This window comes from Cupressus sempervirens, chromosome 3 (assembly GCF_028749045.1).
Source record: "Cupressus sempervirens isolate cs-2001-9-10 chromosome 3, ASM2874904v1, whole genome shotgun sequence".
Taxonomy (NCBI): domain Eukaryota; kingdom Viridiplantae; phylum Streptophyta; class Pinopsida; order Cupressales; family Cupressaceae; genus Cupressus; species Cupressus sempervirens.
This window is the reverse complement of record NC_143120.1, coordinates 925646594-925790772: the sequence shown is the minus strand read 5'-3', so window position 1 is coordinate 925790772 and position 144179 is coordinate 925646594. Positions and strand designations below refer to the sequence as shown.

The 144179-nt window shown below is 35.9% G+C and overlaps 1 protein-coding gene across 1 annotated transcript; it reads left to right on the top strand.

Annotated features, from left to right (window-relative positions):
- Window positions 1-47312: 47312 nt before the first annotated feature.
- Window positions 47313-133200, top strand: LOC149569777 (DExH-box ATP-dependent RNA helicase DExH1-like). The gene is made up of 13 exons (XM_089822502.1): window positions 47313-47561; window positions 49651-49914; window positions 50039-50202; window positions 50329-51340; window positions 51658-52293; window positions 52439-52582; window positions 52722-52918; window positions 126148-126891; window positions 130516-130750; window positions 130855-132011; window positions 132135-132200; window positions 132432-132477; window positions 132595-133200. Exons 1-10 carry the CDS (start codon window positions 47337-47339, stop codon window positions 131935-131937), a joined length of 4704 nt encoding a protein of 1567 aa, XP_089678628.1. The 5' UTR covers window positions 47313-47336; the 3' UTR covers window positions 131938-132011; window positions 132135-132200; window positions 132432-132477; window positions 132595-133200.
- The last annotated feature ends 10979 nt before the right edge of the window (window positions 133201-144179 follow it).

The window sequence follows — 144179 nt, the reverse complement described above, 5'->3', positions numbered from 1 at the left end:
ACCCTATTTTGAAGGTAGGAATCCATCAACTCATGTTGTTCATGTTGTGTTCATTCTTAAGTAGTTTTGTTTACATATGTATGTTCATGTGTCTGTTGAATATGTTTAGGAAGGATTGAAATGGGTTTTTCTTAAATGTTTTCCCTTTATATTTTGCTTTGATTTTCGAAGGGACTGTATGGGTTGTATTAGCATTACTCATCCTCAGATAGGACAGAAGTAGCCATGTACAGGAGGAGTTCTTTAATTGGACTCTGATAGTGTAGAGTCTCTTCTCAAGACGAGGAGAGAGAGAGAGAGAGAGAGAGAGAGTAGGGTGTTATGGGCCCCTACTCGTCAGCACAAACCATGTGTTTGAGTTTTGGAATTTATGAAATGGAAGAACGGAAGTTCTTGAGTTATAGCCCCGAAAGGGCACCTGTTATAGTGTTGTGGTTGATGTCTCATGTTGTAAAAATCCACCTTCTCCCTAGTCTAGTTCAATGATGAACCTGTTGTGCAAACCTAGATGGGAGTGAATGTTTGAAATTGTCTTCATGTTAAGATTGGTTGTTTCCCGGTCAGTTTTCAATCTCTCCATGATCACCTTGATGTGTTGCAAACTTTGCAATAGTTTCCCTATTGTGGAGCCAAGAAGGAAATTCAAAATTGTTATTAGAATTCAAATATGTTGGGAGATTTCTCCTAGGGATAGTAATCCTGTATGAAAATTTTATTTTTAACTTATTGTGGAAATGGCTACGATGTCGAGTTTCCTTCCTAGTTCTTCCCTGTGAAGCCTTTGAATCAGGTGGTTCAATAAATAAATAAAAAAGTAGTATTCTTTCATATGAGTTTATTCTCGTAATTCAATTATAAGTATGTGTTTATCGAAAAACGGATAAAATGATGTTTCACTCTTTTTGCGACATTCTTATATTTCTTAATCATATTCATTTGATTTGGATTAATTAGATAAAAAAATGATATACAATTATAAGTTCAAAATATGTCAAAGAAAATTTAATGTTATAATTGGGACTTCATTGTATTTTTGTAATTATTAGGAAGCAAAGTAATCCTATGTCATTGTTTAAAACACAATATTTGAACTCGATGAATATAATCAACACTAGAGAAAAATAAATAAATAATATTTCCCTTGATTAAATAGATATGTTTTGCTTAAATCCAATTAGAAGAAAAAAAATACATCCTTGTCAAACAAAAAAAAAAAACTTGCTTTCAAAATTAAGACAAAAAAATGAACTTGGAAAAAAAATTTACTCCCCTAGAGCAAAAAAATGAACTTGGAAAAAAAATTTACTCCCCTAGAGCAAATATGCTCTCTAGAATTTGGATAGGGGAAATTAAATCATCCCCTTTTTTGGAATAGAGAATCTTAAGAATTTTTCAAATATCCTTTTTGGACTTATTAAATATTATATACTTAAAATAAAATAAAAACAAAAATATAAATAATTAAAACAATATCCTAGGTATCCTATCTACTTAACTTTAAATCATAAATTTTTCCTTGCACTTACCATCACCCTCACCTATAAAACTTTTAAACTTAACACTTTTGTTTTCCCTCCTCCTTTTTAGGCGTTGACAAGGCCTTTGTGGGCTAGAGCTCACGTGCCCCTATGGTCAATCTGACTTGTCCTTTGGAAATGAGTTTAAGTGGGATTAAACATTTAATAAAGTTTGGAAAAAAAAAAAACATTCATTATATCCTTCCTTAGACCTGCGAATTCTTCCCAATAGACATCTTAGTATGACTTGGAACACGTGCAACGCTTTGGTATGCATGTGCAGACATGGGGAAGAAGCCAAAGGAAAGTGGCAAGGTATTTTTTTGGGCATTAAAGTCAATGCAAATGAATTTGTTTTAAAACTTCCATCCTATTTTTAGTCTACACGAAATCAGCCTTGGGTCAGGTTTGTGACATGGGGGGGGAGGAAGAAATTTTAGGCGTGGGGAGATTTGGGGAATGGAGTGTGGGGGGATGGTTAGAGAGTAGAGGTTAGTGGGATAGATGGTTAGTTAGTAAAGTCGTAGTAGTTTTTATTATTATTGTAGTCTTAATTATTAGTTAGTTTTATTTTAGTAGTAATTAGTATTTTTTTTTTTTTTAAATATTAGTATATTTTAATATTAGAATTTAGTTAGTTAAGGGTTAGTTTAATTTAGAAATTTTTTAGTTTTAGTTTTATTTTAATATTGTAGTTTAGTGTTAGATTTAATTTATAAAGTTTAATAAATTTTAATTAGTTATTAATTGTTTAAATATATACTTTTAGTTAAAGTTTTAGGATATAGATTTATGTTAATGTTTAAACTTGAATTTGTTATAATTTAGATGTTGTTAAAGCATTAGTTAGTCATATTATTTTTATTTTTATTTAGCCTTAGTTTTGAATTAAAAGACGTTTCGTTTATGTTAGATTTAATTATGAGTTATTAGAAAAATTAATTATATGGTTAATTAATATTTTGGTCAATTGTAAATTATGTTACTAGTGGGTTTGGTATACTATTATTTTGTGAGTATAATATTTTAAAAGTAAATCAAAGAAATAATGTGTTAGATCTTTTAATTAATTGAAATTGGATTATTTATTTTAATTAATTGATTTAATAATGAAAGTTTAATTTAACAATTTATTCCTAGATGATGATTAAACTAAATGAAATGTCAGGACATTGTTAGGAGAACCTGTATCTATCTTACATTATACCTATACTTTAACTTGTGAAACCAAACATTTCAAACTTAGTCATGTTATTAATCTTTTAAAAAAAAATATTCATGTGTTTTGCCCTTGTATTTTGGGCATGACAGTAATGATGTTCCATGTCTAGTGAAAGAAAAAGGATCACTAATGTTGAATGATAAGATCAGATGTGATGATGCGTACTAGATACAAGGACTAAAGTACAATCTTTTGAGTGTTGGTTAGTTGAACAATTCAGATCACAATTTGGAATTTTAGAGCAAAAAGTGCCAAGATCTTTGATGATTAAGGAAATTTTACTAGAACTGGGATGCAAACTAAAGGTAATTTATTTTATCTTGATCCTACTGTTGAGACATGTTTGTTTTCTAAAATTGAGGATGTATGGTTGTGGCATAAAAGGTTGTGTAATTTAAATTTTGAGAACATGATGAAGGTTAGTAGAATGAAAAGTGTAAGATTCTTACCGAATTTACAAAAACCTAAGAATGCTACGTGTGAAGAAAGTCAGCTCGAAAAGATGAAAAAGTCAAGTTCTTCAAGAAAAACACACACTTCTAATGTTGTTTTGGAACTAGTGCTTAATGACTTGTATGGACCTATTAGTATGGGAAGTAGTTATGGTGACATATATTTCATCTTGTTTATTGATGACTATTCTAGAATGATGACTATCATGTTCATGAAATTGAAATCAAATACTTTGCTATGTTCAAATTGTATAGGGCTAGAGTTGAGAAAAGAAACTAGTAAATCATTGAAATGTTTAAGATTTGATTGAGGTGGTGAGTTTATATCTATTGAATTTACTAATTTTTGTGTTGAGAATTGTATTAAGAGATAGTTATCTAGATCAAGGAGACCATAAAAAACTAGTATTTCTAGGAGAAGAAATAGATCAATTGTGAATTGTTCAAGGACATTGATGATTGCAAAAGATGTTGCAAAAATATTCTCAAGAGAAGTTGTTAGCACTATCATTTATACTCTCAACTAAGTTTAGTTTAAGAAAGTAACAATTGAAGAAAGGAACAAATAAAACACCCTATGAACTTTGGTATGGTCATACACCTAATGTAAGGTATTTCAAAATCTTTGGAAGTTGGTGTTACATTCACAAGGATGCAAGGAATGATAAATTTTATTCAAAAGGAGATGAAGGTATAGTCCTTTGCTATTCATCTAAGAGTAAAGATTATAAATATTTGAACAAAGCTACTGATAGGATGTTTAAAAGTGCAAATACGAGGATTGACAAGTTTACAGAAAAGAACGATGTGGAAACTAAGAAGGAACCTAAAGATTACAAAAAGTTTGTGTATGTATATGAATAGGTACCAGACACATTACCCAAGTTACAGCAAAGAGCTACCAAGCATCAAACAATATTACCCGAGTCACAAATTGGAATACCTGAGCAGGAAGTTGAACCCTACTGACTTGTATGTTGTTGATGCAATCAAGTTCTCAAATATTGTATGGATTAAGAAAATGAAGAAGCACTAGACACATTACCTAAGTTACAACAAAAATCTACCAAGCATCATATAGTATTAGCCAAGTCACAAATTGGAATAACTAAGTAGGAAGTTGAACCCCTACCGAAGTATGTTGTTTATGTAATCAATTTCTCAAATATTGTATGGATTGAGCAACTGTTGGAAGGTATGCAAGAAAAAATAATCGAGCATGTTACTATTTATTGTCATAACACTAGTGCAATAAATACATCAAGGAATCCAGTGATGCATACAAAAATAAAATACATATAAATCAAGTATCATTACTTGAGGGGGAGAAAGTACAAGAGAAACAAGTTAGGCTTGAATATATGAAGTCTAAAGAACAAATTGCAGACATATTTACTAAGCCATTGCCTAAGGATTCTCTTGAGTATCTAAGAGGTAAAATGGGGATCATATCCCTATCCACAATTCACTAAGTGAAGATGCATGTTGCATCAATTCAAGGATGAGAAGAAATATCTTGGTGGAGTTTATGCAAGGGTTCACACTTTAGGAACACTTCTGAAGTTGTGAAGATGACTATGATGAAACTAAATTAAATAGTACATGCAAGGTATATGGATAAATAAAAGTTTTTATAAGTTTCACATTAGAACTTATAGTTACCTTTGGCATTGTTATTAAAGGGGAGATAATGAGTAAGAAGACTAAGACATAGATGTGTACTCGAAGGGAAGTGAAAAACTAAGATGAACGGAATATATGAGAATCAATAAGGAAGGATGAAGATGAAATCAAAATAAATAATGATTTTGTTGAACAACAAGGGAGATTATATCCTAAGGGGGAGAAATGTTGAAGTTTGTTGCTACTAAAAATATAGGTTGAGTATCCCTGATGATGAAATTAGTTGAAAAGTATTTGTGTGATTCAAAGAGATGAATAGTTATATTTTTTTCAATGCATACATTTTATTATCTTATGTAATGTTTTGTAATGTAAAATCATATGTAATGTGTTGCCATCAATGCTAAAGGGGGAGATTGTTAGCCCCAACTGATGATGTAACTAAGAATGATATGAATGTATGTAAAAGAGTCATATTAGTTGTTATACTATCATTGATATCAAGTCTTAGTTGATTATACATTATGCTAATTCAGTAAAGTGTCATATCATTTGATTAATGAAGAGGATTTGACTAAAGTATGTTGATAACATAGTTGATAAGTATGTTATTCAATGGGCACTTAAATGAGTTGGATAGCGATAATGTAATGTTGGTTTGATTATTTTACAATCATGTAATGTTGTAATATGATGAGCTATAAAAGTTGCAATGAGTGACAAGGTTAAAGAAGATAGTGTTCATTTAGTGACTGTAATTTTCACCAAACATTTGACAAAGCAAAGTAAAAGTTTTGTGTTTTTGAGAAATTCTAGTATTGATTGAGTGATGTTTTACCCAAGTGAAATTATATGTTCACTAAGTAATAGAAAGAAAAAAAATTTTACAAAGATGGAATCTAAGGCTGACTTTTGGTGAAAATAAAGAATGCTCAAGAAGTTCAAAGGTGTGGGTCAAAGTTTTTTACAAGGTCTATAGATCGAAAAATATAATAAAGATATGTTTATGGAGATTTAAGAAGGATAAGGATGAGCACAAAGTTTTATTTTCTAAGTGAATAAATGCAATGAACTTGAGAATGATGATTGTGTTTAAGATACAAAATCTGGAAGAATCTAAAAGTAGAGAGACTACTATTTAAGGAGGAGTTGGAACAAGTACTGGTTGTTGATTGAATGATAAATGGATGCAAATTGTTGTTGAAGGAGAAGAATTTGAAAGAAGCAAGGAGAACTGAGCAGAGAAGAGAGAAGATCAAAGAAGAGTTAAGTGCAAAGTGGAAGAGAAGGAGTGAATTAGTTAGACAAAGATTAGAACGAGATCAAGCAGAACAGAGGTTTGAACAAGCAAGGTAGTGCTAAACTGAACTAATCATTTGTACTATTACTTTCTAAAAATTGTAGCAGAAAAATCTCTTAACCGAGTGGACCTAATAAGTTTGTGAAATCCTATGTGGTAACATCGATTAGTGATGTGTGTGTGTCCTTTAGAAAAGGCCAATCTTTAGACAACATCAAGGAGTGATAAGATCTAGATGATCTTTTGGTGTAAATCCTTTAACAAGGTTGGCTCCTAGTAGAGCTCACTTTCAAAGAGTGAAATTTTGGGGTTGCCAATCCCAGGTGGTTTTTCCCTTTATAGGGATTCCACATTCAAAATATTGGTATCAAATGTGTGAATGTTGTGTTACAAGTTGATTTTCATGATATTTACTTTTTACTGCAACTCGGCAACAACTAGGTAAGAGTAATGTTATAATTCTGATATTCAGTAATAACAGAGACAATGAGTTAATAGTTTGGAGTAAATTGACTGTAAGTGTTGATTTTAAAGTTGAATGAGATCACCAAGTATATAATTTTAAAGTTTATAAAGTTTTGTTGGTACTGAAATGTTTGAAGAGACTATAGGATAACAAAACATAACTGATTCACCCCCCTCAGTTATATAACAATCCTCTTAATTCAAGAAACCAAACTTGATAAATAATAATTTAATAAGCAAGGAAAGAGATTGGGTATAAGACAACTAGAAGGAGTGCATATTTTAATGCCTCTCCCATTTGATTTATTTCAGTCACTCGATGGATGTAACTATTGGCTAAAATTGCCCTCCCGCCAAAAAATTGGAGTCAAATGTTTAGCACCCCCTAACAGTCATATCTTTTCAGAAATTCAAATATTTTAATAATGCATAAGGATAGATAAAAACTTTAGGTTATTTTATATTCTATGGTCTCAAGCCTTTCATGTTATATCCTTTAAGTTGTGACCATCCAATAGCCTTCATCACATGGTCATGCATAGTCAAGACTTAACCATGTCTGAGGTGGCGATGATGCAAGGTAGTTTCTCCTAGTGGTTAGTGTGGCATCAGGGTAACCATAGATTTCAAGTTGCGATGTTGCATTTCCTTTATCACATGATCATAGGACGATAGCAAATGCAAACTTCAGGTTAGGGGTCCCACTGTTCCCAACCATCGGATGTAGGCAAATCAAAAATTATCATATGTGCACTTCTTGAAAATACAAGGTCTTTAACTTCTCTGGGGAAGTGTCTAGTTGTCACGCATCCATGTGGGGCCAATCTCAATGTAGAAGCCAATGCAACTTTTTTTCCTTTGTCATGTTGTTGCAAGGGTAAAATGATTAATTGTTGAAGGCACGACGTGGTTAGCCTAACCATTGTTGTAAGATTATGGGTGCAAGGATAAAGTGTCATGATGCTATGATAAGCCATGTATCGTGAGATCAACGAGTAGGCTAAATAGTGGTAAGATGTTACGATGTGTGTTTGATCAAAAGTTTGTGTTGTCATGACATCGTCCCATCATAGGATCATAGAACCCAAACAACAGAGTTCATAATGTCATGATGCTATGACAAAGGATTTATCGTATGATCTCAAGGCCAATTTTTCAAGCCTCCAATGCTACAAGGAAGGTTTGTGTCATAAGGTCATGATATCATAACATTGCAAAGAGAAAATGATGAGCATTTCCACAATTTGATCTCAGCCATCCATTTCCAACAGATGAATGCTTGACAGATCCCTGCTTTATGAAGATGCGTGATGTTTAAGGAAAGTGGGAAAGTGCCTTGCCACCACGTGGATCAGTGGGTCTGGTTCTCAGTGCGGGCTGCCAAAACTGGAAAGATGTGTCAAGGTTTTTTACCAGATGGATGTGTTATGTTGGTCAAGCACAAGGTCTTTGTCAGTATTTTCAAAGTCTTCTGCAACCATTGATGGAGCCAAGATCTATGGTTGTCATTATGTCACTTTCTAAAAGTGCTCATTCTTTAACTCGAGAGACATTATGACAATGCAACACATGTCAAGGCCAATAAAGCAGTGTTATGATCTTACAACAAGCCTGTTGTTGTGAGATCATGAAAGCATTTTTAGCAGCTTTTGGTGCTACAGTATCTGGCAATCGTAACATCGTAGGAATGAATGGTTATGAGGAGATTAAAAGAAAGGTGAGATCTTGCAATATACCCATGGTCGTGAGATTGTAAGTGTTGCTGGAATGTATTTTGATGCTAGGAGGATCTGATGATCATAAGATCGTGGGCTTTATTGTTTGAGTTTTCAAAGCTATGAGGAGCAGGGTTGTCATATGATCATGAGATCGTAGGATCGCTAAAGCATAAAAAAAGGTAAAAGGCCAGTGTTTCAAAGAAATCAACCATTGGATGAGAGATAAAAGGTTCAATCATTTTTTTCTATTGACAAAAGAAGGCATGGCAGTGTTCTGATCTTACAATAAATTGATGTCATAGGATCATGGTTACAAATGAAGAATCTATCAAAGTCATGATAACGTGCTAAAATAATTATTATTGTAGGATTTTAAGGACCATATATTCAATTTTTGATGTTACACTTGACTACAATCATGAGATCGTAAGGTCAATTAACTTGGTTGTGACATTGTGGAAGAAAATGGATGGTCCCGCAACCCTACGATATGGTGTTGTCATGTATTTGAGCTATCTTAAGATCACATGGCTTGTTGTTGTCAAAGGATCACAAGGAAGTTTAAAGGAGGACTCAATGCTACAAAATATAGATGATCATAAGAGCGTAAAGGTTGGGGTTACAAGATAAAGTTGATTCGAGGGTTTTGACTTCATTCGACGATTGTAAGATTGTAAGTCCCAAAGTTGACCATAATATAAGGGTTTTGCCCATCTGAGCTAGAAAGTGAGGGTCTTCAACCAATAAGATCATGGGAAAAGTACAGACTGAGCATTGAAAATAGTTGACGTGGGTTTATCTAACTTGGCATGTTGGCAATAAAAGAATAACAATTGTTTAATGAAAAATATGATCTGATCGATTGATTACTAGTTATTCTCACTACCTCCCATGCCTGTTTAATGCAAAAGGAGCACCCACTCATCACCTGGTTATCCATCTACCTAGCTATGCATTAATTACCATCATTACTATCTTCTTAAGGTTTCTCTTTTGATAAAATATTAGATTTCAAGCATCTAGATGTGTTGCCAGGATCAAATTTTCCCCAGACTTGCATGATTGTTCTCTGTAACTTTAATTTTAGTGGTTGAACTTGGCTTCTTTTTGAAGTTATCTTAGTTATGCTTGAACCATAAAAGCAAGTTTTGTTTCCCTCCCAAGGGTTGATTTTTCTTTGATTCTCTAGTATTGTATTATCTACTTTACTACTGTAATTTCCTGTGCCTCTGAGCTATCATAATTCTTTGTCATATCTCTTTTAGCCATTAACATATTGTGCAATACCTTCTGGCCTCTGGTTAATGTATTTTCTATATTCTCCAACTATATGATTGTATCTATTTTAACATTTGAATGATATAGAGTGAAGTCTCTTCCTTGTAGCATTCCTTTGTTTTTTGATCTACATGTGGTTGTTGGATTAAGAAAGGTTTGAACCTATATTATTTGTGATTATGATTGGTTAACTATTCATTCTTAGGTAGAGATAATATTGAACAACTATTTTGGTGTATCACCCCTTTAAAATAGATTAGGTAGTTTTCTTTCATGGACTCCTTCTCCCTTTTCCTCTCAAAGACTAGATAGGTGCATCCTAATAGTAAGGAAGCTAGCCTTCTCCGGAGACTCAATCTCATAGTTCAAGTTTGACAACTTGGAGATTGTTTCCATGTTTCACAAGGTTTCCTTTAGGTAAAAACTTTAGGCAAGGGTGCAAGCTTTTGTGACAATAGTTTTTGTCGCACTTGGTGGGACTGATATTCAAGGATTCAAACTAGTTCCCATAACCTTCACTAGTCATACCACAGTTTTTCGCACACCTGGTGGGACTCTCATATCAAACATTCTAAGTCTATTGGTTCACTAGTTTCAATAGAAGAACTTCAAATTGATTTTGAGGAAGTAGTGTTGCTCTCAATTTTCTAGGTCTTCAAGAGGTCCATTTTCAAGTACTTGGTGACTCTACCATACCATACATCGGGTTTTAGACCAAAGTTGTTGTTTCATGCCCAAAGCTCATATAAGAGAAACTTCTAGAGGTAATTTTCAATACACTAAGCTTTCATTTTCAAATCTTAGAAGAAAGAGAAATTAATTATCTCTATGACCAGTTAGTAGTGCAACAGTAGCACATACACCTGCAAGATCTCTTTCTACTCCTATTGATAGATCACAGCCTAGGTTGCCATCTTTTCATATAAATAGATCATTACTCCATATGGAATAGCCTTATGCACATGCATTTGCCACCTTTAATGGTGGAAGTCCCTTTCTCCTGGCTCAAAGACATGATATCCCAGTATCATCTCTCAAAAGTATACCTGACTTTACCAGTGAATCTTCCATCTCCCCTATATAACATATTCAAGAAATATCAAATGTCTGTAATATAAATGGTATTACAGAGGATGATGTTATAGTTAGGCTTCTAACTTCATCCTTGAAAGGAAAAGCATTACAATGGTATAGAGGTTTGCCTCACAACTCTATCACTGATTGAAATGGTTTAGGAGCAAGGCTTTGCAAGCATTTTGAGGATAAAAGTGATCACCTATCACTTTTAGAATAACTAACAACTATTAAAAGGGCACCCCATGAATATATGATAGATTTCAATTACAGATTTCAGAAGACATGGGATTGAATACCTAGTACAGTAAAGCCTTCTCTTGGTAATGCTTTCTTGCATTACCTTAGGGCCTTCAATAGTGATATAGCTACTACAATGCAAAATATGGGAGGGGATACTTTACCAAATGCCTATGAAATTGCTATCAGGGTAGAAAATATATTTATACAAGGAGGAAAGTTAGCTCCAAAGCATCCAATTCCTTGCTTTCCTGATATGCGTAATCACCAAACTACAATAACCCCTATTCCTACTTCCTCTGCAAGTCAGTCCCTTGTTGTGATCCCAATAGCTTCCACATCTTCTAATGGAGTTGATAAGATTGAGGCCATGATGTGAACATTGATGCAGAATATAGACAAGAAGTTGTAGGATAGAGAAAAGAAGATGGAGGACAACAGTGCAGTGATGCAAAAAAATGAGTAATGAGTTGGTGACTATCAAGAGGCAACAACCTCAGAGCAATAAGCTCCCCCAACTTCAATATCAATCCCCTATAATAATATGCCCCAAAATCAAAACTAGAATCATACCCCATACAATCAAAATAGACCTATTAGTAATGCCCCTACTGCGAGTGCAAACCAAAATAGGGCCTTGGTCCCTCAAAACAATCTTGTTTAAGATCAAGACTTTTGCCCTTCATGCAACTATTCATATGCTTATTGTATATGCTAGAAAGTTGAGTCTTACTTAGAATTGACTACAAAGAGCAAGCATCATGAAAATAATGTAATGTGAGCCAACCAACTGATGCTTCTTATCCACAATAGTAGGGTTATTGTTATTTTATGAACCATCAACCAAAAGAGCATTGTCATGCTAGCCACGATGTCATAGCTAATAATACTAGAAGCAAGAGGAGAGCTATTGAAGAGGCTACATCTCCCTCACCTAATCAAGCTTCGACTTCAAGTGTTGCTCCTCATGTGCCAGTGATGAATGCACAAACTAATGTTTCTCCTTAGCAGAAGTAGAACACAAGCAACGAGGATTGTTTTGAACCTCAGAGCACTCAATTTCAGCCACTAGTTCATGCAGCTCTTAAGGATTCAGTCAAAGTGGCTAGTACTCATTTCTATATGGGATGTTGTTGCTACTATACCATCATAAAAGAGGTTATTGCAGAAAGAGTTGGAGAGTATAAGAGAAAAGGATCAATTGTCTAGAGAGGAAAATGCCACAAGATTAATGCAACCAATAAAAGGGGAAGAAATAAGTAAGAAAATTAGACCTTCTCCCTTTTATGTCTCTTTGATCATAGGAGACAAAATAGTCCATAATTGTATGATAGATTTAGGGGCTAGTAGCTCTATAATGCCCAAGAGTGTAGCTGATCTCCTTGGTATAAAATATGAGCCCATAGTTAGGGATGTCCTTCAGTTGGATGGTAGTTCTATCAAGAGTGTATGGATCCTAAAAAATGTGGAGATGGCATTGCATGCTTGTCCTGGTTGTATTGTAACCCAATATATATTGGTAGTAGAAGTAGAACCTTATTTTGCTATTTGTCTTTCTAGAGACTTTACTGCACAAATAGGGGGGCACATTATAGTAGATTGGTCCTTATGTTCTTAAGGAGAAGATATGGGGCAAGAGAATCCTTAAGAGTAGAGCCTTTATCCCTTAACCACATAGAGACTTACACTCCAAGCCCCATAAACATGAATTGTACAATTAGGGAGGAGGATGAAGGGAACACATTCCATGAGCCTATTATTTCTTTAGCAAAAGTGCATGATTATCTATTAGATGAGTGGGCCACTACTTACCAATTTGATCTAGAACTAGAGGCCATGGAAATATGCCTTGGTGCATACTACATATTGGAGAAGAACACTCCTATCCATAGTCTCATGAAGACAAAAGAGGACACTAATGGTCTATGGAGCATGCTCTTTAATGGATCAAGGAATAAGAATGGATCAGGGGTTGGCATTATGTTGATTTCCCCTGAATTGGAAAAGTATTATTTTTCATATAGGCTCCAATTTAGCTGTACTAATAATGTGGCAGAGTATGAGGCTCTGATCCAAGGTCTTCAACTAGCACAAAGGAGAGGCATAAAATCTTTAAAGGTATATGGGGATAGTGAGTTGGTTGTTCACCAGGTGAGAAATCATAATATCACAAAGAATGGCCTCCTCAAACCATATAAGCATAAGGTGTGGGATTTACTTAAGGGATTTCAAGCATTTAACATCCAGAGCATCCCTGAGAGAGAGAGAACAAACATGCTGACAGACTTGCAGAAATTGGTGCATCTTTTGATGTACTAGAGCATGTTGAGGATGAAAAGGAGCAGCAGATCAAAGTGGTTGTCAAGCCTACAATTCCATACAGCAACACCAATTGGCAAGTGTTTGACTCTAATTTGCAAATTGTTAATTTCCTACAGAATGAGGCAAAATTTTCAGAATGGAATCAATCCAAATTGTAAGGCTAGTGTGGTGATCAAATCATCAACCTTGATTCCAATAAGTTTCCCAAAGGTCTAATCACCTTAGAGAGTGTCTTCAATCCTAATGATCAAGAAAGGGATAGTGGTATGAATCTAGTTGCCAGCAAAAGTGATCACATACCAGTTGTAGTTCCTGATTGGAAAGACCCTCAATATGGGAAAGGTATGTTCTGAAACTAAACAACAAAATTTTGTTCATCTATGTCAAGAGTTTAATGATATATTTTCTTGGACATATGATGATTTAAAGGGCTTTGACCCAAGTCTATTTCAGCATACCATAGATTAAAATGATAATTCCAAACTAGTCAGACAAAAATAGAGGCCAATTAATCCTAAGATTGAGCCATTAATGAGAAAAGATCTATCCAAGCTAATAGAGGCCAACATCATTTTCCCTATTAAGAATTCCTCTTGGGTAGCTAACCTTGTTCCTATTAGGAAGAAAAGTGGTGAGATTAGGCTATGTGTAGACTTCAGAGACCTTAACCAAGCCTCTCTTAAGGATCACCACCCTCTCCCTTCCATGGAACAAATATTATCCAAGGTCAGTGGTTCAAGAAAAATTTCTTTCTTGGATGGATTTTCAAGTTATAACTAGGCATTGGTCAAGGAATCTAACAAGTATAAAACAACCTTTACAACCAAATGGGGTACCTATTCTTATAGTAAAATATATTTTGGACTAACAAATGTAGGTACCACATTACAAAAGGCAATGGAGATGGCCTTTAGGAATATGATTGAGAAATTTATTCTGGTCTACCTTGATGATATCACATTGTATTCAAAAAATGTGGTAGACCATTTTGGACATCTAAGACAAGTTTTCATGAGATGTAGAGAATATGGTGTATCCCTAAACCCGAGAAAGTATGTTTTTTCCACCGATCAAGGGAAATTGTTGGGACATATTGTGTCCAAAGATGGTCTGACCATTGATCTAGAGAGGACAAAAGCAATACTTTCTCTCTCTTCCTAGTCATAAGAAAGGGCTGCAAAACTTCCTTGGTAGGATTAATTTTGTAAGAAGATTTATTCTTAATCTTGCTACCATGGTTAAGCCTCTTACAACTATGCTAAAGAAATACATGGTTTTCACATGGACAAAGGAAGGAAGAGTCAGTTTTGAAGAAATCAAGGCAGCAATAACATCATCCCCCACCCTTATAAATCCCAATTTTGATAAGGACCTTATTCTCTACATCCTAGGGGGTGAGTCAAGCATCTCCATTGTCTTGACTCAATCAAATGATAAGAATGAAGAACAACCTATAGCCTTCTTCATTGAAGGGCTTAAGGCATATGAAGACAAATACAATTATGTGGAAAAGCAAGCTCTTGTATTCATAAGAGCTTTAAAGGGGTTCAAGCATCTTATGTCTCACAATAAGATCCATTTATTGGTCCCTCATGCAAGTGTGAAGTTATTTCCTCTTGAGAAAGGATATTAATGAGAAAAGGGCTAGTTGGATCACCAATTTCATGGAGTATGATGTTGATATCCAAGTCACCAAACTTGTGAGGGGAAAGGGATTATGTAAATAGATGATTTCATCTTAGGAGATGACTAAAGAGGTTGCACCAGTGCTAACAGGATCAACAACCAGTAGAAGATGATAATTCAAGGAATTGGATGCATGATATGACAACTTCCTTGTTAGGAGAAGGATATCTACAAGGGATGGATAAAGCCAAAAGAAGATAGTATAGGGTATAGTCTATACCCTTTTCTCTGGTAGATGGAATTCTTTTTAGGAAGGATTTTAATGGATCCCTATTGAGATGCATTAATCCAGATCAAACTAATGGGCTCATTAGGGAATTTCATTATGGCCTTGATGGTGATCACTTCTCAGGAAGAACAACTACACTGAAGGTCATGAGAGTTTTCTATTATTGGCCAACCTTGTTTCAAGACTACTATAGGTATATAAGAAAATGTGAGAGGTGCACTTTCTTTTTAGGCAAATAGAGGTTAGTAGCTCTTCCCCTTCATCCTATTCAAGTTGATCAACCTTTTTGTCAATGAGGATTAGATTTTATTGGCCCAATTAATCCATCTTCCAACTCTAGTCACAAGTGGATCTTAGCTACTACTGATTACTTTACAAGGTTGATAGAGGCAATTGCTTTGAAGGATGTTACAAAAATTTTAGTTGTTGAGTTCCTTGATGGAAATATAACTAGGTTTGGCATTCCTTCAACTATAATCTCAGATAACGCCAAGTCTTTTGTAGGAACACATATTTGCTCTTAGGTAGTTGATCATGGCATCTACTTAAGTACATCCTCAAACTACTACCCCTAAGGAAATCGCTTGGCTAAGTCCTCTAATAAGAATTTGATCAAAATCATGAAAAGGACCATTAAAGACAATCAAAGGTGTTGGCATCAGAAGTTAAGAATAGCCCTTTGGGCTAACATAATTACACCTAAGAGGGCTATTGGGAACTCTCCTTTCATGATGGTATATGGAAGGGAGCAAGGCTTCCTATTTCACTTGAGTTTCCTTCCCTAGAATTAGCTCATCAATTGGAACTAATTGAAGATGATGCTATGACTATTAGGATGGTAGAATTGATGGAGCTAGAAGAGAAAAGATAATAGGTTATGCAAACACTTGAGATACATCAACAATAGGTCAAAAGGAGTTTTGACAGAAAAGCTAAAGCCAGGGTTTTCAAAGAGGGATACCTTGTCCTCAAGTCGGATGTAGACATTGTTGGATACAATTGTTTAATTGTGTGTTGTCTTTGATGTTACACAAATGTCATATCAGTTGGCAGACGGTGCTTACCGAGCTCAGTTGGTCAGCAAAGAAAATTTTAGAGTCTACGAAACATTCCTAGAAATTACTCTATGGAAATAGTGTCTAGCAAGCTCACTCAAGCGTTGAAGGATTTTGTGGTAGAAGTCAGTGGTAACCGAGCTCACAAGGTTAACAAAGGAAAGTTAGTGTTTACTGAGTTCACTCGACCTCCAAAGGATTGTTGCAGAGTTCGCAATGTTAATCAAGCTTCTATTATTTTAGTTTTGGATCAGTGTTTACTGAGCAGGGTCAGTCAATGAAGGATTTCATTATTTTGGGAAATAAAGTTTAATTATTTCAAGCAATGATTGTAGTTGACTAAAGTAATGATTATTGGTAATTTTGACTTGTAAATGAGCCGACTTGACAATTTGTAAGGTATAAATAAAAGGTCAAGTTGAGAATTCTAAAGTGTAATGAGCGAGTATGCAAGTTAATTGATTGTGTGAAGAGGAAAGTGTGAGTGAACTTTGAAGGATGGTCAGATATCCTTGAGGAGTAGCAAAGACTTATTTGATTAGAGAGGATCTATTGAAGAAAAACAAAGATCTGTATCAGCAATTCAGTTGCATCTCATTCAATTCACTTCATTGTTACTTTCTCGCCATTGTAGTAGTGATTCCTAAATCTCTTAATAGAGTTGGTTTAATAGCCATTTGTAAATCCTTTAACAAGGTGACAATTCTATTGAATTGTTCTAAAGACCTTTTGCAAGGCTACTCCTAACAAGGTGATTAAATCCTCTAACAAGGTCACACCTAACAGCATGTTTTGTAACCTTTAACAAGGTTGGCTCCTAACAAGGCTCACTTCAGAAGAGTGAAAATCAGTAGCTAGTTACTTGGTGGATTTTCCCATATTGGGTTTCCATGTTAAATCTAGTGTCTCATGTGTTCATGTTATTCCTTATATGGTTGCATGTTAATTACTATGAATATTTAAATACTTGTTAAAGATAACATACACTACATCTACCAAGTTACAACATTTTTCTGTATGTTCACCGAGTGATAGTAGTAACTAGTTTTATCAGACATCTAAGGGATCTGTGGATTTGTTTTTGTGGTAACTGATTCACCCCCCCTCTAAGTTACTCCATATATATTTACAACAATTGGTATAAGAGCATTTGATGCTTGCAGAAAGGATTTCAAGGATCTAAGCTAAAGATCAGGAAGTCTTATAAGAGGGAAATTCCAAGGCTTAACAAGGATAACTTTTCAGCATGGCAAGGTCTCATGAGAATCCATCTGGATTCCATTGGAGATATGGGATTGAAATATCCCTATGAAGAGTTTACAACTCCTACTGGTACATTATCTATCAATGGCATTGCTAAGAAGAAGACTCATAACACCATGATGATAGACATTGCATCTGCTCTAAGTTATGAAGAATTTGATGATACCAAGGACTGCAAAATATTCTTTGCTATGTGGAACAAGCTGAAAGATATCTATGGAGTTGATGACAATGTGAGGAGAGCCAAAGCAGAAAGTCTCAGAGGACAATTTGATTAGATGAGAATGCGAGAAGATGAAAACATTGCCAAATATGTTGAAAGAATCAAAGCAAGTGTCAGTGCAATCAAGGCTTCTGGAGGAGATATCAAGGAGGAAATAGTTGTAAGTAAAGTTCTTAGAACATTGCTTCCCATTTATGCAATTAGAGTATCTACAATTCAAGAAAGAGGATGTGAAGCAAATCATAAGATAAATTTGGAGGACATAATAGGAAGATTGACTGCATTTGAGCCAGATAACTATGACAATTATGTTCCAGCTTCCAAGAACATTGAATCAACATTTGAAGCCAAGCTTTCACTCAAAGAAAAGGGCAAGATGATAAAGGACTCTCAGTCAGAAAGTGAAGAAGAATCAGAAGAAAGTTTTGACAGTGATCTTGAAGTAGTTGAAGCTCTACTAGCAAGGAAATATTCTAGAGGCAAAGGAAAGTAAAAAGGTAAGGTTCCTCTAATTTGTTTTTCATGTGAGAAAATTGATAATATTGTTGCTAGGTGCCCAAGCAAGAAAAACAAGGATGAGAAGAAAGGTCACAAGTGCAATGGAAAGAATACAAGGACAAAGGTAAGAAAATATGTTTCATGGGGACTCTAAAGATTCTGATAATAGTGAAGATGAAATTGTTTACAGTGTTGTGAAAGATGAATTTGATAATGATGAGAAAGATAAGATGGCACTCATTTCTCATCTAAGAAAAATTGATACATGGATCATAGACAATGGTTGTTTTCATCATATGATTGGTGACAAAAAAAAGTTTGAATATTTTGAAGATTATGATGGTGGTAGTGTGAGGTTTGGTAATAATGAACCTTGTTGCATGAAAGGAAGAGGAAGAATCTCACTAACCAAAGAGCTTGTATGTGATAATGCCCATTGGGTTAAAGGACCTAAAACACAATTTGTTCAGTGTGGTACAACTAATCAATATTGGATTCAAGGTGGAATTCATGCATAGAAAGGTAAGACTATTGGATGACAAAGGAAAGTTGATTGGATCAGGCATACAAATATAAAAGGTAACTTGTTTTATCTTGAACTTGGTGAATGCTCATGTTTTATTGCTCAAATTGAAGAAAGTTGGTTATGGCACAGAAGGTTATGTCATGTGAATTTTGATAACATGGTAAACATAAGAAAATTCAGGAAAGTAAGAGGCATTCCTAGTATAAAGATACTTGATGTTGATCTATGTAAGAATTGTTAGATTGGTAAGATGGGAAAAACTAGCTTTAAAAGTAAAAACTATTAGTCTAAAGAAATTTTGAAAAATGTGCATATTGATTTGTGTGGACCTATTGGAATTGAGAGCTATACTAGAGAAAAATTCTTCATTCTTTTTGTTGATGACTACTCTAGAATGATGACTGTTATGTATCTAAGAGAAAAGTCACAAGCATTTGAGAAGTTCAAATGGTATTTGGCTAGATTAGAAATGGAAATAGGGAAAATAATGAAATGTTTGAGATTAGATAGAGGTGGTGAATTCATCTCCCATGAATTCAATAACTTTTGCATTGTAAGAGGAATCAAGAGATAGGTATTAGCCCCTAGAACTCCTGAGCAAAATGGAATAGCTGAAAGGAGGAACAAATCTATCACAGATTGTGCAAGGACTTTAATGATTAAAAAGAACATTGCTATCAAATACTGGAAGAAAGCTATTAGCATTGTAGTTCATACCTTGAACCAAGTACAGTTGAAGAAGGACTCATTCAAAACCCCCTATGAGTTATGGTATGGCTATAAACCCAATGTAAGTTACCTGAAAGCATTTGGAAGTAAATGTTATATCTTGAAAGAATCTAGGAAAGGAAAATTTGATGTGAAGGGTGATGAAGGTATATTTTTGGGATATTCTTTCAAGAGTAAGGCATATAGATGTTTGAACTTGTCTACTCACAAAATCATAGAAAGTGCACATGTAAAAGTTGATGAGTTTGTAGAAAGGACTAAAGAAGAAAGCAAAAAGGAACCAAAAGATTATAGGAGATTTGTTTTCATTGAACCTGATACAATGCCAGATAAATCTGTCAATCAAGAAACTTCTACTCCTGAGTCTTCATCAGTCACCGAATTGTAAGAAATTCAAACCAAGTTGCAGGAACCCGAGTCACATTCAGATGATACCGAACCAATACCTACCGAGTCTGAGTAGCCAGAACCTAAAGTTGAAGTGCAAGAGGATGACAATATAATTCATTCAAAAGCCAAGGAACCTATACTGACAAAGTATGTCAAGAGACATCATGCACTAGAATAGATTATTGGAGACAAATCTAAAGGTACTATGACAATAAATAAGCCAAAAGTTACTTGTTTACTTGCTGATTTTGAACCTAGAAATGTCAAAGATGCATTGGAAAATGAAAGTTGGATTGAGGCTATGACTGAAGAGATAGAGAAAATAGAGAAGAACAAAACATGGACTCTTGTACCTAGGCCTAAAGATAAAAATGTGATTGGAACTAAGTGGGTATTTAGGAATAAGTTAAATGAAGATGACAAGGTATCAAGGAAAAAAGCTAGACTAGTGTGTAAAGGCTACTCTCAAGAGGAAGGAATTGATTATGGAGAGACTTTTTCTCCTATTGCAAGATTGGAAGGTGTCAAGACCTTACTTGCATATGTTGCATATAAACAATTTAAGGTATATCAGATGGATGTCAAATCAACATTTCTCAATGTTATTTTGGATGAAGAAGTCTACATTGAGCAACCTGAAGGTTTTGTTGATCCAGATAAGAAGGACATGGTCTGCAAAATACACAAAGCATTGTATGGTTTGAAACAAGCCCCTAAAGCATGGTATGAGAGATTGCATAACTATCTTATTCAAATTGGTTTTCAAAGAACTAATGATAATAGTAGCTTGTACATCAAGGAAAGACCAGATAACAAGATTGTTTTGGCAGAAATATTTGTGGATGATACTTTGTTTACAGGGACGATGATCTATGCAAAGAATTTTCAGAGAAAATGAACAAGGAATTTGAGATGTCTATGTTTGGTGAGATTAAATTCTTTGTTGATCTTCAAATTCAGTAGAGCAAGAATGGTATCTATATCACTCAGTCTAAATACATCAAGGAGATACTCAAGAAGTTCAGTACGGAACATTCAAAACCAGTTGGAACTCCCATGTGTACTAGACTAAAACTTACCAAAGATGATGATTCAGAAGAGGTAGATCAGACCTTATATAGATCAATGATTGGAAAATTGTGGTATATAGTTCATACAAGGCTTGATATTGCTCTTGCAATTGGTATAGTGGCAAGATTTTTAGCAAAACCTAGAGAGAATCACATGATGGCAATCAAAAGCATCTTGAGATACTTGAAAGGCACTGAAGATTATGGATTGTGGTATAAATTTGGAGCAAATTTGGACTTGAAAGTGTTTATTGATGCTGATTGGGAAAGAAACATTAATGATAGAAAGAGTACAAGTGGTGGAGCATTCTTTCTTGGAAAGAGGTTGGTATCTTGGACAAGCAAAAAGCAAAATTGCACATCCCAACCTACAGCTAAAGTAGAATATGTTGCAGCAGCAGTGAACTCTTCTAATATTGTTTGGTTTAAACAATTATTGGAAGGCATGAAGGTTGAGATCAAAGAACTAGTTGTTATGTTTTGTGATAATACAAGTGCAATCAACATATCAAAGAATCCAATGATGCATTCCAAAACCAAGCACATTGCAATAAAATATCACTTTGTCAAAGAATTGGTGCAGGATAAAGAGATCAAATTGGAATATGTACATACAAAAGAATAAATTGCTAACATATTCACCAATCCATTACCTATGGATGCATTCTTATATCTAAGAGGTAAGTTAGGGATCATTCCCCTATCTGAAGCTCACTAAAATAAAGTTTTAGTGATGCATCAACAGGAACCAAGTTGAAGATCTATCAGTTGATGTAGCATAGTCATGGGAACATTGCATATGAATCAGTACTCAAGGTACATTGTTACTCATTTGGTATGTGTTGTCTTTGGCATGTGTTGTCAAAGAAGGAGAGTTTACTGTCATATCTTTCCTTTCTAAAATTTGAATTTATTTGAGGTGGAGTTTGCTGTTTGAAGAAAAAGCTATGTAATTCCTTCATAGAGGGAGATTACTACATTAGAGAAGTTTGTGGAATAAAATCTAAGAGGGAGAAAGTTCTGTAAAAAAAAAGACTTGTTTTCAAATTTCATTGTGCTATGACATGTTGTGTTGCCATCAATGCCAAAGAGGGAGATTGTTGGATACAATTGTTTAATTGTGTTGTCTTTGATGTTACACAAATGTTATATCATTTGGTAGACAGTGCTTACCAAGCTCAGTTGGTCAAAAAAGAAAATTTTAGAGTCTATTAAGCATTCCTAGAAATTACTTTGTGGAAACAATGTCTACCGAGCTCACTCAAGTGTTGAAGGATTTTGTGACAAAAGTAAGTGGTAACTGAACTCACAAGGTTAACAAAGGAAAGTTAGTGTTTACCTAGTTCACTTAGTCTCCAAAGGATTTTTGTAGAGTTCATAGTGTTAACCAAGATTTTGTTGGTTAACACTGGAAATCAGTTCTAGATCAGTGTTTACTGAGTAGGGTCGGCGAATGAAGGATTTCATTGTTTTGGGAAATAAAGTTTAATTATTTCAAGTAATGATTGTAGCCAATTGAGGTAATGATCATTGGTAATTGTAACTTGTAAATGAGCTGACTTGACAATTTGTAAGGTATAAATAAAAGGTCAAGTTGAGAATTCTAAAGTGTACTGAGCGAGTATGCAAGTGTATTGATTGTGTGAAGAGGAAAGTGTGAGTGAACTTTGAAGGATGGTCGGATATCCTTAAGGAGCAGCAAAGATTTATTCGATCAGAGAGGATCTACTAAAGCAAAATAGAGATCTGTATCAGCAATTCAGTTGTATCTCATTCAGGTCACTTCATTGTTACTTTCTCACCATTGTAGCAGTGATTCCTAAATCTCTTAACAAATTTGGTTTAACAGCCATTTGTAAATCCTCTAACAAGGTGACAGTTCTATTGAATTATTCTAAAGACCTTTTACAAGGCCACTCCTAACAGGGTGATTAAATCCTCTAATAAGGTCACACCTAACAGTGTGTTTTGTAACCTTTAACAGGGTTGGCTCCTAAAGGGGCTCATTTCAGAAGAATGAAAATTAGTAGCTAGTTCCTTGGTGGTTTTTCTCATTTTGAGTTTCCATGTTAAATCTGGTGTCTCATGTGTTCATGTTATTTCTTATACGATTGCATGTTAATTACTATAAATGCTTAAAGATTTGTTAAAGATGACATACACTGCATCTACCAAGTTACAACATTTTTCTGTATGTTCACCGAGTGACAATAGTAACTAGTTTTATCATACATCAAAGGGATTTGTGGATTTTTTTTAATGGTAACTGATTCACCCTACCTCTTAGTTACTCCATCTATATTTCCAATAGACATAGGTAAGCCAAGGAGGCACTCCAAATTTGATGCCATGTGGAGTGGTCCCTATGTTATCACTAATTGCAAATAGGTCAATGCCTTTCAGTTATCCAGGCCTAATGGTGATGCTCTAACCATTCTAGTTAATGGGATTTACCTCAAATCCTACTTCTAGAGAGGGTTAGAGTTTTCATATACAATAGAGAGGGTTAGAGTTTTCATGTACATAGTAGAGTTTTGCTTTCAATTTTTTTGTTTTCCAAGAAGTGTTGAGCACGGGTTGTCTCTTGGAGATGGCAATTTCTGAAATTTTGCAAGGTTACAAAGAAGCAAGGGCAAGGTTATGGTGTTCACAATGCAGCATGAATTATGTTTTTTTATGACTCTGTAGCCCAATGGATGCATAATGGTCATTGGTCAATGCATAGCAGGCTTGCATCCCCCCTGAGTCGCCAAAATTGTTGGCTAAAACTACCCTCTTGCCAAAAAATTGAATTCAAATGTCTAGCATCCCCAACAACCATATCTTTACAAAAATTCAAAAATTTGAATAATGCACAAGGATACATAAAAACTTTAGCTTATTTTATATCCTATGGCCTCAAGCCTTTCATGTTATATCCTTTAAGTTGCGACCATGTCCTAGGCGGCAATGGTGCGAGGCAGTTTCTCCTAGCAGTTAGCACAGTGTCAGGGGATCTTCTATAGCCAAAGATTTCAAGTTGTGATGTTGTGTTCCCTTTGTCACATGATTGCAAGAAGATAACAAATGCAAACTTTAAGTTAGGGGTCCCATTATTCCCAACCATCGGGTGCAAGTAGATTGAAAATTGTTTTATGCACGCTTCTTGGAAATGCAAGGTCTTTAACTCTTTGGGGGAAGTACCTAGTTGCCATGCGTCCATGTGGGGCCAGTCTCAACACAAAAGCCAGTGCAATTTTTTTTCCTTTGTCATGTCGTCGCAAGGGTAAAATGACTAACTCTCGAAGGCATGATGTGGTTAGCCTAACCACTGCCGTAAGATCATGGGTGCAAGGATAAAGTGTTGTGATGCTACGATAAGCCATGTATCATGAGATTGGCAAGCATGCTAAATAGTGGTAAGATGTTACAATGTGTGTTTGATCGCAAGTTCATGTTGTCATGACATCGTCCCATCGTAGGATTTTAGAACCCAAACAACAAAGTTCATAATGTCGTGATGCTATGACAAAGGATTTATCGTATGATCATGAGGCCAATTTTTCAAGCCTTTGATGCTATGAGGAAGGTGTGCATCATAAGGTTGTGACATTGTAACATCACATGGAGCAGATGATGAGCATCTCTATAGTTTGATCTTAGCCATCCATTTCTAGCAGATCAATGTTCGGTAGATCCCTGATTTATGAAGATGCATGATGTTTAAGGAAAGTGGGCAAGCACCTTGCCACCACATGGATGACTGGGTTTGGTTCTCAATGCGGGCCACCATAGCTTGAAAGATGTGTCAGGGTTACTACCAGATGGATGGGTTCTATTGGTCAAGGACAAGGGCTTTGTCAGTATTTTCAAAGTCTTCTGCAACTGTCAATGGAGCCAAGAACTATGGTTGTCATTATGTAACTTTCTGAAAGTGCTCAATCTTTAACTCAAGTGACATAACAACAATACAACATGTTTCCAAGCTAGTAAAGTAGTGTTTTGATCTTACGACAATCCTATCATCATGAGATTGTGAAAGCATTTTTCAAGAGCTTTCGATGTTATGGTATCTAGCTATCAAAACATCATAGGAACGAATGGTCATGAGGAGATTAAAAGAAAGGTGTGATCTTACAATATACCCATGGTTGTGAGATCATAAGTGTTGCTGGGATGCATTTTGATGCTATGAGGAGCTAACGATCATAAGATTGTAGGTTTGATTGTTTGAGTTTCTAAAGCCACAAGGAGGAAGGTTTTCGTATGATCATGAGATCATAGGATTGTTGAAGGATTAAAAGGTAAAAGGCCAATGTTTCAAAGCAATCAGTCATTGGATAAGAGATAAAAGGTTCAATGGATTTTTTCTATCAAAAAAAGTAGGTAGGGTAGTGTTTTGATCTTACGATAAACCGGTGTCATAATATTGTGGTTGCAAATGAAGAGGTTGTCAAAGTCACGACAAGGTGCTAAGCTAACTATTATTGTAGGATTGTAAGGATCATATGTTCAATTGTTGATGTTATGCTTGACTGCGATCGTGAGATCGTAAGGTCAATTAACTTGTTCATGACATCATGGGAGAAAATGGATGGTCTCATGACCCTATGATATGGTGATGTTGTGTGTTAGGGTTGTCGTAAGTTTGCATGACTTGCTACCATTCAAGGGTCGTAAGGAAGTTGAAAGGAGGGCTCGATGCTATGAAATATAGATGATCGTAAGATCGCAAAGGTCAGGGTTACAAGATAAAGTTGATTCGAGGGTTTTGAATTTATTTGATGATCATAAGTACCAAAGTTGACCATAATATAAGAGTTTCACCCATTTGAGCTAGAAAGAGAGGGTCTTTGGCCAATAATATCATGGGAAAAGTATAGCTTAAATGTTGAAAATAGTTGACTCACAGGTTTATCTAACTTGGCATGCTAATAATAAAAGAATAATAGTTGTTTAATGGAAAATTTGATCTGACTGATCGATTACAAGTTATTCTCATTGCCTCCCATGCATGTTAATGCAAAAGGAGCAACACACTGATCACTTGGTTGTCCATCTACCCAACTATGCATTGATGGTTGTCATTCCTATCTTTTCAAGGTTTCTCTTTTGGCAAAATATTAGATTTCATGCATCTGGACGTGTACCAGGATCAAATAGTCCCCAGATTTGCATGATTGTTCTCTATAACTTTAATTTTAGTGGTTGAACTTGGCTTCTTTATGAAGTTATCTCAGTTATGCTTGAACTATAAAAGCAAGTTTTGTTGCCCTCTCAAGGGTCAATTTTTCTTTGATTCTCTAGTATTGTATTATCTACTTTACTACTATAATTTCTTGTGCTTCTGAGCTATCATAATTCTCTATCATGTCTCTTTTAGCCATTAACATGTTGTGCAATACCATCTTGCCCTCTGATTAATCTATTTTCTATATTCTCGAACTGTATGATTGTATCTATTTGGACATTTGAATGATATAGAGTGAAGTCTCTTCCTTATAACATTCCTTTGTTTTGGATCTACATGTGGTTGTTGGATTAAGTAAAGTTTGAGCCTATATTCTTTGAGATTATGATTGGTTAATTTTGCATTCTTAGGTGGAGATGAGATTGAACAACTATTTGGTGCATCACCCCTTCAGAATAGATTAGGTAGTTTTATTTCATGCACTCCTTCTCCCTTTTCCTCTCAAAGACTAGATAGGTGCATCCTAATAGTAAGGAAGCCGACCTTCTCTGGAGACTCAATCTCATGGTTCAAGTCCCACAACTTGGAGATTGTTTCCATGTTTCATAAGGTTTCCTTCAGGTAAAAACTTCAGGCAAGGGTGAAATCTTTTGTGACAATAATAACCTTGATGTCATTTCTTTTTGAGTGATCTTGTTGGGACCCGTGAGTGGTCTATGTAGACACCTAAATTTGATTACACCACTTTAGTAATCCTATTTAGTTATCTCTAAAGGCATCATTAATTAAATTCTTATTTAATTAATCCTTTATCATCCCCTAGCTGATTAATTTAATTAATCATCTATAGTCCTAATTGATAAATCAAATAAACTATTATTTATCAATTAAATCCTATTCTTCTATCTAATTCCAAAAATCCCCATTTATTAAATAAATCTATTTGATAAATAAAATCCTCAAATCTAAAAACCCCTAACCTATCCCTAATCCTCCATTTATCCTAATCCACCCCATCCACCCATACTAACCAAGCTTAGCCAATAACTCACCCACCCTCATTAATGCCATCCACTTGCACATCTCTAACATCCTTAATCTAATCCTAAACCCAAGCCTAATCCACCCCTTAATGTTGTCACATTCTCTAAACAAGTTTAAAACTTTCCTAAACCAAACCAAAGTCTCCCCTCAAAAATTCCAACCACCAAGTCATGAGTGCTCTTACAAACCATAAAAGACTCTTACAAGCCCACTCATGACTCTTACATCCATCTTTCACACTCTTCCCTCTTCCACACTCATTCCTCTTACATTCCTCTTACATACTCAACCCCACTCATCATGCCTTTAACCAACCCTTTACTCTACCCTCTCACACTCATCCTCCTTGTGACAAGTGTCACCTTCCCATTGGTGCTAAACAAACATAATCCATGTGCTCCCCTTTGAGTGCATCTTAGCCCACCTTAACCATCTCCCCATCCTTGCATCTAAGCCCTCCATCCCTCTACCCCTTGGCCTATAAATTGAATCTCATCCCAAGCCATTTCAACAACAATCTTTGAGCTAAAGTTACTATGCTATTTTGAGAACCAAAGTCATCAATCTTAACCTTATAATATCAAATTGAGAGCTCACAAGGCTACCAATTTTCCATTACCCATCTCCACCATTGAAGCAATTGGGCAAGCAATTGAGCATACATCTACATCAAAGGACACATCTACAAAATCAAGGAAGCATGGAGTGTTTTCTCTTTTGAGGTTTGCATTTTTTATTTGCTTTCTTTGTCTAATCATATATGTGAATTTAGTTTTAGTTTGTGAATGTTTCTCTTATTGTTAATGTTTTTTGTACACTAAATCTTGTTCTACATTTTGGCACGCCCGGTGGGACCCCACTATGGGTCATTTAATCATCAATTTCTATCTATATGTTGTTTTAAACTAACCATCTAATGTTTGTTGTTGTTTGAGTGTGTTTTGAGGGTGTTTTGCTTATTTTTGCAGGTTAAAGAACGCACTTGGGAAGAAGACATACCCTCAAAAATTCGAAAATAACAAAATTTTTTTTAAAAAATTCGTGTTTTTCAGCTTTTTTTTCGCGCAGTGTCGTCTCTGCAATTTGGCGTCTGCACCTGCAAACTATCGTCTCCGCAGATCAGCGCCTTCGTCGGCTACTCTGTCGTCTCCGTAACCTGAACTGTCGTCTCCGCTGCCGCCATCAGTCAAACTGTCGTCTCTGCTGTCGCCAGCCATCAAACTATCGTCTCTGCAACCTAGACTGTCGTCTCCGCCACCGCCAACTTAATATATCATCTTTGCCTCTTCCTTTGTCGTCTCTACAGATTAGCATCTCTGCAGTTTGACGTCTGCGCCTGATGAACTGTCGTCTTCGCCTGTCTCTGTTGCACTTCTATTTTAAAATCTTTATTTCTGCACTTTGTAGTTAAAAATTTAAGGGAAAAAAAAATATTATAAATCAAAATTTGACTTTTAGTGGTTCCGTAGGATTTAGACCATTTTAAGCATTTTTACGCGTAAGAAAAACAACAAAAAAAGTTTAAAATTTTTTTTCCATAGTTAAGCTTTCATTTTTGAAGATTTTGGGTGACTAACTAAATTGCTTTTTTTGTCTCATTGTAGGTTGGAGCACATATGAAACCACTAACCATGTTTCTTGCAGGTTCTCATGTTGCTAAAAAATGAACTTGAATGTTTAATCATTTGTCTTTGAATGCATGTTGCTAAAATAAACTTGAATGTTTAATCATTTGTCTTTGAATGCATGTTGCTAAAATGAACTTGAATGGTTAAACACATTTTCCATTGAATGAATGTTGCTCAAAACACACTCTTGAATGCCATGGATTAAAATCAATTTTCCTTGGAATGCATGCTTAAAACAAACAAACTCAATCTTGAATGCCAAAGATCAATTAACCATTGCAATATCAAACACTTCATTTGGATCTTCTAAAATTGAACAAAACAAATCTCTTTTTCACATGCAACTTAGGTAAAGTTTGATTTTTGGACAATTAAAAAACTTTGTTAAGTTAAATACAAATTTGCAAAAATCAATTTGAGTAGTTCCTTGGACTCACCTCTTTTCTAATCACCCATCAATTCAACCATTAGTTGCAATCTCAGCACCATTTATGGGGATGGGTCTACTTGAAAAAGGTGTTAAATGTTCCACAATCTAACTAACTCACTTGGTCTTTGAACGTTTGCTTTAACTTTATCAAAATTCTTAAATGACCAAAACTCTAGATTAAATCGATCACACTTCAAGTTTGGGCACTAAAATTGAACAACAACTGACATGGAGAGCCTCCGGGCGCGCGCTTGAAATCGAATCTCACACACTTTTGCTTTGGGCTTAAAACAAACTCACACTCAATCTTGAATACCTTAAAGAAAATTAATCGATACTTGATGTGGAAGGCCTCCGGGCGCGCGAGTTTGCTTTTGTTAACCCTAACTCTTCTTATTGTTTGCATTCTTCGATTGATTTACTTTTGTCGGCGCTTCAAGTTGGAATTGAACATTGTCTCTTAAACATGAGTGCTTGCAAAGTCTAGATTAGCACACATAAGAGTCGGTTGGTAAAAGAACAAGCATGTCTTTTAGCCCAAGGTCATCCAAGTCTTCTCTCCCCTTGTCGTCTTTCAAGGCCATCTTGGGTGCATAAGATTAGGATCCAAAAATTTGTTTCTTTTTAGGAGGCCTGCTTGGAGATTTCATCACCCCTTGGATGACCTCAACTCCAACGTTCTGGCAGAGTATAAGAATCGGGAGGTGAATCGAAAGACACCTCTCTTGGGATCAAGATTTTGTCACTCGAGCTAAGCCTCAAAGAACTTTATACCCTTGAGAAGTGAAAGAGGAGAAGTGGGTTACCGCTCCTCTCGGCTGTGTGACATCTTTTTAGTCTCATCTATGGATTTGGGCCTCACGTACCTTGCGTATATCGAGGACTCCCTAGCTAAACCAACTGTCAGCCTTGCAGACAACCATCTAGGATGTTAATTTGTTTGAAGTAACTGATCGAAACATTTGTAGAACATACACACTCCTCGGTGCAAGTATCACATTCTGAGAACCACAAACTTCTATCTGGGTGTTCCTATCTATTGCTTGATTTTATTTTACTTGTTGAATGAATGTTTGCCAAACTTGGTCAATCCTAGCTTAGGGCACACTTAGCGTAGTCACTGCCTATTTTAGAAGTTGAATGAGTCAAAGCCAAACAACTAAGATCTCTCAAAGCCAAGCAAATTCAGGAATTTATGTCGGAACAACCCAAACCCAAACAGAAGTTTCACAAAGTCAAACTCAAGCCATCTCTAGCATACCAAGAACTTTCAGCCAAGAGAAAAGAAATAACACCAAGCCTGTGAATTGCCAAACTCCACAAAGCAGAGGACAAAGCTACCGACGAAGCACTTCAAGAGGCCTGGTTGAAGCGCACCATCAAATTTAGCCAACATCCAAGAGTTAATCTTGCTTATGCCTTACCAACTAGGCATGATTTCTATGATTAGACACCCTTGTTTCTCCACATCTTCTTGGATAAGCTTCACTTTAGAGTCATCTTTGTAGAAAAGCCAGCCATCTTAGGTTATCCCCTTAAGCATTATTAGCTCATCCATCTCATTTAGAATCAAACCATCTAGCCAGCAATCCAAAATCTTCACATCCAAGCCTTCAAAATTTGTTGTCACCTTGCCAAAAGTTTGCCATTCCTAAAACCTTCCAAATCCACCAATCTCACCAAGGTTATCCCTTTGACAGAGCTTTGTCTAGGGTAATCTAGCTTTGTCACTTGTTATCCCTCATCACCTTGAGCTAAAGGTTGGGATCCACAAGTGGTCAATCTCGTGTTCTTCCTAAAGGATCATCAGTCTATCCTTAAGTTGGCACAATCACCACCAAGCTTGCACATAGGAAAGCAGACCTTTTGTGCTTTGGCAACATATCTTTGAAGTTAGAATCCCCAACCCAATCCTCCTTAGGTTTTTTCATATAGCTTTGCCTCAACCTAGGAAATCATTTGCATAGAAAAGCCTTCCCCCCTTTTGCATCCACCAGCATTTGTTGCATCTCATCCCTAGGAACATTCTGCATCTTCATGCCACCTGTCACTCGCTTAGCCAAGAAGACAGAAACAATGGAGCCCTATCATTTGGACCAAACAACATCACCCCCCTTGAGCACTCAGCCATCCTTTAGCCTAGAAAAAGCTATGCCATCACCTACTGACATTGAAGCTTTCATGAACCAACCGGGAAATGCAGTATTGGTAAACTTCATTATAAACAAGAACAAAGAGACAATCATGGCTAATTTTCGAAGGGACAATGTAGGAACCTTTGACTTTGGAAGACCCCCTCCATTATCATATCCATCTCACCTGTTGTTTCGGCAACTGCCACCACCCCTAGGCTCTTATGATCCAAATTATCCTCAATATATGCCAAAAGAAGAGCCTCCAGCCAATCCATATGATCCAACAGACCCAAACATACCATCATCCACCCAAGTTGAAATCTCCATGCCGCAAGCAAACCCAACCACCACCACTCCATCCTTGGTTCATATCTCTCTGCTCCAAACCCCCTTTACCCAAAACACCTCGTCGTTCACCCCCTTCACTATTGTTGCTACTCCCTAACCCAACCTTCCAAATTCACCCATCTCCCAAATCAGTGCTAGTATCTTTGGCCAACCTCAGCAATATACAACAAGGATGCCGCCCATGGGGCCAAGTAATCAACCTTTCATCACCCCCAGCTTGTTCACCACAACCCAAAGCACAATCCCATAATTTCCATTAGGTCTTGGGAGCTCAATACCATCAACCACAAATCCACAAGCTACTACCTTAACTCCACAAAGCTATCAAATCCCACAAGCTACTGCCAATTTTCTACCAAGCTCCCAAGTGACCCCAGCTCCCGCCACCACTCTACCAAGCTTCCAAATCCAGCCACCAAGCTTTTAAACCCCATCAATTCCATTCCCAAGCTTTCAATTCCTGCCACCTCCACCACCAACTAATCCATTACCTCCTATTACCAACTACTTTTCAATGCCACTTCTAGGAGGTAATCCACCACCCCAGCCAACCACCAATTATTTGCAGATACCATCCCAAATGGGGGCACAACCTACATATATTGGTCAAACCCCACAAGCCCCCCGATCCTTTCCCTAAGCCTCACAACCATCTTATACCTTACCTCCACAAAGCAATCCATTTATCCCACAGCCAGCTTATGTTCCTCAATCCCAACCTCAAATACCATATCAACAGCAAGCCTCGCAGCACATGCAGCAATATGTGCCACCTCCCCCTCAGCAACCCGTTATCCACCATGCAGCTGCCCAAACAATGTACAATCCCTATCAGCAAATCCTTCACAACCATCCATATTCAGTGGCCCCATCTAGCGCATACCTACCTCAAGGCACTCCTACATTGGGGGCACCCCAGCCATCACCTATCAATTCAGAATGGGAGCAAATGAAGACAACTCTGAAAGCCATCTAAGAAGGGAATGATCCAAAGACATTCAAGTTTGAGAATGTGTGTCCTTACCCATTTGACGGAGCCATTACCATGACACCATTTCCCAAACACTTTGAGGTACCCAAATTTGACAAATTCAGAGGAAAAGGAGACCCTGTCACACATATCAAAAAATTTTACATGCACTGCCAAGACATGGCATACAATGATGTCTTCCTCTTGCGCCTTTTTCCCAAAAGCTTGGCTAGACCAGCTCTTGAATGGTTTTATAGAATCCCCTATGGCACAATTAAAAACTTTGCTGAATTATCTGAGGCATTAGTAGCCCAATATGCCCATCTTGTTGAAACAGAGCTATCAATAGTTGACCTTGTCCACACTAAGCAAAAAGGTGGAGAAAGCCTTGCTGAATACCTGCAAAGATGGCAAACCCTTACCACCCGCATATCCTACACTTGCCAAAGCGCCACGTGGTGAAAAATTTTATTGATAATGCACATCCCAGCTTGGCTCACCACATGACCATGAATTGTTTGCAGACCTATAAGGATATCAAAGAGAAAGGAATGATCCTTGAGCAAGGACTCATCAAAGATGGTGTGGTCAAGATCTACAAGGAAACCAACCAAAATCAATCACATTCCAATGACAAGTCTAGGTATTGGAACAAAAACAAGCACGTTGCAACAGATGGCGTCACTGACACCAGACATGTGAATATTGTTGGTCCTTTCCAAAATCAGTCTAACCCACCATATCAAACAAACAATCAACAAGCTATCAACTACCAACAACGGAGTAACCAAAGCTATCAAAACCACAATACAAGACTCAACTTTCAAGGGTCTAACAATCAAGCTAATGCCATCAATGTAGCTGTAGGGCAAAAACCTAGATTTCAACCCGCACCTAGAAACTATACACCCCTTGGTGAGCCATTGGATGTTATTTTTGAGAAATTGGCTAAAGAAAACCTCATCAAATTTCCTCCCACCCAGCAAATTGATCCAAGCCAATCCAAAGCTACGTGGTACAAAGATAATGAGTAGTGCAAGTTCCATAGGGTAAATGATCACACCACCCTCAGATGCATGAAACTAAAGGATTATGTGCAGGACCTCATTGATCGGAAAGAAATCACCGTTGGTTCCCAAACCTCTCCCAATGCAGGCTTACAGATTTATCAAAATGCTTTTCCTCCACACAACAACCAAAATCCTGGAAAAACACCTATCCAAAATAACAACAACACCAACAACCGCCAGCCAAACCAATAGCATGGGAAGAACAATGACCACACTTCATCCTATATAGACTATGGTAGCCTTATAGGTTGTATATCCGAGAAAGAGCCTTCTGTCAATGTTATCAATATCCGAGGACCAGACAATGAGTGTGTAGTTACCACTCGAAGAGCACGATTTAACATCCCAGGCCCACCAGTTTCATCAGTACCATCAGCTCCATCAAAAAGCCAGTACAGTATCTTGGAACACCTTGGGAACATGCCAGCCCAAATCTCCATTTTAGACCTTTTTCGCACTAGTCCTGTCTACAAAGACATCCTTGACAGTGCTCTCATAGAATCCCGTGTCCCTTTTGATATCAATGCTACTGATTTTCATAATCTTGTTGGACACCTATCCTCCTCATGTGCCCTATCATTCAAACCCACCGACATACCTGCGATTGAGCCAGATCACACCCTTCCGCTTCGAATAGCCATCATGGTATCCAATTTTGCCATGAAAAGAGTAATGATAGATAATGGATCAGCCTTGAATATTTGCACCCTAAAATTCATACAACAAGTTGGGCATACTGAGGCAGATATGATCAGTGAAGTTATCACCATCAAAGCTTATGACAACTTGGAAAGAACCACAGAGGGGACTATTTTGCTGCCAATCAAGGTTGGGCCGATCATCCAAGAGACAGTTTTCCATGTTGTTGATCTAAACCTACCATTTAACATCCTCCTCGGTCGCCCATGGATTCACGCTATGAAGGCCGTTCCATCCACCTACCATCAATGCATCAAATTTCCGCATCAGGGCACTGAGGTGACCATCCATGCCGATCCATAACCCTTTGCTTACTACAATGCAGTTGAAGCTTCATATACAAATCATTGCCCTGGAATAGACATTGGCACAGCCATCGCCAGCTCATCCCACACTTGTAATGACGCAGAAACCATCCTCGCCTCCACCCTATCTACCGTAAAGATCAACAACAAAGGCTGTGGAGAATATAGTCTGTCAGATGCATTTGTTGTTGGAGCAATCCCACTTGATCCACATACCCATGGACGACCGACATATCACAAAGCTAAGGAGATTCCACCTCCTCGATACAAATAGTTTGGCCCAACCACCTTTGTGTCCTCAAAATCCCCTCTTCATGAAGAGCTCACTCCGGATATCAACAATTGGTTACATAAGGATGCACCTCCAAGAAATCAAGCACGCCTTGATCACTTTAGCCAGAAGTATCCCCAAGAACATAAGCTCATCACTGAAAAATGGAACTATCAAGGAGGTGGACTAGGACCAGAAGAAAGGGGCATGCAATGTCCCATCAAAGCACATAAGTGGGAAACAAAGTCAGGTCTTGGCTTTGGCATACCCACAACTGGGGGCACCAATGAGAATGGTCATGCTTTTTCCAACATCCACCGCGACCTTGTCGAAATCGAAGACATTCCTGAGGAAGTTGAAAAGAGAGCCTACGATGATATCCCAGACCAAATCTTCCTAGGAGATTCTGTTCTCTAAGAACTATCCATCCATCTCATTGACCTACCACTCGCTCATCCACAACTCATAGATTGGGACCAACCAAGCGTCATACACATTGATGAGTTCGCATCAGAGGAAGCGCTTCTAAGATTCATGGGAGCTGAAACACCTCACAAGCAGACAAAGCCAGATTCTGCCTATATCTATAAGCTAGATCCCAAGGGGTATTTTGGAGAAAATCCCCAACCTAATTCCGATACACCCAAAACTGGAACTAAGGTGAATCTAGGACTAGCTAAGACAGCAAAGAGAACCCCTCAGCCAGAACATCTAGAACCACAAGCAGAACATGAGGATTTAGTATTGCCTCCTCAAGATAATCGACCAGAGGTGTCATCTATTCTAATAGAGGATACTAGAGAAGTCAACATAGGTTCTTTAGAGATCCCCAGACTTGTTCATATTGTTGCATCCCTATCACAAGACCAAGCTGATCTCCTCTTTGAGGTCTTAAGAGAGAACATTGGCCGATTTGCATGGTCATATTAGGACATGCCAGGGTTGGATCCAAAGCTTGTAGTTCACCATCTTGCAGTCGATCCAAAGATCAAGCCGGTCAAACAAAAGCTTAGAAAAATGCACCCCAAGGTGGTATTACTGGTCAAAGCTGAATTAGAAAGAATGTTAGCTGCTAAGGTTATCTGACCTATCGATTACTCAGAGTGGATCTCCAACATGGTCCCTGTCACTAAGCCTTCCGGTGACATCAGAATCTGCACTGATTTTAGAGATCTAAACAAAGCTTGCCCAAAAGATGATTTTCCCTTACCCAACATAGATATGATTGTAGATCTTACAGCTGGACATGAAATTCTGTCCCTTATGGATGGATTCTCTAGGCATAATCAGATCAAGATTGCAGAAGAGGATCAACATAAGACAACATTCACTACCCCTTGGGGAACCTTTTGCTACACCATGATGCCCTTTGGCCTAAAGAATGCTGGGGCTACCTATCAAAGAGCTATGACAGCCATTTTCCATGATCTTATCCATAGCATTTTGGAGGATTATGTGGATGATATCCTAGTCAAATCTCACACCTTCATGGATCATCTCGCTGACCTGGAGAAATTCTTTGATAGGTTAGCCCAATATCATCTCATGCTAAATCCCAAGAAGTGTGTCTTTGGGGTCACATCTAGCAAGCTTCTAGGCTTCATAGTTTCTAAACAAGGTATAGACATCGACCCCAAAAAGGTCAAGGCTATCTTAGACATGCCTCCTCCCCAGACACTGTGACAACTTCGCTCTCTTCAGGGAAAGCTTCAATCCGTTCGGCGCTTCATCTCCCAGCTTGCAGATAAGTGTACACCATTTTCACATTTACTAAAGAAGGATGAGAACTTCAAGTGGGATCCTTTATGTCAGTGCAGCTTCGATCAGCTCAAGCAGTATCTCACCAATCCCCCTATCTTGGTTCCACCAGTTCCTGGTCATCCCTTGATCTTGTACATATCAGCAACACCTACTGCTCTAGGGGCACTTCTAGCACAGCTTGATGATTATAGTAGAGAAAGAGCCATCTACTATATCAGTAGAACCCTAGTTGGTTATGAACTCAATTACACTCCTATGAAAAAAGCCTATTTGGCAGTTGTTTTCTCAATTCAAAAGCTTCGCCACTACATGCTAAGTCATAACATCCAACTAGTATCCAAAATTGATCCTCTCAAGTATATGCTCTCTAGAACATCACTCACAAGTCGGCTAGCAAAATGGGTTATGCTACTAAGTGAGTTTGACATCTAGTATGTGGACAGAAAGGCAATCAAAGGGCAAGCTATAGTAGATCACCTAGCTGATGCACCTCTAGTAGATGCATATCCTTTGCTCACCGAATTTCCAGACGAGCATATCTGCCTAATTGAAGAACAACCCCCATGGAAGCTTTATTTTGATGGCTCATACACATCTCATGGATCAGGGGCAGGAATATTGTTGGTTACACCTCAAGGAGATTACATTCCAAAAGCCTTCAAGCTACAATTCCCTAGCACCAACAATATAGCAGAATATGAAGCTCTTGTAGCAGGATTAAAGATAGCTGCAGAATGGAATATTACTGAGTTACAAATCTTTGGCGATTCTCAGCTCATCATCAAGCAAGTCCTAAATGAATATCAAACCAAAGATGAAAAGCTATTACCCTACAAAGAGCTAGTTGATCAGTTGACCCAGCATTTTACAAAGCTTCAGTTTACACAAGTGCCTCGAATGCAGAACAAGGCAGCAAACGCCATGGCCACTATCGGCTCGCTCTTGGAAATTCCCCAAGAAGCTATGCAGTATGAGTTTTTAGCCGAGCAGCTCCTCACACCCGCTTATGCGAATGAGGATTCAAACCGTGTTTGTATCTTGGTTGGTCCTCAATCCCCTTGGTACCATGAAATTCATGCTTACCTTAACGATGGTATCATATCCCCTCACCTCACACGTACCCTACGCCAGAACCTCATCCAAAAATCATCCCGCTATGTTATCATAGCCAATACCCTATATCGTCGGGGTTATCACGATACTCTCTCTCGATGTTTAGATGAAAACGAGGCTGCAATGACGTTAAAAGAAGTACACTCCAGACTTTGCGGTGCCCACACGAGTGGTATTGTCCTAGCACGACAAATCCTTAGAGTAGGCTACTATTGGCCTACCATTGAAGAAGACTCTTGTGACTTTGTCAGAAAGTGTCTCGCATGTCAGCAACACACAAATCTTATGCATGCTCCAGCACAAGATCTACAGCCTATTGCACCACCTTGGCCTTTCGCTTGTTGGGGCCTTGATCTAGTTGGAACTATCACACCTCTCTCATCTGATGGACATAAATGGATAATAATAGCTACAGACTATTTCACTAAATGGGTGGAAGCAGCCCCCTAGTCTCAGCTATAGGAGTTCAGGTCTCCAAGTTCATCTTGTACCACATTGTTTGCCGCTTCGACATCCCATCCACCATCTTCACTAACCACGGAGGTAACTTTGAAAATCTCAACATGGAAGAATTATGCACTTCCCTCTGCATCCATCACCACTTTTCTAGCCCATATTTCCCACAAGGTAACGGCCAGGTAGAGGCAACTAACAAAACCCTCCTCAAAATCCTAAAGAAAGTTGTCAATGATTCCGGCCGCGATTGGCACCTAAAAATAAATCCAGCTCTATGGGCCTATCGAACTTCCTTCCGTACATCCACAGGAACAACTCCATACTCCCTAGTCTATGGCGCCAAAGCAGTATTACCTATAGAAGTTGAAATTCCCTCACTACGCATATCTTTGCGAGGGAAAATCTCAAATGAAGAATACAGAGTAGCTCGGCTCACCCAACTAGATCTCCTAGACGAGAAGAGACAAAAAGCCTATGACCATCTCACAGTCTACCAAACTTGTCTCAAAAGAAATTTCAACAAGAAGGTGCTCCCATGACACTTTCAGCCAGGTGACATGGTCCTCAAAGAAAACATGAAAGTCCAAGCAGATCGAGAAAAGAAAGGCAAGTTTGAACCCACATGGCTCGGTCCTTATGTTGTCACTGCATCCTTTGGCTCCAGAGCCTATCAGTTATCTACACTAGAAGGAGAACTCTTGAATGATCCCACTAACATCATTCATCTCAAGAAGTTCTATGCTTGAAGATCCTTGGTATACCCAGCTTTTGAAAAATACAAAAAAAATATAGTAAAGAGAAACAAGCGTCCAATGGTGAAAACTTGGCAATTCAAGTGCCTTGGATAGGTACCTTGGTGAAAACCTGGTAATTCAGGCGCCTTGTGTACTAAAGACTAATCCATTATCTATCACTATCCTATCCCTCATCCATCCACCCACCATCACCATAACACACCTACTTGTTCCCTGGTGTTCCAACCAAATATCCAAAAATCTAATGGAGCTTGTGAATACCTCCTATACAGCTTGTAAAATCTTGTACCTCAGCTTGTAAAATCTTGTACCAAAGCTTGTATTATACCTTGCAAATCTTGTACCATACCTTGTATATCCGAATCTTGTCCAAAGCTTGTACCATATTCCAGCTTGTAAATAATCTTGTATCGTAGCTTGTATCCTACCACATGCACACAAAGAACCCCATTTTCACTTAATATTTTCGCAAACCATCTACCTATCCACCTATCAACTATTATAGACATCCCTTCCTTCACAAACATTTCCATCTCACAAAAACCAAAACATGAACAAACTTGTACATTTGTAACATATCTTGGTCCGTCAGCTTGTACATCCTCTTTAGCTTAGTACCATTGTATCTATCTGACTTTCATGTCAGTTCATCCTTGGTCAACATCTTGCACACATCGCACACCTTGGTTAGCTATTCCAATGCATCCTTTAGCTAGATTTCCTGTCACCAAAGTGTTATCCTTCTTAGTTTAGCTTGCCAGATGCATCACTCATCCAAATCTACCAGCTTAGGTGCTCTCTTTGATAGATCCTTGTAGGATATAGCTTTCCTCATGTCTGATCTTGGTCCATTAGTACCTTGTCCTACCCATCTCGTTGGCAAACGGTTCTCTTTTGGATTTTCACTTTCTTTTGATTTGGAATCTTCCCTTTTGGGTCTTGAAATATCTTTTCCAAGCAATCTTCTTGTTCCCTCCTCAAGGTTGCCACGATCTTCCATATCATGGTATGCTGCAAATGGGGCAATTAGAGTGTAAGGTCTTGATCATGTCTTTTGCTTGTTTTCTTTTTCTGCTTGTGGGTTACCTAGTGTTGTTTGCACGCTGCTTCCTCTGGGATTCATGTGTGATACTGGGGCAATCCTTGCGTGTTTGTTTTGAGTCAGTTTGTCAGTTCTCTGGACGGTTGGTGAAAAGGCCTTGATGTTCTTGGTAACCTTGGCAATTAACCAACAGTCCTATAGTAAATCTAGTACTCAACTACATGGTGGTACTTCTCTTTGAAGTATCCCCCCGCTCAAAAAGCTTCAATGGAATCCCTTCATCTCCATTATCCCCCATCCATATCTTCCATCTCCAGCACCTATCCTAGCTTATGCATCAGTATCTCTTTGAATCACTCCTCACTCTTAGCTTTAGGGATCCACATTCCTAGTCTTAAGGATCCACCAATCCAATCAATCCGCCAAGCCTAATCTTTCGAGATCCACAATCCTAGTCCTAGGGATCTTCGAAACCCATCTTCTGCAAATCTGACTCTTTGAAATCCTGTTGCATCAGCTTTATCATTCCATCATCCATCTCCCTACCATAGATTCCTTTTATAGCGCTCCACTCCTCCATCATCCCCCCCCCAATCTTAGAAAGTCTTAAGCTTGTGCATCTGATTTCCCTTTATCATTCTCCCGTAGTGAGAGTTTGAGCTAATTCAGCCCCTCCTCTTTGCCAATCTATGTCTCTGCTCGTCTCAATTTCTTGTACTTTTCAAGAAGTCGTCGAGCCTCATTTCTCTCTTCGCCGCCTTCTTGAGGGGGCATCATCTAAGTCTAGTCTCTCCTCTTCTTATCCGAGACTGGGGCAACCTTGTTGCTAAAACATCTTCCTCGTGTCGTCTTCATTCGAACTTCTTTGAAATAGTGTTGTCTACCCATTATGTCAAAGAGGGGCAAAATGTAGACACCTAAATTTGATTACACCACTTTAGTAATCCTATTTAGTTATCTCTAAAGCAATCATTAATTAAATTCTTATTTAATTAATCCTTTGTCATCCCCTAGCTGATTAATTTAATTAATCATCTATAGTCCTAATTGATAAATCAAATAAACTATTATTTATCAATTAAATCCTATTCTTCTATCTAATTCCAGAAATCCTCATTTATTAAATAAATCTATTTGATAAATAAAATCCTCAAATCTAAAAACCCCTAATCTATCCCTAATCCTCCATTTAGCCTAATCCACCCCATCCACCCATACTAACCAAGGTTAGCCAATAACTCACCCACCCTCATTAATGTCATCCACTTGCACATCTCTAACATCCTTAATCTAATCCTAAACCCAAGCCTAATCCACCCCTTAATGTTGTCACATTCCCTAAACAAGTTTAAGACTTTCCTAAACCAAACCAAAGTCTCCCCTCAAAAATCCCAACCACCAAGTCATGAGTGCTCTTACAAACCATAAAAGACTCTTACAAGCCCACTCATGACTCTTACATCCATCTTCCACACTCTTCCGTCTTCCACACTCATTCCTCTTACATTCCTCTTACATACTCAACCCCACTCATCATGCCTTTAACCAACCCTTTACCCTACCCTCTCACACTCATCCTCCTTGTGACAAGTGTCACCTTCCCATTGGTGCTAAACAAACACAATCCATGTGCTCCCCTTTGAGTGCATCTTAGCCCTCCTTAACCATCTCCCCATCCTTGCATCTAAGCCCTCCATCCCTCTACCCCTTGGCCTATAAATTGAATCCCATCGCAAGCCATTTCAACAACAATCTTTGAGCTAAAGTTACCATGCTATTTTGAGAACCAAAGTCATCAATCTTAACCTCATAATGCCAAATTGAGAGCTCACAAGGCTACCAATTTGCCATTACCCATCTCCACCATTGAAGCAATTGGGCAAGCAATTGAGCATACATCCACATCAAAGGACACATCTACAAAATCAAGGAAGCATGGAGTGTTTTCTCTTTTGAGGTTTGCATTTCTTGTTTGCTTTCTTTGTCTAAGCATATATGTGAATTTAGTTTTAGTTTGTGAATGTTTCTCTTATTGTTAATGTTGTTTGCACACTAAATCTTGTTCTACAGTCTACACCCTTGGGGAGATTTTATTTATGTTATTGTATCAATATGATTAATTATGCTTATGTCTTATTTATGTGATTAATTATGCTTATGTCTTATTTATGTGATTATGATGTATTATATGGTTTCACTATGGTTTGGAATAGTGGTTACTTGGGTGTATATGGTACCATGATGTTGTTTCATGATTACCCTTGAGATGTGAACATTGAGTGTTTTGTGTGCCACTTGATTTGTTGTAGCTAACTTGGTTTATGTAGTAGTGTTGACTCTTATGATATTTTGACCATATTTGTATGATGGTCCTTAATGATGTTAGTTAGGGCAATTTACATTTGATGTTTATCTTTTATGTCGTTCCTTATATGTTGTTGAGTATTCAGTCATTATTTCCATTATTAAATGCTTAGAATAATTGGAAATGAACTATCCATATTAGATTCATAGATTAATGTGCTACAAATATTAGCAAGCTCTTACTGTAGACTTATACAATGATGCAATTTTATTATTTAAATAGAATGAATTAGATGTTTTATGACATGATTATGCATACTTGTTACTTTGTCTATTATATATTATACATCCACACTTGATGTTGTTTGTTTACTATACATGACTTGGACATGGAGTTAGTGATTTGGTTGTTCATGTTGAGCTAATGACATCCTTGTATGGGTGGCACATCTATCTAGATTTTAATAATTAACCCTCTAGTAATTGGTATATATGAATTCATAATGCATTATGTAATTAGACTCTTGAGTGTGTTTGTGTAGTTAGGGTTCTACAATTATTGCAAAAATTATTAAACTAAATGTTGATTTAATGGTTTTAATGGATTTTAATTATTATTTTTATTTCCCTACTAATTTTTTTGTAGTTGAATTCCAATTTAATTAGAATTGTCTGATTTTATTTGGGAAAGGGCTAATTAGTTTATTAATATATTTTTAAATTTTTGATATTGTTAAGGATTTTACAAGTTCATATCTATTTACATGCATACTTTATATATTAACAAAGTTAACTATGATATATGTTGTTAGAGGAAAAATAAGTAAACTCTTCCACTTAGCCCATGAGGTTGATAACTTCTTTGAGGTCTACAATAACTACTGCATATGTTGTGTCCTAGGTCAATCATGTTGACCCTCAAGGCAATCTTGGTATTGTCTATTAGTGCAAAACACTTAGTCATTTTCTAGGCAATGTTGGTTAGTCACCATTGTGACTGAGCCACTATATAGGTCAAGCAAGTATTATGTAAAAGTGTACATATTTAGTTCATGTTGAGTACTAGTTAGTGTCGAGTACACTTAAGAGTTGTCGAACACTTTAGTGAACGTTGAGTGATTCAGGATATAGTATATGTTGAGCAAGAGATAGAGAGATTTAACACTATGAGCTGAGCAGAGTGAAGGCCGAGGGACAAGCATCAAAAGAGTGTTAGTGTCGAGCAAAATAGTTTTTGTATATGAGTTTGTAATGCCAAAAAAACTTATATAAACCACTTTTTTTGTGCTGGAAGCATGTCTTACAGATCGAGGAGTTGATTATGCGTAATGATGAAGATCATTAATCCCTATGAAAAGTAATCCACCAATTAGAAAATTGCAGGGACCAAACAAAAAAAGGGATGAATCTAGATCATTGAGCATGATCTAGAAGACTTTCTAAACAAATATATAAGGAGGGTTTTGACCTAATTCAAATTTAATGAGAAGTATGGGTGATTGAGAGGTGTTTGAATGCAAAGTTTTGAGGTAAATCAAAGGTGGAAGATAGAGGCAACCGAGCAGTGCAGTGAGGAGTCATTGAAGATTAGTCATAGTGAAGTGATATAATATTGGATAGAGGAGATATGTTACCAACATTGAAGTGCATACAGAAGGATCAGGTACTCAACATTCTAACAGGTGTTTCAGGGATTAAATCTCTTAATAGAGCAACTTTAACCAGCCTTTGTAAATATCCTAACAGAGTACTCACTTAGTTGTGATGTTAATTTTTTTAAATCAAGGTTGACCTAACAACCTTGTAAGCCTTTAACAAGGAAGACCCTTCACAGGGTAGATCATCAGAAGTGATTAAACATTGTAGCCTTAACAAACACACTTTGTTGTTACAGTAGTGAAGGCTTTGTGTGTGTCATCCCCACCATAGTTTTACTTTCACCTTGGAGGGTTTATGTGTTACCAAATCTTTGTGTCAAATGTGTTATGTTTTTATGAGTTTTATTCATATAATTAGATATTAGATTTGATGTTATATTGAAGTACATGATTGCATTCATACAAGGTTAAGGTTTAATGAAGATTTGTAATGGAGACATCAAATGTGGTTCATGTTTGAAGTGTTAAAGTTTCATGGATCCTAATTAAAGTTTCATGAAATGTGTGTGTGTGTGTGTGTGAGAGAGAGAGAGAGAGAGAGAGAGAGAGAGAGAGAGGTTAGGGGTTAGGGGGAAGAGAGGGGGGGGGGGAATGAGGAAAGACACACATGACTATCTACACACACACACACACAATATACATATTTAATTATTAATGTATTTATTGTTCATGTTAAGTTTAGAAGTATTTGCTCTCTAATCTTCATAATGTGATCAAGTTTTGTAGATCGTAAAACCCGACCAAGTTATGAAAATGTATTAAATTTAATTTAGCCTTAGAAAACCCAATCAAGTTGTTTGAAAAATTAAAACCTAATTGGGTTATGACTTAGTAAGAGCCTAAGGAAATAACCCAAAAGCTTGAGAGCTCATTTTACCTCCATTGTTATTCCTTTAGACATGTTTTAATCTTCTACAATGAATTCTCATCTTTGCCTTCATCAGGTTTACAAATGGATTGCCAGTATAATCTCACACGTCTTCTTAGCTTTCTAACCATATAAACTTTTCTATTTTTGGACAACATAAGCATAATAAATTTTAATTATTTTTACCAATGTCTTGACAGTCCTCACAGACATACATCTACCTTTTGTTAATAACTTTTGAACTTAACCAAATTCAAACAATAATGTATATTTATTGTTCTCACTTGATTCTATACACTTTTAAAAAAATATTTTTGATTATTTTGATGCAAGTTATGCTCACTGCACAAATAAGTACCAAAATTTTAGGATAGAATCACATCAAAAAATCATAAAAAAAGAAACACATATAAATTTTTTTCAAAAAACACAAAACTTCTAGATCACTCTTACATATCATACTACCAAAGCGTTTTGTAAAATACTAAATATAACTATGTCTTTTGTGCAGTACACAAAAGCTACTATGTTATGTTTTATAAAAAAAAATGAGGAACAACTTTTTATGCGTGCTGGGTTTGACCCACTTAATTTTATCCATTTTTAAAAAGCTTTAGTAGTTTAGAAAGTATATTCATAGTATGCAATTTTTAGTTTTTACAAATCTTGTTATTTTGAGTGGATGACCTTTAAATGTCTCATCCAAGTTTCTGTTTACCTAATTTAAAAAACAAGGTGTCCACTTATACCCCTTTTTGTTCACCATCTTAGTGCACTTATTCCTATATATGATTAATATGTTGTTAATGTGTATCTAGTGTGTTGTAATTGTACCATGAGCCAACACCCTCTTGCTATTGCTTATTATTAAAAATATATTGGCATGACTACAAAACTAGATTACATATCATGAACTATTACAATATTAGAAGAAAACCAAGAAAATCTGCAACATAACTTTTTATATAATTAATCGAACTCCTTACTTGTAGATCAACATATTGATTCAAATGTTAAATAATTTTATCAGGACATTCCATCTAGTCTACAATAAAATCAAGTACACCTCTAATTTCTTTCAAAGCATTCAAATTATATTAAATTAAAATTCTTAACAAATCATTTTAATCCTCTAATAAAACTTAAGTCTATGTAACCTAATAGATAAAAACCCACTTAAACTTCCACTTTACAAGGATTGTGTAAACATAAAAAATATGAAATATTTATATTGTATAATAAATTAACCTCTAAGGCCATAAATTTAAGTATTAAAAAATACAAAGAAAGAAAGAAATATAACCTATTTCCTAGGAACTGTTCATGTAGTCAACTAAGAATAATGAAAGGAATTGTTTAATTTGTTTCTGGACAATATGTTGAATTACAAAACAAATATGTTTTCTTAATCTAGATTTCCACAAGCTATTATTAGTCCCCGCCTTTAAGGCAGGGAACTAATGTTCTCGATAGATTCTCTATTAATTTTTTCATACCAAAATCTTGTTCAAACCTAAGATTTTTAAGTAAAATATTTTTAAATTTATTTTCATCTTTGTAATTTTTGAATTCTCATTAGCTCCCAACCAATTTCCTAAGGGATAAATCATATTTGTTGAAATGAAAATTAGTTAAAACTAAAAGCAATAAATGCTATCTGAACTAACTTCTATCTAAAGAAAAGTTTTTTTAATTAAATAATCTGCCGAAATCACTCACATGTATTTCAAGGAATGAAAATCATATTTGTTATTAAAAAAATCATATTTGTTATTAAAATATCTTATTCATTTAATTTTCCTCTTACCTCACTTTAACGTTTTCTTGGTTAAATATTAATATTGTTTAAACAAAGTTTAAACTAATAATTCCCTCTCATTAGAAAAATAGGGAACAAGAGATAAGCAATTATACATGCAAGGCATGAGTTTATTGATAGGTCGTATATATCTATTCTATGGCAAAATTTATTGTGATCAAAATTCCATCATTTGTTTAAGAGTTAAAACTTCTTTGAAATAAGTACAATCTTGATCATACTTATAGAGCATCAAACCTTTGCACCCAACAAGATAATTTATGTAAATTTATTTTAAAAATAGAACTTATAATATTTATTATATATACTTATTTTTTAAAATATATTTAGTTTTAAAATTTTACATATATATATATATATATATATATATATATATATATATATATATATCAATTAATTATATTGTTTAACATTGAATATCAGAATTTAAAATTAAATTAATTGATTTTTGAATATTTTTATAATTATTTTAAAATATAAAATATATAAAAACTATTTTAATGTTCTTCTTAATATATATTTTATTTATTTATTTTATGTTTCTAAGCCTCAAGATTTTAATTTAATCTTTCCTTTTCAACTTCATTGCGAAACGGCAGGACTCCAGCTCATGAAGAGCTTTTGTTACAAAAGTGCTCCGAATTTAGTGACGTACCGGAGAGGTAAAACATTCAAGTTGCAGACGGCCAATATCGTTGAAAACAATATTTGTGAGCAAGGAATAGCAAATATGAATTGCAATTCCAACAAGTCAAAACAAAGACATGTTTACAAATCTGGAACAGCTGGTTGTGGAGGCAAAGCTGCTCCAACAGCTCCTAAAAACTCTGGTCAGGTATGAAATATTTTCGCCGATCATGTATTTTTAATACTAATAATTGCTTCATTTCTCATTGAAAATCCATCTTTTTGTATCCAGACATTTCGTCAGACTGCTGACCCACAAATCGAAAATTAGATGTTTTTCTTTTGCACCGACATCATTGAATGTGGGTCAAATTACCAAAGATGGAATGTATTAGGTTTATAACAATGAGGCATTCAGTTATGTAAATTTCGTTTGCATTAGAAGGCATACATTTCTTGCATATGAAGGATAACTTCCCCTCAAACAGTAATTGGATGACACTCAATTGGCGTTTCAGAAAGCTTAAAAATGCTGAAGGATAACAGAGTGTAGCTCTGTAGAGAATTAAAAACCTTTATAAACTATAAATACAATATAATGGATGCCCAATAAGCTTACACGCAATGGTGACAGGCACCTCTGAGAAGAGTTTCACGCAAATTCAAGCATCCTTAGGCATTCTTAACTCTAGCAGACGTGGTATAACGAGCCTTAATGAGCATACTCCACACTTGAACCGCACTATGTTAAAGGCTAACCTCACCCTATATTTTTGTTTAAAAAATTATATCGTCCGTGCCGGGCGATAAATTTTGCAGACATATTCCAGAACTTTTTAAAACACCCACACACTGTATTTTATTGCTTGTGGAATACACTACCTATCATTAATTTTCGAGAGACTTACATATTGATCTGGCGAATTTGCCTTGGACTTGCAATCAGAATCATGCCGATGTGGCTTGAAATAAAATTTAGTATAGCCACTGTAATTCAGAGACAATGTCCTCCGGGCCTTAACAGGGCTCATCATTGTAAGAAATGCTTTAACCTTAACATAAGACGATGGTTCACTAGATCTAGCATTGCATGATTGAGATCCACAGTAAAGAAAACTAGTTTGCGTGGGGACAGATGGCAATTAGCAAAATAAAGATTTAATATCAAATGAAGTTAAGTGCTTTCAATCATTGGCTTAACCACACAAGGCACTCCTACCACTCACAAGAGGCTAGTGGCCCAGATTTGTTCTAGTCAAGCAAGCATCATCCACAATTACTTCCTTTCAATTAATCTGCTTCAACATGATTTTTTTTTAATACAAATAAAAGATTAAGGAAACCATGCAACACTTGAAAGCACCATTAAGCAGTGTTACCTGGGGACGCGTCCCTGGTATACTTTCAGCTGTCCCCGTCCCAAAAATGTCTTGGAGACTTGGGGACATCGAGGGGACTTTGTTTTTAACTTGTAGAACAAATTAGACTTTGACTCTCAGAGTAACACAAATTTGGCATATGAATTCTACTGATTCTTATATTTTAAGGTTCTATTATGTCTAAGTACATGCTTTATCCATATCTTCATTTAAACATTTTAAATTTCTCTATATATTTAAATATTCCATATTGTTCTATAGCTGTCCCCATTTGCCATCCCCCCGTCCCAGAAACTCAGGGAACATAGCCATTAAGTAATTCACCCTGAAAATTATCAATTACTTCCATAGCATCATAGTAACAATTTGATCAAGTTTCTCTCTTAGCTAGCCTATTCTAATCTTATGCTAGCTCCAACATTCTAATTCCTCTCTAATGTTTAACTTGCAAACCCTTTACAAATGAGAAGCCTTGGCCTTTTATATAATTTTTCAGTTACAATGAAGGGCTAAGATCAATTTGGGATCAAGGGCCAAGATTTAGCCCTACAAACCCTAATTAGGGTTGCCAAATTTACAATCAATTACATGAAGGCACTAACTCATGGGCCAATAAGAAAATTACAATGATTTAAATATCTAATGAGAAAAGAGGACACTTGACATGGTGGGATTGCTTGTGCCTAGAATTTAAAATTTCTTATTGGAGAAGAAATCTAGATGCCATCTCATCATCCTTATCTTGTAGATCCATTTAAGAACTTGTGCTTTAAAATCTTGGCTTGCAGAAGGTGTTTTTTAGAATTGCAAATATTTCTTGCTCATTTTAACATGAGTGTGTTAATTGTAGTATTTCTTGATTCAGTATATGAATTGTATAGTCCATTATCATTTATTTTTGAACTATAATTTTTGCAGGTTATTCAATGCCCCTATTGTGATAGGACATTTAAGCAGGATGGAAGGTATAAGGAACACTTAAAGAGTAAACATGCTAATGAAGACCCAGAACAGGTACACGCAACAAATATGCAGGAAAATTCATCTGCCTCCAGCTCTCTGGGAGGTGAAGGCCCTACCAGCACACAAGGTTCACAATCAATTTATCCTGTCAAGATGCCAAAGGCTTTGCTTCATGAATGGTGTCAGAAAAATAAAAAACCAGTTCCACGGTTCAAGCATGTAAGTAGCTCTTTGTTTAGATATAAAGTGTATAATTTATGTAAAATTTGCATTAGTTTGTTTGTATGTGAATGCTCGTTTACATGCTTTCTGAACTAACTGATAAAAGTTTGTGGATTGCTAGGTGGAGGTTGAGGGTGGTTTCCATTGCAGAGTTGTTTTGCCTGATCCAAAAAAAAGTGAAGCAGATGTGATTCTATGGTATAACGGAAAGGATGCAAAGACATCACAAGAAGCGCAACATTGTGCTTCAGTTATGGCTCTCTATCATGTCATGGGTGATCGTAGGTGTGCAGTGAAAATATATTTCTTCCACATTTCACTTAAACTTATATTATAATTTATTCAAGTCAGTTTTATTGTGTAACCCTTTTGGTAGCTAACTTTTCTAATCTTGTAGCACTACCTTTACAGACTAGATCGCATTCTTCCATATGAATATCGACAACAGTGGTTTGATTTGGAGAAATCTGCCCAAAAGAAAAAAACAGCAGTCAGTATGATGGTTCCAAAATCAAAATCTCGTCCATTCCCTATGCAGGAGCTTCAATCAGTTTTTATGAGTGAAAACAACAGACAGTTAGTTGAAAGGCTTCTCATTAATATAGATAAAAATCACAATATTGAAAAGAATGACTCTGTGGCATTTAAGGATTGTTTCCCATTGCATGACATGGAACATGCTAATAAGGTCATAGGAGTTGATAAGAATGAAGGTGGCATGCAGGATAACGATGTTGGGCGGTTTAATAATGATGGGCCTGAGAAGATGAACCATTTGAGGCATACAGCCAATTTAGTACAAGGCCATTTAATTCATTCTTCTAGTAAGGATTCTGTTAATTTTGAAATAGGGAGCTGCAACGATAAAGCTGAGGAAAAATCTGATACTTATATTAAAGAACGAATCAAATCCAATTTGACACATATGGGGTTCAAGGAACATTATGTTAATGCTGCTCTTAAGGAGTCAAACGAAACATCAGCTGCTCTTGATTGGTTGATGCTAAATGTCCCTGAAAATCAACTACCCTTTAAGTTTGCTCCCAAGGCATCCAAAGCTTCGGTGCAGGTTTTGATAAATGGTAATTCTGAGAGTTCTAATCATTTTCCTGTGGAAAAGAAAAGTGTTGAGCACCTACAGGAATATGGCTATGATCTTGAGGACTGCATGATTGCACTATCCGAGGCTAGTGGGGATGAAGATATAGCATTGCACAAATTATTTATGCAAATTGTAGAGGGGAAGACTCCTATAAATTCTTACAATGGACTTGAGAATAAAAATGAGCTTCAGGAGTTGAGGTCTGAGGAGCTCATGGCATTGAAATCAATATTTGGAGAAGAGGCTATATCCTTGTCACTGGCATTCTTCAAATTTAATATTAATTTGAGACATACTTCTCTAATGCCATTGGAGATGGAGGTATTATATTCTATTCCATACTACAATTGATATAATATTTGACTAGCAAGGCAGGCTTCTTTGCATTACTATATTTTATTTGACACGCTTTAGTAAGCTCAAATTTGTCCCAACTATAAAAGAAACGTTTAACTAATGTTTGATCTATCCTTTTTCCTTCGATTATACTTATGTTATAAGTAATAACTATTCTTTAATGAAGCCATTAACTTTTAGAACGGAGAATCATTATCTGACAGGCTAGAGTCAAGTTATATTTTTCCCCAATTTTGAATTTTCTACAGACAGCAACAATTTCAATCTCTTTTTGATTGCAGGTCAAGGTGATTCCTGGAATCTATTATCCTTTTGAAATTCCTATAGTGACTTTTCGAGGTCCAAATCTGTCTTCTAAGTTACTTCTACAACTTACCAAAGAAGTTGCTGAAAGAGCAGTGGAACTCATTGGTTCACAGATGATCTATGAACTATTCTGTGTAGCAGAAGGGTTGGCAGATTCCTTAATTTTCAAGCATAGTTTGGAAAAACAATCTGTAGAAACAATCTGTATGGACAGAGTGATGTTGGCTTCTGACAGTAAGAAAAAAACATTCTTAACCAATACATTCAAGGACAATTCCACAACTCTTGAAAAGTCCCATATGTCAGTTGTTACTTCATCCTACACACCTCCACCCCTAAGACATGGGCACTCCGATGGAAAATTGGTTAAACATGGTAAACGTATCTCCATGTCAGAGTATACTCAAAGTGCTCAAGAAAATAAGCAGAACATTAGTTTGCAGATGAAGGAAGAGTGGGACTGCTTACAAACTTCTCACATGCACTCAGAAATATGTGCCACTAGGAAGAAATTACCTGCCTTTCAAAAGAAGAAAGTTGTTCTGTCGGCAGTCAGGAACAAATCTGTTACAATTATCTGTGGGCAGACAGGATGTGGTAAAAGCACACAGGTATGAGAAACTTGTACATTGAATATTTGGCTCTGTCTCACCTAGTAAGGCTCTGGTGTACCTAGCAGACTATGTTTTTGTTTTGAGTCAGTAGTTTTCAAATTATTTACGGATGTCATACTTCACTTTTTTCTGACTTTTACAGGTTCCACAATACCTGCTTGAGGATTATATTGATCAAGGCTTGGGATGTTTTTGCAACATTATATGCACACAGCCTCGAAGAGTATCTGCTATAGGTTTAGCAGAACGTGTTGCAAGAGAAAGAGGCGAAATGCCTGGAGAGACTGTAAGTTCTGATTGTGTTGAATTGATAAATGGTTTAAGCCTTAGGCAAGTTCATGTTCATTGTACTTAAGTGAAAACTGGCCTTAATCCCATGCATGGTTTGTGGCTTTACCTGATTAGTGATGTCCATTTGGTCACAGGTTGGCTATTCTATACGACTAGAGAGTTGTCAGTCATCTCGCACCAGGATCCTTTTCTGTACAACGGGAGTTCTTCTACGGCGATTATTATCTGACCCTGATTTGCATGATGTCACTCATGTAATTGTGGATGAAGTACATGAAAGAACTATGGAAGGTGATCTATTACTTCTGTTGCTTCAGGAGCATTTGAAAAGGTAGACAGACCATCAGTAACAAGTAAACCATTGCTATAGTAAACATCTAACAGGCTAAATCAAATCGAGGACAATAATTGTATGCACACCTTTTAAATTATTTTTTAACGAGATATAAAAAATACTGCAAAAGTGCTACCTGGTTTCTTTCCAATTACACAAAAACCACAATGGCAGGGACCCTACTTAGTTTTAAAGCAAGTCTTGTTTCTTCTTTATAAATGGGTAGATGCTCTACATTTAAGTGCATTTCCCCCAGCTTGAGTCTCATAGTAATATGTTCTGCTACTGCTTCAGATTCTATCTCCTCTTTATCCTCTTTAGAAAACCAGACACAAGTTGTAACTTACTGGATCAATAAATGGAATGATTTCCCTAATTTAACATCATGAACATTGCATGCAGTTTCATAATAATGGATGTGAATAAGCAAAAGAGAGCACTCATGAAAACACATTCTGAAATTGTCCAGATCTAGCTGAAATTAAAAAGGGAATTCACAAAGACAGATGACAATAAGAGAATCTGAAATTTAACAAAGGAAATTCCATTGATTTCTTATAATTCTGCACTCTTAGTTCAATTTGTGCTCAAACTATCATCATCTTCTTTCTTGTTCCATACAATATTCCCAATTTGAAACATCTACAGACACAATTCTCACATAAAAAATCATGCATCTTTCATCAAGACTTCTCTTCGAAAGTACTTTGTAAGGAGGACTGGTACAGGATCGTGTTGCCTATAACACCTTTGCAACTTTTCATCATTCTAACCTCATCCAGAGCTTTCTAACTAGCTTTCACTCTAGTGAGAATTAGATGGCCATCCTTTCAGATATTCAACCATCTAGGAAGTATCCTCCATACGCTCTTTTGAATTTTCAATTGGATTCATTAAAATCTCCTTACAATATCTGAGAAGTTTCGCAAAACAAAGCTTCTACAATTCTCTGCCCAACTTACGGAAAACTAACTTCAATATCATATTTTCAACCATCACTTTGCAAGTGCAGGTGGTACGATTCCAAGGAGTGCTTGCAGTTGAAAAGAAGCTGCTACAAGATTGGTCTCGATGATGATCTTCTCTGTCCTCTTCTAGGTTAATCTTCTTTCACAACTTGCCGAACATAGTGGTCACCTTATTCCAAATCCTTAAAGGCCCTGCCTAACAAACTCTGTTGACATTTTGCATAGTTTACACTGTGAGCTAAAAAGATGATTTGTCCAATTCTGTTGTGTCTTCATGTAAGTCCTAATAACTTATTATTAGCTGCATCTACCTCTTGTTTTCTCGAAAGGTTTCTCAAGGTTAATTCGCTTTTCTCTAAGGTTTGAAGTTCTTCTATGGACCTTTGAGCAGAAAAGTTCCAACTCAATTACTTGTGTTTTTATGTTGTTCTTTAGTGTAGCAATCTTCACTAAGTGTCATAAAAGTATAAATAGGAATCAATTTTCCAAATTTAAAAGGGGGGAATCGTGGTAAAATATATTGAACCAAATAACAGTATACAAATTGTACAAATGGAGAAAAATAATTTTGTTATTTCATGTCTGTGCATAAAAATGAAAATAGATGCTAATTGATATGCATTATAAAAACTTACAATTAGTAAAATAATTTTAAATACTTTTAACAAAATCTATTTCACTTCCACCTAATACGGTTTGTGTATAAAACACGACTGACCATAAAACAGTAGGCCGTTTTGTAACGAAGCATGACCTATTTTAAGTTGCAGTCCTGTATTTTCTATCAAACCCCCATCAGGCTATAAATTTTCAAAAACCCCACAATGTAGTTTAAAATTTAACATACAAATAAAAGATTTATCCAAAGCATGGTAGAATTATACATACACAGCAAACTGAAAGTGTAAATGAAATTCAATTACATAGGATTGAAATGGGTGCAAATTAAAGGATACTAAAATACTTATAAAAACACCAAAAAAGAACTGCAAATGTTATGTCATGCCAAAAAGAGTGCATAGAACAAGAAACAAACATAAAACTCAAAAGATTCAATGCTGGCAATTATTGTCGAATTCACCTCAATTATCAAAATTTCAGTCTTAAATTACATATTGTCATAGATTGATTATTATTGATGTAATAATGTATTTTATTACACTTCTATATATTTTCTTAAGCTCGCTCAGTTTTTTTTAGGGTTTTCCAATCCTTTCACATAAAGCAAGTTCTTTTTCTTTTCCTATACTATGAAATCTTTTGTACTTGATGAATATAGAAAAGCTTTATTGTAGTTCCCATTTGTGGAAGGTGTTCTCATTTGTTGTTTGATCTTTCTTTTGTGTTTGTTTTCTGAACTTCATGATATTAGAGCATGGATGTAGCAAACCCTTCACAAATTTTGAAGGTTTTTCACAAGAGGTGTTATAGAAGCTCCAGATCTGGCATCTACAATGTACAACTCTTGTTTTGTGAGATATGGACTTGGGCATTTTTTTTTGATAAGATTTGGAGCCAAGTAGACCTTGTCATTGCATTTAGGAGGCCCAAAAATTTAATGGTTGCTTGTCAAAATGCAAAAAATTGAGCAAAAAAACATGGGCATTTTTTGGGGGATTTGTACGTATTGAGGCCAGGTTTTCCATATAGTTGTATGGAATCCATATTGTTTTACAGATTCATACACATTTAGTTCCATACTTGTGCAAGAACCATTAGTTTTGTGCAAGTGTTTAGCTCATTTTTTTTGGCAAATTACAAATGGCAAAAAAAAACTTTTGCAGCTGGTGTCAATTGTTTCGGTGGATTTTTATGTTGTCTGCATATACACCTATTAGGGTTGACATATTGCATGCATCATTATCCTTGTTGGTACCCATTTTTCTTTTTTATGTTGCCTTCTTTTTTGGCATAACCTCTATTGAATGCTCAACTACCATGTTGGGCAACAATATGTGTCATCACCATTGGCACAAGCTACCCAACAGGGATCATGTGGGTGACTGATGGTGTGAGGCCCAACTCAGTGCCCAAAGCTAGTGGATGGTCTCTTATGCAACCAAGAACCCACTTGTTTAATGCCTTGTTTTAATATTGAAGCGTTATTGGAAGAGTTTTACAAATGGGGTACAACTTTGACCTCATGCATTTGTTATTTGCAAACCATATATTGTTTTCGAGTCCATTTCAGTGGTGCTAGTCATTTTCCTAGATTCTTCTCTTAGAGAATTTAATGGGCCATTGAAGGCAAATCTACTAGATTGCGCTATTGGGATCATAACTCAAGCATCCAAATTCCATTTTGAAGAACAAATGGGTGTTGAAAGGATGATTTAGTTCTTTGCATAGGTTTGTAACTCATTTTCTAGAATCTTTACTAGGTGCATAGAGATTCAACTTGAAGTGATTTTTTCATTTCTAGCATTTTTGTTATTCGAATTGCACAAAACTTTTTGTTTGTTGTGGGGAATGAAATTTTATCTTTAGTACCCATAGTACCCATACACATTAGACACATTGAAAGATGCATGCCAAAGGCTTAGATCCTATGTTGAAGCAACCTCTTGCCAAAACAATGGAATAGTTAATGGAGTAGCACCAACAACAAAGGGGTATAAAAGAATTTGTCACTGCAATACTAGATTCGAGGTGCATTCTCGAACTTGTAAGTTTTACAAGCTAGGGTTGTTACACCAAAAGATCAACCTGTCAATACCTAATACAACCACTAGACTTATAGACACTAGACGCGATCAAGCCATGTTAGGAATCCCGAAGGGGAATGTTGTTGGTTAGTCCAACAATCCCCCCCCTTAATGTTACCCTTGGAGATTTAAACCTGTGACCAAGCTCTGATACCACTTGTTACAAGCTTGGGTTGTTGTTGCACCAAAATATTGATCTACCAATGCCCAATACAACCACTAAACTTATAGAACATAGGAGGCGGCTAAGCCATGTCACAAATCCCAAAGGGGAATTTTGGTGGTTAGTCCAACATCTAGGAGTTGACTTACAAAATTGAGTAGGGCTTCAAATATAGCTATGTGGATGCTAAAGCTCTTGGATGACATCATGACGAGAAAAAATTATAACATGGAAAAACGTGTTACTAAATGCATTTGAAAGTTCTAACATGTGCCACAACCAAATAACAATTTTCTTGGAGGTTCTAAGAACCTAGGTATCAATCAACCAAGAGGAAGGTTTGTACCTGCCAGCCAAGTAGAACCCAACAAACTAACCATATTTTACTAGACTCATTTGGACACACTTACGACCGAAGGGGAGCACAACCAATCATTTTGAAAGAAGGTAGGATAGTAATTGACCGAGCACAAAGGAGGACAATCTTGAGGAAGAGGAAACAATGGAGGTGTCATCTTTCGATAGTGAGAACAAGGAGTACCTTAAGATGCTACAGAGTGCATGGTAACAGGGAAGAGTTGGAGGCACTGGTTTTTGAAGGTGAAGAGGAGCTAGTCACCATGGAGGTGATGAAAGTCAAGAGGACCATACCACCACCATTACCACCAAAGGCTGTACTGGTTGAGTGGGGTTTAGGAGATCTAGAGCAATGAGAGTTTTTTTTGCATGATCACAATTGTCCCCTACAAATACCTAGTCATACCACACCAAGTATGAGGTAATACCCTTTGGCACATGTGTTGGCACCCAACACATTGTGCATCTCCACATTGTAGGGAATTCAGGCTCCGAACCCACTCTTTGTATTTTTAATTGGCACACTTATAGCCTAAGGTACCACACCTATGATCGAAGGTACAAGACCTACGACTGAGAGAGCCATACCCTCATGAAAATATGTAGAAATCGCTCATATTCATGAAGATGCTTGAATGTGCTTGAATTCAAGGAGTTGACCTTGGAATATAGAATAGGAATCAAGGATGCACTCACAAATGCATGGATCTATGAATGCCACTCATAGATCCTCAATGTAGATATGCTTGATAATCACTTTCAATAAAGAAGAGATGAATGTGAATGGAAGGAAGGATCTTCTTTCCTGATTGTAAATCCCTGTACTTGGCCTTAGTGGGAGAGAAACTTGCTACGATGGAGAAGATTGTCTTGAAATTGATTTGAATGAATTGGAGAAACTCTATCTTGGTTGCTTGCCTTCAAATCTTAAATATTAACCTAAAATGCTCAAGTGCTTGATTGTTTGAGTATAATTATGATCTTGATTATGGTTACAAAATTGAGGAGATATAGGGTGTTTATATACTTCATCCTACATTTCAGAATTTAAAAAAAGAAGCCAGACCAACCACAAGATCTAATTTGTCATTAAAACCCAAACATAGGTTTCCAGGCCAAATTTGGGGCAAAAAGTTGGGTATAGAACTTTTGAAACATTATGTTCCTAGGAAAGTCAACCCAAATTTGAACTGGGTGTCAAGATGGTTGCTAGTATCAAGCATAACAAACATTAGATCTCAAAGTCATCAATTAAAGGCCTAATAGTGCATCCAATCACGGGTGCTAACTTTTTAGGACGATGCAGTATTATGGTCTGTGTCTTGGATTTTGTGTTGGGTTTTGATCAATTTTATTCTCAAAAATCGTGTCTGGTTTTGATCATTTTTTCCCTTCAAAATTTGGGTTTTTTTTCCTTTCGATTTTATCCTCAATCATTTTTGGATTTACCTATTTTTTTCTATAAAAAATCATGACCAGTGTTGCTAATCTCAAGGTTATGATTTTTTTGAAAAAAATCATTGGGAAAAAATCATTGGAGGGCTTTCTCAACATTTTCCAAAAGATTGTGGTTTTTCTTGCAATCTATTTTGAGTTGCACCTAGAGTTGTTGGGGGTAAACATTTGCATTTTTTTTTTGTACAACCATTTTCAAAGCTGTAACTTTGTTACCCAACATCACTTCGGACAGATTTTGGAACTTTTGGTCATTATCATTCCGCAGATATAGGGAGGGTCTCAATAGTTTCAGAGTGTTTTGACGAGAAGGCACAACCTTTTTAGCATCCATGACAAAAAGACTTGCAGATTGTCTTCTTTCAGGTAGTTAGTACGATGAGCATTAAGGGGGGGGGGTATTAAAATAATAATGTAATAATGTAATCTTTTAATGGTCATCTTTAGTGAGTTTAGTTTTATTATTTAGTTTCGTTTAAAAGCAGCATTTTGTACTTTTCTATTTAATAAGGCTTCATATCCATTGTTTAATATCAAACTATCGAGTTTTACAATACTACCACCACCTCTAGATTTTTTTCTTTCTACCCAAGTGGGACCACAATACTAATGATGAAGTTGGGTTCTTGGTTGGTGATCCTTCAATTTTTTTCATTCTCATTAAGAGACTTTAGTTGTTAGTTTTTTGAGACATGCGATTTTAAATGATCCTCAAAAACTTTAGATGGAGTAGGTAATCTTGAGTGGGATAGGGTTATGGAAGAGGAGTATTCTTCACTAATGAAGAATAATACTTGGGATCTAGTACCTCTTCCTAAGGGAAGAAAGTTGGTTCAGTGCAAATGAGTTTATCAAACAAAGTATATTGTAGATGGTTCCATTGAAAAGTACAAGACTGGTCTTGTTGCTAAGTAGTTTCACAAGTTTGAAGGCATTTTCTATTTTGAGACCTTTTCTGTTGTTGCCAAGATGTATTCTATCCATTTTGCACTTTCACTTGCAGTTTCATAGGGATGGGGAATTTATTGTGAAGAGTGTCTTTCCAACATGGTGACCTTCATGAGGAGATTTATGTTGGAGTAGACACAAAGTTCTGTGCAGGACTCTTCATTAATTTGCAGGTTTTGTCATTTATTACATGATCTCAAACAAACCTCTAGCTCTTGGTATGAGAAAATGGACACTTGCTACTTTCATCTAGTTTCTCATGATGTTATTCCAATCCCATTGTGTAAATTCAATGACAAGAGGGTGACTTTTGATACTTGTGTTATATGTCAGAGAGCACCAAAGGAACAATTTAACATGACAAATTTTGGCCTTTTGCATCATGTTGCTAGACTTTTAGTCTATACCTTTTAAGCTCCTAGCTTGAGGAGTGTTCAATGCAAAATGTGTTTGAATCCTTGTCTAGCTAGCCCCTAGGTGACTCCCTTCTCATCAAACATCCTAAGGGCTTCCCCTTTTGCATATTTCTGGGATTTTCCTACTCTGTTGCCTCCCTACACCTCTGTGCGAGATTCTTGCAATTCTTGTGCATCATTGGTCTTAGGTGATCTAGGTTTGGGTGGGTTTCTATTTGAGCGTCTTCCTAATGAGAAGAAAGTCATATTTGGTTTTGCGGTAAGTTCCTATCTCCAAGCAAGTGTTCCTCTCGGATTCTAGCCCTTTTTGTTGTCTTTTTGTCACTAGCAAGCTTCATCAGAATGGATTCCAAAGATCAGAGTGATAAAGGAAATGTGAGGGAGTAGTTGGCCAAGTTTGAGCCCGATACAAAGGAAATGCTTCACTCAACTATGTAAAGTGGAAAGGTTCTATCACGGTTTCTCCAAGTCATTTTGATAAAGTGATGGAAAAGCCTTTTGCAGAAAAGAAACAAATGAAGTCTCCTAGGCACTAAAGGAGAAGTCCGCATGATGCGCTCCCGAATAGAAGGAAATCCATAGTAAAGCTAGCCTTGCGAAGAGATAAGGTAATGCCTCCTTTCCCGTGCTTAATGAGTTTTAGTACATGCTAATGTTCCAGATTTCATAGTAAAAGAAGTATCTTTCGGAAAGCTTAAGTATAAAGGGGTTCGGAAAGGAAATAATCTTGCTACTCTAGGAGATTATTGTAAGTTTATTTGTTCGGATTTGTAAGCCATCATGTTGATAGGCTTAATGTCACTTTCAGAGACGTTGATCTACCTAATTAAATGCAAATCCAATCGTTATGCCGTTAGATGTGAGTTATTTCGTTCATGTGGTGCCAACGTTCAAATTCCCGAGTCTGTATGATCATATTTTTTTTGAACGAATTTCCTCATTTCGTAACAGCTATTTTCTGCAAATTTGTTAAGTCTTTGGTCTTTCTATGTGAAATATAAGCAAATGGCAGTCAGAACAACTAGGTATGATCGTCTAGTTGGACTAGAGAGTGAGCTTAAGAATTACATTGGTACGTCTCTCAAGTTCTTTGATCTTGGCGATTTACAAAGAAGATTGAATGCTCAACCCATCCATCCAATCACATAGAAGCTGAAGGAGAGTGGATTAGTTGAAGCTCTCGGGTTTCCCATGGCTATGCAAGCGCCATAATTGGTGAAGGAGTGCATCAAGAGGTATAATTCGAAGACCAAGCAAATTTTGTTGCCTGATCAATCTATTTTGCTTTCAGTGAACAAAGAATTGTTGTAGTCTGCCTTCGGAATTCCAATGAAGGAGGAGTATTGTGATATTGATTTTGCATCCTCTGCACTAATGTTTAACGAGAAGAAAACTTGGAAGAGAGGAGATATACAAAGTACATGGTTCTAGACTCCTTGAGGCAAGAAGAGCAAAATGCCGAGGACTCTCTTTAGAACTAATTTGAAGAGGGAAATTGTGGATATCTTGGCTCTGTTGCCGAGATTAAAAGGAAAGAAGAGGTCTTGAATTTCATAGAGCACCACTTCTACTTGGTTCAAGCATTTGTGTTGATGAACTACAAATTGACTGGGCTCAGATAATTTGTGATGAGCTTGCTTTGTGGCTAACTTTGATAAGGGCATTCAAACAATTCTTTATGTCTTCCTATCTGATATATGCCTTAACCACGCATCATCTGTGGCTTGGTTTGTCGTGCCTTGTATTGAAAATTTCGATGAGAATACCAAGGTGTTTGAATTCTATCCATAACTACAATTGGAGAAGAGCTTTGAGGAATATGTGAAGGTGAACGATGCCTTTACCATGAGGCTATGCCGAGAATTGCAAGGGTGCCCTGAGCAGAGGTTTTCACCTAAAGCTCTATCTGCGGTAAGCCAGTTTGGATGTTGTTTTATTCAATTTCCATCTTTATCCTACATTAGGATTAGCGCATTCGATGGTTTCTTGAAGAGACTCCCCAAGTATCCAGAAGATAAGGTCATTCTTGTTGAATTATGTAGACAAATATTAGAGGTTAACCCCATATGCTCTAATGTGAAGAAGATAGCCGACATTTCTTTTCCAATTGTGGTAGGATCCTATTCTTGTGCCTCTAGATCTAATGCCCGAAATTTAGTCAAGGCCTTTAAGAACATAATTAAACTGATAGATTATGAAGTTATAAGGCCCCAATATGATCCTATTGGCTTTGTGAAAGACCATCTTAAGCTTGGTTATGCTTATTGGCATGTCCTGGATATTGAAGACTATTGGGCCTAATGTCATAATGAATATCAAACTAGAGAGAGGTATTGATCTAGGTTGACAATTGATGAGATTAAATTATATAATGATAATGTTGATGTTAGTGATATCAGAGATGATGGTTCCTACATGAGGCCTACTACCTATGATGAGATCAAGGACACTCCCATAGTGTCAATTCTGTTCGATCTTGTGATTGATAAAATGGAAACCCTAATGGATGGTATCATTAAGAGGACATACAAATGGGTAGAGTGGTCCAGAGCAAGGAGAAAGAGAACTGGAGCCACAAAAAGTTCAACCTATGGAGTAGCATCTGGAACAACTCAATCCCCATCAACAACTACGTCCACTACTTGTAATGAGCCTTGCTCAAACTGGTCACAAATTACCCTAATTTTCTACTTGTAATAAATGGTTGCAAGATCCACAATGAATGTAATTCTTTCTTTCATCTGTTAATGCACTAAAAGCATATGATGCATCCACAACCAAGACATCTTTACAAGATCTGGTTCTTGAAGTTGCTTTGAGTCTCCACTGACAATGCAATCAATATCTCTAGGTATTATGCCATAATGACAAGGTAATACAGTGTTCCTGCAACAAGCTCCTGTAGCAAATGCCCTACTTATTCTTCCTCTTCACACCTAGCCCTTGGCCACAAATTTGGCACAATGAAGTGACTGCAATACCACCTCCAATTGGCAATAATTCAGGTGATGTTTCACACCTTCAAAATTGTTATCATTGGGAGTTTTCGTTCCCAAAGACAAATTGATTATCTGCAGACCCTTGACTCCACAAATACACATGCAAATGTTTATAACAAATCCGAATGCCTTCCCATGAGGCTCTCTCCTCTATTTATATTATTCCTAACCCCCCCCCCTTCTAGAAGAATCATAAGTGTTATCTTATCGCACTATTCTGGAAGCTTCCTCTTTTCCAACAATAGATGAGCTGTGCTTCTCGACGATTCCCTAATATTAGATTAATTAAATATAAAGTCATCTTTTTAATTTTTAAATTATTTAATGACTTTATAAGAAATCAATTTAATTATTCCACTTAGCCTTTGAAGGATGAAAGGCTAAGAAATCTATTGAGAGGCTAAAGAGATGGGGACATTACAGTCTGCCCCTCTGGAAATTACTTGTCCCCAAGCAATCTCAACTCTGGATGTTGCAGAATCTCTTTACTCTCCCATGTAGCATCCTCAATAGGTAGGTTCTTCCATTTAATCAAATATTCTCTAATGACACAGCTTCTCAATTTCTTATCTCTAAAATCTAGTATAGCCTTTGGTATCAAAATCAACTTACCTTCATCATCTAAGGGTGGTAGAACCGCAGAAGGAGCCACATGATGTCCCAATGTCTTCTTGAGGCATGATACATGGAAAATATTGTGCACTTTGCTTTCCACCAGCAACTCTAGCTCGTAGGCCACTTCACCCACACGCCTAATGACCTGGAAGGGTCCATAGTATCGTGGCTTGAGCTTCTCTGCACCACTCTTCTTGAGAGTAGATTGTCTGTAGGGCTGCAACATCAAATACACCATGTCTCCAACCTCAAAAGAGCATTCCACTCTCTTCTGATCTGCATATTGTTTTTGTTGGTTTTGTGCCTTCCGGATGTTTTCACGAAGAGCCCTCATGATATCCTGATTTTCCTGTAACATGTCTCCAGCACTAGGCACTCTACTATCACTTATCGACAAATCAAAAAAGCTAGGAGCCTCATAACCATACAAGGCCATGAATGGTGTCATCTGAATAGAAATATGGTAAGTGGTGTTGTAGCAGTACTCAAAAAGGCATATCCACTTAACCCATCCTTTTTGCTACCCAGCCATATAATTTCTGAGGTACGCTTCTACCCATTTGTTGACTATCTTCGTCTATCCATCTGTTTGAGGGTGGTAACTAGTACTCGGAGAAAGCTCGGTCCCACACAATCTGAAAAGCTCCTTCCAGAAATTGCTCATAAACCGATTATCTCGGTCACTAACAATGTTTTGTGGTAATCCATGCAATCTAAACACCTCACGAAAAAATAGTTCGGCAACTTGTGTGGCTGAATATGAAATAGTGACCGGAAAAAAATGTGCAAACTTCGTCAAGCGATCAACCACCACATGAACACAATCCTTGCCTTGCACCTTTGGTAACCCTGTGATGAAGTCCATAGATATACACTCCCACATCTTGTTTGGAATTGGAAGTGGCTGTAATAAACTAGCAGGATATGTATGGTTCTGTTTGTTCTGCTGACAAACAACACATTCTCTAACATATCGTAGAACATCAGATTTTAGACCCTTCCAAGTGAACCTCTCCCGAATCTGTCGATAGGTTTTGAAATACCCGGGATGGCCTGCCAATGGTGAATCATGAAAAGACCTCAATACTATGTTCTTTACTTTGGATCCTGGAGTCAAGAAAATCCTCCCCTTGTAAATGATAAGATCATTCACCACCGTGTACCTATTATCCTGTAGTGACCCATCAATAATACTTGAAGCCCAAGAATCCTAAGCATATTCTGCCACAATCAAATGACTCCAATCCTCTGAAACCTTAGCCATAGAGCTCAAATGTGGTCGGCGAGACAAGGCATCAATGACTATGTTCTGTGAACCTTTGACAAAAGAAATATCAAAATCATAAGATTGCAACTTGCTTACCCAGTTTTGCTGATGATCATTAAGATCTTGCTGCCGAAGGAAATGTCTCAAGCTATTATGGTTTGTTTTAACAATGGACTTACTGCCTACTAAGTATTGCCTGAACTTGGCCAATGCATGCATAATGGCCAACATTTCCCTGTCATATATACTGTAGCTCCTCTTAAGGCCCCTCAACTTCCTGCTTTCATATGCAATTGAATGTTTGTCTTGCATAAGGACAACTCCAATCCCCTCACCTGAAGCGTCACACTGCAACTCAAAGGGTTTAGTGAAATCAAGCAATGCAAGCACAGGGCAAGTAGTCATAAGTCGTTTGAACATCTCAAAGCATTCCTGTGCCTCACAAGTCCAAACAAAAGCCCCTTTCTTAGTCAAATCTGTAAGTGGTGCTACATGGCGAGAATACCCATTGACAAATCTACGATAGAATCCACATAAACCCAAAAATCCTCTAAGTTTTGTCAGATTCGTCGGAGTAGGCCACTCAATAATTGCCTTGAACTTATCTAGATCCATCCGAACTCCTTCTACACTAATGATGTGACCTAAATACAATAATTCTGTCATGCCCAAGTCACATTTTGATTCCTTGGCATATAGAGATTCCTTACCAAGAATGCCCAAAACTATGTCAAGATGTGTAAGATGCTCTTCCCATGTCCGGCTATAAATCAAGATATTATCAAAGAAGACTAACACAAATCGCCTCAATTGTGAATGAAATACTCTATTCATAGTAGACTGGAATGTAGCAGGGTAATTGGTTAGCCCAAACGGCATAACCAAAAACTTAAAATGTCCATAATGGCAACGAAAAGCTGTCTTCTCAATATTTTCTTCTCTCACACAAATTTGGTGGTAACCTGATCTTAGATCAATTTTGGAGAAGTACTTGGCACCATGCAATTCGTCAATCAATTCATCAATCCTTGCAATGGGGTAACGGTTCTTGAGCATTCTATAATCAATACACATCCTTAGAGTACCATCCTTCTTTTTAACCAATACTACTGATGAAGCAAAAGGTGACTTACTCGGTCTAATATGCCACATAGCTAGCAACTCCTTGATAGTTTTTTCTATCTCATCTTTAAGCCGCTTAGGGTGCCTGTAGGGAGTGACTATAACAGGCTTAGCACCCTCCTCCAATTCGATGATGTGTTCTATCCCTCTATCTGGAGGTCTACCAAGTGGAATCTCGCTAAAGACCTTATCATGCTTGATCCTCAACTCTTGTATATCAGAATGATAAACAGATTTTTGCTGCTCTTCCTGTGTTGGCTTCAAAACACAACTTGCTGCCCACTCAACCATGTCATGATGCAAGAGATGTTCCATTTTCCTAAGAGAAATAGTCTTGCAACTGGTGTCTCTGAGTGCTTTCAACACATGAGTTTGTCCATCCATCTCAAATCTCATTTCCATCTCACGGAGGTTGAGGGTGAATATTCCTATGTCATGTAACCATGTCATTCCCAAAACCATATCTGTGTCTCCCATGTTCACCACATAAAAATCTGCCTTGAACTCATAGTTATTCAAGCGCATGGGCAATTTTGAAATCATTTTGTCACACCTAAGAGTGAAACCATCAGCAACCTTAACTCGAATTCCCTCAAACTTCTCGGTCTGTAAACCACGCCTCTCAACAAGCCTAGTATCAATGAAATTGTGTGTCACACCTGTATCAAGAAGAGTAATAATATTCTGACCAGCAAGAACCCCTCACATCCTAAAAGACCCTTCTCGTTGAATACTTGTGAGATGAGCCTCTTTAAGCTTCACTTCTTCCTCTAATTCTTCATCATGTTCTGATTTTTCTGATTCTAAATCATTAATTTCAGATTGCTGGTCTGAATCAGAATCTTCAATTAGTGCCCACATTGCACGATTTGACTTCCCCTTAGGTTTCATAGGGCAATCATGGTTAATATCATATGGTCCCTTCAAATAGAAGCATAGTTTCTTCTTCCTCAAATCATTAAGAGTCTCACGGTCAAGCGGAAAAGTAGACTTATCTTTAGCTTTGTCCTCCTTCTTAGGAAACTTCTTGTTGTCATGACTAGAAAATGTTCCCTTTGATGTAAACTTGCTGGTAGGGGCAGCAAACTCTATGCTTTGTGCCTTCTTCATTGCTTCCTGTAGTGAGGGAGGATTGAAAGCTTTCAACCAACCCTTCAATGGCTCCATCAATCCTTCCATGAATAAGACCACTAATCTTCTTTCACTAATGTTAGGAACCATGACCGATAACATGACCGATAACTGTTGGAATTCATTCACATAAGTGTCAAGGGAACCATGCTGTTTTAGTTGTGCCAATTCATGGAAACTCACCTCAGGATTTTTGACATCAAACCTTTCAATCAGCTTGTTAGTAAACTCCTCATATGTAGTGAGAAGGTTGTGTCCAAGAGTGACTAACCCATGATACCACCACTCACGAGCAGCTCCTTCAAGATGTAGTGTGGCAAATCTTATGGCATCCTCTTCAAGCATTAGTCTCAAAGAAAGATAATTATCAAGCTTTTGAACCCAAGACCTAGCTGTGCATTTGTTACTTCCATCATAGTAAGGCATAGAAATCTTACCAAGTGTTTGTTGATAGTCATTTCTTGGAGCATAGTGATCATTCCTTCCTCCTCTCCTATTCCTTTGATTCATGAATTGATCAAACGTCCATATTTCTCTCATATCAGGAGGAAGAGTGGTATACTCCAAGTAGGCCTGTCCAGCTTCATCTCCAAACGAAATAGCCGGAGTAGCATGTGGTTGTTCTTCTCTTGGTATAAAGGTGGGAAAAAGAGGCCTAGAGGCTGTTCCTCTAGTGTCTTCAGCACGATGTATAGACCTTCCCTCATTATATCCACTATGTTCAGCGATGTTTTGATTTTGAGTGGCTGTGTTCTGATTTTGAGTGGCTTGCTGATCCATTTTTGCTAATAAGCATGACAACATATCAAGAATGGTATCAAATTTCCTTTTAGCTCTTGCATCCCTATTTTCTTCTTCTGCCATATTTTGAACTATTTTGCTAGTATCTCTTTCTCTTAATGCTTTTGAGGATGTATCCCCTTCAACCTGTAGATTCTGATATTGTTGTTTCCATTGTTCCCTGTTATAACATCTGATTTCTCTCTCACTCATCTGCTGTTTGACTGATCATAGGATGGCAGGATGATCACAACAATCCTCTGAATGGTCAAGAGCAAGGAGCATCTGAGCAAGGTAAATTTGTTACTAAGACAACTGCCCTTGCATTTGCCAACAAGAGCAAGGTGACACCCCCAATTGCAAGGAAGCTCTTTGATCCATCAACCCTGCAATCAACACTCAATGTCCTTTCAACCGAGTCTTGGTTGGAAGAGACTATTGATAGAAAGAAGAGGAGATGTGAGGAAAGTGCTCCATCTAAAGATCTAATTGTGCAAGCAACTCAACCCCAACCAGAGTCAAAGAAGGCAAAGAAGCAGAAGACCCTAGCAGCATTGGCAACTGATGCAACTACTAGACACATGCTTGTGGAGATTGCAGAACCTTAGAAGGAGGGTAGGTTTCATGAGTTAACTCCAAATGATTTCCAAATCAGAACTGTTGACATGGGTATTCCAGTACATGATTCTATGGTCAACATCTGGAAATCAACAAATGTGAAGATTGAAGACAAGTTAGAGGAGTTAAGGACAGAGAAAGATGCACTGAAAACCGCAAACAAAGAATTAATGGATTACATTAGAGTAGCACTTGGAGATACATCTGTTAGTACTTTTGACCCAAGTGCAGAGGAGAACAAGAATCTATTGATTAAGCTACGACAAGAGAGGCAATTTGGTCAACTTGGTTGTGCCTGGACTGAAGAATTGAAGACCCAAGTTCCCCCTCTCATAGTGAACCTTGGAAATCTGTTGTTAGACACAGATAAATTGAGAGAAGCAGTGTTAAGTCACCAAACCTCAATGAAGAAGGAATCAACAAGCTTAACAAAGCAATTGGCCCTGTTACAAGAGGTCATTGATATGAAAACTAATGTTGTTGTGACTCATGGGATCCTTAAGTTAGGCCAAGAACCATTGCTTCATTGGAAGCAATCTGTAGAGTTTAAAGTTGAAAACTTAGTTAAGTTTGAGGAAGAACTAAAGGGTGTTTATGATTCAGTAAAGAAAGTCGTGGACAAAATATTTGAATATTTGAAGGTTCTACATACTGAATCATGTCACTAATAATAGCCAGTTGGTAGACATTGAGCGAATGAAGACTACGTTTCTGGCATACATTGAAGAAACTACTAATCCAACAAACTTTTAAGTGGCGAGGATTCCAGAGCTCACAACAGTTGATTGCGTCCTCAAGCAGGCAACAGAGAAGCTCCAATCAAAGGTCTCCAGAGTTGAAGAATTGACAGAAATGCATGACCATTGTGTTGTCAGAGCTGACAATATCCTTATCTCAAGTGTCAAGGAGGTGAAGAATGTAACAGATGCTATGAAGGCGCATAGAGCTAAAGCTATAACTCCAAAGAAGAATTGGTGCTTTGTCGGAGGCGTTATATTCCTCTTAGGATGAAGCTACTGCAAGATGTGACAAGTGTCACCCCTCCTTTTATCTCTCTTTCTAATTTTGTAGCCAAATCTGGCATTCTCCTTGTAGGCATAAGTTTTGTAATGGATGACTGACTAGTCAATCCTATTTTTAGATACATATGCTCAGAGATGCTTTGTATTGTAATCATAAAATGTAACTGGCTAGAATCTAAGGGCCTATAAATGTAACTTTTGAAGAAGTGAATAAGATCAGCAAAATTTGGTGTGGACAAACCCCTGTAGCTTTGACTACTGTGTGAGACTTTGCATCTACATTTCAATTTTTCTGTTCATGATAGTGTAGTTTAGTTTTTGGTAGTGCTTTGGAGTGAATTGTGCTGTTAATGAAAGCTGTGGGATTGAAAATCAAGTTTGTGTTATTGTGTTCTTTATAGTGGTTTTATGAAGTTTTACTATCATTCACAGTATTATTTCATTTCCTTTGTTCTATGCAAGTTAGTTTCATGTGCATTTTCATTGCTATGTGAGAGATAAGATATTGAGTAGGAACCAATTTGTTGCAGTGAAATCTTAACAACTTGGGCAATTTGTGGGTTGTTTAGTTGATCCCATTTTCTCTTCTTATGCAGTGTGCATCAGTAGTTAAGCTTGCATAGTTGCATCTTGCATTCAGTATATAGATTAGATTGCATGTTAGGAGTTGGAAGAACTTCAAAGTGACTCATATACATTCATGGTCGTGGAGGTTGTGAGTTATCATCAAAAATCCGCCTAGGTTGCTTGAAGTGTTGGACAATCTAGCTATATCCTGTTCTGCTCTCTGGTTAAGAGCATACCCCTAAACTCGTTGATCTACTAAAAACATTATTCAATGCAAATCTTTGCACATAAGGGAGCTATACCTTTCAATTCAGGGGTCCTTGATAGAACACCTACATTGACCCATTCTGCTAGTTTCAGCCTAGTCTTCCACTACATTGGGCACATTAAGAGTCTGGGTATAAACCAAATCCAAGGAAGACAAACTATTAACCAACACATCAGTTTCTTGGTTTATAGGTTATTCAGTCTTTGGATGGGATTTCCATTTTGTGGTGTAAGGATACTCTTGACATGCTTCAACGATTTAGCATGATTGATTGAAATCTTGCCTCCACACCATTTTAGTCAGGTGTTGCATTGTCTCCTTGTTCTTCTCCTTTAGTTGATGCTACATCATACAAGAAATTAGTTGGTAGTATTTAGTACCTAACACGTCTTGTCCCTATCTCTCTTTTGTGGTTGGTCTTGTTTCTCATTTCTTTGATGATCTACATGAGTCATTGGAAGGCTGTCAAGCATTTTTTGAGATACAGTGCAATATGCCCAAATAGGGATGACATAAAAGCAACAATGTCTTAAAAAATAGAGCACAAAAAGCTATGGAAATTCTTCAACAAACTCAGATATTGAACTGATTTTTCTGCTAACATAAACAATTTTATAAGTATAGAAACGTACAAAACATACCTTTACATCTGCCTAGAAATTTTCAAAATGATTCACATTGACTTACTTTTGTTTTTCTGAGATGAAGATAATTAACAACAGGTTTAGACACAAATACCTTAAGAGCTGTCTTTTCCTTGTCCTTTCAGAGCTAGGTCTTTTCAACATGTTCAAAACACCTAGAAAATAAGAACTAGATCAGTTCAACATGTTCCCACTTGTCCTTGTTGTTGCCATCTTCAACAAAGCTCAGTAATATGAAGACACCTAGCTGTAGTTAACTCAAATCTAAACTTGACACTTGAATTTTACCTCTATAAAATGGCCTCCAAAACTGATAATGAATTGCAGCTCTAAAAATGATGTGCTAGGGCATCATAGTCCAAAACCCTTTCACCAAAACAACACCCTTCTAACTAGGTGAAGCTTATAAATTTTTTTTGAAACAAGAGTTACTAAGGGGTTCCAACCTCAAGCCAAAGATTGCAGAACCAATAGATAAAAGATTGTTACATAATGAACTCTAGAAAAACCCTAGAATGTTATATAAACAACTCTGATAAGGATGATGGATCGTCAACCCTTGATCCACTACCAACTCAATCCAATGCTCCGCATTAAACCCTTAAAATGAGCCAATAGGCCCCTTGAAATCCCCATCCCCTCGACATTTCTGGCACATGGTTATTAAAACCACTTAAGGTACATGTAAAGGGGAAGAACTTAAGGCTTTAGGCTAGGAGTTCACTTAAGTTGCATAAAAAGATGTGCCCACAACTTAAAATCACTTAAGTTCACTTAAGCTGCATAAAATATGTGGTCACAACTTAATAATAGAATAGAATACAAGCCAAAGATTCCACATGTACCCAATAATACTCTATGTCATGTTCCTCTTAGCTAATCCAAGGAAAGTACAACCAATGCACCAGTAAGTCTCATGGCTTGAGTTGGGGACATCACATATGTTCATGGAGTTTCTCATTATAGTATTCATTATACATAAGGAGATTCTCGAAATGTAGACTTCATTCACTCAAATTGGGCTAGTTATGTTTACGACATGATGTCCACTTCTAGCGTTTCTTTTGCCTTGGTTTTAACCTCATGCCATTGTCTTGCAAGAAGCAATTGAGTATTGCTTTATCATGTATGGAGACTAACTATTGAGCAGATATTTTGGCTAGCTAGAAAGTTCTTTGGCTTTGTTTGTCATTGATTGAGTTTGTTTTTCCTTAAAATAGTCCCACTACACTTCGGCATGGCAATCAAAGTGCAATTCATATTTCTTGTAACACAGTGGAGCATTATAGTACCAATCACATTGAGATCCACATGCACTATTTTTGACAATTGATTAGGATGCTTTTATCACCTTGGAATACATGCCTATGGAGGAGTAGGTTGCAAACATCTTCATGAAACTTTTAACATTGTCTCATATTATTTAGTTGTGATCAATGCTTGGGATGAAAGAAGTTGTCAATGGGGTTTTTTATAGGGATATCTTCAGTTTTTTGCATGCTTTCTTTTATGTTTGCATCTCCTTTTTTGGAGATGAGTTTTTTTCAGTGAGGTTTTCTCCTTTTCTCCAATTATGATAGGTGTTGTTAGGACCCCCCTTTTTTGCTTTCTTCATGCTTTTAAGGGGTGTTTGTGTAATTGTTTATTAAGGTCCACTTTATTATATTTTCTTAAGCTCACTAAGGGTTTTTCAAGGGTTTTCCATGGTTGCCTAAAGCCCTTGTCTTGAGAATGTGCCCAAATCATCCCCAATCTCGCAAAAAATAGTGGAAACATCCTTGGAAGTAGGGGATGCTACCATGTGACACTAGGGACATTTGGGATGCCGCAAACAATCTTGGGGACGATTGGATGCCCCTGACATTAGATCATGGGTTTTAAAAAAAACCTAAGTTGTTGGTTCAGTTTTGGGCACGAGTTCGGTTTCGGGTACGGGTTCGTGGGTTCGGACAATTTTTTTTCCCATTTGGGTTCGTGGGTTTGGGCAATTTTTCTGTTTCGTGGGGGGTTCGTGAGTGTGTGTGTATATATATATGTATGTATGTATGTATGTATGTATGTATGTATGTATGCATTATATATAAAAAATAAGAGAAACATGCATAATTGTAAAACTAAATCATTTCATAGTATGAATATATGTTGCTTGATCATTGATCAATGCCAAATGTCAAAGATAAATATTACATACTTGCTCATTAATCTATCTTCATGGTTCTAAAGAAAATCATACATTGAATTCCTGAATTGCAAAATGAGATCAAATAAGATAATGATAATACTAATAGTGACAAGTGTTTAATAGTTTATCATTGTACCAAGGTCCTTTAAGGGTCAAATGGGTCATCAAGATATGTTATCAAATGTATTTTTTTCTTAACTTTTTGGCCTTATGAGTCATGGGTCCTCGCATGTCTCTAGGGGTTTGTGTGGGGTCCGCCCGAGTCCCTCCCAAAACACTTGGATCCGTGGCGGGTCCTTGTAGGGTCCACACCACGGACCGTCGGTCCACACGAGTCTGGACAAATTAAGAACTTGGACCCGGCTGGTAGGGTACAAACCCGGCAACCTAGACAAAAACAATTAAACTTTAAAAACACATTTTTAAATATTTTTGTTGGCTCCTACCTCCCATCTCATCCTAAAGGCGAATAGTTGTCCCATCTCATCCTAAAGAAGAAGAAAGAGGTCAGCTAGAAAAGAGATTCAATCTAGGGTAATGGGGCTGCAAATCCTTTAGAGGTAAGTTTCTTGCTCTCATTTTTATTATTTTCAAAGCTTGATGCATGAACTTTTTTTTTTTGGCATTTTTTTCCAGTTTAAAGTTGCATACAATCTAGAAATAACATCAGCAGTCTTGAGAGTGATAGTAAAAGTGGGAAGTGTTTAGAGGAAATGAAAGCACAAACATTGAGGGTGGTAGTGGACAATGACCAAACCCATTTAATTGCCTTTTAAAAACCTTGGAAAAATATGCAAAGGTCCCTCTTAAGAAGAAAAGATCTCTTCTTCCACTTGTTACACCTATGGATAAAAAGGGAGAAATTTCAAGGGGACTGGGTGTGACTTTGTTACATTTGCAAGAAAGACTTAGAGATAGGTACACAAGTGTACGATGCCATTTTTTTGTTATTACAAGCAATAGAGAATAAATGTTTCCAAAAATAAAAGAAAATGAGAAGATTGAGTGCCATAGATTGGGCATGGAGGCAGAAAGAGGGTCTCGATGTTTACTTCTTTTGCAAGTGCACAACCTTTTATGCCCATGCCATGCATGGTTGGTAGTAGTCAAATTGTCACAGGAGGAAGGAGGAAGATGAGTGGTGGTGAGAGGCCAAGTTTAGTTCAAGTTATGGTAAATTTCCATTGCCATTCTTTTCTGCTTATGCCATCGGCCCATTCCACTTCAAACAAATGATCAAAGGTGCAGCTTGTATCATTCCTGCCCGTACGAAGATGATAACCTACACAACCCTCCTAGACAAAGAGTATTCCCAAGTTAATTTGCTAATGGATGATATGAGGCAAACTTGGTTGTGGACAAGTTGCTCTATTGTGATGGATGGGTGATTGATATTAGACATTGGCCACTCATCAACATCATAGTCAGAGAAAAATGCATTACAAGGGCTTTCACCTCAAATTTCACCGCCTCGGAGAAAAATTCATTACAATGGTTTTCACCTCAAATTTCTCCATCTTAGAGAAAAATTGGTTACAACAGGTGTCACCTCAATTTTCTTTGTCTCAGAGAAATATGCATTATAGCACACATAATAAGAGCACAAGATTCATCTCTCTTACCTTTCTTCTTGTTATACTCCCCTTCTTGCATCGCCAATGATCTGATCATCAAGATGGTTTCTCACAACATACTTAGGTGTTCTTTGTTCTTCTCTAGGTTTTTCAATTTGTACTTAAATTCAGCCATCGATTTCAAAGAATATCTCTTGTTATGCATTCTGATTTTGTACTAGTCTCTGACTTGTACTAGCCTGATTAGAATCATCATCAAAGTCATACTCAAAAGTTCTTTCTTGCACACGAAATCTCTCATCAATTTTGACATTTGCACTTTCAACAACTTTCTTTAGTCTCAAATTATAACATCTATAAGTCTTACTCTTAGTTGAATATCCAAAAAATAGGCCTTCATCACTTCTAGGATCAAATGTTCCTATTTCATCTTCTCTTTTGATATAACATTTGCTTCCAAAACTTCTGAAATATTTAACAGTAAATGTATGACCAAATCAAAGCTCATAAGTTGTTTTAACTGTTCCTTGCTTGATCTGAACTTTGTTCATCGTGTATTTTGCAATATTAACTGCTTCTCTCCAATGTGCATGCGATACCTTACCTTCAAGTGACATTGCCCTTGCTGCTTCATTCATTCTTCTATTTCTTCTCTTTGCTATACCATTTTGCTATGATGTTTTAGGTGCTGAAGTCTCCCTACGAATACCATTATACTAACAAAAAGCATTAAACTGATTAAAAGTGTAACAACCACTTTATCTGGGTCTTAATTAACAACTAACATCTCAAAGAAATACAGTTTTTACTTCATTCTCATAGGAAGACAGTTATATTAGTTATGTTCATATGAATGAGATTAACAGTTACAATTACTTAAACTGAAAACTTATAACTAACATCTAAAAACACCATCAATAAATTTACTATGGAAAATAAAATCTACTTACCATGGAATTTGAATCGAAAAATCAATGTAGCGATACTTCTGCAATCACCCAGATTAGTCCACAAATATCACTTAGGATAAATTGATGATTACCATTAAATACTATTATATCAAAATCAAATGACAATTACCATCAATACCACTATATCGTTTAGGGCATCACATACCACTATATCAATTAGGATATCAATTACCTTTGAATCATTTAGGGCATCAGATACCATTGTATCATTTAGGGCTTCAAATACCACTGTATCATTCCTTTCCTTTTGATTTGCTTAACTATGGCAATAACATAAGATTAGAAAATATGCTCATAAACATTATTCTTATAAATGAAAGACTGAAATAACAATACATCAAATAAATCTATCTCTCACAAATAAATATATTCCACATTCAATTAGAAGATTAATCGATCTAACCGGTTGCCAATTATATTGATGATAAGAGTTGCCTTCATTTAAAGAAATAACTATAACGATGATACAACTCAATCAGTCTTACCTTCTACTTGAACATACATCATAAAAGTAAAAATACCTATTTCTGACCAATGTTTGAATGCATAACTTATCTTTATCTGGTGCATGCCTGACATTTTGTGGAGAGGGAAAACATTGTCAAGGGCTTAACCACCCAACCTCGGATCATAACTTATCCTCACACAATCTCTAACGAGAAAGACCCTCCTTACCCAGAATAGACATGGAATACCTTGTCATCCATTGAGCATCCTGGTATCTAATCACACCACTCGACTTGACAACAGGATAATATAATAAGCATGATCAAGCATGAGCTATTAAATGATTCCTTTAACAAAATGATAAACATTGTTATGTCACATCTAATCCTATTTCATGTTATTGCAAATTCTATCTCACCTCTTCACCTTTTCCATGGCTATACAGCCGATGAGTCCTTGGTGTTCGGAATCTTAGAGCAATTTGGCTCTATCCGTTGATTCTAAACTAAATTATGAATAATATATATATTCCAGCTTATCACAATCTGTGATTTGAAGAATGTGTTATTGAGATTGTAGAAAATATCATTTGAATTCCAATGGCATATTAAATCATGATTTCACAGCATGGTTACTTGGCTTTTTATTTGCCATAGACAATTCCTATTAAGCAAGATAATTTACATCTCATAAGTTGTAGCTTACTGCTATATAAATCGAAATGCTATAGCAAATTTGGTAGAAATTACATTGCAATGTTTGGTTTTAGGTTAATCACATAACCTAAAATATTTTGAAAGAAGAATGAAGTTTTGCTCAAAGTTCAACAAACTACCTTGAACGCATGTTTCCAGTCTAAATGTTACTCGCGATTTCTATAAATCTTCTAAATAATCAGAATTCATGGTTGGAAAAACAATGCAAAGATTACTAATTGACAGAGCTATCGAGTGTCAAGGTAGACGTCGTTGATAACATGGAGAAGTTGGGTGCTTGAAACATATTGAAGTTGAGTGCATAAAAGAATAAATATATATCTGCCTCTCACTCTCAACTTCTATTAGAAAGAAATAACATGACTCCTTGGCTTCCATAACATAAATAATATCTTGGCTCTTTGAACACCAAATAAAAATGCTAAGTGTTAAATCGGTTTTTAAAAGAAAAAGAAAGAATAAAGGTTGGAAGAAGATTTGAAGGTTTAAAATTGAAATTATTATGGTTTATATTTATCTATGCACATGTAGATATATTTGTGAGGTGGCATCATTATATTATAAAAAAAATAATATTATGGTGTCACTTTATATTTATCTCTATGTGTACGTACATAGGTATATATATTATAATAATATGGAGAAAGATCAATCAAAACTTTTAAGGTACATATTATATTTTAATTAAATTATTTTATGTTTTAAATTGTTTATTTAATAGCTCATGCGGTTCCATCCATTTTTATCTTGATGTTCAAGTCGCCAAGTCCTCAACCATGGTGATTCATGATTCATACCCACTTGCTCAATGATGGTGATGCTCCTGTGCCCAATTCTTTTCTAATAATGCTTTCACCCCTTCGACGTGTGTCCTACAAGGAAATTTTCTGCAGTTAAATCATATTACCATAACAAGTTATTTAATCATAAATAATCATAATGGCTAACCGCCTTTCCAATTCCATGAATTCGTGATAAATAAACAACTAGCATGTTATCTTCACATGAAATTATAACGACTAACCATCTTACCATTTTGTAGGATTATAACAAATTAACTCTCAATTGATTTCATGTGAACCTCAACGGCTATATTTTAAATTAGGTCAAAAATTGGGATGTAACAAGAAGTAACCTCTCCACCTCTATCAGACCTCAAACATTTTATCCTCATACCCGATTCAATGAAAAGAATGAAGTACCTCTCACATAGAATGTTCTTGTCTTTGTAGGTCCACATAAATCTGTGTGAACAATCTCCAACTTTTCTAAAGTGGTAAATGTTTTGCTTCAAAATGTACTCCTATCATTATACATTATAGCATCAGTTGAAGTGATAATGAGCATTTGAATTACATAAACATTGTTTTATACATTATATTATTGTTAAGAGTAATATACACACACACACACACATGATTAATTATTCATGAATGACTTTGTCATATTGGGCTCTTATTATTAAAGAGTCTATGGTTATCGGGGCTCTTAAGTATGTTTGACACTACCACCAAATGAAATCATATTAATCAGATTTGTTATGCACTAACAGTTGGTAGCTATGCCCACATAGGGACATGACCCTATGTGACCAAAGGTCACGTAGAGTCATGTCTCTACGAGGACATGACTCCCTACACATGTATATAATGCTTGGCGATCGGTGTGGACTAATATATCAATCACAGTCATATACAGTCCCAACAATCATGGTCTCTTTGCAGGAAAACAAAGACAAGTTCATCAATCCCTCATTGTTATTCAAGTTTGAAGATCGTATTACACAGACTGCCATTCAAAGAAGAAGATCTGCATCATTCATTCAACATCATCAGCCTAAGATAACAACTAAGGTAATATGTATTTGTGCAAGTCTTAAATAATAGTTTCTCTCTATCAGAGATCCTTATGGTATCAGAGCCATCCTGATAGGAAAATCTGTTATTCAGAATTAAAACTAAAATCTCAGATTTACCAATATACAAAATTTATCCTCAAATTCAAAATGGTTAATCACGTAAAGATTAGAGGATAGACTTGAGGGAGCATCAAACTTTTCATCATGAAAAATTTGAGTCATGATAGTACTAAGAGAAATGAAATTAGAAAAGTATATAGAATCAAACAAATCTATTCTTGAAAATCAACCAGATAAAACAACATGGAAAAGACATAACAACAAGGCCATGAAAATTATTATAGACTTGGTGAAGGATCATATTCTTCCTTCTATATCAAGTCTTAAAACTGCTTTTGAGATGTTCTCCATTATAAAGAATACTTTCGAAATTAATAACACAAGCAAATTGCTAACATTGAAGCAAGATCTACTATACGTCAAGATGAATAATGGAGAAACTGTTACATCCTATTTCCTAAGAATCTCAATATTAAAAGATCAATTTGTGACCATTGGAAATGAAGTAGATGACAAAGAATGAAATATCCCTAACCGGATATTTACTCGATTTCCTTGTAAATAGTATATTCAGGACTGAATATTGTAGATATAATACGAACACAATTGAAAACCATTAGAAATCCCAACAAATATTTAATCAGCCTCTTCTTGAATATAATATTCGAAACTCAAATATAGGCAAATCTAATATGATGCAACAATAAAACCAAAAGATTCTTCAGAAGATAATAATCCCTTATTCCTAAAATAACATTCTAGATTCGAGCATATAACAAATGTGTTATAAACTAGTAATATAAAACCAGCAAACTGTTATAACTCCTTAAAATATGTTATTGCATTATACAGCAACAATACAATAACCAACACTAACAAATCTAATCTTAAATACAGTTTAATAGTCAGATTGGAATATTAGAATAAGAACCTATAAGCGCATATGAAACACTTGAATTGATGTCTCCTGGACAATTGGTTTGTATCCATTGTCTGCGGGCACGAGGGGCTACATCCTCATACTAGCTGAAAGCTGAAGCTTTCCAAATACTCTCACAAGAGAGAACTGAAATCTGGAATAATAAATCAAGCATACCCAAATGAAAGAGTCTCTTCTCCTTTTATCCCATAGTTGTAACTCTTCGATTTTCCTCCTAGCTTTTCATCTTATCTCCACTTGTCCTTTTTGCCCACTTTATAACATTAAATTGACCTTTTATATTTTGATTCCATGCTCTCCAAGTCAATTTTAATATTATATATAATACGCTTTTAACATTTCTAATGTCCCAAAAAAGGGGACATTACAAAGAACTTAACATTATAGCCCTAAAAGGACTACTACTGTCTTGGGAGATATTTATTTGTGAACTAAGTTCTTGACCAGATCTTCCTAAGTTTGAACTACTAAAAAACGAATGCACTCAAGAAGAGTCAAGATTAATTATGAGAGGAATCATTTCAAATCAAGAGGGAGAATTTCAAGCTCTTCAAGCCAGTACCAATAATAAGGGAAAAAGAAAGGGAATTCAATAAGATAACAAGGAATTCAACAAATCATACAGGAAAAGAGATTGATCCAAAGTACAATGCTTCAAATGTGACAAATTCAGTCGCACATAACTTTTGTCCAAAACGGGAGAAAATTCAAGCAGCCCTAGTAGAAGTATGAAAAGGATGAAAATCTTGCATTTTAAGTTGTTGAACAAAGAGATAAAGTGGAACGAGAATCCCATAGCGAGGAATCAAAGGGAGAGTGATAAATTTTCAAAGTTCGAAAATATAAGTGACATGCAATGTTGTACTTAGATAAATCAGTTATCTATAAATTCAGTGTTTAAATCAGAGATATGGTATATCAAGATTGATGATCAAACAATAGATGTTCTTACTGAACCTCTTGCCAATGTTAAATTGGAATATTTCATAGGTGAACTTGATATGATCAAATTGTAATTTTGAATATTGAACTTAAGTTTCAATTTATATGTTTGTTTATGCTTCTAAGTTGAATAGTTGCATTAGATATGTAATGAAAGATAATGATCTTTCAGAGACATATATATTCAAAAGGTAATCTTTGTAAGGTGACGATCTTGCAAATGATAGGCTTGTTATTATGACAGTTTTGTTCTGAATACGCTAGAAGTCATTGATAACAAATTCATTATGATTACTCTAGATATTGTTTCAACAATTAGAGATCATAATATATGTTATGATAGTGTTCATAGCATGGTGATTTTGATTGTTTGACAAGCCACTATTTCAGAGTGTTAAAGTCAGATAATGTATTGTGTATAGATGGTCCTAAATTCTAATATCTCATAAAGTGTTTGTCACTTCTCCCTTGCTAAGAGGGAGTGGCATCATTCATTCAACATCATCAGTTTGAGATAACAAGTGAGGTAATCAGTATTTGTGCAAGTCTGACATAATAGGTTCTCTCTATCAGAGATCCTTATATTCAACACCTTACACATCATATTCGTAGGTTTCACAATCGTAGATAGATCTTTGACTATATTAGAATTACTCACCTTCACTATATTTATCAAAATTTATATGACAAAATCTTCTCTGTCATAGCCAATTGTCATCAACTTTTGCTACAAGACAACTAATCTTAGTGGGATTCAACTAAAATACATTACCTCTAGTACTTGTACCCACGGCAATCTCATTTCCATGCTTATCCTTAATTGAACATTTCTCATTAGAAAATTGCAAATGATAACCCTTATCAACAAGCTGTCCAACACTCAACTAGTTATGTTTTAATCCATCAACAAAATTTACATCTTTAGTCACTTTTACCATCAAGAGTAATATAACCTTTTCCCTTTATAGGACAAGGTGCATTGTTATTGTAAAGGGAAAGATCATTGTAAATGTAATGACACTGCCTGCAATTTTTATGTATTCCAAAGGCTGCGATCTCTCTTGCATTTATATCGAGGATAAGACAAGGAGAGACATGTCCCTTAATGGGACAGACACGTTTATTCATTAACACATACTGTTTCATTATTACCGATTAGTAATTATTAGACAATTGTTAATTTTATATATATATATATATATATATATATATAAAAATTGTCTAATGAATACTAATCAGAATGATTAACTAGTAATCATGACAACGTATCTCATGGTTAAATCAATCCGACTTAAGCTACAACATTAACACTCTCTCTTAGCTAGGGAGGATTGTTATAGAATTAACACACCTCACCCTCAAGCAACACAAAGAGATATTCCCTCAATATTATATTCTCAGAAATGATGTATTTAAGGATATCAACATATATCCACCAAATTAGATGGTATCTTTTGATACCATCAAAAGTATGACTCAACAAAGAATATCAACCTCATGATATTCATCATACTTATATTTGATGGTTTATCTATGGATATCTTTGATCAGGAGATATGCATCATAATGATATCATCTCATGATATTGGAGTAACAGCCTACAAATATCAAGTTGCATGATATTCACCAAGTACTCAAATGTTCACAAGGTATGTGTACATGTATCACCCTATGATACTTGCCATAGGAACATTGTAATCATGGTTTCTTTACAAATGTTAATCCACTAGGATATATATCTATACAATACAACACATAGACATCTATTAGATGATATCTATCTCTCAGTTGATATTGATTTACAAGATATAATCTATCATAATCTACTTAGACATTAACCATATGATATCCATCATGATAGAAGGTTAGACTATTTTAAGATTGTCAACTTACTAGAGTAACCACAGACAAACATCAATGAAAGATCATCGCCTTCTACGATGTTTCCACATAGTCATGTAGTAACTTACATGACATCCACCATGAACATTTCCAAAGGGTGGAACAAAGGCTTTCACCTCAAACTTCTCTCTTACGGACAAGGATGCATTAAAGTACATCTCAGATAATCACTAATGTTGAGGCTCCCTCTCACTAAAGGGTTCGATGCATAACTCCAAGCTTGTCTTTAATAATGTACAAACTTCACTTTGGTAGTAGGCTTGGAGAAACTATTGGTTGTCAGATCTTCAGTGATAATGTACTCTGAATGAATATTATACTAAGCATCCATCTACAGTTTAGGCATTCATATAAAGACCTTTTAGTCTACACATATGAAACTTGGTCTCATGAATCATAGTCCTCTGACTGCTACAGTTTCTTGATAACTGGAGAATCCATCTCGACATGTTCTACTCCCTCTGAATAAATATGATCAAGATCCTCAAAAGTTGACTAAAGCATTCCTCTTTTTGCTCCCTCTGTCATGAAAGCATAACTTGATTCGTAGTAACATGAGTGAATGTACTAAACTTATGGATTGATCTTTAGGCTTGTCAACAGTAGACATTAAAGATAATGTGGTTCCTTTCTGAAGCTTCAACCACATGCATCAACCTCCTGACCCCTTTGTCCAAGGTTTCCTCTAATGAAATGTTAGGTTCCCCTCTTGTTATGGAAGGATACTCATAATCTCAATCATAGAAGATCTCTTGGTCCAATAGCCACACTTTATCCAACATGATCAACATATAACTAATGAATCCTAGATCCAAAACCACTTTGGAGCTATTGTCATAAGATTGAGTTCTGCACAATATTTGTTAGCATGCCTAACACATCATTCTTCTTTTCTTGCAAGAACACCCTTGAAGACAAAGGAAAAGATTGAGGCAAATAGCTTTTATAGTTTGTACATAAATACAAATAAGAGAGAGACTACAGTAAGTAGATAAATGTAATACTTAACGATAATAAATACTTATCTGTACGTCAACATTCTTGATACAAGTTGCTCCTAGAAAGTCCATATGCATCAAATCTAAAAATGCCTCCATATAAGCATTTGTCAAACAATGGGAATGGAACATTGATTATTATTTCCCCTCCCCCCCACACCAGCATTGTAAAGTTCGCTCTCTTATATCATTGAACAAATTTGCATCACATCAAATATGGCATACTTCCTTTAACAATGAAAATTCTGTCTAAAATTGACTGCTAATAGAGTACAATCGCTCCTTGCAATAGTAATCACTCAGGTATTGTACATACTCCAAATTATTATCATCATTGCACTCATCAACTGAGCTATCAATAAGAGAATTAAATGTACCCCTAATACCGGCTTTACATCTTTACCAATATTTGTTGTATTTAAGGACTTGAAATTCTTGATGTTCAAAAGATGAAGCTTTGAACTTGTTTCTTTTATACTGATCTGTCTATCCTCTTTTCTCTTGGAAGTTACATAATTGGCCATTTGATGATTGTACAATTCATGAAATTCCTCATGGGGCGCTTTAACACAATTTTCACCATTGCTTTCATCTGTTTCGGACCAGTCAGACAATAAACTATGTTAGCTTGAAGTACCACAGTTTTCGCCTTCCAGAAAGTATGACTTTGATAAAACTTTTCTCCTCATTCTTCAATGAGGTTTGTCCTGTGTTGTGTACTACAAAGGCCTCACATGATGTCTGTGAATTGACACTTGCTTCTTAGCACTAGGGGAACAATACCCAATTCCAAATAACAGACTCAAATTTCTTATTTGCATCAACCCGTGAATGATATTTCCCAAAGTAGAATCATTGATATAGTTCTTTACTATTTTGTAACCAAATCACCAAGACCATTGAGCTTATAGTGAATATCTATCTGCTTCATTTGCAGTGTCTAGAGTGACAGGCAAAATGTCGATTGTCAACACTAGTGTGTATGAGCAATACCTGGACAGCATTTTGCTAATAGAAATAGTTGATAGAAATTTTATTTATTTTTAGGCAAAGTGGGCCAAGCCACATATATTAGTAGGTGAGAGTGGAGCTTAAGACCTCCTATATGGAGGTCACCCCAATTCACCGCTAGACCACAGGTGGGCTCTCGATAGAAACAATTGTTAATGGCGATATAGGATTTGCGCCACAGTATCTTATGATCACTGATTATTACCACAAGTCAAACCTCACATCTAATGCTTGATATTGTTGCTTGAGCACCACTAATATTTTCCTTATTCTTCCTTGAAATCTCCTCACACATTGAAGGTAAAGAATGCATGCTACGTATAATATATTCTCCTTAGTATATAAATAACTCAACGTGATGCAGGAACATCTTGGATCAATCAGCAATCTTGCATCAGCCAAAATTACTGCTTTTTTGTCTATACCAATTTGTTCTTTGAGAAGTAGCCACGTTGCTCGTGGTTTCAAGTTTTGCATAGTTGGCATCCTATTGTGGACCTATTGGTGAGCCTTACCCTAAGTGTGCAAAATCTAATGTTCCTTGTGCTTGGAGTTATGTGCCTCTTTCTCTACTCTCTTTTCATTATGTGTTTCATGCGGCGCATTGTGGAATTTCTTTCACTGTGGTTTCCTATGATAATGTGGCATCTTGTGCGGTTAAAGGACATCTCTTGGATCACGTGTAGAGCTATTTTTAAGAGAGAGGATTCTATTTTGATCATTTGATAGTTCTTTTGTTTTCTCCTCCAAGGTAGGACCTATTTGTAATTAAATGCTTGATAGGCCGACTTGTGGTCTTGCTGGCTATATAAGAGCTTGGATTAGATGTAGGAAAGGAAGTGGAAATAGGGAGTAGGAATAGAAAGATAGTAGAGAGAAGATGGAAGATGAAGAAGGTGATCTTTTAGCTCTGATTGTAATTCTTTGTGCTGGCCGCAATCCAAAAGTCCTCACAGTCGGGCATGTTGATAGTATATTTTATCATGAGAATTGTCTAATTAATCAGTAAATCTCTTGGTTCTTTCTGCTGAATGTTTGTTTGCTTCCGTGTGTACTCTTGGTGAGGTGTTAGGAGATTAGACTTGGCTCTTTTCCCCTACCTACCTTGTGTTAGGTGGTATTAGAGCAAGGTTTCTTTCCTTGTGAAGATTTGGATTGTGGAGAACCTTAATTGGATTGGTTGTAGGGTGGTAGATTTGGAATCTGACCTATAACTTGCAGAGTTTGCAATCTTGCAGGAACTATTGTCAAGATGGTTCGAGGTAGAGGAAATGTAGATAATACTATTATGGATATGTTGAGGTAGATTGCAACAAGACTTGAAGTTGTTGAGACAGCCTAGAGAAGAGGCGTACATTTTTGAGGATGTTAGTGATAATGAAGAAGTGGCTCCTAATACGAATCCTGAACCTGAACTTGAACAAGATGAGGAAAGGCTTCCGAGAGTTTTGTCTAGGGAAAATTCCAAATCTATTGTTGAAGTTGCTTGCTATGATGGAAGACTTGAGACTAATGCATTGTTAGATTGGATCTTTGAAATGGACAAGTTCTTTGAATATGAAAGTACCCCTAATAATAAGAACGTAAACATAACAGTCACCAAGTTGAAGGGTCATGCTTCACTTTGGTGGGATCATTTGTAGAAAGTGTTGCCCAAGTTTCAGTTCATATCTTTTTGCTTTAGGGTTTTGAGTCAAGTCAAGTGTCAATGTCTTGAGTCTAAGTCTAGACTTCCTATAGGATGGCCTTTCTTCTCATCTTTCCTTTGAGCTAATCTAATGTGGGAATCATATGAGCAATGCATCAGTCCAAAGCTAGGTGATTAGGGTTTGGGAGGTTTTTATTTGTCATCCTGATGAGAAGGTTTGGATCTTCTATTGATTTGTTCCCAACTACATAACTATGAAAACAAAGATTCAACGTCATGTTCTGGTTTCCATGGAAGAGATTGCAGATGGGCAAGGTCAGTGAGCAGAAGAAGCAGTTCATGTTGAAGAAAACATTCAAAACCTTCTTGAAGTCAAAATATGAAGATAAGCAAATATACGTCGTCGATTCAGTACATGAATGGCTTAGATGCGATTATAATAAGCTACGTGGTAGAGAAAAGTCAAATGAATGAAAGAATGCACACCATTGGTCAGTTGATAAGTCAAATGGTTTAGAGATTAAGTCCAGGTCATCAGATGAAGACTAGATTGACTGATAGTATTTTAAGATGGAATTTTAACTAACCTTAGAGATCTATTTTTATAACCGTTAGATCAAAAGAAGATCCACGATCGTCGTTATGTCGCTGCTAAAAGGTGTTTGATTGTTATTCATAGCGACATAACAATATAACAACACGTGTCTTGATGGGCCTAGTATATTCAACGTAGTACCATAAAGCAAAGCAATCCGATGTCAGATTCTGCAAGCAATGAAATTGTGCCACTTGTTTATCACGATGTGCCTAGTTGGAAATTGGACCCACGCAGCAAACAAAGAGACTTAACATCATTTTATTACCACCGTCAGATCGGAAAAGATCTACGTTTGTTGCTATCTTGCTATGTAAAGTTGCTTGACAATTATTCATAGCGACATAATGACAACTTAACACATACTCGGTGGACCTACAAAGGATATTGTAAAGGAAAAGACAAAGAAGGTTTATAATAATTTAATCTTGACCGTCGATTTGAAATCAACAATGGAAATTCAAAGTTCCGGTGACCGTTGGAATATGAATTACATAGGCTTGGCGCAAAACTACAACAGATGAAGAAAACAATGATTTTCTACAGGAATTTATGAAGATTGCAGGAAGCTGAATAGTCATCGCATATTTTTAGAAACTCCATGGGTTCAGAATCATTAATGGAGAAGATGCAAGTGTTCATATGACTAGATAATTTCAGATTTTATTTCCTTTTTATTTTGTGACTGTTGCTCTGCTAAACTGAGGGATGACAGAAAACTATAAATGTAACCTCATTTGACAATACAAAGGTCGACAAACTTGATAGTGAATTGGTCTGTAATTCCATTTACCCTATTTGCTTTTCATGTTTTGTTGCCCATGCATAGATTAGTTTTGCATTAAGAGTTGAAAGACAATCATATGTGATTCTGTAATAATCATATGGATTCTATTTCATTTTGGCAATTACAGCGAAGGTGATTCCATTTACTTTCTTCATATATGGTTTTGTTTCCTCTCTTTCTAATTTCATATCATGTTAGATAGTTTTCATTGGGAAATGAAAGATAAATGTGTATGAATCTATTAGTTGTTGGTTGGATTCCATTTCATTCAAGGCTGATAGTGAAAGCAATTCCATTTGCCTTCATGTGCATATCTCTTCATTCCTCTTTTGCTTTTAGACAGTCAATTCTGCATATAGAATAGAAGAGATTTTTAAGAGTCAAAAATCTCAAGATAGTCTTTTATAGTCATTCCATTGCGTGTGATAGGTTGTCCAAATCTATTTTTCCTAAATTGTTTGTGCCTACCAAACAATTTGGCTGTCCTTTATTGCTCTCAGGTTAAGAGCTTATAATGTCAAAACTTCTGATCTCATAAAAACATATTATGCAAATCATAGGGAGCTGTACCTAATCAATTCAGAGGGCAGTGATAGAAGACATTCACTGACCCATTTGTTGGTAAACATCTTTTTGTCTCTCCAAGCCTTGGGTATCAAAGAGTCAAGATTATAAAATCTAATAGGAGAACAAAAAGTTAACCAACAGATGGAAAGACAAAAAAGAGGAAAAGAAAAGATCAAAACATGGGCAAAGATGATTGGCAAGATGAAGAAGAAGTTTCTTCCTACAGATTACTAGATCAAGCTATTGAGAAGAATGCAAATTTTGAGACAAAAGGAGATGACTGTGAAAGAATACACTGAGGAATTCTACAAATTGGATATTAGATCTGGACATGTGGATGATGAAGTTGAGAAAGTGGCTAGATACCTGAATGGTTTTAAGGACATCAATTCAAGATGAGATTAGTTATGTTAAGCTGGATAGTGTGGAAGAAGGATATCAGTACACTTTGAAGGATGAAGAGAAGTTGGCAAAGAAACATGATCAAAGTCAAAGAGGAAGAGGTGGCAAATTTCAAAGAGGCAGAAGCAGAGGTAGGACCTATGGAGAAAGTAGTAGATCTGACAGTACAATGCAAGGTAAGGGTAAGACAGAATGGAAAAAGGAACCTGCTGGCAAAAGAGGTAATTACACTTGAGGTAGCTATACTTGTTACTCTAGGAATAATACTAATAATGGAAAGAGAGAAGAAAGATCTTGGTTTAAGGGCACTTGTTTCAAGTGTGGAGAAGGACATATAGCCTCTCAATGTGCTAATTCTACCTAGAAAATTGGAGGTAGCAACAGAAACACTTTAGCTCGTAAAGAAGTTGTTGAATCACCTAATGAACCTAAGCAAGGTGAGAACCTGATGTTGAGAAGACTCCTATGGAATGAGGAAACTATTGAAGAGCTTGTTCTGAGAAAGAGCTTATTCAAGACTAGATTTAAGGTTGCTGGAAAATGTTGCAAAGTGATCATTGATAGTGGAAGTTCAGACAATTTGGCATCAAAAGAGCTGGTTAACAAATTGCAGTTGTAGAGATTGAGACATCCTAAGCCTTATCATGTTGCTTGGGTCCAAAAGGAGCCTAAGTTACTAGTAAGTGAACAACACCTTGTTAAGTTCAAGAACATAAATTATTATGATGAAGTTTTGTGTGATATTATGCTTATGGATAGTTGTCATATTTTGTTGGGTAGACCTTGACAGTATGATGCGCAAGCTTTGCATGATGGTAGAGTGAATCAGTATACTATTTGGGTTGATGGGAAGAAACAATAATTGTTGCCTTTGGTAGAGAAACTTGACAAGAATCATTGGACCACAGCAAGAGTATATATAGTAGAAGGAAATCAATTTGTTAAGGATGTGAAGGAGCTGAATGTTTGCTTTGCCTTGATTCCTAGGAAGATTGAGAAACAAGATGAACTTGAGGATGCGCCTGAGATTGAATCTTTGTTGGCTAAATTTCAAGATATTATTTTTTATAATGTACCTGATGGTTTGCCTCCTGTAAGAAGTATTAGTCATTGTATGGATTTGATACCTAGAGCTAGTTTGCCTAATAGAGCACCACATAGGCTAATGCCTGCTGAAAATAAGGAGTTGAATAGGCAAGTGCAAGAATTTCTTGATAAGAGTTTGATCATAGAAAATTTGAGTTTTGTGTTGTACCTGTTGTATTGGCACCTAAAAAGGATGGAGAATGGAGAATGTGCACTAATTCTAGAGCTATAAACAAGATAACGGTGAAGTATAGATTCCCATTACCTAGGATGGATGGCATAATGGATTGTTTGAGTGGAGCAAAACATTTTACTAAGATTGATTTGAAAAGTGGGTATCATCAGATCAAAATCAGAGAAGGAGACTAATGGAAAATTGCATTCAAGACTAATGAAGGTTTGTATGAGTGGTTGATTATGCCTTTTGGTTTAACTAATGCACCTAGTACTTTCATGAGGCTGATGAATGAGGTTTTGAAGAAATTCTTGGGTAAGTTTGTGATTGTATATCTTGATGACATTCTGATATTCAGTTAGTCTAAGGAAGAACACTTTGAACATATCAGACAAGTATTACAAAGATTAAGGAAGAAAAGCTCCTGATTAATTTGAAGAAATGTTCATTCATGAAGGAAGAAATTGTATCTTGGTTTTGTAATATTTGTTGATGGTTTGAAGTTGATCCTGAAAAGGTAAATGTTATCCTTGATTGGCCTACACTAGAGAATGTTGGAGAAGTTAGATCATTTCATGGATTGACAAGTTTCTTTAGGAAGTTCATTAGAAATTTCAGTTCAATATGGAATGCAATGACAAAGACTATGAGGGGAGATAAAAAGGATTTCAAATGGACACATGGACCACATATGAGTTTTGAAACATTGAAACAAAAGATGGCAGAATCACCTACAGTTGCTTTGCTTGATTTTGCTAAGGTTTTTCAAGTTGATTGTGATGCTAGTCGAGGTGTCATTGGAGCTGTTTTGAGTAAAAAAGGAAGACCTGTAACATTCTTTAGTGAGAAGTTGAATGATGCTAAGAAAAGGTATTCAGTTTATGATTGGGATTTCTATGCTATTGTTCAAGCTTTGAAGAAATGGAGACATTATTTGATGCCTAAAGATTTTGTGTTAGACACTGACCATAAAGCTTTGCACTATTTGGGAAGTCAGAATAAATTGAATCAAAGACACATGAAGTGGGTAGAGTATTTGCATAACTTTTCCTTTGTGTTGAAACATAAGAGTGGACAGTCTAACAAAGTTGCTAATGCTTTGAGAAGAAGGAATTTGTTGACAGAAATGAGAGTTGAGGTATGTGGTTTTGATGATTTGAAACATTTGTATGAAACTAATCCTAACTTTGTAGAACCTTGGAAGGCTTGTAAGGATCAAATGATGAGTACACAAGATAAGTGGACTAAATATTTCATTCAAGAAGACATGTTGTTTAAGGGAATTCAGTTGTATATACCTAGAGGATCTATGAGGGATAACATCATGAAGGAGAAACACAATGTAGGACTTGTTGGGCATTTTGGAATTGACAAAACAGTGAAGATGATCTCTGACAGATATTACTGGCACTAGATATATAAAGATGTAAAGAAGATGGTTAAGAGTAGCAGAATTTGTCAAACAACAAAAAGAACTAGTCAAAATTTGGGTTTGCATTCACCATTGCTTGTACCTTATAAACCTTGGGAAGATATCAGTATGGACTTTGTGCTTGGTTTACCTAGAATTCTCAAAGGTAATGATTTTATTCTATTAGTGGTTGACAGATTTTCTAAAATGGCTCATTTCATACCTTGTAGGAAGACATTTCATACCTTGTAAGAAGACATCTGATGTGGTATATGTGGCTGAATTATTCTTTAAGGAAGTTGTAACATACCATTTCTCATATGGTGGAAAAATAAAGATTATTTTTAGAGATAAATCTATCCTTTATAACAGAATGACATAAACCATTTATATTCGTTACTTCATTTAGAAAGAAAAACTAACCACTGAGTTCAATGTATAAGAGTTAAGAAACAATCCTTTTCCTAGTTACATGAAAATAAATTAACATAACTTCCATAATTACTTTTACCATAATCATTTGATACTACGATGAGCATAACTAAATAAATATACATTTCAAGGGATAACATGAAAATAAGATGAGGGAACATACTCAAGTTCAAGAATAATACAAGTATCGATATCTAATAATGTGTTGTGCAGGCCTCGACATCTAGTGAAGAGGAGAAGCATCAACATAGGCTCAATCTCTCAACCGCGGACCTTAACTTATCCCCACACAATCTCTTATGAGAAAGTCCCTCCCTACCTTGGGGTTAGGCTTGGGCACCATGGTCCTACCATCCGATCATCCCAGTGTTAGAGTGTCGACTAAGCAACAGACAAGGTAGTGGATATCCTCCATCAACCTCCCCACTGTCAACTAGCACCCAGACCGCTGGTGATCAAATGCGACAAGCATACCTCTAACTTAGCTTGGCCAAGAATTTAGATGGGCAGTGTGTAAGCCTAATCACCCACTTCTTGACTTGACAACCGGAACACATACATTTGGACAATCATGAGCTGACGCAGCTTGTACAGTTTTGATTTCTTTAATGGTTCTTGTTCTAACATTTAAGTTATTTTTGCAAAGTTACTTCTCCTCACCCATTTGTACTTGACCTTCTTGGTCTAGGGTGTATCCTGGGAGGTTTCAACATATACTAGTGCATCTTTGTTATAGTAACCAGAATTCCTTTCTCAAGATTGATGCTTATCTCCATGGTATATAGACTATACCACTGTATAAGTCAGACTTACTGAGAAATATCAGGACAAGCTCTATATATGTTTATTGTACACCATACACACTTGGCTATGATTGCTAAACAAAAATAATAAAGGTGAAAAAAAAGATAGTTGATCGGGTTTGTATGACATCCATTGCTCGATATACAAAAATAGATCATGAAAAGAAATAACATAGCTCACTCTAATTCATTAATCATGCCTTCGAATAATACTAGTATTTTTAAATCCATGTATAGTGAATTCAGGATGTCAGTATGGACATTCATTAACATCGATAAGTCTTAAAGAAGATAGGATGCATATAAAAGCGAAACAATGACAGATGGTAGCATGACCTGGATATTGATTCGCACGTGGTGATCACAACACGTCACCAAGAGCCTCAGTCTTTAGCATATGCAACAAGAAGAATGGTATATCAATGTCGTGTATGTATCTCTACTAGAATTCCGATTTCTTATGATTATGAAAAAGACAGGTGCAAAAACGAGGAAGCACCCTTTGGTTGCAGAATGCTCCCATATAGTACACGCTCCCTCCCTTACAATAAAGGGGAGTTGTGTGACATGATCTTTCATCAAGTGAAAGTAACTCCTCATGAATCTTTATAATAAATTTTAAAAGAAGATAATGACCGATATGGTGGTGGCAGTATTGCAACATTATGGAATCAATGAGAGACAAATAACTATAATTACTCAAGGTTGATGCATATACAAAAATAGAATTATATATTGGCATCATGTTATTTGATGTCACCTATGATTGTACGTACACCTATGCCTATGTATATATAAATATGCACGTGTAATTAAAATCATGTGGTTCACTATATATTATTTATACACACATATGTACGTATATATAGCCATACATGTAGGTGCAATTATAGGTGTTAAAATACCATGTTGTCAATATATAGATTCACATACTAACAACTTAAAGTCACAACAAAATCAAAAGAAGGTAACACCTCTCTTCCCAATACTTATTTAAATGTTTACTTGTTTTAAGAACTGACTGGGTAGCTCATGATTGTCCAAGGTACATTTTGTGTTGTCTAGTCGTTAAATCCTTCATCAAGGTGGTTAGAGCTCATACCTGATAATCTATTGATGGACCTTTTTGTTTTGGTACCCCATTCTTTGAATCCCATTTAGCAATGCTTGCCCCCTTCGTCTGCTTCTACAACGAAAATGCATATTTCCACAATAATAACGTGTTCCTCCATTTTAAATCAAAATTTCAACAAAAAAAAACTGATAAGTGTCACAATGGCTAACTGCCACTAACATTTATCTTAAAATATAAGCATTCATTTTCAAATGAAATAACAATGAACAACTAACAAGTCATTTTCACATGAATGAAAATGGTTAACCATAACTTCCATTTCACAAGATCATGACATCCGAGAGTTTTAACTAACCATTGCAACAACTATAATATTATTTTAAAAGATAAAAAATTTGGGATGTAACAGAAGTAGTAAGATTGCATGGGTTGCCTAAAACTATTGTTTCAGATAGGGATACTAAGTTTACTAGTTATTTCTGGAGGACACTTTGGAAGAAATTGGATTTGGATCTTAAGTTTAGTTCTACATTTCATCTACAGACAGATGGACAAATTGAAGTTGTGAATAGGAGTTTGGGTAATTCGTTGAGATGTTTAGTTGGAGATAAGCCTGCTAATTGGGATTTGATTTTAGCACAAGCAGAGTTTTCATACAACAATTCTTAAATAGGAGTACTAAGAAGACACCTTTTGAGATAGTACATTGAGTGCATCCTAAAGGAACTACTCAATTGACACCTTTTGAGATAGTGCATTGAGTGCATCCTAAAGGAACTACTCAATTGAGGGATTTGAGTACTGAAATGAAGAGAAGTGTTGATCTAGAAGAATTTGTGGATTTCATGAAGACTCTACATGAGGAAGCGAAGAAGAATCTGGAGACTAGTAATCAAGGGTATAAATAGATAGAAGATAATGAAGAAGGCATAAATCTTTTGAGGTTGGGGATGAGTTTATGGTTCACTTGAAGAACAGATTTCTAGTTGGTACCTATAGTAAGTTGAAAATGAAAAAGTTTGGACCTTGCAAGATTTTGAGGAAGTTTGACAGTGGAAATGCTTTTGAAGTTGAATTACCCGAAGATATGGATATTTCACCAATATTCAACATTGTAAACATCTTTTAGTATTTTGAATAGGATGAGGAATTAAATGATAACCTAGATTATCCCAAGAGGAAGATTGACAGCATTGAGAAGGTTTTGGATGGCAGAGTAAGTAAGAGCACGAGAGGAAAAGACTACATGGAGTACCTTGTTCAGTTGAAAGATAAACCAATTGAAGACAGTTCATGGATAACACAAGCTAAGTTGGATCTTTATGATTCAGGTTAGAGTGTTTGGGATTCCTGATGTGGACATCAGTTCTTTACTTTCCCCAAGGTGGTTGATGTAGGAGCATCTTGGGTCAATGAGCAATCTTGCATCAACGAAAAATATTGCTTCATTTTCTATACCTGTTTGTATTTCAAGAAGTAGCCGTTGTTGCTCGTGGTTTTAAGTTGTGCGTAGTTAGGATCCTATTGTGGACCTATTGGTGAGCCTTACCCTAAGTGTGTGAAGTCTAATGTTCATTGTGCTTGGAGTTATGTGCCTCTTTCTCTGCTCACTTTTCATTGTGTGTTTCATACAATGCATTGTGGAATTTCTTTTAGCGCGGTTTCCTATGATGACATGGCATCTTGCGTGGTTAAAGGACATCTCTTGGATCGCATGTGGACCTATCCTTAATAGCGAGGATTCTATTTTGTACATTTGATAGTTCTTTGGTTTTCTCCTCCAAGGTAGGACCTATTTGTAATTATATGCTTGACAAGTCAACTTGTGGCCTTGTTGGCTATATAATAGCTTGGATTAGATGTAGGAAAGGAAATGGAAATAGGGAGTAGGAATAGAAAGATAGTAGAGAGCAGATGGAAGATGAAGAAGGCTAGCTTTTAGCTCTGTGATTGTAATTCTTTGTATTGGGTGCAACCTAAAAGGCCTCAGAGTCAAGCATGTTGATAGTATATTTTATCATGATAATTGTCTAATCAATCTATAAATCTCTTGATTCTTGCTACTAAATGTGTGTTTGCTTCCATGTGTACTCTTGGCGAGGTGTTAGGAGATTGGACTTGGCTCCTTTCCCCTACTTGCCTTCTATCACAATGTCAAACTTGAATAGTGTTCAACAACTTATTGGGAATGACTCTTGTCTTGTCCAAGATTATTGTGCCCAACATCTCTGGAGTGATTACAAGAAGGTGAGAATATGATGTAGCTTAGCCTTGAACTCCTTGAGCTATGTAACTTCCAAAGCGAACAACATACATGAATACCAAAATTGATAGTTTGCTTCTTATTTTTGTTATTGACATAAATAATTCGACATTAACAACCAAACTATGTTTCCATTACCAAATGCACAACATACAAGTGACCACTACCACCAATATGCAAGGTTTCACACCATTATTAACTACACCAAAGAGATTTGCAAAAATATGAGAATATCTAATATAAAGTCTATGAAACTCCGAAAACACCTAAAATAATGAGCTTGATTCTCAGTATCCAATCAGGCCAAGTCGTATTTTCTGATACTAAGATTAGGAAACATTCATATACTCCTTTCCATAGCAACACAAATGCCAATAGATATATGACGCATGATACCTAGATCAACTGCCATCGAATTCATTCGCCCGCAAATATCAAAGGTTAGCATTGATGTTGAGACCTTTGTTCAATATTGCATCTTCGTTTGCTCACAATTACTAGTTATTGCTTCTCGTGTCGCTATTTACTAGAAGCGACATATGGTATTGTATTTATTTTACGATTTAGCATGATAGGTATGTGAAGTTCACGAACTCTTGTCAACTTAAGTATTGTCTTTTTCCTTCTCTAATATAAATATAGCTTTGATGTAGAAGTTACCACATTGTTCCAGCAAAACAAACAATATTGGAATGACTCTGTTTTGAGTATGTGTAGCACCACTCAATCCTTTATGACTAGCCAATATACATGGTGTTGGGTAACTTATCGAACACATACACATTGCCAATTCTCATCACTACTAAGCAATCAAATGTTGTAATCTTATGCTTTGATGTCATCGTTTGAATACTGTTTGTATGTATTTATGTGGAACCCATTTCGAGTGAGATGTCAATGTTGAAGACATAGTGTGATTGCCATATTTCTTTAATGGTATCCCCTTGATCACTTTACAAACCTAATGCCAATGCAAAATGTGAGCCTCATGATGATTCGTTTGCACAATAAAATTAGTACGACTAAATCACTTTACTGGGAAAACTTATGTGAGTTGTACCAACTCAAATCAGGTCTTATTTCAATCGTATGCTAATATATAGAGAGATCATATAAATTTGCATTGAAACTTTATTGTTGCAAATATTTAATTATTTCCTCATCGCACAAATATCTCTATCTCCAGGAATAAGAACAAGAAGGTTATACTATTCAAAATAAATAATCTTTCTTTCTCAATATCAGGTATAAATACCACTGAATTGGACTTCATAAAGTCACACAGGTCGGCTGGAGAACTTGCTCTGATACCATGTTAATGGAAAGATCGTTGCAAATGTAATAGCATTGCCTATAATTCCTATGTATTCCAAAGGCAGTGATCTCTCTTGCATTTGTATTGAGGATGAGACAAGGAGAGACATGTCCCTTCCCATAAAGGGACATGTGTATTCATTAACACATACTGTTTCATTGTTTATGATTAGTAACTATTAGACAATTGTCTATATATATATGTATATATACTAATTAGAATGATTAACTAGCAATCATAACAATGTATCTCATGATTAAATCAATCCGACTAAAGCTACAACATTAGTAGTTACCAACTCTAACAATAGCTCCATCATAGTTCTTAAATTCAACAAACTTATCTCTTGTTGGAATGTGTAATTTCAACTCAAATGAATTGTAAATGAATAATAGAGGATTCTAGAAATTTCAAGAGGATTACCCAATAGGGTTAGGTAAAGTTCTGGAAGTCGTATAGGGTTAGGTAAAGTTCTGGAAGTCGTAGATAGTTCTAGAAAAGTTTATTTCTCCTATGTCGGCTAATGTAGATGTTTCCAGAAATAATTTAAGACCTCTATAAATAGAGGCAACATGTAATGTAATTGACATGGACATAATGGTGGAATAAAATATAATACAGTTTATTGTGCGGCAACACATTGTTGTTCTGTGTTACATCTGTGTTTCATCAAATAGGTATCAAAGCTGTCCTATGTTTCAACAATTGGTATCAGAGCTAAGTGGACAAAATTGTTGATTAAGGAGGAAGCAATGTTTTGGTGCTGCTGAAATATGGAGGATTGATTTGTGTAATAGAAAAGACAATTGTTTTAAAGAAGACCACACATGAAGTGTTGAGCAAAAAAGAGGGCAAGTTGGCAAAAAGTTATGTCCAAATTCTTATGATTATTTAATGACATTTGAGAAATTATCCTATTGTCTTTAAAAGAAAGGAAGATCATAGTATTTAGAATTTTCTAAAAGACAGAGCAAACTATGTTAAATTCTTGCGTTTCAATGGGGAAAGTTGGAAAAAGAGTAAAGAAGGAAAAAGATAGTTTGGAAGAAGAATTGATGAATGTTAAAGAGTCAAATTCAAATTTGATAAAAGGGTTCAAAGAATTTGGAAGACATCAACAAGGAATCATAGAGCCTATTGAGCCAATCATGAGACCAAAATATGAAGGACTAGGATATGCAACAAATGAAAGTAATGATGTCATGAGTTCAAACAAATTTGTTGAAAGTAAAAAATATATGCAACGTTCAAATTGTAATAGGAAAGGACACACGGAAGACAAATGTTGGGATCTTCATCCATGTAGTATTTGTGGCTTAAAGAGTCATAATGAAAAGATGTGTTGGAATAGGGAGTGTAAAAATATTTGTATGGATAAGTGCAAGAAGGATTTTATGGCAGGTTGTATCAAATTGGATTGTGGTTGGAACCACAGATTGAGTTGGCAGAAGATTACAGGTGTAATCAAAAATTTATTTAAGCATAAATGTTCAAGAGTAAGAAAAATACAACAGCATTGGAAAGCAGACTAGAGCAAGGCATCAAAGTAGAAAAAGAAGGTTATCGACATTTTTGACAGATGAGGCAAGCAACAGGCATGTATTAACAAAGGCATTATTATTGGAAAATGACATTTTGGCATTTAGCAAAAGAAAACATTTTGGCATTTGTATGTAATAACATTTGAGATTGAAATTAAGGGGGAGTGTTGGAATGTGTAATTTCAACTCAAATGAATTGTAAATGAATAATAGAGGATTCTAGAAATTTCAAGAGGATTACCCAATAGGGTTAGGTAAAGTTTTGGATTACCGAATAGGGTTAGGTAAAGTTCTAGAAGTCGTATAGGGTTAGGTAAAGTTCTGGAAGTCATAGATAGTTCTAGAAAAGTTTATTTCTCCTATGTCGACTAATGTAGATGTTTCCAGAAATAATTTAAGACCTCTATAAATAGAGGCAACATGTAATGTAATTGACATGGACATAACGGTGGAATAAAATATAACACAGTTTATTGTGCGGCAGCACATTGTTGTTCTGTGTTACATCTGTGTTTCATCAAATAGGTATCAGAGCTGTCCTATGTTTCAACATCTCTATCACTTGTCATGTGATGTGAACATCCACTATCTATAATCTAGTCTAATCTCTTTTTCTCAACATGTGAAATAAGTTCTTTTTCTTCTTTAACAAGACTTTCTTCTTTAATAGCAACAAATCCAATATCATCTTCATTGTCACTATCTATAAAATTGTTTTCTTTAACCTCAATCTCTTCATCGCTAACATCTAAGTATTTATAGGAATCTTTGATTTGTAGGGTTTAGGTTTTACCTTAGATACTCTTGTAGCACATCTAGCAGAAAAATCACTGATTCACTTACAATGCCAACAAACAAAATGTGCCTTGTTTTTAAACATTCCCTTACCTTTAGTTCCTCTTCTTGCAATTAAAGATACAAATTCATCTTTCTTTCTTCTTCTCGTAGTTCTTCCCAGTCATTGGCATAATCACCAAGATACCTACTACTGGTGCTGGCACTTTTTGTTAATACTGTCTTATCTTTATATGCTCTAGCTCTAAGAGAAGTCTAAACTCTAGGCAAAGCATCTTTCAATCTTCCAGTTTTAAAAGCTTGAAATTTACCAATTAGTGTTTCTTTATTCAAATTTTTAATAAGAGGAATAACTTCTTCAATTGCATTTACCTTATTCTCATGAGCTGTTGTCAAGGATCTCAGAATTTTCTAACAAATTTGATCTTTTGATATGGTTCCACCTGATTTTTTTATTCCTATAGTAATCTTAGTAATCCTTTGCACATATGCTCCAACAAATTCATCTTCTTCCATTCTAGCTTTTTATAGCTTAGTTTTTCAATTCTGCAACTTCGCTTTGTTTGTATGTTCATCTCCTTCATATAAATTCTCTAATTTAACCCAAATAACATATGCTAAGTCAAGTTCCTTTACCTCAATGAATTCTAATTCAGATAGTGCGTTGATAAGTGTCTCCCTTGCAAAAGTATTACATTGGAGTATCTTTTTCTCCTCATCTGTTCTTGAAGAAAGGTCATCCTCTATTGTGAACTGAACTTTAGTATTGATAAGCATGTTTATGAAGATAAGTCCACATACAACTGAGAGGGGGGACGGGTGAATTAGTTGTAACCAAATGTAATTAAAAACAAACTTACAAATCTGAACTCCAACAATTAAAACAATGATGCACAACAATAAGAAACCATACACCATAACACAATGACTTGTTGACTAGGGAAACCCTTGATCAGAGGGAAAACCTTGGTGGGGATGGTACTCACAAGATAGTGTACTAATATATAAGTTCCTTGTGAAAGGATGCGATTCTGTTAGGAGTCAAATACGATGCATTCAGTACAATAGTCCTTGTTAGAGGACAAATCCTTGTTCAAAGACCTTTAACCCTTGTTAGAAGGTTCCAATCCTACTAAAGGCTGATATGAAACAAATAGACTCACTTCTTAAATGCTCCAACAAATAGTGTGAAGAATAAACCTTCGGGATAACATATCCAAAATTATGAACTGATTTATCTGCAAAGTACTTGCCAAAGTAGTTCCTTTGAAGCTCACCTAAATCATCCAACATAACCACTGCTCTACTCTAACCATCCAACATGAAATCTTGCATCCACATCAACCTAGGTTGCATGGGTATGCGTACCCACACCCTTGGGATGCGTACACAAGTACTGGGTATACGTACCCCAAGTACTGGGTACTTAGAGGAGATAATCATAGATAAGGACCTTCTGATTTTGTTTCGGTTTTTCATTTGTGTATCAGCTCGCGTACCCAAGTACTGGGTATACATACCCCAAGTACTGGGTACTCAGAGGAGATCATCATAGCCAAGGACCTTCTAATTTTGTTTCGGTTTTTCGTTTGTATATCAACTTGTTGTTTATCAAGCTTAATTCAATACGTAATAGGTTCAAAACTTTAAATAATGCAACATTTTGGTTTCTAGGTTTGATTGTGTATGATTTTTTTATCATCAACATTTCAGATCACACTCTGTGATCCATCTTCAAGATGAGAGAGCCAAAGATATGAAAAGAAGGAAATAATTGCAGACTAGGCTCTCCAAGGGGAAGTAAAAGGGCAAAGGAGAAAGAGAGACACACAACACGAGGAGGAAAAGAAAGAAGCACCACAAAAAGGGGGGGTTAAAAACTAAAAATAAAGAAAATAAATAAACGCACCAATGAAATGCAACTGCAAGACAAAAAAGAGACATAATACTAGTCCAATACTAAACCAACGAAAAACTACACAAAGACAAACCCAAAAATTTGAAAAAAATGGGGGCAAACCTAAATAGAAAATGAAATAAATGATAAAAAGAGTTTTATATACATACATACATACATACATACATACATACATACATACATATATATATATATCTGTGTTACACCGGCACGGGAGTGCAGTGGTGTGGAAAAAAAAGGGCCTCAATTTGGGGACGACAGGGGTGCAGCGGCGGGGTGCGGAGGGCGGTTAGGTTGCATAGTATACATATATCACTGAAAATGCTAATTATGAAATGATACTTCAATATAACATACCAAATATAGTTGAATATAGAAAATTGAAATTTGATTCACGAACCATAAGTTCAAACATGAAACTTGAAACTTCATAACCATTACCAATGACCATTGAACTTACTAAAATTGTAAATGCTGAAACTTTTAAACATAATAATGATAATGATAAATGAAAAATATAAACCATACATAGTACTATGTACCATGTAAGTCAACCATTGACTATCAAATTATCAAATGACAAAGATGAAAGATTCAAAATTCATTGTTCAAGTATGAATAAAAAAAGTTCCCATGCTTAAAAAAACAATAAAAAATAAAAAGCAATTTTTTTTTTTAAAACTTGTCATGCAACACGCCACCGCACCCCTCGCACACCCTGGGCACCCCTGAGCGCGCACCCCCACGTCCCACCTTGGTGCAGCAGTGTTTTGGCCACGGTGGGGTACTCGAGTGTGCGAAGTACCCGCACCAGGGACGTACGTGCACCCAATGCGTGGGGTTTTTGACCTGGGTGCATGCACCTTGGTTACACTAATATATATATATATAATCTCACAAGCGAAACACATATAAATGTAGATAAAAAGAAAAATTACCTAAAACTAATACACAAGATTATATATATACATTTATAAATGTAAATATATATACACATATACATTTATATATGTATATATATAATAAAGCTAACAAATATAAGGAATAGTAAACAACTAAGAAAGCTAGCGATAAAAAAGGGGAGGTGGGGGGGGCGGGGGCTAATACGCTAGAAACCAAAAAAAATATAGAACTAAAACCAATCCAACAAAGAGGGTAAACTGAAAAACTTAAAAAGAAGGGCTAACTAACCACAATTCAAAACAAAAAAGAAAAACTAAACAACTAAGAAAGGAAACAATAAAAAATGGGGGGAAAAAGCAAAGAAAAGCAAACCCTAAGAACACTAAGTGCACACCATATAAGATCTAACATATATATATATATATATAACAACCGTATTTTTCTAACCAATTTAAAATTCCTAATGATCTAATAACTGATTCTATATCACATGAAAAAGATTTCCTTTAACTATTCTTAACTAGGAGGGAGTAAATGCTTCCCATTCTGTTTACAAATTATGATTATCTATTGAATTTAAATAAATGAATGAATACGCTGCTAACATTTTTAATCATTCTAACTGATAACATGTTCAGCCAAAAGTAAAGTACAACTATCAACTAATAGCTTCAATCTGAAAGTAAAGTGACATCTATCTATTTATTTTTCTAAGAATCTAAAGATTAGGGTGTAAAGAACATACAAAAATTAATGGAGAAATTCCTTTGTCAAGTTGTTCAAGCCTCAACATTAGTGAGAGGAGAAGCATTAACATAGGCTTAACCTCCCAACCGCGGACCATACTCATCCCTACGCATCCTAACTTAATAGAATGGCCCTCCCTACCTCGGATCGGGCTGGAATGTTCTTAAGTCCAGCCATTCGAGTAATCTGGTGGTTTGAGTGTCCCATCAATTATTCCTAAATAATTGAAGCTTCTAGACAAACAAAAAAGATCTCATGATCGGCACATCTGCCTCTATCTACCCTGGCCAAGGATTTCAAAGTTGGGTTCGTAAACCTGATCTCCACCACTCGACTTGACAACTGGTTTCATCATTAGGACATGCATGAGCTATTATATATGTTTGTTACTTAGTTATCTAATTTCAATTTTGATTCTTGCAAGTTATCTTCACCTCTTCGCCATTAATGGCATCCTTCCTGGTGTTTGGACTTCATGATATTATTCACACCTCTGCATGATGTATAAAAAGAAATAGGAATAAATTCGGATAGGAACATTGTCTCATGGTTGTCATTATAGTTTCCATCTTACATATCTATGACTGAGACAATCTCATGGTTAATATTATAGCATGTAACATGATATCATATCCTGTGATGTTCCGAGTAAGAAGCTATATTTAAGTACGCATATTTCATTCAAACAATATATACATTGGACAACAGTATTAACATTATTTTGGGTAGATGAACATGACAGGACACTGACTTGGTATAGCAATGAGAAAAGAAAGAAAAGCAGATCATATACGCATTGAAATGGACCTAGCATGACTCATGTGACTTGTTGCTAAATGCTCCTTCCTCCCACGGCCAGAAATGATGATCTCCCACATTCTTCCTTGCTCTATACTCGTTAAGGGATAAAAATGTGAAAGAGGAATTAGACGGAATGCAAGCTATGAGACTGATATTGCTTCAGAACCACTCGGTTTTGCTTTAACACAAAAGTAGAGGAATGGAATGGTAGCGGAATTTGCAGTGAGAAAGAATTGTTTCAAATACGATCAATGATGTTCTGTTAAATGGCCGGCTTTGGCTCTTCGGCTACCTTTGGTTATCAAGAAAGCCATTAGAATGCATCACAAATTCAAATTATAAAAGGAAAAGAAATAAGAGGGAAAGGAATAAGGAGGTGAAGAGCTTTAATTTTTATTTAATTATTATTGTACACTCTTATAAACGTTCATGTGTACATATTGGTGACGTGAGATCATTAGATTATAAACTTATAATTTATTGGTGTTACCTCATTTTTATATACATGTGTTCGTATTTTAAGGGTGTATAATAATGATTAAATAAGAGATTTTAGTAATAAATCTTTAAAGGTATGAATTTTATATTTTTAATTTCGATTATTTAAGTTTTATTATATTGTTTTCTTAATAGCTCATGCGGTCCCATAATGCAATATGTTGTCAAGTCTTTGTATCCTTTCCAAGGTAGTCTTAGGTCATACCTGTCGATCCTAATAACTGGAACAATCAACCATCCCCTTACGATGATCCATTTAGCAATGCTTCCCCTTTCTTCAATCTTTTTCCTACCATCACCCAAGCAAAACATTCTTGCCAAGACATTAATTCAAAGATATATTGATCGTTAATTCCAATCAAACAATTGTCGATCATCTAATGACAATTATAGGTTGCTTGATTATTTTCCTCAACATCTATAATAACTAACTCATCTCACATAACTCGTTATCAGTTGGTACAATGTATATAATTAACTAACTCACTTCACATGATCAAGAAAGAATAAATTGATACAATGTCTATAATTAACTAACTTGTTTCACATGATCAGGAAGGAAATAAATTGATACAACATCTATAATTAACTAACTTGTTTGACAATAAATTGTTTGATCGTTAATTCCAATCAAACAATTGTTGATCATCTAATGACAATTATAAGTTGCTTGATTATTTTCTTCAACATCTATAATAACTAACTCATCTCACATAACTCGTTATCAGTTGGTACAACGTATATAATTAACTAACTCACTTCACATGATCAGGAAAGAATAAATTGATACAACGTCTATAATTAACTAACTTGTTTCACATGATCAAGAAGGAAATAAATTGATACAATGTCTATAATTAACTAACTTGTTTCAAATGATCAGGAAAGAAATAATTTGATATAACGTCTATAATTAACTAACTTGTTTCACATGATCAGGAAAGAAATAATTCATTAAACCGACAGCTCTAATCAATTTTTAAACTTAGGGCAAAATCTAGGATGTAACATACCCACCCCCTTAGATTTTTCATTGTCCTCGATGAACATAAAAACAAAATTTAAGCAATACTTAGTTTATGCTGGAAGAATAGGAAATATTCAGTTTTAGTTTATATTGGAAGAATAGAAAATATTCAATTTTCAGTTTTGAGAGAAAAGATAGGGTATCTTTGAAAAATGTCATGATAATCCTCCCAGGTGGCATTATCCTCAGCATATTGGTCCCACTAAACCATGCACTGAGTCACTTCCCGATTTTGTAAGCGTAGCTTACGTACCTCGAGTATTCTGAGTGGTCTTACCTCTACCACCCCTAGCACTCGTACCTGCAATAATTTCCAATCAATCATATGTTCATGGTGGGTAATATACTTTTTAAGATATGACACATGGAAGACGTCATGTATCCTAGCAAGGGCTGGTGGTAAAGCAATCCTGTAAGCTAATGGGTTCACAACTTCCAAAACTTCAAAGGGTCCCACATATCTCGGGGCTAACATAGCAATTTTTCCAAACTTGATAGTACTCTTCTGAGGTTTTACTCTTAGTAATACTTTGTCCTCTACTGAGAATTCTCTAGGTATTCTTTTGGCATCAGCATAACTTTTTTGTTTATCGTTAGCTTCCTTTAATCTTTGACGAATTTGGATTACCTGTTCCTCTATCTCTTGAAGCATTTCAGGCCCAACAATGATTCTATCTTCCAATCGATTCCAACTCATTGGGTTTTTGCATTTACGACCATACAAGGCCTCGAAGGGAGCCATTCTGATGGTGGATTGATAGGAGTTATTATATGCAAATTCTACCAAGGGTAAGTATGTTTCCCATTTGTATTGTTGGTCCATACAGTATACTTTTAGAAGATCTTCTAATACCTGATTTATCCATTTTGTTTGACCATCTGTCTGAGGATGATAAGCTGAACTAATGTTTAATTTAGTATCCAAGGCTGTAAATAATATTTGCCAGAATCTAGAAGTTATCCTAGCATCCCTATATGAAATAATTTTCTCTGAAATTCCATGCAACCTGGAAATCTCTTTCATGAACTTATGAGCAATCTCGGGTGCTCCATCAGTTAAATTCCCTAGTATAAAATGAGCAATCTTTGTCAATCTATCTGTCAACCACGACCAAAATAGTGTTGTGTCGATTCCGTGTCATAGGTAACCCTTGTACAAAATCCATGGATATTACTTGCCCTTTCCACTCGGGTACTTCATTTGGGTGTAACAGGCCTATGGGGTATTGATGTTTTGCTTTTACTCTCTGGCATTCCAAACATCCTGCAACAAACTCAATTATCTCCCTTTTCATCGCCTTCCAGAAATATAGAAGTTTTATATCAAATAACATTTTTGTTACTCCCGGATGTCTTGAATATGGGGCTGAATGAAATTCACCTAAGATTAGTCTTTAAAGTTCAAGGTCTTTGGGTACATAGATTCTATGGTGATATCTTAATAATCCATCCTCCTCTAAGCTAAACTCTGAATACTTAAAATCTTGTGGGTCTCTGACAAGAGCTAGGTTGATTTCTGCATAAAATTCATCATGCTCCAAGTGTCGTAAAATTTGATCTCTTAACTTGAAGTCTATAGTAGTTATCATCAAAATGTGTCTTCTTCTGCTTAGGGCTCAACCACCTTGTTTTTCTTACCTTTAATATAACTTATGTTGAACTCATAATCTGCTAAAAATTCCAGCAACCTCCTTTGTCTAGCATTAAGATTCGGTTGGGTGAAAATATACTTCAAACTGTGATGATCGGATCTATGCTCTAAAGGTTTTCCGATTAAGTAATGTCTCCACATTTGCAAAACATGCACAATTGTTGCTAATTCAAGATCGTGAGGTGCGTAATTATGTTCATAGTTTTTCAATTTCCTAGATTCATAAGCAATAACTTTTTCATCCTGCATTAACACACCCCCTAATCCTTCTCCAGATGCATCTGTTATAACTACGAACTGCTTTTTTAGATCAGGTACCCTTAGAATAGGTGTTGTAGTCAATTTTTCTTTCAAAAACTCGAAGGCTGATTGACACTTCTCTGTCCAAATAAATTTCTTTCCCTTCCTCTGAAGTGAAGTGATTGGATAGGCTATACTTGAGAAGTTTTTGACAAACTTTCTATAGAACCTTGCTAACCCCATAAAGCTCCTAACTCCTAGGTATGGGCCATTCCTTAATTGCTTTTATCTTTGATGGATCCACTGCTATACCTTGAGTTGATATAATGTGCCCTAGATACTAAATTTCCTTTTGGTGGAAAGGGCACTAAGATAATTTCCCATCTAGTTTGTGTTCTCTTAATTTTTGCAGAACTAAGTGACTCTGATGTTCTTCCTCATTCTTAGAATATAGTAAGATGTCATATGTAAAGACCAATACAAACTTGTCTAGACAATCCTGAAATATGTTGTTCATTAGATTCATGAAAGTTGTTGGGGCATTGATTAACTCAATTGGCAACATTGTAAACTCATAATGCCCATACCTAGTTCTGAATGTGGTTTTATGTATATCTTCATCCTTTATTCGAAGCTGATGGTATCTTGACCTCAAGTCAATTTTTGAAAATACTGTCGCACCCTTCATTTGATCAAAAAGATCATTTATGCTTGGCAATGGGTACCAGTTTTTGATGGTGACGTTATTGAGCATCATGTAATCTATGCATAATCTCATGGTTCCATCCTTCTTCCTCACAAACAACACTGGAGCTCCCCATGGTGAGACACTAGGCCAGATCAACTTCTTATCTAGCATATCTTGAAGTTGGATCTGTAATTCCATTAATTCTATAGTTGTCGTCCTATATGGTGCCTGGGATATGGGTTCTGCTCTTGGTATCAAGTCTATGGTGAAATCAAATGCTCGGGAAGGGGGTAGTCCAAGAAGTTCTTCAGGAAACACATCTTGATAATTCTTCAAATAAGGGTATTTTTTTTCAAAGGACTCTTTTTAACTTTTGTGTGATTTCCCCATCTTCATAAATGTAGTCATCTCCATAACTGGTGGTTTTAGGTTCCATTGTGTCCTCAATCCTAACTACAAAAATCTCACAACCCTTTATCCCCATATCTTTTAAGTTGTACTACAGAAATCTCTTTAGATCTAATTTCATGCTTAATCCCTGAAATGCTTGTTGGTCTACCTTGATGATCCACACAGTTTACAGCTTTGGCAAGACAATCTACTTTGGCCTTATGTTCATTGAGGCAATTAATTCCTATGATAATGTCGTATGACCCAAGGGGTGCTACATATAAGTTCAGTTTCGTTGAAAAATTCGGGAAGTCAACCTGAGCCTCAAACAGGCATTGCTCTACCTTAGCCCTTGACTGGTTCACATATTCAAATATCCATGGTTTTTCCATAAAACTAGATCTTTTCAGAAACCTACTTAGTAGTCTAGGTGATATAAAACATTCAAAGGCTCTAGTATCAATTAAAATGGACACAGGGTTTTCGTAGATCTTATTCGGATTTTCAATGGGGCCTATCTATTGTTCTGCCTATTATTATCCAGAGCTACGTGAATCCTCCGCTGAAAGACTTGTTGTTGTTGCGGTAAAGGTGGTCGTTGTAGCTGGCTGGCGTTGGGTTTATTGAGGCACTGGTTTACATAATGATCTCCTCCACAGTTAAAACATCCTTCTAGTAGTCCTCTCTTTTCATTATTCCTATTGTTTTTACTCGTATTATAATTGCTTTTGGCATCCTTAGCTCCATGACCCTTTAACTCTGGTTTGTTGTATTTGTAGTCCTTATATTGCTTTTTCTGAGGCCTGAAATCAACACTATCTGAATTCCAAATTGTCTTTCTCTTGTTGTCTCAGATGGAGTCATCCTTTCTGATCTTGTATTCTTGTCGAACTGCCTTCTCAAGGGCCTCTTCCATGGTTCGGGGAGTGAGAACATCAATAGCTCCTCTTATCCTATTGTTCAATCCCACGATGAATTTCCTCACTTTCAAATTGGTGTCTTGCTGATATGGTGGCACGTATTTAAGCAATCGAGTGAACTTCTCTTAGTACTTATGTACTGGCATGTCTTCTTGTTTTAAGTTTTGGAAGTCTAAAAGCTTCTGATCATAAAAGGTTTGTGGCAGCCAACGTTTCTGAAATATGTTCACAAACTTTTCCCTAGTGATCTCAGTGGTTCGTATGTTTAGTTCAATCTTGGTGTTTTCCCACCAGGTTGCAGCTTCTCCGGTAAAATGATATATTCCCCAAACTGCTTTTGAGGTTTCAGAGAAATTCCTAATCTCAAAATATTATTCCATCTCAGTTAACCATGCTTTTGCTCCCTCCCCGGATTCAGAACTAGAGAACTTAGGTGGTTTTATTTTCTTAATGTTTGCTGATAAATCAGCCACTATCTCTTTGTTCCTTTGTTTCTTTGATCGCTTGGGAGAGGGAGTTTTGTTATGCTCAGAGACTTCTGTCTCGGCTCTAGGAGGTGGTGAGGTTTGAGTTTCCTTGCAGTTCGGCCCTATTTGGGCTGCCATTTCACTCATTCTTTTTTCCATGGTTTCTAGCTTTAGTTGTGTTTTTTGCAAGATCTGGAGTAGCAATTCATTAGAAGATTGAGGGTTCTCACATATTATATCTTGATTTTCATTGTTCTCATTACTGTTCATTTTTATGTTTAGGGTTCCCACCTGTTAATTTACAGTTGTGTCAATTATGTAGAAAAAGAAAAAGAGAACACTTAATTTTCAAATAACTTAATTCAATTTATTATTTCGTTGCTTTACTTAGAGCAACCTTATTTACAAAATTTCCTCTATTGAGGATGTTTACATCAACATAACATTTAATTTTGCTTTGCATTACTTAATTTTGTTTCAATTTGGTACATGTCCCACACCATTCAGGATCTATGAAACTGTAAGAGAGGATTGCTCTGCTGAGCATTCCAGCGTTGAATTAGCTTGTTTCTATAAGTTGCTTTGCTGGCAGGAGTCCACTTGACTCTTTCCTTCTTCATCCGCTGAATTGCTTGATTCAGAGTTTCATTATCTCGGAGTATAGAACAGCAGGTTTAATCATATTTAGTCATGTTTTTAATGAGATAGGGAAAGATGGGGTGTCAAGCCTCCTTGCGGGGTGTTTAATGTACTTGCATCCTATAGTCAGTACAAAATTCTTTCTAGTTTCCTGAAGGTAGTGTGCCCTAGGTTCAATGTCGAACCTAGCACTTTGATACCATATGTAACAACCGTATTTTCCTAACCAATTCAAAACTCCTAATGATCTAATAACTGATTCTATTTCACATGGAAAAGATTTCCTTTAACTATTCTTAACTAGGAGGGAGTAACTGCTTCCTATTCGGTTTACAAATTATAATTATCTATTGAATTTAAATAAATGAATGAATACACTGCTAACATTTTTAATCGCTCTAACTGATAACATGTTCAGCTGAAAGTAAAGTACAACTATCAACTAATATCTTTAATCTAACTGATAATATGTTCTACTAGAAATAAAGTAACAACTAATATCTTCAATTTGAAAGTAAAGTGACATCTATCTATTTATTTTTCTAAGTATCTAAAGATAAGGGTGTAAAGAACATACAAAAATTAATGGAGAAATTCCTTTGTCATGTTGTTCAAGCCTCGACATTGGTGAGAGGAGAAGCATTGACATAGGCTTAACCTCCTAACCACGGACCATACTTATCCCCACACATCGTAACTTAATAGAACAACCCTCCCTATCTCGGGATTGGGCTGGAATGTTCTTAAGTCCAACCATCCGAGTAATCTAGTGGTTTGAGTGTCCCATCAGTTATTCATAAATAATTGAAGCTTATGGAAAAACAAAAAAGATTTCATGATCAGCACATCTGCCTATATCTACCCTGGCCAAGGATTTCATAAACCTGATCTCCACCACTCAACTTGACAACTAGTTTCATCATTAAGACATGCATGAGCTATTATATATGTTTGTTACTTAGTTATCTGATTTCAATCTTGATTCTTGCAGGTTATCTTCACCTCTTCACCATTAATGGCATCCTTACCGGTGAATTCCTCGGTGTTTGGACTTCATGATATTATTCACACCTTTGCATGATGTATAAAAAGAAATAGGAATAAATTCGGATATGAACATTGTCTCATGGTTGTCATTATAGTTTCCATCTTACATATCTATGACTGAGACAATCTCATGGTTAATATTACAGCGCGTGACATGATATCAGACCCTGTGATGTTCCAACTAAGAAGCTATATTTAAGTACACATATTCCATTCAAACAATATATACATTGGACAATAGTATTATTTTGGCTAGACGAACATGACAGGACATCGACTTGGTATAGCAATGAGAAAAGAAAGAAAAGCAGATCATGTACGCATTGAAATGGACCTAGCATGACTCATGTTACTTGTTGCTAAATGCTCCTTCCTTCCGCGGCCGAAAATGATGATCTCGTGCATTCTTCCTTGCTCTATACTCATTGAGGGATAAAAATGTGAAAGAGGAATCAGACGGAATGCAAGCTATGAGACTAATATTGTTTCAGAACTACTCAATTTTGCTTTAACACAAAAGAAGGTGAATGGAATGGTAGCGGAATTTGCAGTGAGAGAAAGAATTGTTTCAAATACGATAAATGATGCTCTATTAAATGGTCGGCTTTGGCTCTTCGGCTACCTTCGGTTATCAAGAAAGCCATTCAAATGCATCTCAAATTCGAATTATGAAAAGAAAATAAGAGGGAAAGGAATAAGGAGGTGAAGAGTTTTAATTTTTATTTAATTATTATTATGCACTCTTATAAACGTTCATGTGTACATATTGGTGACGTGACATCATTAGATTATAAATTTATAATTTATTGGTGTCACCTCATTTTTATATACATTTGTTCATATTTTAAGGGTGTATAATAATGATTAAATAAGAGATTTCAATAATAAATATTTAAAGGTATGAATTTTATATTTTTAATTTAGATTATTTAAGTTTTATTATATTGTTTTCTTAATAGCTCATGTGGTCCCATAATGTAATATGTTGTCAAGTCTTTGTATCCTTTCCAAGGTAGTCTTAGGTCATACTTGTCGATCTTGATAACTGGACCAATCGACCATCCCATTTCGATGATCTCGTTTAGCAATGCTTCCTCTTTCTTCAGTCTTTTTCCTACAATCACCGAAGCAAAACATTCTCGCCAAGACATTAATTCAAAGATATATCGATTGTTAATTCCAATCAAACAATTGTCGATCATCTAATAACAGTTTATTGGTTGCTTGATTATTTTCATCAACGTCTACAATAACTAACTCATTTCACATAACTCGTTATCAGTTGGTACAACGTATATAATTAACTAACTCACTTCACATGATTAGGAAAGAATAAATTGATACGTCTATAATTAACTAACTTGTTTCACATGATTAGGGAGGAAATAAATTGATACAACATCTATAATTAACTAACTTGTTTCAAATGATCAGGAAAGAAATAATTTGATACAACGTCTATAATTAACTAACTTGTTTCACATGAATAGGAAAGAAATAATTCGTTAAACCAACGCCTATGATCAATTTAAAACTTGGGGCAAAATTTGGGATTTAACATATACATAAATGAATAACATATATATATTTCTTAGCTGCTCATCTTGCTAAGATTATCTCTCCTTAGATTGGCAATTTTGATACCTTCATGAAAGATTCCGACCATTTATTAAGGACACCGAGTTAGAGCATGGTGATATCTTGGTTAGTTTTGATGTGGTTTCTCTCTTCACCAAGGTTCCGATTGCAAACTCTATTCAAAATTTCAAATCATTAAGAGCAAGGTTGGTGAGGAGATTTCCAATTTAGTTGACTTTTGCTTAAGATCTACTTTCTTCTCCTTCCAAAATGCCATCTATGAGCAAGTTGATGGGGTGGCAATGGGTTCCCCCCCCTCTCCGATCATAGCCAACCTCTTTATGGAGCATTTTGAGCAGTCAACCCTCCACTCTTTCCCTCTCAAACCTAGGTGGTAGAAGAAATTCATTGATGATACCAATGTTTGTTGGCCTCATGGGCGCGACAAACTTGAAGCATTTCACACGCACTTAAACAACTCGGTCCCCACCATAGAGCTTGAGTCGGACAGCTAATTGCCCTTTCTAGATGTTCTTCTCATCAAGAAGCCTAATGGTACCTTTGGTAGTTGTGTGTATCGCAAGGTCACCCACACCGATCTCTATCTCCACTCGTCTTCCCACCACCACCCAAGCCAAAAAGTGGGTATTCTTAAGACCCTCGCCCTCAGAGGCCTTAGAATTTGTGATGCTGACGACATAGATAATGAGTATTCATAAGCAAATTTATTCATCCTAAATGAGTATTTTTGTAAGCAAATTTCTAAGGCTCTTAATCAAGCCAAGTCCTTTCTTTCTTGCTTTGAATCTCAACCCTCTCTGTCCTTGCATTCCTCCCTCCCTTTTGTGGATGGCATCTCCCAAAAGATTGTCAAGATCTTAACTAAAAAGGGTCTTCAGGTAACCTTAAAACCCCTTTCCAAGTTCAGTAATTTGGCCCCCTGCTCAAGTGTTGTGATGTGGAGCCTAATTAGACTCGAAGGTTTATTTGGCATGGTTTCCCCCTAAATTATTTCTATGAGGGTTTGGGGGCAACGCCCCTATAGGGTCTCAGGGTGCCAACTTATATTGTAAAAGGAGTCGACTGCTATTTTCCTATCGGACCACTTATTCTAGCCATAATTTTGTAAGCGGCAAAGGCTTGTATAAAAAAGCTTAGGGTTAGGGATTTCATAATGTATGGTGATATTATAGCTTCTTTTTGTAGTATTGTAATTACTGGATAATAATAATATTGGACTTGTTGTTGGTGGACGTAGCCCAAGGATTGGGGGAACCATGTTAAATCTTTGTGTCTTGTATTCTCTTCTGTGCGATTTATTATTTTCTGATATTTGTTATATTTTCATAAAATTGTTATTTCTGTCTGAAGTTAATCCTAACATCAAGGACTCCAAAGATTCCTCTCTTGATTCTAGAGTTTATAAGATTATGTGCTCCTATGGTACTCCCTATATAGGTGAAACAGGGTGCTCTTTTCAGACCAGATTCTACAAGCATAGCTCTAGTATCATGCATGATAGGATCCACAAATCGGCTCTTGCTCAGCATTCCTCCTCTACCAAACACCACATTTGCGTGGAGAGCTATAACAACCAATTTTTTCGAGTCTTATTTAACAACTAACATATCCAAGAATTACAGATATTATTTCATTTTCATAGGAAGACAGTTATGTCAGTCATGTTCATGTGAATGAGATTAAAATCAGTTAAACAAAATTTCTTAACTAAGAATTGAAAACACCATCAATGAATTTACTATGGAAATTAAAATTTACATACCACAAAATTCGAGATTAAAATCAATCTAAGGATGCTTCTGCAACCACCCAAGTTAGTTCACAAATACCACTATAACAATATCATATAACGACTACCATCCAATACCGCTATATCAAAATCAAAGGACAATTATCATCAAATACCACTATATAAAATTAGGGCATCACATACCACTATATCAATTAGGGCATCGATTACTATTGGATCATTTAGGGCTTCAGATACCACTGTATCACTTAGGGCTTCAATTACCATTGGATCATTTAGGGCATCGGATACCACTGTATCAATTAGGGCTTTAGATACCATTGTATCATTTAGGGCCTCAGATATCACTGTATCATTTCTTTCCTTCCGATTGCTTAATTGTGGCAATAACTCAAGATTAGAAGATATGCTCATATTTAGTATTCATATAAATGAAAGATTGATATAAAAATCCATCAGATAAATCTATCTCTTGCAACTAAATGTAAAATAACTGTAACGATGATATAACTGAATTAATCTTACGTTCGTCTTGCATATACATCATAAAAGTAAAAATACTTATTTCCAACAAACAATTGCATGTATAACTTATCTTTGTCTGTTGTACATCTGACAACTTGGGGAGAGGTGAAACATTGTCAAGGGCTTAACCACCCAACCTCGGACCAAAACTTATCTCCACACGATCTCTAACGAGAAAGGCCCTCCCTACCCAAAATAGACAGGGAACATCTTGTCATCTACTGAGCATCCTATTTTCTAATCACACCACTTGACTTGGTAGCAAAAGCATATGATAAACATGATCAAGCATGAGCTATTAAGTAAGACTATTAATTTTAATCATGTCTGATTTCTCTTTTGTTTTCTTGTAGATTTATTCCACCTCTTCACCATTTCATGGTTACCAGCCGGTGAGTCCCAGGTGTATTAAAAGTTTATGAGCACCCTGCCCTTTTTCACCTCTTCACCATTTTGTGGCTTCATTGCTGGTGATTCCCAGGTGTTTTGGATAAGTTGTGAGCATTCTGCTCTTAATATCCTTTATCATAAGTTGTGACAAATAAAACTTGTTCCTGAGATCAGCAACATTCAAACAGATTCTTATTACTTTTGGAATCTCTTCTCAAGAGATACTATTTAACTTAAGAGTTATTACTAAATTTTCTTTTATGATAATTCTGATTTAATGAAATTAAGAAGAAGTTATTGACAAAAGACAAGAATTATTCAACATATTAGACTGTGTTCAAAGATAATGAAAAGGAATTTCTATGCCTAGTCGACTACTGCAGGAAATGCATTTAAAACATGGAAAGGTATTTCATGACTTGATAAGAATTCGATACTGTTGAAGAACTTGCAGATGGACCAGTTTTCCTTAAGTTGATTGGGGCGTCACTTTTATTGCATAAAGTCTTTGTTCTCAGCTCGTATTCTTTCATGGCAAGGAATGTAAATCGAGCCACTTGAAATGTCAGTCGATTTGCAAGTAACCAGCAAACGTAACAATGGTAATTTGCAGACATAACAATGATAAATTGCAGGGTCGAATGGTTTATTGAGACAAGGAAAATCTGGAAACGTAGCAAGGCAGAAAGAAGTTTAGGCATCAAGGAAAAGATGGTCCCGTCTCTTCCTCACGGCTTCCATTTATGGAGAGCAATTGGGACTCCTTGGCTTCTGTCGGTTTCAAAAGATTATAGCTGATTCAAATTCCAAATGTTTTAATTCGATTAAAACAAAGAAGAGGAAAAGAAAAATTAAATGGTTGGAAGATAAAGTTGGAAAGATTATAATTTCAATTGTTATTATGATATATACTTATATACGTTCATGTAAGTATATCAATAGGGTGACATCATTAAATTATGTTATTATAATTTATTGGTGCCATTTCATTTTTATATTTATATGTACATACACAAATATTTATTATAATAATAAGGCGAGAGATCATATTAAATCCTTTGAGGTACATTTTATAATTCAATTAAATTATTTTACGTTTTAAATTATTTATTTAATAGCTCATGCAGTTTCATCGATTGTATCCTGATGTTCAAGTTGCTAGGTCCTCAACCCATTTGCCCAATGATGGTGATGCTCCCATGCTTAATTCTTTTTTGACAATGCATCCACCCCTTCGACATGCTTCCTACAAGGAAATTCTTCGCAATTAAATCATATTATCATAACAAATTATTTAATCATAACTAATCATAATGGCTAGCTGCCTATTCAATTCCATGAATTCGTGATAAATAATTATAACGAGTAACCATCTTACCATTTCACAGGATTATAACAATTTTAACTGTCAACTGACTTCATGTGAACCACAACGGCTATATTTTAAATTAGGTCAAAAATTGGGATTTAACAAGAGTGTCCAAATCCTTTCTAAGGAGGACCACTACTTCAAGAGGAAACTCAAGAGGCTATCGTAATATATATATATATATATATATATATATATATATATATATATATATATATATATATATATATATATATATATATATATATATATATATATATAAACCTCTTTTTCTCATTTATTTCCTTTTCTAATTAGGTTTTCCCTCCTTTTATTTCCCCTTGGAGAGGCTAGTCTACAATTATTTCTTTCTTTCCATATATTTGGCTCTCTCATCCTAATGATGGATCACAAAGTGTGATCCAAAACGTTGATGATTAAAAAACATACACAATTAAATCCATAAACCAAATTGTTGCTATTAAATGGATTGTGGAAATCTGATAATGTTAAATACTTTGAACAATACTGATTAATGGTAAACTTTATCACTATTAAAGTCAGATGTTTATCATCTGTAATATGTGATAGTTCTATGATTTATGATCTTCTTGTTCATGTTTAAAGTCTTCCTTCTCTGTTATGCATCTAAACGTTTATCATATATTATTATTACAAACATATTGCAAACCTGAAACTGAACATAATACATTACATTTGCAAACTTTATCACTGCTTTTGATTTGAAAAACCATTGCCATGACACATAATTCCAGATTTTCTATAAATTTAAAATTATATTAGAAAAAAAGTCTGATGTGCCCAAGAACCCCCGTCCCCTATTTTGAAAAATAGTCGTACCCGTACCCGTACCAGTACCCTAAGTATCCAAGTACCCCCGTCCCCATGCAACCTTGAGTCATCAATTGATCACATACATAGCATATATGATGATTCCCAACCAAGGAAAACATCTTTCTTTTATGCCTTTTACAATTTATTAATTAGATTGGTTTGTTAAGGCTTCCCCAATGTACAATTAATTACATAGGTCCATGCTAAGGCATACACACCTTCATAAGCATTATCAAAAATATTACACTTCCTCAACATTTCAGCTGCCAGTAAAATACACTGCATGTTACACAACAACGACCTTTCTAGAATAGCCCAAATCCTTCTCTCTCTCGAACATAGGTGCACGAACAAGTCTTCTATCATATCCCAAGCTTGCTTACATTAATTCCAACTTGCCAATAAGATACAACAAAAATAGGATCAACTGTCTCTGCCAGTAATCCTTGTACACTAGTCTGCTACCAATCTTCACCAAACAAACTGGAACATAAGACTCAACGAACATAGACATGATGTCTATATTCATTCTTCTCCACAAATCTAAGCTCGCATAACTTATCCTATCATATACCATCTTTGTCATGCTAATAATCATCCTGCGATATACAAAATCTGTGTCTGTCATGATGACAAACATATTTTGTCATCAATGACAAAACTTGCCATTAATACAACATTAAAACAATACAATAAAGTGCCAACAAAGACCTCAATTTCTAACAAAGCCAACATGATCAAACTTGGTCAACGGGCCAGTAGGATAGTAGGAAACTTAGATTTTCAGTCTAGGAGTGTTCTTGATCATATTGGATGAATTTGGGTTAAGTCCTAGGTGATAGGAAGCCCAAATTGCACAAAAGTGCAAAACTTGTCAAAATGTTGCTTGACAACACTGACAACTTTTCAAATATGCATGCCAAACTTCTGCCAACAGTCAGATTGTTTAAATTTCCATTGGGGAAGTTGATGTTGGTCTATTCAAGGCCTTTTGGATCTAAAATGATCGAAGAAGTATTGGGTTATTTGAAGCAGTAAAACATTCAGAATTTTTTCCTACAATTTCGATGTTCAAATGTGTACCATTATGTTGTATGAATTGATCTAACTATAAACCCTATTGGACTGTGGAGAGGAATGAATTAAGAACTTCTTAAACTTGCTTTGAAGAAGATTGATCGAGTTTTGGAGGATAAACAATCATTTTTCTGAAACTGGGTCTTAAACCCTCACCATCCAAGGGTTTCATCATAATTTTGGCCTTCACTTGATATTTCACCCTGGCAAATTGATGGCCTTTGGAGGAAAATAAGAGGAGGAAATATGCAATATGTTCCAAAAGATTTCAGGCAGGAAGATCAAATTTGGAGTGATTGCAAGCAAGCCCTAGCCCGGCATCTCTATGTGACCAATTTGTGAAAGGCTAGAAATTGGTGAATAACTGAACTTGGAGGGTGGATCTATCTATTCAAATGGTGGATTCGGAGTATATGAAGTGTGGCAACACTTCTGCAATCATTGGTTTGACAGGATCAAAGCATTGCAGAGTAGTTGCTTTGGAAATCAGACTTAATTAGCCCATTAGGTCTAACTAGTACAGTAGTCGTTTACCCATGAAATGAAAGAGTTGTTAGAACTGCAAGTTCGTAGTCCTGTGTATCTCCCAAAAGGGTATCAGAAACCCCAATTTGTTTGTAAGGTCCTTTGGAGACTTGGAGAGATAAGGGTGAAAAACTATTAGGTCAACCTTTTTGTGAATTAGGCCTTTAGCAAGAATGCTTGAATGCATCGGAACCTGTCAAGAGCCCTTGACATTGAGTCATATGCAGTCTGATAAGTCAACAGAAGATGCTCTAATCCACTCTCCTCAATTGTAAGTTCATCTCATTTCTATATTGAAATCCTAGCCTGTGGGTTTAGGTCTAGGGATTGATCTTAGGATCTTGTCACACAAATCATGTGTTGGATCATGGGAATTTGTCAAAGGTCTACATGAAGCATTGAATATTCTACATTTGGGACTAGTGGTTGTTTATAAGGATAGTTTGGGTCTGTTGTGGGTTGTAGCCAAGAAACTACTAGTTTCCCTATGCCTCTGCATCATTGTGACTATTGTTTAATTCACAGCTACAAAATGTCCAGAATTCTTCAGAAATACCTCTGTCTGCTGCTTCACCTGATAATGGAATCCCTTAGTTCGAATCTCACAGGCTTGTCAACTTAGGTGGACAAAGTTATGTGTTGGCATTGAGAATTTCAAGAAATGATGATTAAATTATAACATCAGATATGGACTGATAGAGCACTTATTCAGCCACAGATGTGGAGATTCTAATTTGCTTCAAATCAACTTTACTATCAATATTCATGCTTCCAATCAAAATACAGGTGAGTTTCGCTTTTTCCTGACATGACACCTTGAATTAATTACTTCCTGGCTTAAGATTTCTCATGTCCAAGATAATTTCACACTAAAGCAGCATGAATATGAGCAACCATTATATCCACTAGAAAATCAAAACAATAGTTATCAATCTTTAAAAATATTCTGCACCAGGGCAACTTATGTAAATTTCCCAATGGAATATCTAGTGCTAGTAAGCCTGTCTTCAGGAAAAAACACAAATGTCTGTCGTGACAAAGAGGCAATTACAAGTAGCGTGATAATATTGAACCACAACAATTTAAGCATTCATTGAGAGATAAAGACACCACGAACATCAATATGCTGTCAGTTGCAAACTTGCAATCACCAAGTTTACCAGTGGAGAAGTTTATAGATGGTTCCTTCACAACTCACTGCCCAAAGAAGCTCTGCTCCTTTCGATAACTCTGATTCAAGTGGACATTATAATGACGAGCCTCAAGGATTGCATATGCACATGAACCATTCTCAAAGAGCATATCTAGTTGAGCACTTTTTTTTGGATGACGATGGCTTGTAAGCAACCTCATTTGGAGCACAATGCACTTATAATCCTGAAAAACAATAACACCTTGAGTTATCACCTTTAATTATAATAAGAAAAATATGTCAAGCATAGGTCTGCATCCAAGACAAAAGAACCTCACCAAAAAGATTACTATCAACTCAGCTAGCTGACAAGGTAAGACCATCTAGGAACCCAATCCAAACCTTTACTTCCTAAGCTTGCATCAACCTTGACCTAGCTAATAGTTACCAGTTCCAAGACTCCAATAGCTAAAACTGAACACGTTTGCATCCCATTCCTGGTGATACTTTCCTTCCCTCCTCGGAGGACAATCATCCCCTGCAACCACTCAGTCAAAGAAAAGTGGTTATTCCGTAATCATCATCTCAATCATAATATATGTGAAATAAATCAAATCATTTCTCAAGATTAAGAACATAGCATAATATCATTCCTCTTATATAATCTGAACCACTTAGCCATCATAAGAAAGAAACTGAAATATAACTGTCTAGGGCATCAAATAAAAAAATACCACTATTTTATGAAAAGCATAATATAACATCTAGGGCATCAAATAAAACATAACCACTGTTTTACGAAAATCAGAATATAACATCTAGGGCATCGAATAAAACATAATCACAGTTCAATGAAAACCAAAATATAGTATCGAGGGCTTCATATAAAATATAACGAGGTTTTAGTGGTCAGGAAAGTTGTGACAGATTCATTTGATATCTGTCACAGAAATAGACCAATTATCCTTGATATGTAATCTCAAAATATAAGTTTCCAAGTCTATCCTTCCATATGGAGTTTCATCATGCCTTTATTCTCTATCAACTAGACAACATTTTCATATTTATGTTGCTTTGTATCTATTTCATAATGTTTGGGAGTAGGAGCTTTAGGTTTGGGTCACAATATTTTTTTTCAAAACTAAATAAAATATAGGAAAAAAATCCACTGCCAGTTTGAAAAATCTGTCAGTTTTTTCAATTAAACACGTGTTATATATTTCCTTTTTGTTAATGGTTTTAACTGGTTTTTTTATAACCTTGGGACTTTCTGTAATCGGCATGAGAATGTTGGTGATGCTGGGTGATGCAGAGCCTCAACCTTGGAAAACTTAGGAAGAAATCACTCAACTAAGTCTGCTTCAAGGGGCTCATACACCTTAAGGATAGACAGTTTTGAATATTTCATCCCAATTTTGAAACTCACTGCTTAATACACAATTAACATGCATGAATGTGACAGGAGACTACCCAACTTCCTGTAGCAAAAATTTACATTTTCTACACTAAACTCAATGGAACCAACAATATTCTGCCATATGTATTTTGAACCCAATTGACATGTTTATCAACTCCCACATGCAAATCATAGACATGACAGATCAAGAACCAGACCACCCCCAAAGTCTTAACCTGATTTCTAATACAAATCACAACCTTATATGCACGACTTGAAGTGTTGTTACTCGCAGACATTTGACCAAAACATTTGACACTGACATTTGAAAAACCATGATAAGTTTTTGTCAGAACAAATAACAATCCAACCTCGGAAGGACACTGAGCTCAGCCCCGACAATTGCTCTGTAAGCATTTACTTCCTTTGCCATATGGGTCACGGTGAACATGTGAGGATGTTAACCTAAAACATATTTGAACAAACAAAAAACAAAAATTGCAAAACGCATTATTCGACCCTACTCTGCTATTTACAGTTTCAGAAATTTGATTCCAGAGAATCAAGTGATTCCCATGAGAAATATCGACGACTCTCAAAACAGCTTCAACAGAGAGTCGGTACCCAAATGGATCGATCAATGCCTTTCACTAGTTAGAGATTATGATTCCAATCCAATAGAGAAAGAATGAAATGCGTGAAGTTATTCTCAAAGATTGATAGAAATCACAGCACAGGAAATCCAATACAAAACATTAAAAAAATCAGAAAAACTTAGTCTTTCTATTCTCACAATCCTTCCTGTCACACCTCCAAAAATCTTCCTTTTTACTTTGTTTCCTCTCCTCCTTCCAGGGAATGAAATGTCACTGCCATTAAAGAAAGCAGGACCATTCCAAAATCATGAAGGAATCGGCATAAAGCCAGATTCTTCCACCAAGTTGACAACTTGTGAAACATTCCTGAGGTTATCAATTACTTAGGCAGTTTTTATTTTTCTAAGCACACACATATACTAAGAAAATAGATTAACTTGGCAACAATAAATCTACCACTGTCCTAAGTGGGTACAATTAGAGAGCTTATAGGAACGCTCTACTAATTATGCCACCACGCCATAGGACTTGCTACTAACAATAAAACTGAGGCATGACTTTAAGTTCCCTCATATTTTCTGCATCCTCCTGTAGCATCATCTTCATTGTGTCTTCCTGTAGCACCTTTCTGATTGTTTGTTTTATGACTGTTTCTTCCTGTAGCACGTTTCTGATGGTTTGTTCCTGTCACATTATCTCCATGGCCTGCTCCTGCAGCACTGGGTGCTAGGTGCTCATGATTTATTATGGACTTTCTGTACTTTTTTGTTACTATGATTCAAATTTCAAATTATATCCAGGCCCAATAAAAAACGACTTTATTTTGTATATTTGTCTCAAGTGTAAAATTAGCCAAAAAGGATTTGTATAAAAAAAAGCCTCTTTTTGAAATATTCAGTTAATGACATGGAAAATTTGATGAATCATGATCACTTAGAATTAAATGCAGGTTGTTTTAGTGTAATGCTACTATGATTTGACCCAATTTCATAAGAATCATTCCACATGCAATAATTTTCTTCAGTTCTTGGTACTTTGTTTGCGTACTAATCACTTATCGTACCATATATTTCAAACAAGTTCTCAACAGTGAGGCTCTTTCTTGATTGAGCTTCAACTCATGCTCCTATAGATGAGAATTGTTACTGGGAACTGATCTTTAGCTCTGCATGAATTAATCTTTGTTTGAATCTTCTTGCTAGTGTCTGTTACTGCTATCTATTAGCCTTTCTTTTTTATCAATCCCTTCCATTAATTTCAACACCATCCCATTTGTTGCACATTCGATCTTTTTAATAATCTTTTTTGTTGGGCTTCACTCTTGTCGTAGGCCTCTCTTTACCTTGGGGAAAAGCAAACGACAAGTATGAAAGGAATCCAATTACTTGGGATTTAAAGCATACAAAATACAGCGACCTAGGAAAATGCTGAGATATTCATAGAAGTTCCTTTTGTTATTTCAAGCTGAATAAAATAAAATATGTTGTTGCTATGTGTCGGAAGTAGATGATTTCTTTAGCAAGATGTGGGTTTACTTCTTGAAAAAGAGGTCTAACTGTTTGTTGTATTTGTAAAATTCAAGGTGATGGTGGAAAACCACATATGGTGTTTGATCATGTTCGGTAAAAAACTCTAAAGTCTACAAATGGATGTGAATTCACTTCCATATAGTTTAAGAATTTTTGGAAGAATTGCTTTGGGGGAATTTTTGTAAAGTTTTGCCATGTTTCTAGCAATTAAATCAACATGCCAAAATTTAACTTAAACTGGACAAAGACTTGGCAAGCAATTATACACTACCTATTCATAACAACAAGATACTCGGATGTCTCTAGAAATGCTGGAGGTGCTCCCATGCACAAACAAATTGTAGGTGTTTAATCACCTACTCATGATTTGATCATCTGCCCTTGTCAGATTGCCATAGTAAATGTGCCCATTGGATTTCTTTCTTTTTGACATGGCACACTCCTTTATTCAATATTCTACATACAATGTCTTCGCATTCCGCCTGCAATAGTTCAATGCAATATCCTCATGGCTTTGGATGAATTTTTTTTCAAGTCTTGCTGAGGTTTGGCTATAAACTTGCTGATTTATTTTCTTTTTAAAACTGGGCCCAAGTTCTTGGGCAGCTTAGGAGCAGTTTTGTTTTGGGAGGACTAACAAGTTAGGGGAGCTTTTGGCAAGTTGCAGTTCTCAAGAGCACTTGTGAGTCAAGGGAGTTTTTTGTGAACTTTGAATCTATGGTTGTAACTTAGGGAATCATTGGGAAAGACATGCAAATGCTTCAATATAGATTTGTTTGGTTGTCCAAGGTGAAGCAGATAGGTTTCCCTATAGAAGATGCATACATGGAAAATGAGGATTATTTGTAGATGTACTTGTGACTACCATCCATGGGTGAATGGAAGGGGTTCATTTGAAAGCTCTCAACCATAACATGGCATTGAAAACATGCCAATAAGATTTAACAGGATTGTGTACTGGAAAGCAATCCTATTTCTATGTACGGATTTGTTAAGTTGTATAGTTTGATGGGTTGATTTAAGTTATAATTTTTGGTAGTGGGTTCGACTCTTAGCATCTACTCTACTTATGCCAAAACCTAACCACCTGTTTTTTTTGTTCGTAGTTATTTTTCCTTTTCCTGGTTAGTCTTTTAGTAGTTTTGAAAACAAAGCTCTTTATTAGCAGTGGCATGTTATTGTTTGTTATTACCTAACAACATATTGTTATGCTTATGTTTTAGCATGTACTATTATGTCTTAGCTTTAGCTCCCTATGCGAGTAATATTTTGTCCACTTGGGATATGTATGATGAATTCTACATGAGTTAATTAAGGTTTTCTTTCCTATTGAGTATATAGTAAGGCAGAGCCCTAAAAGACGTATCTTTTATCTCTATAGAATATAGTTGTTAATGGAACAAAGAGCTGCTATTATGTGACTTATTTTATGTTAATTCAGATTCGCAGGTGTTGTCCATCTTGGGTAAGTGGGTTTTTCACATCTTTGTATATGACTGCAGCAGGTGATACCACTTTTGCCACCCCATTGAGTTGTTCATAAAGATTTGCAAGCTAGATTATTATACCTGATAGATGAACTTCTCTATCAACTTTGTGACTAAAGAGTATTTGTGTTAAATAATTCTTCTATTAAACATTGAAATTCCAAAATACAAGCATAAGGTAATATTTCAATTTTTAAAACCAGTCCAGCTACCATCTACATTTCATACTGCTTGTCAGTCAGAAATCCTCTTCAGTTCTATATGTACAATTAAGTAATATATATGCCGATAATGAATGTTGTGCTCCATGCAAAATGGTAACTCATGAAATTGAAACTGAGAAATCATTGCCCCTCTTCCTTTTAAATAGATTATGCAGCAGCCAATTGATTTTCTTCTTGATGGTTATTTACATCCTTTGGCACTCTAAAATGTAATGATATTGTTCACAAATTGCATTGAGTTTCACTTTTATGGGGTTTGAACATTATGATATTGCATATAATATGCCATTCTGGGTTTGTTACATGTACTGTGCAGGAATGGGAGTAAACTTCGTGTCATTTTAATGTCAGCAACAGTAGAAGCTGAGTTATTTGCATCCTATTTCAAACAAAATCTGGGAGCTGATACTGCTAGAGTAAACATTCCTGGATATACCTTCCCCATTCAAGACTTTTACTTAGAAGATGTACTTGAGCTTACTGGCTACAGTGTAGGTCGGAACTCTCCTTACACAAAAAAAAATCAAGGATCTGAAATGGTGCATGAAAAGAATGTAATCATGAAAAAGGATCTCGATAGTTGGGAAACTAGGGATGAAGATGGGGATAGCCAGGATAACTGCATCATGTCATCTGCAAGTCATTACAGTCAAACAACTCTCCGTACATTAAACTTGTTGGAACCGAGAATCGTGAATTATGATTTGATAGAAGCTCTCATATTTTTGGTTACTTGCCAATCTTCTCAAGAATTGCCAACGGGACATATCTCAGGTGAAAAAGCTGAATGGGGAAAAAAGCTTCAGTCAATTCCAGTACATTTGGGGGTAACAGGTGCAGTGCTTGTTTTCTTACCTGGCATAGCAGAGATTCAGAGATTACATAGCCGCCTCAAGACATCAAGTCGTCTTAGTAGTATAGGCATTTGGATAGTAAGTTTGCATGGTTCCATGTCTGGGGAGGAGCAACGTCGCGTATTTCAGAAATCTCCAGAGGGACATACAAAAATTGTACTGGCAACAAACATTGCTGAGACAAGCATCACCATTGATGATGTGATGTAAGTATCACAAACCTTTGAACTATTAATTTGTGATGAACTGAGAATGGAAATAAAAACTTACCATATTTTTGCAGACAGGCAAAACTTGTACAAGAGTACATGATTACATGATGTAGCCATTTGGGATTTTGTTGGATATATTTTTCTGTTTTCAAAAGTATCATTAGGAATCATAGAATGCAGAGTACAATCTAAATTGAGTGGGAGGAAAAGATAATGTATTGTGGTAGTCTTGTAACTCTGTGTTCTCTTCTTTCTCTCCTGTTCGCTTTGTATTATTCATTTATATTTTCTTCTCTATCTCCTGTTAGCTGTCTTTTTTGAATATCTGCTATGTTGAAGTAAAAACTGCAACATAGTAATCCTTTCATCTTAAGGTAACTGTCTTGTTGAAGTATGTGGATGGATGTATGCAAGAATGTCAGGTATCAGCTTCTATATGTTGAAACTATAAGTGTTTTTAAAGAAAATGGTTAAATATCTGAGGTGGAAAAAAGAATATGTACTAGGCATGTGAATAAATATTGATCCACCAGTAGAGCTTGTTTACCTAGAAGTCTATGAACTATGTTATATATATGCTTGTGAAAGTAAATGGGAAAAAGTGTAATTATGATACTTAAAACCCATGATACTACATTCTCATCCAAAATCCTGTGTTTGATTTCTTTTTATGTTTTTCCATTTCAACATGAGGCAACCGCCAAAGGATGCTGATCACATAAGATACTAGGAGGGTCTGGAAAGTCCCTTTTAGGATTTAATCTTTTTCTGATCTTAACTTAAATTGCAGAGGGTAATTTTTTTCATGATCATTTAGTTTCCTATTTTACATTAACGGTAAACCTATTGTACCAGAATGAGAAATGAAGAAACATAATGGCAATGAAAACATGGCTGAGATTGCATGCAAGATGCAAGTTTTTCATGATAGATATTTGTATATTTGATTCATACACATATATCACATTCTTTTATAATTAAAAATGTACAATTTTCCAGTGAAACCTTGTGACACGCACCCCCCAAACACCTCGAAGTACCCATCCCCGAGACTGCCCTGCACTGGGTACTTGGAGTACCCCCACCTCTGCAATTCCACAACCATGCCATTGCCGGGATAGGAACTTGAATTACCATTTGAACTTTGACTTTGAATGTTACTATTGGGTATGTACTATGTTACAATGTTAAATATTCAATGGTTCTAGTTAGTGTTGTGATTTTGCTATATTCAAGTATTTCATGTTCTATGTGCATAGTATACAAAAAAACCCTACCCCCCACCCCACACTGCCCCTCCATCATCCCAAAATTGAGGCACTTTGCCCCCCCATCCCGGAAACTCATCCTGATGTACCCCAGTGCTGGTGTTACACTGAATTTTTGCATGTAAAATAATGTAGTTTTAATTGCACATCTTTTTTTAGATATATATTCCTATGACTTAAATAATTATTCAAAAAAAAAAAAAAAAAAAACCAGCTCAAAGAATATTAAAACCCATTACATGGGATTGAAGCCTGTTGCAAAATGCTGCTACTGCAGAAACTGCTACAGAAAATACAGCAGTATACCCCAAAGATAGAAATATCAATTGCATGGCGGCAATACAAATTGGAAATACAATGGCTTACTCCTAAGGCAACTTGCAAATTAAACCAGTAGAATGTTGCTAAGGTCCACCACTGATAAAGCTCGAGCACGACCATTATGTGAGACTTCTCCTTCAACCATAGGATTTTCCTGCATAGATCTAGGTGCTTGAACACTTCTGCTCACAAGATGTTCTAGTTAGGTTTTTTGTGTATATTCAATAGATTTCCTTCCATCCTATCTTTCTGTAAGTATAAGTCCAAAAAGATAAAATACTTATCAATGACCCCCATCAGAAGACTGGTATACAACAGGGATAGCCTGTACCTATTAAGCGTCATTTTTCCTTGACTCATGCTTACGTGTGCAGAAATACACTCAAGAAGCATGGAGGAACGTCCCCTGCGAATCACAACTATCCTTGGCAATAATGAGGGGCCCCTTAGTGTCAGATACCCTAACCACCACATTTATGTAGTAAAAATTGTCTTCATTGTTCAGTCACACAATTGTGTATAAAAGTGGAACGATGCTCTCATTATCAAATGATATTTTTGTGCCTGCAAAATTCCTTCTATAAAATGCATCATCAACCTTGTATTAATGGCTATCATGTTGTGCAGGGAGATAGGTGGAGAAGAATAGCAAAATGTTGCAGGATTGTTAGAGTTCAGTTGTCTAGGATATCATAAGATTTGTGCAATATGTTAAGGTCTGGAATTCAGAAGGGAGGCATGTCAGCAAGGGAAAGTCTGGTTCTTCGACAAGGGATTGTGAAGGAGCAGAGTTTGGATTGAGGCATCGCAGAATGGGAAATGCCAAAGTCCTATTGGAAGAGGGTATGAAGGTGAGGAACAATAGGAGGTTTCAACTATATGGAGAAGTTTGATACCCTGACATAGATAGAAGAGAAAGCGGACTTGGGAGGAAGTCATCTTGGGAAGGGAGAATCTACAACTTTGATGGGCTACACAAACTTAGAAGAATGGCTACGTCTTCATGCCTAGAAAATTTGGGGATCTTAGGCAGATGCATGGGGGATGAAGGGGAAGAATACATACCTAAGGTTGGAACAGGAGAGATGCTGGTTATAGAAAAAAGGAACATTACTGTTGCAAGCATTCCCACAATCCATGAAAACCATGTGTTTGATAGACAGGCCCTTCTGCATCATGGCAGCAACTTTTTCCTAAAGTTTGATGTTACCTGATCATTTGAAGTAAAGCATCTTGAAACAACAATGTACCTTCTACAGTTGCCACTCGAATTGCCACTCCACACTTAGAAGAAACAAGGGAAGGTAAAGGTTTTGGTGAAGAGGACAAAGACTTTTCTTAAACCCTCCAACTACCTTTTCCAGGCATGACTAACAGACTTACCTTTGCTAGCATAGTCTCCTAAGTCATCCTCCTTCCTAGGAACAAAGTGAAAACTCCTAAACGGTGAACCCTACCCATTGTTGTTTGCATTTGAGACACCATCATTATTCTCCTTTGTGAAGTGTTCTATTTCATCACTTCAGATTTGTTGTTGCTAGATTTTGAATGGTTTCATCAACTTGTATTTCTCGTATCTTTGTCTTATTGTTTCAATCCTTTTCATCATCTGTCAATGTCACTATGCAATCAGATGATTTGTCAAATTGTGTACTAAATACTATTAGTATGATATGCCTTTGATACATGATAGAATTCACATGTCAAGTACTAATTTGGACTTATATTATACTTATCTCAGTTGATATCTGCAGTAGATAAATATTTTAAGATATTAATTGTTTATAAATAATGGATTTTTTTGAAACTCGTTTAATAAATTTCTACTCTAAAATGTTTTCTGTGAAGAAAGCTTCTTGTCCCAAAATTTATCATGTTTCTGGGTTCTCATTTCTTGTGTATTTTGTGTCTGATAACTCAAAATTGTTCAATGTGGGCAATTTTAGTCTCTTTTTGATAGTATCGAAATATACTAAAAGATAGACATGAGTTTTAAATTATATTTTATATTGTGTTGTCTGTTTTACAGATATGTTATTGATACTGGACGCCACAAGGAAGTGAGCTATGACCATAACAAAGGCCTCTCATGGCTTCAGGAAACATGGATATCTAAAGCCAGTGCAAAACAAAGGCGTGGACGAGCTGGTAGAGTTCAATCTGGATGTTGCTTTCGACTTTACAGCAGACAACAATTTGAGCAATTTGAAGAGCATCAGCTTCCTGAAGTTTTGCGGATTTCACTTGACAGTTTATGCTTAAAGGTCAGTTTACAAATGATTTTTTTTAAGGATACTAGTATTTTACGGATGAAGAGAATTTTTATATAGCATTCTCCAGATAGTCTTGAGCATTAATGGAATTACAGGTGAAAACCCTTGTTGTTGGTCCACTTGAGAACATGACACAGCAAATGCTTAGTCCTCCAAGCCCTGACGCCATAGGTGAATCAGTGAGGAGTTTGCGGTCTATGAATGTATTGGATGAGAAAGAGTGTTTGACACCTCTTGGACAGTATCTTGCCCAAATGCCTGTTGATGCTTCTGTCGGGAAGATGCTCATATTTGGTTGCATGTTAAGATGTCTTAATCCCATTCTTACTGTTGCTTCAGCACTCAGTGGCCGCAGTCCATTCTTGTTTCCGATGGATAGGAGAGAGGAAGTCAATGCTGCACGTCTTCAGTTTGCAGGCACTAGCAAGAGTGATCACATGGCTATTGTTGCTGCTTATGATGGATGGGATGTTTCCAGAAAAAATGGTCGGAATTCAGAAAATGAATACTGTAATGCAAATTTCCTGTCAAGAGAAACTCTTGTTGGAATGGAAGCTAGCCGAAATGACTATTTGAAAATGCTTGCTGATATTGGTTTCTGTTCTTGCTTGGGAAAAACAGATTCAAGTTCCAACATTAACAATTTGAATGAAAATTCATCAAACGTCCGGGTTGTGAAGGCAGTCATATGTGCGGGGTTTTACCCTAATATTGTTCGGGTAAGGCATCCAGAGAAAAAATATGTACAAACTGAGAGTGGAACAATTTCCAAAGTAGCATCGGCTAATGAGCTGCGCTTTTTCACAAAGTTAGATGGCAGGGTATTCTTGCATCCATCGAGCGTTAACTTCCCAGTTGGTTTTTTTGAAAGTTCGTGGCTAGTTTTTACTGAGAAAGTGAAAACATCTAAGATCTTTATCAAGAATAGTACCATTGTACCAACATATGGATTGCTACTCTTTGGAGGTGAGCTTAAGGTAAACCATGAGAAACAGACAATCAAGGTAGATGATTGGCTGGAATTTGAGGCTCCAGCCCGTATTTCTGTTCTTATTAAGGAAATGCGTTCGAAGGTCAATTCTTTGCTGATGGCAAAGATACGAGATCCAGAAATGGATATATCTAGAAATATGGTTGTGACAGCACTCGTTCAACTATTAGTAACTGATGGCTTTTAATTCTCAAGCTTGGATTCAAAGGAATACTTACAAATGTTCATTGAAAAGAATATGCATTCATAAATCAGTGGCAGGTATGAAAACTTAAGGAGTATTTCCTAACTTGATTTTGTTTACTGGAAATGACATTTTCATTTCTATTTTGACTCCCACGTGCTTCCCAGGAAATCATTTGTTTTTATATGCACTTATTTCAGGTAGTTCTACAATTCATCCTTCGACGTCATTATTTGAAGAAGACGTCTTTGTTCAGATTTGTTAAGGTATGGCCAGGAAATCATTGTCTATGATTTAATACTTTGTAATGCTAATGAGATTTAGGATTTCTTCTAAATATGTTTTTCAATAGTTTCAAGTACGTGGATTCTATTTTTTAGCTTTCACTATAATCTCACATAGGTGTGCATAGTTAAATTAAAATGCCATTTTCATTTCTATCTAGGATCCCTCGTACTTCTCATGAAACTATGCTTATTAGTATGTGCTTGTTTCAGGCAATCTTCTGAGATAAAGCAGATATCCTTACTCAAAATGGTTAAGGTATGGCTGGGAAACCACTAAAATTTTACCTATGATCTTATTCATTGTTATGCTAATAAGCATTTAACTTTTAAGATACGTCTTTGCTTAATTTCACAGTTGAGATTCTATTTTCAGGTCTTCACTGTTATCTCAAAAAGCTATGGATAATCAGAATGAAATCTGGTTTGCTTGGTGACTTCATGCCCTCTTAAAGATAGTTATTCAGAGCATAATGATTTTTTATTATTTCATTCTATTTAGCCTTTCAAACATGGCAGCGGATTAATTTATTAGCAAGATTGCATTGTAATCAGCATTATGTGACTTATTGGGTTCCACAACTCAGAATATGGGAATATTCATTCTGGTACTTGTATCCAAAGGGATTTTGTTTCAAATAGAAGACAAATATGCAGGAGAGTTTGGAACACAGCGTCAGCTGTTTTCATTGTAAACAACATACATGGAGAGAGATGCACAAATGGTGTCAGCCTAGGGGGGATATTGTGCTTATTATTAGTGAACATTTTTATTATTATTACCCTGATAATTATCAATGATGTAGGTATTAATGTACATCCTGAATAGTTCAACCCAAAAACTGCATCAGATACAGCTATGCCTATATTTGTGGGTCCTTTGGCTGGAGCTGATATTTGAAACTTTATCCCATATCTTCTCAGAATCCTTTTCAATAGTAGCCAATTTGAGCATATTTAAAAAAATATTTTATGCCTGTGATATCTGGATCATTATAACTACTTTTGTGGCTTGATTTTGCTGAAGCTAACAAGTGATTGAAACTGAAGATTGTACTTTCTGAGAATTAAATTATTTTGATCTTGGATTCTTAGATGATTATTGTTGTAATGGAGTAAGTATAGAATCTTTTCAAAAGTGCCTTTTTTCTCTTCTCCACAGATCACCCATAAATCTTTCCTCTATATCTAAGCAATCTTCTTTAGGATCACAAGATCATCTTCTCTATATCAGCATTAACACTTCCCTCCATATTGGTATGACCTGCTAGCAAAATGGTTAGCGTTCCCCTCGGGATTTGTGACGAAGGACTAATTGCCTCGTGGAATCTATAAGTCTAGTGGTTGTATTGAGCATTGACAGGTCTATCTTTTGGTGCAGTGACAATCACACATAAAATGTGGTATTAGAAGTTGGCCACAATTTTGAATCCCCTGGGGTAATTGTTACCAATTTTTACTACCCTACGCAAATTGGTAGAAGTGCTATCAACTATTCTTAGTAGGTTTTTTGAAGATGTGTTTTGCTGCTTAGGGTTTCTGAAAATCTGTCTTTCCTTATAAAACCCTAGGGAAATAGTGTTGTCTCATGTTTTGTTGAAGTTACTCATAATTGACACGCCAATGCAAAATGTGAAAATCTTGCTTATACATCGATATCCCTAAGTCTTTCGATGTCTTACCATATTACTTTTCATGCTTCTTAAATCTTTTAAGTTGCGAAGGTCTTTATGGCGCAACATCGCTTCTTTGTAATCGCTGATTGTTTGGAAGGATGCGAGGATGCAAAACAATTACGTACCAACAGGCTAGCGAGGCTTTGTAGATGTTAAGGCTAATTGTCAAGTTAAAGGTGTGAAGGAGCGATTCAATGATAATTGCATGATCGCAGCAGGTTCATGACTTAAAACATTTTAAGTTGCGAAGTCGCGATAGAAGGAAGCAGTCAACAAGTTAATGGCCAGTCACACCATCGCAAGGGTTTTAAATTGAAGTAAAGGTCAAGTTGTGATTGTGTGAACAGCAATTAAGATAGTTAAGATCTGATCAGTCGTGATCTTGCATGCAGTTAAGGTTAACCTGAGATCAGAGTGGTGAAGTGGCGAACATCCTTCAATTGCACCATCGCAAGGGTATTTAAGGGGCAGGTTGATGTTCAATTTTTTGAGTTGTCCAGTTGGTAAAAGTGGTTAAATATCAATCGATATCACTCTATCGAAGGAATCAAATAAGCTTCAAAGTTTATGTTTCGATTGTGCGAAGGGTTAACATGACTTCAGTCAAACCCATATTCATCGCATCTTCGTAGGTAGTTAAGAGAAACTTGGGGTTAAGGTGGTGATGCAATGAATGCTTTGGTCCCAACGTCGCAGGGGTAAATGTTGAGTTGGATTTTCAAGTGGCGAAGTTGCGATCAAAAGGGTACAGTTAGCTTCAGAAGGTTATCGCAATGTCGCAGGTCGAGAGGCATTGATAACTTTTCAAGTTGCGAAGATACAAGTGGTCAATAAACAATCATCGCAAGGTCGCTGCAGTTAGTGAACTATGGTGATAAACAATTGCGAAGCAGTGATAAAAGAAAATGGTTGTCGCACCATCGCATGGCTTAAGAGTGTTATGTATCTGGCGGTTGCAGAAGTGGCGATAAGGTTAACATGGAGGTCATTGCAACATCGCAAGAGATAAAGGTGTTAAGTGATTAACAGTTGCGAAGTAGCGATGTAGTCAGATTCAAAAGGTTTCGCTACTTCGCAAGTTTGAAATAACAGTTAAGAATACGAGCAACAATGTTGCAATAAGGTATCAAAATAGTTGTTTCACTAGGTCATTGCAGTTAATAAGTTAAAAGATGAAAGGGCTACGAAACTACGAGATGGTCAAAAAAATTAAAGGTTTTGCCACTTTGCAAGGTCACTCATAGTTAGTTTTAACGTTGCAAAGGTGCGATCATGGTTAATGTGCAGTCATCACTACTTTATTGCGGTTAGTAAAAGGGAACAATTAGCATTTGTGATGTTGCGATAAAGGCTCGAATGAGGAGATCGATGTCTCACAGGTAAACATGGTCAACAAGGAAATACAATTGTGAAGCAACAAAAGCATGTGATCGTGGCATCGCAGGCATAACATCACAGTTTGGTTTCAAGGCTTTGAAGGTGCAAAAATGTGACATGTGGTGAGGACCTATTGACAGGGTGACGAATCTAGCCTATCAAATGGCGACTCGTGACTCTTACTGGATGGTCAACTGGATAGTTGTGTCGACATTCCTTTGAGGTGGTGGAAAACACTGAGTTTAATGCTCAGACTGCAGAGCTGGAACTTGAGAAAATAAAGCCGAGGGATGAGCATTGATTGCTCAATCTACAAAGTAACGTAGAGATCTGATTTTCAGGTGGAGTAAAGCAGAAAGAGACTTAGATGGAATCAAATGCTCTGAACGGTCCAAAAAAGAAAATAAATGTCGGTGGAAGCAATTGGAGATGTTAAGGCTCTGTCGGAGGAAGCAGTTGAAGATTTACACAGTTAAAGGCAGCAGAGGACAAACATAATTAATTGGAGGCTCCTGCAGTAAGTGTCACCTATCGATCTCGCAACTACTTTCCTAGTTTTCTCTGAATACAAAGAATGTTTTAAATGTAATATTCAAGAAATATCTCTATATTCTTTCTTCCACTAGTATTTTGACATGTGCCCTCCCATCTGAGGCTTGTTGCAATGCTTCTCTATATAAGGATTTCCAAGATGTGGAGTAGAGGTTCTAGTTTTTATGCAAAAAAGTAGTTTTGTCGTGATCTCGTAAGAGTCCATAATATTTTCTACAGATTACTTTGTAACCAATTCGATGAATGTTGGTGAACTACCTTTGAAGCTTGAATAAAGGAATAGTTTAGAAGCCCTTCTTGTGTTCATTTTTGCTATGTAAGTCACTGATCTGATATTACTCTTGTGATTTATTTTGAATCCTTGGGTTTGTGTCTCGGTTCTATCTGTAAGTGAATTCTAGAATATTCATATAGGTTACAAGTTGTGAGAGTGTGCTTCTTTTCAAGTTGTTAATTGTGAGTATCATTATTCTTGTTAGTATCCTGTTTAAAGTCTATCCCTCTTGTGAAGTATTTATGTATGAGTTTTCTAAGGTCAATATTGTGCAAACCTATAATCATTCAGAAAAGCTTCACCGTGTTAGGTCAACAATCTTCTCATCTTAATGTTTTGGTGCATCACCTTAAGTTCAGTCAAGTTACTTTTTAGTATTTACATTCCATACAATTAATCCTTCAATTCCTTTCCCTCCCAAGTTTTAAATTTATCTTTGAAGAGAAAATAGGTGAAGCATCATAAGGAACCGGCCTAGAATCTAAAGATTCACTCCTATTCCTAGTACACCCACTACCTAGGAGTTCCATGTTTCTCGGGGTGGCTGAGTTTTAGGATTTAGTCTTGGTGCAACTTCTAGAGATAATTGTAATGTTGTGGGGGAGATTGTTGGCAAAATGGTCAGTTGTCCCATTGGCATTTGTTACAAGGGACTAACCACCTCCTGTGGATTCTACAAGTGTAGTGGTTTTATCGAGCATTGTTGGGTCAATCTTTTGATGCACCAACAACCACAATTATAACATGACCTTCTACATCTCTGCGAAATGATCTTATGTAGCAGCATAGATCTCCTCCCTTGTCATCAATGGAAATATAATGCACTCTCTTTAACTCTCCTCTTTTTTATATTTCTCCCCCTTTTCCATTAACGAAAAACAGATGCTTATTAAACTTATATCCAAAAATAGATCATGGAATCTATTCATATAATCACATCCAATGCAACAAGAATAGACTTCTCCATCTATTGAAGATTTTCTTATGCTCCCACTTGCTCTAATATTCATATTTCTATATTTCATGATCTATTTTTTTCTAAATTTCTTGGGTGACATGCTTCATCTGCATCTTTCCAAAAGAATTTGGAATATCTCTTAGAATTCACCAAGCTAGAAACTGGTTTAGCTATCTAATAATTCTTTGTGTATTTTCAACTCTTCCTTCTCTATCAATGGTTGTTAAATGAAGGTCGTCTATTTTTAATTTCTCTAAGTCTTCTCCCCTGCTCAAGTTTTCTAATCGCAACTATTGTATAGTAGTTTTTTTACTCTTTTCCTTTCCTTGCATAAGAGCTTTTTCTTGATATCATTGGAATCATTGCTCTATTCTCTCGAATCTTTAAACTTATGCAAACACTAGTAATTGTAGCTTCATGTGCATTAGTTAAAGGTATGCAATATTTCATCATCTAGGATCGTGAACATATACAACAATTATGTAGATACCAATTCATTACATTTTGTGTATATGAATCTATTGCATAAGTGTATTCTTCTTTGCAATTGTGTGATGCTTCATCTTTTATCTTCTCCATGGAGCTGAAGGATAATGTCATATTTAGCTCCCCTTCAAATTGTGCTTCTCCTTGTGAACTAGGAGATATCTTGTGTATGTGATGAAGTTTGTACTTGAATAGGTTTCTCTTTATCTTTCATTAGCTTCCTGTTCCAAATTTCTGACTGGTTCTTTTTTATTCTTGCTAAGAGTATTTAACTTATTGTTTTGTGTTGAAGGTTCCACAAAACGACTTTTCCAGTAGTGTGCTATGTGCCCATAGTTGTTGCATTTGTAGCTTATAACCTTTAATTCACTACAGGAACACATTCATTGTAGTTTCTACTTGTTCACCCATGAGAATGTCTCATTTTCTTCTATTCATAGTTACATCTCACATATTCTCAACAATCTCTTGGATTATGTTCAAAACAATTGCATGAGTAGCAATAGCCTTAAAATGCATTCTTGAGCCTATTCACATGAGTGTCTCGATAGATGAGACCCGCTGAATTTGTCATGTGGATAAGTGCGTGATTTATGTGGGGCTTCACTACTCTTCTTTTTTTTCTCCAATTGTGCACCCTTTAAGAGTATTAGCACAAATCTTTGTCTTTCCTTCATTGGGCCTTTTTTACGACTCTTTGGACTTTTCCTTATTTCACATTTTGTTTTCTTTATAACGAAGTCCTTTTTTAAATATGGACCTTTGGCTATTAATGATATAATCTAGGATTTATTGGGTTTGTTTTTTCAAATTTACTCCATGGGAACAATTTCACTCTGGTCTTTCGCTATTTCTTCCCTTTTTAATTTGCTTGGCTTCCTCAATTTGATCTCTTAAATCTATGATCACTTTCTTGGATTCTTCAAGTATTTTGGCATTTGATTTCCTCTCTTTTTGAAACTTGATGATTATATTTTTGAATTCTGCAAGACTTTATATTAAATCTATATTAGACTCTTTTGATTGTGGAAATTGTATTTTAATTTTCTAATTCTTATTTCTAAGCCTCTTGATCTCAATTATAGCATAATAGATTTATTCCCTAAATTTTTTATCATCATCAAATTTAGTCTTTTCATTCTCATGGGGGTACTTAATTTCTTTACCATTATTTCCAATGATACTTCATTTTGTTTTAAATGTTATAAAAGCACCTCTTCTGAATAATTGTCCCAATCACTTTCATTTGATGAAAATAATATCTCTATAAGAACAGAGACTATTATTTTAAATACAGTTTCTTCTTGTTTTCAATCATGCTTGTGACTATTTTTCCTTTCTTTATATAATATTCTTCCTTATCACTATCTCTTCCTTTTAAATGTGAGCCTTTTCTTAATAGTGTCATGTTTTTCCATATTTGCAATATTTGATTAACAACTCTCATTTTTTATGCTTTTTAACTTTTGTACAAAATGAGCTTTTTCCTTGTATCTTTCTTCCTTTAAATTCTTGCTTGGTATAGGTTTTGTATATTTTGACTAGTTTGGGGTTTTGTAGGTTGCTTCCTTTTTACATGCATTGTCCTTTTTTTATCCTTGTACCATATGCATGAGGGTTCCATGTAACTAATAATTTATTTGAGTTCTTCATATTTTCTATAGCAAAAACTTTAGCACTAAATCTTAAGGGAAGAGGTCTTAGAACCTTTTGCAATATTGTTGATTTTTTCACAGATTGACTATCTAATCTACTTGAAGTAGATAGGCACCAATGTTTCCTTCACTCCCAAACTATTATTAAGGGGTGGAGTTTTTCTTATTTACTTTGTTGTCTCTATTGATGTGTGTTTTATGCCATGACAACATGAAAAATTGAATACTTAGTATTTGAAGCGAAATACTAAATGTCCAACTCTCTCTTGAATACGCATGCTCATATGTTAAACAATGTACATGGATTGTGTGATCAAATCAAACAACCTCACAATTTCATCTTAATGAGGACTTTCACTTAGTTATAATGATGTGATATGTTGAGTATCGCAAAGGGACTTATATTGTTCATTTAATGGATATCAATTGCTCTAACTTCTTCGAACCAAACAAACTATAAAGGGAAATGGTTTAGAAATATATTCTACTCTAAGAATGCAAGAGATGATGAATGCCTTTGTGACTCTGCTATAGTTAGTTTGGCCATCAACATCAACCAAGCTAGTGTGATCTCCTAATGTAAAAGTAAGTTGTTCAAACTTTCACCATTCCATTAACAACATCCATTGATGCATATCAATGTGCAAACAATTATTGAATTAAAACATACATGTCCTTTGACCATACAAGACAAATAATCAACTACCTAGTGGTTTTTTCTAAACAAGTTCTAAAAAGATGCATCTAGAATAACTTCCATTCAACTAAACGCTATTTTTAATCAACATGAAATAAAATCCTGCTCAAAGTGAGAAAATGCAAAAACCATGCAACGCTCGAAAACAATACAAGTAATCTACCATGAAGAGTAACAATATATTAGTTCTTACTTGGGTAGCATTATATCAACAATTTCAACAACTCTATCCCTACTCTACTCTAGATCTAATGGTTAAATTTTTTTTTAAAAAAGGTGTCATCTTTTATAGTAGCTTGAGCTGTTGATGCAGAGAATCTTACAAATCAACTAATCAGTGGGATACATGCTGATCCCTTCAACATCCATTCAATAGATTTATGATTTAGAGGCATCTCATGAAGTAAAGCACAATATGCTACAACAAGTTTATCAATATATCTCCATTCACACAGTCTGATTTCTATAGCATATTATGTTATTCATTACTTTTGTTCTCAACATCTTGAAAAATCCTTTGGAGGAGTTGTTAAAAATTAGTCCAACACACATACAAAGCTGAGCCCAATAAAAACATTTTTTTACATGTTATGGTCTATGTACCGAGACCCATTTTTACTATCATAAACCAGAAAACACAAATGTAACCCTTCATAACAAATCCAATATCTTTCACAACAAAAAACCAAATGATCCCAAACCAATTTCATATTAATCCTTCTTGAGTCTATTTTCCAAATATGTAAGCCATTAATTCTTCCAATTCATAAATCATTTTACGCATGCAAATTTGTGCCCACAACTCCATTGAAGATATTAAAAAATCAGTTTCTACTAAAAGATTCATAGCTTCCACAAATCTTGATAAAAATGACCCAAACCAAAGGGAAAAGAAGTATTATTCGTATATATTTCCAATGAATCTATTTAGAGGTCATAACTCATTCATATGTGTTAGTGCCAAGTTCTACAACATGACTACTATTAGGGAATATGAAATCTGTAAATAACCACTTTCACCAAAATATGCATAACTTCTTCAAAACAGAATGAAATTAATCCAAACCAAAAGGAGAATGAATATAATTCATCCTAATATCGAAATATATAACTTATATTTGGTTTCTAGGCGGTAACTATCTGTACAAGGCCTGGGAACAACATAAAAACAGTGAACACCAATCAAAATAACTTGGAATGAATGCACAAAATAATACCAAAATGTTCTCTTCCTTCTCATTCTGATTTGGAACGACCAATACATGGTATTTATAACATTTTAAACATTTGGAAACCATCCAAATACTCCTATGACCTTTCACCTTCTCTCTTGCATCATATTTTTCATATTGCCACATTTTATGACAATATTTACTTATGTATTTGACAATTTTTACAATTTGGTCTTTCAACCTTACATTATTATTAAAATTGACTCAAATTTACTTAATACATCATGAATGACCAAAATGAAATAAAATTGATCATATTATGAACTCTGGCCTAGTATTCTTGCCTTCTTAGGTGCTCTTGCACTAGGTACAATGAGTGACCAAGATCAATTTGTAATCATTGACCAAGATATTGCCAACATAACCCTAATTTACCTAATAGCTACAATCATTAACACTCATCTAATTACGAGAAGTTGCCACCCCATGGGCTACTAAGAAAATCACATGCTTTTGAGAGCCAATGAGAAAATAAATTAGGTAGAAACACAATGTAGATTCCATATATACAGTTTGCATGATATGATTGGACAATTTTAGACACATGCATCAAGAATTTTTTTATTAGTTGAAAATGGATAGGCATCGTGTCAACATTCTTATCTTGTCAGTCAAGGGATCTTCTCATGGACACGTGAAATTGCATTTTCTTGTACTTCAAGTTTTGATGACATCTTGATGTCTTGGCCTTGAAACTTCCTCATTGCACAAGCTTGTATTGGTACCTTGACTTGACCTTCAATCTAGAACACTTGTGTCTTGACTTGTCTTCTCAATGAACCATTTGCAAATTGTTGGTGCATGAAGTCTTCATTTTGTACTTTTGCACAGTTCATGTTCTTGAGCATCTCAAACCTTTGCTTCAACCTTGCAAAACAAAAAGAATGGTTGTGTTAAGCTTATAAAATAATGAATATGGAGAAAAACATAATATTGCAATGATAAAAAATAATAATCAAATAATATGATGCTAGGATGAAAGAGATTGTACTTGTAAGCAATCGTAATAAACAATTCTTATTTTCATATTCAAATCATGATTTTCCAAGTCAATTCTTTCTAGAACATGCTTAATAAATGTTGATTTCGTAGTTCATGTTGATTTCATTTCTTCATAGTAAGATTTGATCATGGCACCCAAGCAAAGAAAGGGGATAGTTGAGCATGGAGCCCCAAGAGGGCTTAGAATCTGACCTCCTCTTAGGCTAGGAGCCTCAAGAGGGTTAGAAATTGACCTTCTCTTGAGCTCACCCAAGTTGAGTCATCAAAAATCCACAAAGTTTTGGTTCATAATTTTTTGTTCAACATGATTTCATATTAATTTCGTCCTCCTTTGATCAACATTTTGAAATGATTCTTTCTCTCTTGTTCACCACCAATTTGAGTCAATTTTCTTCGCTTCATGTCTTGATCAAACTTTGAATTTCATCTTCCATCATCTTTCCACTTGCCTTTGTCCTCAGTCTTCACCCTCAACCATCTTGTAAGTGCAGACTTCACCCATGTATTTGGCTTTACCATTATGAAACTAAGAAATATTTAATCTTTTCCATAATCTCCATCAAATCAAAATACTTGATAAACTCTCAAGACTCATTATGGCATCGCCTCCTAATTTCTTGGATAGTCTTAAAACAAAAGTGCTTGCTTTGCAAGACCTTTTAGCCCTTGTTTTAATGATCTCCTAGGCCCATCTATACACTTATAGTCTTATTGCTCCTTGTTCTTGAGTTTATGCCTTATTCAAAGGTCATCCCTTACTTGATGCATTTTACTTTAGATTATGGGCCTATTTCAAGGATTTCAATTTATTTCTCACTTTGTTGAGTTGATGCTTCTTATTTTGCGCTCTAAATTTGATTTAAAAGAAGACCTTATCTCTTCATTTGGTCATCTACTATATCCATTATGTGTGCAAGCTATCTATGGGCATCCATTATCATCCAAAAGCATTTTTTGAGAGAAAGAATCACCCAAGGAATCATCCATTCAAGCAAGCTTTCAAGGAGCATTCAAGAGTTCAATCCTTCAAGTGCTCAAGGGCATATATAAATTCATGGATCAATGATTTGGTATTAGTGGATCTATTTGAATTTTTGGAGACATCCTATATCATCATTCAAGCATCATCTTTATGGATAGTGGATCTGAATCCTTCCAAGAAAATAAAGGGGATAGTTGAGCATGGAGCCCCAAGAAGGCTTCGAATCTAACCTCCTCTTGGACTAGGAGCCCCAAGAGGGTTAAAATTTTACCTCCTCTTGTGCTCTCCCAAGTTGGGTCCTCAAAAATCCACTAATTGTTGGTTTATAATTTGTTTTCAACATGATTTGATATTGAGTTCTTCTTCCTTTGATCAACTTTTTGAAATGATTCTTTATGTCTTGTTCACCATCAATTTGAGTTGATTTTCTTCACTTCACGTCTTGATCAAACTATGAATTTCATCTTCCATCATATTTGCACTTTCCTCTTGTCCTCAACCTTCACCGTCAACACTTAGACCATCTTGTTAGTGTAGATTTTACCCATTTATTATGTTTTACCATTATGAAACTCAAAAATCTTTTAGCTTTTCAATTATCTCCTTCAAATCAAAACACTTGATAAACTCTCAAGACTAATTATGGCATCACCTCCTATTTTGTTGTATAGTCTTAAAACAAAAGCAGTTGCATTGTAAGACCTTTTAACCCTCCCTTTAATGATCTCATAGGTCCGTTAATACACTTATGTTGTTATTTCTCCTTGTTCTTGAGTTCATTCTTTTTTTTGAATTTCATCACTTACCTAATGCATTTTACCTTAGATTATGGGTGTCTTTCAAGGGTTTCAATTTATTTCTCACTCTGTTGAGTTGGAGTTTTTAAGTTTTTGTTCTAAAATTGATATAAAAGAAGACCTTGTCTCTTCATTTGGTCATCTATTATATCCATCATGTGTGCAAGCTATTTATGGGCATCCATTATCATCCACAAGCATTCATTTGAGAGCAAGAATCACCCAAGGCGTCATCTATTCAAGCAAGCTTTCAAGGAGCATTCAAGAGTTCAA

What these genes read in the sequence shown, in the direction of transcription:
- LOC149569777 (XM_089822502.1), top strand. Translation starts at nt 47,337, where the DNA reads ATGAAGAGCTTTTGTTACAAAAGTGCTCCGAATTTAGTGACGTACCGG. An exon ending in GATGTGGTAAAAGCACACAG is followed by an intron (nt 52,294 to 52,438) that starts GTATGAGAAACT and finishes TGACTTTTACAG; the next exon opens with GTTCCACAATACCTGCTTGA. An exon ending in ATCACCATTGATGATGTGAT is followed by an intron (nt 126,892 to 130,515) that starts GTAAGTATCACA and finishes TCTGTTTTACAG; the next exon opens with ATATGTTATTGATACTGGAC.